The sequence below is a fragment of the Coturnix japonica genome, chromosome 1 (genome assembly GCF_001577835.2).
Source record: "Coturnix japonica isolate 7356 chromosome 1, Coturnix japonica 2.1, whole genome shotgun sequence".
NCBI lineage: Eukaryota > Metazoa > Chordata > Aves > Galliformes > Phasianidae > Coturnix > Coturnix japonica.
In genome coordinates this window covers 77,222,167-77,366,345 of record NC_029516.1, presented here as the reverse complement: position 1 = coordinate 77,366,345, position 144,179 = coordinate 77,222,167, and the positions used below count along the sequence as shown (strand labels likewise).

Below are 144,179 nucleotides of genomic sequence, written 5' to 3'. Positions count from 1 at the left end.
GCAGGGGCTGGAAGGGACCTCAAGAGATCATCAAGTCACATCATCATGTGTGCCCCAGTGGCGCAGTGGTAGGAATGCCGCTTTGCAACACCGAGGCCCGGGTTTGAATCCCCCTGTGGCGCAAGTGGTAGAAGTGCCGCTCTGCTACACAGGAGGCTCGAATCCTGGGGGCTGGACTTGATGATCTCTAAGGTCCCTTCGAACCCGCATGAGACTATGATACTATGACTATGATACTATGAAGTCCAACCCCAATGCTAAAGCAGTTCCCAGGGTCACAAAGGTAAGTGTCCAGACAGGTCTTGAATATCTCCATAGAAGGAGACCCCTTTGGACAACCTGTTCCAGTGCCCTTATTATCTAAACTGCCTCTATTATCTAAACTGCCAAAAAAAAACCTTTAACCTTACCATAATATATGTAGAAACTGCCTCTATTATCTAAAAGTAAAACTGCGAAACAGAATTGTCATTGTACAGGTGAAATCACATCTGTCACAACAGGCAGGTCCTGCTGGAGCTCTCCTCCAGTTGCTTCCCTCCACTTCTGAAATAAAATTAATTGTAGTGGGCAGCCATCAACTTTATATCAATATGGGTCTCAGAGCAAGACCCAGACTTCATTTTGTTAGGCTGAAGCCGTATATGCTGTCTCCCTGCAAGAAGCCACGTGTAAATTCACTTTATACCAAGCAGACCAAAAATCCCTTTTCAAAGGTGATAGGTCAGTGCATTAAGCAATTGCTCCACTGGTGGGGTTAAGATGGATAAATTACAGAAAAGTACAGCCCAACATTAAAAACACCAGGTGGATCAAGAACACTTCTATCCATTCTGGCTCATTAGACTTAGGACAACAAGGTCAGCAATGTTAAATTTAATCACAGGGCTTCCTAAAGGGTATGGTAAATGTGATGGCAAGTTTTCATACCATATTCAAGATAATATATCACCTACAACTCAAGAGGTAGCTTGCCTGTGTTTGAAGTATCCACGCTATTTCTGGTCAGTTAAGAGAAACCTTTACTGTTTTTCAACCATGATGAATTAAATTCATCTCAGGCATTTAATTCTACTGCCCTCCCCCAACACCAACATTAAAAACAGAGGGACTGTAGTTCATGTATGTTAGCACTCAGTCTGGCATCATCTTTTTAATGGAAAAATAAACCAAGCTGTCTATTCTAAATTGAATCAGGCAAAATAAATAAGCAAACCAGATTTTTCTTTGCTGTAGGCACAGAGACAGTGTCCTGAATGGAGAAGTCTAATTAGTTTTAAACTCTTTGGAGAAAACAGTGTCTTTTTGTACTCTGTTTGTAAGGTCCCTAACACAGTGGGTGTCTATTCTATTACTACAACTTTCATGCGCTACAGTAATAAAAATAATCAGCAGTAACAATACTGTGAAAGTTATTTAACATTGAGCCTTCTTGGGTGAACTCCATCTTGCCTCTGGAAGGTCCACTGGCCTTCACAGAATAGTGCAATACATGAAAAAAAGAGTGTCACAAAAAACTTCTATGCTACTGATACCACTCTCACAAAGCGCAGCATGTTATAAATATTAAAAACTACTGAGATAAAGCAGGAATAGGTCATTCTTTCCCTCTCTTCTGCTGTCACATGTCATCCTGGAGAAAACTTTACCATTCTCTACCAGAGCATTATTTTGCTTTGCTACTGCCAGAACAGCGTAGCAGTCCAAGACCTTCATTACTGGAAAAAGTGCAGGTTGCCTTAATGATAATCTTTCTGTTCATTTGCAGATAGCCCAAACGTGGTGCTGCTGCTCCTAGTCACAGAAAATGCATCTACCATGTAACAGAGTTATTACCAATGGAAGCATGATTTGCAGATCTTTCTACACATACTCCCATAATGGGCAATCTAGTGTGGGCCAATCCATCATCCTGAAAAATGTTTGAATGATATTACACATGATTAGCTTAACTGTAAATCGTTAGCTAAAATCCAAAGTGAGAGAGAGTAAACATAGGCCCTGGCTAGCTTTATTTCACTCCATAAATTCTTCATGCAAAGAAACTGGGGGAAAAAAATAAGGGGAAAAAAAAAAAAGTCTGTGCCTGAATGCACTTCCTCAAAACTAGCTCCAGATGGTTCCAACAATGAGAGGCCAAGGAAAGGGCTGGAGGAATGAGATATGCTGTGGTGATGGACCAAACAGAAAAAGGACAACAGGCTGTGCTTAATAGGAGTGCCACTGGACTGCAAAGCAGTTGGAAGGGACAACGTGACAGGTGTGAGCTTCGTGTATGAGGCAACCAGCATTGTGAACTGCATGGCATTAAAGAAATTGGAGGGCCCTCCATTGGCAAAGAGAGGTTTTAGTAACTTGCTGAAGGAAAAACAACCCCAAAAGTAAACAAAAACAAATGGGGTTTCTGCTTCCTGATCATAACGCAGTGTGGTAGGTGAGTTTCATAAATAACCTGTTTCTAGAAAACCTCCCTCCTGATCCTTAGTGACTTCCTTAATTTATCTTTTATCATAACCAATTTCAGCTTCCTCCTCGTTCTTTTAAGACTGAAAAAAAAAAGGAAAGCTAAGGGCAAATGAAAGATTGCTTATCATTTACTTTAGGCACATCCAGTCTACCTAATGGTCTATGTAATAAAGCACTCATCATGACAAAGGTATTGCTTTGCCAATTCCATATAACAAATAGCTTGATCTAGGGATGACATGGCTCTTAACTTCCCTCCCCACCAGACTACTGATCCTATTAATCTTATCTAAGGTATGCACACTTAAAAATAAAATAGTAATGAATGTGTGTTAAAACAACTCATAGATTATGCTGAAATTTTTGACTTAAGATCTCTTAGGGAAATGTCAAGACAAAGGTTTGGTGTTATTTCACTGAATTAACAAGAAAAAAGAACAAAATACATCATAAACCCAAGGGAAGATAAGCGGTAGTTGAATAAACCTACAGGGTATCTATAACTGGTATGTACTAGTGAAGGGGACAGTTCTTAACAGTGCAGTGAAGCAGATCCAATTTATACTGTAGAAATGTCCCTAAGCTACTGATGCTCTTGGGAAAAGACTCTCTACATTCTTCTATGGTGGCAGAAAATGCCAGACCACACCACATTGTGCCTCTGAGGGCCAGAACTTTTATGGTAAGAGGTAGTTTAGCACTAAATTGCATGCGTGCATGTTGCCTTCCATTCTCAGAGTTCAGTGGCCTACTTAGGTATCACAATGTCAGTTAGGTAACAGCTATTGAAAAGTCAAGCTCAGTCATCAGCAACAGTATGTGAGATATTGTAATTATTACTCTGTAATTTATTTGCACATCTTAGATGCTTGGCAGACGATCAAGAAGTTATCTAGTTTCTTACAATTTTTAGTGGCAGTAGGCGAGATCTGAAGTCTGACTATGCACTGATCAGTAACTTGCTCAATTACATATGCCAGGATGAGCAAGTACTAAAAGGCTAACAATGTGATTGAGTAGTATTTCTTATTCAATTCAGCCCTCTATTTCTTGACCAATACATAAAGAAAAACAGATTGCTTAAAGGTCAGCTGATTATGCCTTTGTATTTGTGTCACCTTTTCCTGTGGAAATTCCTATGGCTTGTAGAAAATAAGAGAGATAATTTGACCGCAGGTAATAAGGAGACTTTCAGAAGATACACTCAATTCCCCTCAGCTTTAAATACAGACACTGCAAGCTGCTCTGTTTTCAGCACAAGAATAGCATAACCAATTAAAAGAACAGGGGACCATTTAGGCAGGCAAAGCTAGGGAGCCTTTTTATGCAAATCTCTATTGTATCACCAAAGCCAAGGCAGCAGTGCTGATTTACACAGGCAGATGAGTATCGGACACGAGATAGGATTTTGCCCAGACCATCTGTCACAAGATCTCTATGCTTGAAGTTCCCTGGGGTTCTTTAATGACTAATAGTCAGCTTTTTCACAGTTTTTATGCCTACTCCAAAAGACAACACACTGAGAATATGGATACTCCTAACCTCATGCTGGGGTGTTGATTCATTGCAGATTTGGCAGAGTATTGATTCATTTCACTGAAAACCCAACATTTTTTCTTTAAACACTCTAACTTTTCCTAGGACGTGTACTGTCCAAATACTTATCTACTTCATTAAAACACTCTGATCGATTTCTGTGTTCTGCAGATGAAGGCATGTCAAGTTTAATTCATGAACAAAAAAAACCCTGCATAAATAACTCCACTACAAACACTAAAAAAATAGATAAAAAAGCCCTTGTTTTTAGACCTACTGGGAGTTTGTTGAATACACACCATAATTTTATACTATTAAAGACATTTTACCGTTCAGTATGTTTTCCATGTCAGATTCTAGGACAGACTTGAGCTGATGCCCAAATTGGTTTGAAATATACTTCATTTCATATAAATAGAGTCATTATGGTCTGTGGTATGTCTTCCACATAACACAATCTTAATATCATGTTTTAGATTCTTAGAAATAACTGCAAAGAAGAGGACAGTTAATCGTCTTTTTTTTTTGCCTGCATCAATTTGTGAATCTGAGGAATCAGTGTCTCTAGAAGACTATTTTATAATTATTGTCCCTCACCTCCTATTTGTTTTACACTGAGGGCAATAAGTTCATAACCACATGAGGGTTCCTGTTATATTACAAACTCATGCGCTCCAGATGAATCACTGCATGGTTGCAAATTGGATTCTGACATTGTGAACAGTCTATCAACCAGTGCAATTCAATTGATAACCAAACATCCCTGCAATGGGAAGCCTTGTTCACAATTCTTACTAAATGGGTCAATGGTATCAGGTGACTGTTTGGTAAGCATGTGTCCACATCCACTGCCGTCTCCCTTATTGTGCATCTGGTGACCAATTTTGTGTTGCTGACAAGAATCTGCCTGTCTGCAGGCAAGACACCCACTTGTATCTAGTTATTAGCAGCAAACAACATAGCTCTCTTGTGGACCATTTTGTTTTCTCTCAATTAGAAGTCAAACTATATAGCATAGATATGTTTAATGGGATGGATCTACTATAGTCTGACAGCTTTGTTTGGTTTTTGTTCATTTGTTGGTTAATAAGGGATGCATCAGATCATGTTATGAGAGAAATGCCTTTTCTCTATTTTAGCCTCCTAACCGGAGCACCTGACACTGGAGCTGGGATAGAGCTTTTACATGCCTTCCATCATTTTGAGCAACCCTCTGAAAATGTTTAAATGGTCTCCATAGCAGCTTGGGAGAGAAAAGTAAGGAAAAGTCTCTACCCAGAACAACAACCCAGAACAAAGCTATGTTCAAAGACTTCCTTGAGGACATCAGAGCAAGCTGCATTACCTGAGGCCTGCCATGGTCAATCCAGATGTGTGGTCACCCTGGCACACCATCTGAATTAGTATAATCTGGTAAGCTCATCAACATCTCAGCAAGGAGGCTTATGACCGAGAGAACACAAAACTGCTTCATTTTCTCACACAGAGAGGGCCTGGAGCATGCAGTAAGGTAGTAAGTCAGGACAACTCTTGTTAATGCTCTGTCTATTTTTAGAACTAGAAAAACTTCCCAGATCTGTCATTCCAAGGCTTTATGTTTAGGTCATGCTGGTCCTCTGGCCCGTAAAGAAAAGAGCCATGTCCTTTGCATTGTACTGATGAATCCTTGCTGAATTTAATGGGGCAGAGCCTCATTGGTGTTTAAATCTACACGGCAAGAAAAGCCTTTACTAAACACAGTTCTCTGCCATGTAGAACAATGTGAATCACCTGGCATGAGGAGGTCAGGGGCTCCTCAAAAGCAAAAGAAGATAAAAGGTAGTGTCATTTTGCAGAATGTCCAGTGCCTTTTCTTCTCCCTAATGCTTTATTTATTTATTTAGTTCCAAGGAGAAGGAAAGCACCAAGCTTCCTTTTTTATATACAGAGAGCACTTTTCTGGAAGGCCATTAGGATGCTGCATGGGGGTGTGAGCACCCCTGTGCTAATTTAAAAACTCAGTTGGTGATCTTGAGGCAAGCTCAAGGCTACTCTGCATAAAGTGTGTGCATGTATATTTGTACAGTGAATAAGTCAGGCTTTGTGTTAACTGCATTCTACTTGACAGACCCTTCACAACTTAAGTACTGTGGCCAGTCCCTACTGTGCTTTTAATTTCCTTGCTTTATGTTTTCTTAGTGGATTTTTCCTTTTTATACAATATTATTTTTCAGCTCTGATTTTCAAAGGACTTCACTGTGTGGAGCTTTTCTCTGCTGACACACTTGTGGGGGGGCTTTGGCTTTCATTTAATGTTCCAGCTGGATTTCTGGGGCATTAGATTAAGCACAGAATTCCCCTGGGAATAACAATGAGTCCATTTTATTCCCTTTAATATTTGCTGTATGCTTCCTTACTTTCAACCAAGCAGACACATTTAGTAACCACCACTGGTTACCTCTCTCAGCAGCTCCTCTACTCCCCCACTTCCAAATACAGAAAGTACAAAAAACAGACTTTGCTTCAGAGGTGACACTGGTGGGGGAGAACAACCGGAGGAACGGTCAAGCCTGTTATTGCCAAAATACAGGAATTCAAGCCAGAGCTCAATGAAAATAAACAGGCTGTTGAAAAAGAAGGTGAAAAGTGAATGGAAGTTCTGCTGCCTCAGGGAAAATAACCTTGTTTTTTGCTCCATCACTGAAGCCTCTCCCTAGAAAAGCACTTAAGCAGGTAAGCCCATCCTTACTGAGGAGAGCATTTTCACATATGCTGAGATATCAGCAAACATGCAACTTAACTGAAAGCATTTCTATGAATTATAGCCCATGCATTACATGCTAAAATAAATCTTTTAAAATTATTATTTTTACTGGCTAAACATCTTCACCAGCCAGTTTAGGACACACTGTGTTGCTTGACATTTAATCTGTGCTATTAGCTTTTTATTCTGGATGCCTATGGACAATCTATCTGCCCATCTTTTCACTCTCTACCAGCCCTGCAAACACGCCTCACACATCCAACCTGCCAACACAACCCTCTGCCTGACTTTGAGATTCCCTCCACATGCTGCTAAAGTCACCAAAGTACAGTTGTTGAAGGGTAAAATAATGTCAAAACAACTTCAGAAAAATATATAAACAAGAGTAAAGAAAAGCCCAAGCCTCTCTCCAGCACTTGCACCTTGTATAATCTTTCAGACCACCACAGCATTAAGTACACATGCTTAACACTGTTTCTGACAGGTCTACTCTGAACTACTTTGCACAGATGCAAGTGAAAAAACATGGTATAAGAGTGAGAAAACAACAATCACAATCAGGACATTTTGGTCGGTTTCTCTTACCTACCACATATTACTCATTTTTGGAGGAACTTTTCTGACTGACAGTGGGATGAGCAAGAAGCCAGCAGGAAAGGAACAGCTATAGCTGGCAGAGGGCTGTTCCTCTGTGGCTGGCCCTGAACCACTGCAGATGAAGAAATCCATACACACTGGAGAGAAATCATAGTTTCATAAAATCTTTAAGGTTGGAGAAGACCATGAAGGTCATCCAGTCCAACCATCAACCCATGCCCCCCGGAGCTATGTCTGCATGGTTCCTTAACACCTCCAGGGACCTTGACTCCACCACCTCCCTAGGTAGCCTGTGCTAATGCCTCACCACTCTTTCTGAGAATGTTTTCTAATATCCAACCTGAAGGTCCCCCAATGCAACTGGAGGCCATTACCTCTTATCCTGTTTCAGTTACCTGGGAGAAGAGGCTGACTCCCACTTCGCCACAACCTCCTTTCAAGTAGTTAGTTAGTTAGGTAGTTAGTTCAAGGAGAACATCTTTTAACTACCCAGAGCTGATGGATTAATTTGAGGTGAGCAGGTTAGTGTTCAGCTGAAGCCCTGCAGGTGACATAAGGATGCCATTTTTTCTGCAGAGAGATGAATACAGTTTGGGCAGGATCACATGTGTATTTTCATCTGTGTTTGTGTCTCTGGGCACGTGATCACAGTCTGGTTACAAGGGATGTAACTCTGGCAAATCTGAGGGTTTTCCTTTGCATGGCACAAATAGCATAAGGGTGAAGTAGGACAAAGCACCATGCCTCCGTGTTTGCCCAAATACCTCCATCTTTTTTCAGCCAAAAATTCTGAGCCAAAGGAAATGGAACTCTTAAACCATTCATCTGGACCCAGGTTTGGTTTCTGGACACAGGCTTCTGAACATCTGGGAATCTCTTGTTTTTTGCAAGTGTGGAATTAATCAGCTCTAAAGCCAGGCACAGGTTAATACACCTGAAATAAGTTAGATCTATGACTGGTGAAATGTGTCTAGTGGAGCCAGAGGCTCACCACTGTTGTGGGAGGATATTGTATTCCCTTGCAGGAAAATCCAGAAGAAAAAGAAATAGGAAAAACAAGTGAGAACTTCAGTCACGGCACACGAAAGTCTCCAGTGGTTTCAAAGACTGCAGTGAAGCACACAACTGTGTGGCCTTTGCAAGCAGGCAGCATTGCCCTGTGCTTCAGAGAGAAGGGTCACATTGCTGTGCCAGGGCACCCCAGTGACAGAGGGACAAGAACAAGCTATGTCTGACATGCTAATGGGGCTGAAGACTCATTTCACTGTCCCCTGAGCTGCCCAAGGGAACAGCTTTGCTTCCTGACACAGTCTTTTCTGCAATATCAAAAACAAAACAGAATTCTGCTGCTTTCACGGTGTGCTATGCATGGATATGTGGTTTATTTGAGATCACTTTTGCTTAAATTTACACTGGCTGTACCAAAATCAGATGCAAGCTGATCCATATGTTGGTGTCTGACCTGAGAGCAATGAGAAAAAAATCCACACACCTGCAACATCACATTTGCTTGCAAAAATAAAACCAGTAAGCAGGGAACTCTCCTCATGAGGAATGATCACAGAATGTGCCAGCATCAGCTGCTGCTTTGTCCTGAAGCTCCTGCAAAAAAATGTTCTGTCAGTGGACACTACTTAAGAACTGCTGTTGTTGGATTTTCCTCAACCTTTGGCCTCTACTGCTGTCATAAGTAAAACCTTTCTAGAGTGCGGAGTGTATTGTAGGTCTGCAAAGCCTGTCATATAGAAGAGCCTCCAGTCACAGGAAAGGTATAAATTCTCTAACTCTATTTCACTTCACAGAGCCTAAATGCCTTTGAGGAACCATTCGGTATTTGCCAGCATTTAGCAGAAAAGTGTTGTAAACAAACACTTACATGATCATTAGGCACTTTTAAACAAAATGCATTGCTAATCACCACCTCCCATGACAAAGCCTTCATAACTGCAGCTTATTTCTTTAAAACCTTACAGAAAACTATTGGAAAGACTCAGCCGCCCTTTTGAGGACAGCTGCCCAGAGCTGTTAGCAGGGAACGCAGTAGGACTTTCACATTCTCCTCTCATAGCCTCTGTGAAGTGTAAATAATTACAATAACGTGTGAATAATTAGAATAAAGACACTGTTCCTAGTTGGTTTAAGATAGCTGGTGGGCTACTTTTCCTTGGGGGATTTCTTGTGCTTAATTTTTTAATCGAGTTATTTTTATTTACAGAATAGTATAGTGTATTTTATTTACACTATCCCAGGCATATATACAAACTGCGGGAAGATCTCCTTGAGAGCAGCCCTGCAGAGAAGGACTTGGGGGTCCTGGTGGATAAGAAACTAGACATGAGACAGCAGTGTGTGCTTGCAGCCCAGAAGGCCAACTGTGTTCTGGGCTGCATTAAAAGAGGAGTGCCCAGCAGGGAGAGGGAGGTGATTGTCCCCCTCTACTCAGCTCTTGTGAGGCCCCATCTGGAGTACTGCATCCAGGCCTGGGGCCCCCATCATAAGATGCAGAGTTCTTGGAATGAGTCCAGAGGAGGGCCACGAAGATGATCAGAGGGTTGGAGCACCTCTCCTAAGAAAGAAAGGTTGAGGGAACTGAGCTTGTTTAGCTTGGAGAAGATAAGGCTCTGGGGAGACCTCATTGTGGCATTCCAGTGCTTAAAGGGAGCTTATAAACAGGAGGGGCTACAACTTTTTATGAGCATGGATAGTGACAGGGAAAAGGGGAATGGTTTCAAACTGAGACAAGGAAGGTTTAGGTTTAATATTAGGAGGAAGTTTTTCACACAGAAAGTGGTGACACACTGGAACATGTTGCCCAAGGAGGTTGTGGATGCCCCATCCCTGGAGGCATTCAAAGCCAGGCTGGATGTGGCTCTGGGCAGCCTGGTCTGGTGGTTGGTGACCCTGCACACAGTAGGGAGGTGAAACTAGTTGAGCATTGTGGTCCTTTTCAACCCAGGCCAATCTATCATTCCAGTTCTCTGCTTTCCACTTAAAGCCTTGTGCTGCTATCTGAGCTGGAAATCCGTGAAGTTGTCTCATCACTTTGTATGTCAGAAAGCTGCTCTTTCTTCTTCTGTGATATACAGCTTGTAGTTATTGCCTGGGAATCACACTTCTAGCAGATACCTTGGCAACAGTCAGTGTGTTGGTCTGATCCTTATAAGGCTTTAATGAGAATGATTTCTGAAAACATAGATTAAGCTCCAACTATGCTATAAATAAACCATTTTTCATTAAGCCACTTTCAACCAAACTGCATTCACTCAGGACACTAAATCATGCAAACAGAATATAAATAACGTAGTGGCTCTATAAATCATGTTGGTCACTGATAAAAAAATAAATAATAATAATAACAAAAGAAAGAAAAATTAAAGTATTTATTTAAAAATGAGCTGGGGGAAAGAAAGCACTTCCTGCAGCTCTGTTGCCCAGTGTAGCCTAATTTATCTGGACCGAAACCCATGTAAGGCAACATATGTTCAGAACTGAGGTAACAATTGCTAGAAGCGGTCTGGATTTTCGGGACTAAAATTTTCTTCTGTCTCTGCCCACAGTGGAACAAAGCGGTGATCTGTCAAAGCTGAAATTGATTGATGGTAAACGTTTGTTTTCGAAAAGTCTCTCATAAGGCATACAAAAAAATCCAAAGGAACATTTCACTGATCAAGAACTGCTGCTTTGACATTTTTTAAGTGAAAAGTTTTATTTCTAATTGAAAGAAACAAGCAAGATCCCCACGTTCCTTTTGTACTAAAGAGAGGCAACTGCTTAGGAAGGTCACAATCAAAATACACTCTTTGAACGTTATTAAAGTAAAATATTTAGTTTGGCCCCATTGTGATTGTATCTTGGAGATTTTCATCCAAGTTTTAAAGGGACCTTTCATCCCTGGTGGGAGATAGGAAAAATACCGGAATTCCTGAAAGCTCTGACAGGGTGAAGAAACTGATTCCCACCTAGGTTTGGTAACTCTCTCTCCTGCTCTAATTCCACTGGAAGGGTGCTCAAGGCCATCTGTTCCTTGCTTCACTTTAAGATGTCTGAAAAGCAGCAGTGAAGCTGCCTGTAGGATTTAATTCTCAAGAGCCCAGAGACATACAAGATCCAAACCTCAGGAAGTCAGAGCAATGGCTGGTCAGCTAGGCTTGGGGCCAGCCGGTCTTAGACCTATTGCATGGGCATCTGCAAAGGTAACAAATCAGACCCTACATCTAAATGCAAATGCGAACCACATTGGCACCAGCGCTACCTGTATTGGCCACCGCTATGCTAAGCTGTTTTTTTCCTCCATTAATGTACCTTCCGAGTCCATTTTAAAGAGAAAATAGCTAACAAGTCAGCCATTGATTTACCATGGGACCCATTAGCAGCAGCCATTTAAAACTGCAGACCATTTACTTTAGCTGTATTATGGCCCTGCTGGTATCAATCACCATAACATCACAGGCATCAGCAGGGCTGCACCAATTTATATGATCTGAGGATCTGCCTTCTTACCTTTACCAAAGTATTTGCAGTAATTCAGTCTTGATTCTGAGAGTGGTTATTTGCGGCTGGACCCCTTCTAGAGCCCAAATGAAATAAAATCAGGTGAAGTGATTTCTAAGGCAATTTAAAGCCATTAAACATGACCAAAAAAGTGATTAACATTGTTTGTGTGATTTACTGACCTGGCAGAGATGTGTTTAATGGAAAATGACTTAGTAAAAAATTCTTTTACTTGCAGCAGAGAGAGGGCTTAATCCAAGCTTTCAGAAACACTGATTTTAGCCAAATATAGAGGGACAGATGTCGGCACGAATCATTACAAAAGTATTATCCCAATGTATTCCTCTAAAGAAGAAGCAAAGATTTAATTTCACATCAAGCCCTGGAATTAGCAGGTCTTCATCCATATACTGATATTCCATGTCAGAACATTCCAAAAAAAATCACTCTGCTGCTGCCGTGACATTTCATTCTTGTGACAGGCAGTTGGCAATAGAGAAGTGGTCTCACAGCCAGGAATCTGCGCAGTCACTACAATGTATCATGAACTTCCTCTCTGCTCTGCCCCAGCAATCTCTTCCTTAGTCTTCCCAAGATGAGGAGTCTCCCTTTGGAACATAACTACTTGCACAGTTCCTTATCAAATACAAAGAAAATGTCTGAGTGTCACAGACAGTATTTGCAGAACTCTCTATGCCAGACCCTGCTTTCTAGCAGTGTTCCTCTGTCACCATTGTTTAAATAGGTAGGAAAGGAGTATGCAGAAGAACATTTGGAAAGCTGCTGCTAATTGCCCAGGTTGTGCACCAAATTAGAAATCACCTCATTCAACAATTCTCCAGCCTAGATTTGTTTGCTCCCAGTGCCAGATGCAACTTACTGGCACCTGCTCACCTTTGGATTTGGAAGTGAGCTGGCAACACCTGTTCTGATTTAATTCGATGAAGGTAAATCACTGCACGTCCCCTAGCAGCAAGGATCCATTATCGGTAACTACATTATCTGCGGCGTACTAAACATTTGCTCTGAACACACTTACAGGAAGATAAGCAAAATAATAGGAAGCATCTCAGTAAGCGGTTGCCAATCTAAATTTTTTCCTCTCTAGGAGCACCTAGTCACATGGGCAAGAGGGAAGAAAAGTGAGTTTACCATCAGGCTTTTGCAACCAGCAGATGAATGCAGATAACAAATCTGCATTAATGGATGAGGAATTGTAGTTCTCCTCAAAAGGACATCAACAGGAGGTGAAGGACTTATTTTGGATGTCAGGAAAGCAGTATTTTAAAATTGCAATTGCAAAAGAGTCCTGGTTTAGTTCGTGAAGCTGAAATAGAATCATAGAATCATAGAACTGCTCAGGTTGGAAAAGACCTTAAAGATCATCGAGTCCAACCACAACCTAACCATACTACCCTAACTCTAACAATCCTCTGCTAAATCATGTCCCTGAGCACCACATCCAAACGGTTTTTAAATGCATACAGGAATGGTGACTCAATCACCTCCCTGGGGAGCCTATTCCAGTGCTTAATTACCCTTTCTGTAAAGAAGTTTCTCCTGATATCCAACCTAAACTTAACCTGGTGCAACTTGAGGCCATTTTCCCTCATCCTGTCACCTGTCACCAGTGAGAAGAGACCAGCTCTTGCTGTAAGCACCTTTCAGGTATTGGAAGAGAGGAATAAGATCTCTCCTCAGCCTCCTCTTCCCCAGACTGAAGAGCCCCAGTTCCTTCAGTCTCTCCTTACAGGACATATTCTCCAAGCCCTTCACAAGCCTTGTGCCCTTCCACACCATTCCTGATACAAGCCAGCATCCTCTCCTTGGTAACAGTGATAAATTGAGAGTTAACAGCCTTAAGTTGTTCCAGGGGAAGTGCAGGTCGGATTTTAAGAAATATTTATTCTCAGAACCATGTGGATTTGGCACTGAGGGATGTGGTCAGTGAGCATGGTGGGGATTGGTTGACAGTGGACTAGAAAATCTTAGAGGCCTTTACAGCCTTAATGATTCTGTGATTCTGAAGGGAAATAAAGGTTGTGTGCAAAGAGTACAGATGCAGTGTGAGAACAGATTTCATTTTCAAGTCCACAGTAATTTGCAGCAATGCACAGCTGATGCATCAGCAAGCAGAGTGAGATCTGCCTTTTCCTAAATAAGCCCTTTTCCCAAGCAGTAACCACTCAGTGCAGTGCTATATTTCCCTTTCTTCACATCTTGTGGCTCTGGGAACACTCATGACCTTTCCGGATCCCAGTGCCAAGCACATTACCATGCACATTTCTCACCTGCTCATCAGCAAACCCAGCCTCATATTCTGACTCACACTGTCCCCAAGTCAGTCCACAGATTTTAAAGTGCAGAGTGTTTGCTAAGCAAGGTGTGTCTTCTGGAGGACCTCAGTGCAGCATCCACAGGCTTGCTGCATCAGAGTCCCTCAGCACAACTCTTGCCCTTACAATCCTGTGTCTGCTGCAGGCTCAGAGCAGAAGACAGTGGAGTTTCACTTGCTGCACATCACTTCCCTTTTGACTCAGCTATCATCTGATTTCGTGTGTGTGTGTGTAGCGCTGTTGCTTTTTACAGCTTGGTTTTGCAAAGCTTAACAGTGAAACTGCAACCAAACATGGTTCACATAAGGGGAGAATTATCTCAGAGGCATTGAGAGAGTGAAAGCTTGCATCAGATTTTGTGCAGGCACAGCAGATGACATATGGCTCAATGCAACAAGCAACCAAACCCAAAGCTATTTGGCACTGACCTACACATCTGCTGAAAGAAGACCTGGGGCCTGAGGGCACAGCTAAAATCTAGGTTATCTCAATGGGAAAAGACACTTCCCTTTTCTCTTTTACAGAATGTACAAACCAACGTAGCAACTACTGTTGGGGTTAGGTTATACCTACTATAACACCCTATGTTTTAAAATAGAATGCTAAAATTAAATTATGGGTTGTTCACATAATACTGGATAAAATTTACTTTGTGTGCAAGTGAAAAAGGCTCTGTTATTTTATTATTTTTCTTTTATACATTTTTCCCTGACTACCAGACTGAAGATTCATCCTGGGGTCCCATGAAAGTCAAACCCAAATACTTCTGTTCCACGATTCTAGCAAGTAACATTCCTTAAACAAAACCTTCCCCCTGAGCAATGCCAGACTGACGCAGTGGATTTAGGGGAGAGGAAAGATAAATTTTATGCGTAAATAAATGAGGATTAGGATTTAGCAGTGGCCCGAAGGTACAAGGTTAAAGAGAGGGGAAAGTCACAATAATGCATCTGGGGAACACAGAAAGAAGAGTTTGTGATGAAGTGAATAAGGAATATGTTTTTTGCCACAATGAATTTAAGTGACTGGCAATGATAACTGGAAAGGCAGACGCTAGGGAGACAGACAGAGGTGGGAAAGTAATTTGAAATGCATTGCCATAGTGATCTGAGATGCACTGATGCAGGCATAACATGAAGTGGATGAGAGGGAAAGGCTGTTGTGATGCCAATGGAAAGCAAGAGTTAAGGTCTTCCACAGGAGGAGAGGAGGAGGAGATGGGAGGATAGGCACATACTGGGGAAAGGCTAAAAGATGACAGGTATTTGAGCAGGAGAAGGGATCAGCCAGCATTGAAAGCAGTATGAAATTTTGAGGATGACCTCAGAGCACACTGAGGGAGCTGTTTGGTGCCTGACTTGTGTCATCAGGAGACATGATTCAGTCACAAGCTTTCAGTCACAAAATGACTGAAACTGTAACATATATTTTCCAATTATCACTTCCGATTGAACTGCAAGCAACGCTCCCTTTCATTCTAAAAGAAGCTGTAAGCAGCCCTCAGGGTTTTACTCCGTTCTCCAGTGACAGTTTAGACTTCATTCTTACACAGTTCAGAGCATTGTCTGGATTCTTGTTTATTCAGATTTTATTTCTAATTATTTTTATTTTTCCTTTATTTAGTAAAAAGTCTGCTGACTTCAGCAGTGTAACTTAGTATTTTCCCCTTTTCTCTAAAGTTTTGCGCTATTTCCCTGAGACACAGAACCAATTTGCACTGGGAAGTTCATACTAATGCAAAGCAAGATAAGGCAGTGGCTGAGATCTCCCCTGTGACAGGGCTGCAATGACACACTCACAGGAAGCAGCCGGGAACTTTGCAGGGTAAGTCCTAGAAGCAAAGCAGCATAAGGATAGTTGCTGCTTCTACCAGAGTGAAGTCACTTGAAAGACACAGACGTTTTCAGTGTTGGGAACAATGGGTTCCTAGAGGTGAACGATTCATAGCAGACAGAACGAATTCAGAAAGAAGAGAATAATTTCCTTTGGGAGGTATTTTCAGTGAAATTGGCCCAACTTCATAAAACCCAAGAAGCTCTGCTTTTTCCGGCAACAAATCTCCTTCACAGCAAATCAGTTACACCTAAGATTGAGTAAGGAGATACACTGCTAGGAGAAATATTCTGCGCCAGGAAGCCAGCCTACTGCTAGGTCCCAAAGGACAGTAGAAATATAACTTAGTGGTGCGCTCAGCCTGTACATTAGTGTTTGGGGCTAGTTCAGGAAGATCCGAGTCAGCTTTTATGAATTTCTGGGTATAAGTGCTGCTAGTTAGAAGTCAGTGGGAAGGTTAAAAAGAAAAAAAAAGAAGAAGAAAAAGAAAGAGCAAAAGAGCCAGCCAGCCATCTGGCTAAAAGAGGAAGGAAAGCCCAGAGGACTGACAATGAAAGCCCACTGGTCACCATGTAAATCCCAACTCTGTGACATGAAAGTTCACAGTGAATTCACAGGGTCATGCAGAAAATCCCTGGAGTAATACAAGGAAGAAGGCTGTGTTCAACATCATGTGCACACACACACATGCACATTAGTATAGATTTTATATACATACGCTTCTGCTTCTTGGGACCAGAACGGCTACAAGCAACAGCAAAGCCTATATTCCTCAGGGCAGAAGTACGTCCATGTGTATGGCTGAGATACAGCACCCTTCAGAGAAGTGCTGGTGAGACAGCAAGGTGCTACAAGTAACATTGACCACAGAGGCCATTGGCATGTAAACCACTGTGGAACAGTGCAGAACCACTACTTTCGTCACAGGAAACAGAGTGGGCAGAGCACTTCCCTGTCATTCTCGGAGAAGTGCAGCCATCATTGCAGTTTTACAGAACTAGTCATGCCTATAGATGCTGCCATGCAAGCAGTTGTTGGTATATCTAGACATAAGAGGCAAGTCACACACACACACAATTGCATGGGTTGGAAGGGACCTCAGGAGATGTTGTGTTTTACCCCTCCACTGGGATTTTCTTCTTGAGTCTATGCAGAAGCAAATAATGCGGACAGTCACCAACACACCCCAGCATTCTCAGAAATTATGAAGAGGGAGTACACATTTTCATTCTCTTGCTTCCTCCAATGATGTTGGAACACTGGGCATGAGAGTAATGTGCTGACCCCCTTCTCCAAAACACTTGGGAGACTCTGGAAAAGCTGCAGTGCCAAGTGTTTCATGGAAGGGAGTTGGACTAGAAGACCTTTACAAGTCCCTTCCAACTCAAACGCTTCTATGATTCTGTAATATAATTCACCTCCACATCAGGTAAAGAAAGCTCTTCTTGTTACCAAGCACGGAAGTCTGATCCCATTCTTTATAATACAATGCTGTCCAGAGTGAGCAAATTCAGTTTGACTTTCTACAGGATACATTTAGAGGCTTCAAGAAAAAGGGGTTGGTGAAGGACCTAACAGTACCTGTCTGAATTATACTCCTGAGTCTGCATTTTATACCTATTTGACTAGGCCAGGAGGGGAATGAGGCAATTACATAGAATGAGACTTTAAGAAAACATTTCAATAAAAAAAATGCAATTCAAGGAAAAGTTCCATGTATTTTAGAGAGCAGGTATGTGCATAGTCCATCAGTGGCAGGCAAAAAAAAAAAATGAGGTAGAATTAGGGAAGTGGAAGCGAATGAGGAAATGATCTATTTCTGGAGGGTTCCAGTTAATACCATATAATGCTCTCTGGAGATGGAAGTGCACGTCTGTTTTCTAATGACTATATTTGATTCTGCAGCTGATAGAAAAGAAACAGATGCAGCCACTAAGAGTCTGGGCCATCACACTGACTGTTACAATTTACAATATTAATATATCTATTTAGAGAAGTCTGCTCATTCAGCATAATCCTGCTTTTCTCAATTAGTTCAGTCACCATCCAAGTTTTTCTTACCGATTTTTGTTTAGTTCAGTCATGCTAACCTTTCTCTGCCCAAAACCAATCTGGATATATTTGAGAAACAAACACCTCTAAATCTTTTATGTATTTATACTGCAAAACCTAACAAGCAAACTTCATTAAAAATCTAAGATGTCATTAAAATATTGTTTCTCTTATTGTCAGTTGTGATAAGGAACAGAGAATATACACTGTATTATTTAGCTTTTCATTTGATTTCCCTATAGCAGAGCAGGAAAGCATAGGGAAGCAAGCAAATCAGTAAATAGGAAGCTTTTTCCCCCCACCCCCCTCTCGCAGCTGAATGGTCTTCAAGCATTTCCTTCATGTATTGAGTGATGTGTGTTCCCTCCAGCCTCCTAAAACCTGCTAGCCTAGAAATGATATCCACATCATCCAAATGTTCTATTTTATTCTCTAACTATAAATTATCATTTCATCAGATGTGACCCTTGGTTAGATATGTCTCAACCTTTACATTGCACATCTCCAGCCTTTATCAGTTCTATTCTAAAGGGCAGGCATATTCAATTTAATAGTCTTTCTACTTTTCCCTTCATTTTTCTGTCTTTTGTGACTTAATCAATCTCTCTTTTCTCTCATTTTTACTTGAGAACTTCTATTTTTACCCTTGCTCCTGCCTGCATCCTCTTTGTCTCTAACAACCTGTCAGCAAATTGCACTTGCTGTGTTGACACAGCTCTTTCCCTTCTGATGGCAGATTGGAGGCATCAGTGTAACTAACTTTTGCCTTCAAGTCAGGAGAAGAAGGTTGTCATCTGGAAGTAGATAAATTGTTCATGTGTGGGTGCTTCAGGATACTCCCCAAATCCTGGCCACCTCATCCTCAAAACTGTCACTGTGCTTGGGTGTCCATCATCTGGCTAGGAGGGTGCTGCAGCACTTCCCTGGCATGGCATTAACACCTCTCTCCCTGATGCATGCTTACACAAACGCTAATTTGACTTCTTTCACAAATGCCCTTGTGAGTAGGGAGCTGTCACAACTGATCATGAGAAGTGGGACACAGATCCATTCCTCTACTTAAAGACCATCATGATACAGCAGGTAGAGGCCAGCTGAGGTCCTTGTAGCTTGCTGGAAATGTGACTTAACTCACTTTTAATCACACTTCCTCTCTGGCCCTATGCACAAAATGACACACAGAGAAATCCCCACAGGCTCTGAAACACTGAATGGCTCTTCCTGCTCTGCATCACTCTGGAAAAAGCTCTCTGTCACTCAGAGATGCAGAATGATAGAAAGCTTTTTACTTTGTAAGCATGTACTGAAGACATTCCTCAGATAAGGAGTTCAGAAATCTGATTTCTCCTCCTCCTTTTCTGTTTGTATTTTCTTCCCTTAACAAAAAGGTCATTTCTGCAGCCAGTAGGAATTTCACTGTAGTGCTCACTAGTCACTCTGCATATAAATACAAACTTCCAGAGCAGCCCTGCCAAGTCTCACCCTTGTGGTATGACACCTACTTGTCTGCTCCTTCCCAACCAGCCTCTGCTTTTTCCTCTCTTCCAAATCTTCAGGCCAGCAAGTCAGTCACTGTAAGTGCAGTACCAAAGTGCTTCTCCAGGTGTAACCTCCCCCTCTAACAGCTCTGCCCAGTCATCCTATGCAGGGTTACATCTCTCAGCACATGTTGGTGGAGGCAGGGATGGGGAGCACATCATCCCAGAGCACCCACCAGACTAGCCTGCACCTCAGTCTCTGGGGAACAAAGGACATGTCAGGCTTCCTGTGACTTAAATCTATGGAGTTCCCCTCAGGGACTTATTGACAACCTAGGGCAAGTACTGATGTTGCTCATTTGGCTTCCTCCTAGTCCCAGGGGTTGGTACATAGGGCAAAATAAGGGAGCTGTATTACTCCCACACAGATAAGGCTGCCCCACGCATTCCACTCCAAGGAGTCATGGGACATCAAAGTGAAGCCTGTTGAGTATCAGGGCTTCAGCAGCACTATCTGATAGCTTGTGTGGTCCTTCAGAGGAGGGTATTTCTGCAGAAACTCTTGTACAGCTCTGTAAGGAACTTTAGTTCCATTTGGACAATGATTTTTTGCAGGAGTGGATGTAACTTGGATGCATCAGTCTGTGCTCTGTTGAGTCATGTCACTGATCATGTGATAGGCTGGGGAATAGAAAGAGACCTAGGAAGCAGGAGAACAAGGTCTTGCTTGCACAGTCTGTTTCTACCTGCCCACCCCTGGCAGACAGCAGCAGAGAGAAGCCTTTCCGCATACATGCATGAGTGCTGCTGAAGGAGAGAATGGGAAGATGAACCTGGAGAGACCAGAATTCACACCTTTCTACCTCTTCCTCTTCTCTCCCCCGAATTAAGCTACATCTTTTTTTTTTTTTTTCTCCAAACTAGGAAAGCATGGAAGTCCGAATGGAAAAGAACAAACAGGTTTTACTCAAAAAGGATACTCCAGGTTCTTTAGGAACCCATAGTTTTATGTCAAAATCCCCCCCCCCTGTTGATCTTCTTAGATTAGATTTCACCAATTTTCAGATTCTCTCCAAACTTTTTCCTCTGTGAGCCTGCCTCAATGATGTTTGCACAGCAAACACTTTTAAGCACCTGATCACGGCCACACAGAACCAACGTGGGATCTTCTATCAAATCAATGTACTGGAAATCTGCAAAAAGTCAACAGTTACTGTGCACAGTCCCTTCTAACCCACTCCATTTGAGCTAGAAAAGAGAACATGTGCGTCAAAGAGAGGATGCCAGATGATATAGGAACAGTTACACAGCAGGTAAAAAAAAGAAAATGCTCTCCTACTGATGGGGATATAAACAACATGGAGAAGTCATTAATTTCTGAAGGAGACAAGTAAAAATGACTGAGCAATCTGGGTATATCTCAGGGAACTTCTGGAAAATTTCAAGTTTCATTAATCTCTTAGAAGCTCAGACCCTTAGCACGCCCAGCTAAAAGATGTTAAATACCTTTAGAACTAGAACTGTCCCACATTTGTTCATTTCAGACTCCTCCGCCTCTCTGGGGACGCAAATAGCTACTGATCCTTTGGGACTGTCCAAACTCAGAGAGTTCCACTGTCTCAACACAGGTTTGGAGTAGGAGTGGAATACTTTCCAGCTTCAGAAGTTTCTGCTTATGACTTCCAGCATGAGAAGTGGACTTTCATTTAAGTCTAACAAACCTATATTGTTCTGTAAAATAAATGCACCCCTTGGTAAGGCCGTGACTCTGCAAACAAAATCATGTAGCTGAATCCGTATGGATTCCCAAACCATCCATAAAATGATGGCCTATAAACTGAATGCAAAAGTTGCCAAGATCAGAGAAAGCGCATTTCTCTTATTCTTTTTTTGGATCCTCTTGTATATATCAGTAGAAGATAAGCTTTTACATTGTACATCATGTCTCAGTTCTTCAAAAAGAAAGAAAAAAAAAAAAAGAAAAAGAATCTGTTTAAATATTTTCTTAACTGTTAAAGGGAATTTCTTTTTATAGTGCAGATAATTAAGTATTGAAGATGTAGTGATGTAGTTGATACAGAGAGAATAAAAGATTTGAAGAATTTGAGAAAAAAATATATAACCCCAAACCTATCTGAACTGCTGTACTCTTTGAAACTTAAGGCTGATATTTCATCTGATTCCTGCAAAGCCTGCTATCGTTAATGGCTGTGCAGATTTGTAGCATTTACATTAGTTACTTCTATTCTCCTATGTTGTTCTACAAACGTTACAGAAACTCACGGAGGAAGGGGGATTAAATTTTTTGAGAACTGAACTCAGAATTGAAGTTTATTCCCCATCCATATCAAGAGCTGAGGCATGAAACATTTTGTCAGATTATAGTGCTCTGTATTTGCTTCTGCTTCAAGAACAATAAAGGAGTAATTTGATGAAAAAATAAAAAACCACCTGAATTTTCCTAACAGGTTCATTCTAAATTTCTGTGAAGCCTAATCACTTTTCCTTGTATGTAATATAAAAGGGGTTTGGACTGTACAGAAACCTAGTGAGAGAAAAAACACCAATTTGGTATCTCCAGAGCCATGAGTCCAACAAATCTCTTAAATGTGCATACTCTTAACATAGGCTAAAACCCTGTGGGGCTTAGGCATAATGCTTAATGTTTTGATGCATTTAAACTTGGACTAAATGGCAATGATTGTGTTTTAATTTGCTTCATTGCTGCTACTGTTAACATACGTACTTGTCACTGCCTTTGGTAACAGTGTGTTACATCACAGCCTATAACAGTAACTCCACAGGCAGAAATACTGCTCAAGTGCACTAGTGTGTGCTTCTTAAGCAGAGTTAAACAAATATCCTAGTTCTTGCTAAGCTCTTCAAGGACATTATTTGTTTGCATTTTGAGCTGCAGTTTTTTCAGCTTCTTCCTGTACCTCCCCATACCTCTCAGTAGCAAATGCACCTCAGACTTAGGAGTTCACAAGAGCAGGCCAGGATGTTACAAGATGGAGGCTGTTCTACTCACATGGATGGAGACCAGTAGTGGCCACAAAAGGAGGGGTGGAAAAGTGATACTGAGGCCAAATGGTGCACATCAGTGTGAAAGAGAGGAGTTTTCTGGAAAACAGTTGAATAAAGTACTTGTAGAACTAGTAATACAAGATTAACTTCCCAAGCCACAAAGCTCAAGAGGGTTTGGCAGGTAAAATGCATAAAATTGTCCTTGAAGGCAGGCAAACCTAAGTAACAACATCAAAGCTTTTCAGAGAGACTATTTCCTAGGAACTTTCTCACCCACACAAGTACCCCCACGCCCCAGGTTTCTGTGACATAAAGACATTTTTAGTTAGTGATGGTTTCAGGTCTTTCTGTTAGTATTTTGTAAGCTGTGGGGGTCATGTGTGTATCTTCTCTACTACTTCTCCTTCTTCTTCTCTCTGTTCCCCATTTAGGCTGGAGAGCATCTGCTTCCGAAGGAAGGAGGCATATTTCAAATCTCCAGGAAACAGGAGACTATCATTGCCATGGCTCTCTCCAAAATTCAGATAATTGATTAATGAACTTTTCCCCTCTGCTCATTTGCAGCAGGAGGAGGAGATGGATGTAATTATGACACTTGTAACTGCAGGTTCAGTGTTCTGTGGTTACATCAACCAAAATTTAGGAAGGGAAATGCACACAACAGAAGGTTATTAAGAATTTGTCAAACCTCAGGAATGAAGGGGTATCAGCAACAAGTCCCTGAAAGCTGTAATGCTTGCTATTTTCCCATTCTACACAATGCCTGACAGTGCAGCAGCCACAGCAATAGCTGCCTCAAATCATGAGAGCTGAGCCTAAGTGGAAGCTCAAGTTCAGCAACATCAGTCTGATATGTACCTGATCAAGTGCATTGAAATACAAGCTTCATCTATTTGTTGCCCATCTTGTAGTGACAGCAAGGAGCAGCCAATGTACTTTCAAGCACACTGCTTACAACCTGAAGTTCACGGTGAACTGATTGGCATACAAACAAGTCCAGTTTTCCCTGGGGGAGGGGACTTCAGAGAACAACTGTGCTACAACAGGAACTGCATTTTTGTCTACTAACCCTACATCACTTTTCTACATATATGTGAATGTCTCTTAGCAAACATCTCTCCCCACAAAAGTCACATTCCCTGATGAGTCTGCACCACATAGATCTCACACCTTCTGCAAAGGCCTGCAAAGAAGTAGCTTTCCTCTCTAACAGTCACAAAACTCGCTGATACTCGTCATGACAGGAACTGACTTCAGCGCCTCAGCAGAAAGGGATATCCAAATATGAGGGAAGATCCAGTGGCACAGCCCTGGAAGCAAATACCAAAAAAAAAAAAAAGTCCACAGTCCATGTTTACAGAGAGTGCTATAACTTCAGTTTTCTTGTTCTGAAATGTCTGCTCAGTAAGGGGATTAAATCAAGCCTTAGCTCATGGGTGCACTCAATTCATTCTGTAATCAATCACCTGAAAACATTCCAAGCAAAAGGCAAGGTGTAATTTGTAACTAAGGCCAGAAGAAAAGGAAACAAAATCAATATTTGAATGTAACCAAGTATGGGCAAGAGTTTCCAATGCAAGATTACCAACAGAATAAGCACAAACACTTAGAAAACAATTACACAGAAAGCTAAATCATACTGAGAAGATGTTTGCACGGGGACTGCTCTATGAGGAGTCAAAAGCCAAACGTGAGTAACAAGAAATCAACAGGAGAAAAGGGGAACTATCCTTGTTTTCTTTTAAAATCACCTTCCTTCAATTTTATAATGTCTTTAAAACTATATAAAATGTATACAAAGTCATTGGATATTTCTTCTAAGTATTTGAATAGCGTGAAAAATCACAGCTTCAGATATCTGGAGCCACCCAAAGGAAGCAGTGGCCAAATGTTGCTTCAGACAAAGAAACACATTCAGCAGAATACTTTCTTTCAAGTGAACTAATCTTTGTTATGTGACGAAAACAGTTGAAAATCTGTTATTTCCTCCTTTTTGCGTGTGTTATTTTCCTCATTTCAATTAATTATCTAGAAGCACAATCAACTTAGCAGGGTGCTTCCAAAAATTCCATCTCTGCAGAGCAACACCACCGAGCACAGAGTTTAACTAGATGATTTTACTAGGGAGCCAATTAACACTCAGATCTCTAAAAAAGCAACTAATCCATCTTCTTTTTTTTTTTAGCCCCTCCACACAAATTCCACATTGCAAGTATGTAGTCACCCCCTGGTATATATGGTGTATCCCTAACAAGAAAAGGTTTTTAAAGACAAGTAATCCTGGTTTTAAAGAAATATTTGTCCATTCATAAGTATCCATCTCATCATCTACTCCTTACCAATAGGTATGGAACAAATTAGAGATGAATTAGAGTGCAGCTTCAAGTAAGCAACTGTGAGCAATGACATCTGAAGTGAGAATAGGGCTGAGTTTTCTGCTTCTTACAGGAGATAAAACCTGAGCTAGCCTCAAAGATGAAGGAAAGGAGATTGTTTAAAATGAAAATACTGATGAAAATATTGCCTTTTGTTTAAAAAAAAAAAAAAATCAAACTCTGTACAAAACCACAAAATTTTGCAGGGTGTGTTTTTTAGTATTAACTCACAATTTATTACTATGAGTGGGTGCTGGATTTCTATTTCCTTAAATGCATATTTTTCCCCCAAAACTAGTTTGAATGGAAAATTTTCAATAAGGGTTTTGTGTCTTGCATCTCTATAATTCCTCTCTGACCTAATATGTCTGTACAGGGATTGAACTAAGAGGGTATTAGGTAGCAGAGAATTAAGTTTCCAAGGAGCAGAAATAGAAGGGAAAAAAAAGAAAAATCAATTCAGTAGAAACTGAAATAGAGAAGTAGAAAAGGAAGGTGTAGCATGAAAGCATGGATTTCCAGACCCAGCACATTGTGGAGGCTGTTCTACCTATATTAGCTGGGCCTTACATATTGAAGGACAATGCGGTCCTGCCTCCTCACCAATCTGCAGAGGGTCTGGCTCTGCTCCCTGCTCCTGTCTTCTCCTTCTTAATACAGTACATACCATACAGTATCACCTATGCTAAAAGCTGGAGGATGTTCCTATGCTAGTACTTCAATCCTATCTACAATGATCTTCAGCCTTCTCTTTAAGCAGACTTCTGTGTAGCACTGACATTTGCTCAGGCACCTGTGGTGTTGCAAAACCTAAATGTCTAAAAGGAATTAAATGGGATGGGAAGGAAGCAAAAGAATGAAATAAGTATATTTAGGCTCAAAAGTGCACGAAAAAGTGGAGAAAAATATGAAGGCTTTTTATAAGATAACATATAGGAAAGTAACTACACTAGTAAATTAAAAGAAAAGATGGACTCAAGTAATTAGTCTGAAAGATTTTCAATTTCAGTTTTGCACAGATGCAAAGGTAGGCTGAAAAAACTTTAAAAAATTTCTGAGATTATAAATTGTTTCCAGCTCTAAAATAGCACTCCAACTTTGGAGTCTCAAAGACATTAGTGCAGGTGAAAGGGGATTTCAGAGTCTAAGTTCAGATTTCATATGATCAGCTTAGCTTAGAACAAAAATTACATGAAGCCAGGCTTTGACTTCAAATAATAACTCTATCAGCAACAATAACCAACCCAAAAGGTTAGCTGATGCCCTGTGAAGCCAGTTATCCAGGGCTGACTGTACATAGGAAGAGACAGACACTGCTAGAAGACACACTGTCCTACTCCAGTGAAAATGATCACAAAGGAAGAAATTTATCCCACATTACCTATCACCAGAAGCCCCAGTGGCCAAGGTAAGACTTTCAGGCAGTTACTTTCTTCACTCTTCAAAAGCTGGCCAACCTGTTTTAGGGATTTGGTCTTGATTTTCTGGAGGTTGAAATTTTGACTTCATTATGAAAGAAAAAGCAGGTAAGTTAGGTCTGCTTTGGTTTTCATGGAAAATGTTTGAGTAGCTTGAATCAGATACAAAGTAGCTTGCAGTGTCCATGCCTTGAAAGACTGATGAGGAACAATGTTTTAGCCCTAGCTCTCTGTAAAGAACTGGTGCAGAGCTGAGAAAAACAACTAAGATGAGATGGAGGAGCAGGGGGGCGGGAAGACTGAGGCACAGCAGCTTTGGGCACCAGCTTCCCTGGCTCTTGCTACAACGGGGGACATGGGAGATTGGCAAGTACCACAGATTTGTGGCAGTTCTCCACTACTGGATAATTACTCCATTGCTCCATCCTGAGAACCTAGCTTTTGGTAATCCCCTCTCCTCTGCCATTCTCCTACCCCATGGTTACCTTTCTGATAATATCATGAGCATGATTGCTATGTCTTTGTCTACCTTAGGTTAGCTGTATTTAAATTTCACATGTTATTTACCAATGACCTTTACTTTGGAAGACATCTGCTTTTGGTAGCCCAGCTGTGTAAAGACTGACAGCAACCTTCATCAGCAGAGAATTTCCAAATGAGGAAAATATCCACGTGGGACTGTTAGAACCACTGAATTGATTTGTGCTCGTACCACAGGTCAGATTTCAAACCATTTTTCGTGAAGACAAACCAGACTGATTTATCCTCAGGGGCCTTGCCCTCCAATCCTTACAAGCCTCAAAACCCAGAAATAGATGATATATGTTCATTTAGTACACCCATATCATGTGAGGGCAATTGATTCAATTACATTATAGCTACTGGAAACAAAGCAGCCATATGCTGAGCTCTCTGCCCCCATTAAAGGAAGATGTGCAGCTACAGCTCTGAGCTGTTATCTGGTAGTTCCTTGCATGGATGCTGTCTTCTAAACATGCTGAATGGAGAATGTTTTCTGAGCAATAGGAGAAATCTCAACCCAAAGTTGATTAAAAGAAGCATCTAAACCTCAAGATACCACCCTGGATCTTTGTCCGTATTATCTAAAACTCTTGAGGCTGAAAAATAGCAAGGAAAAACTTGTAAGAACAAGGTTTGCATGCATCATTGTGTACCTCTTAATGCTGAAAGGAACAAGAAGGAAATGAAGAAGTAAAGCAGTCACCATACTGTGTTATCTCCAGTGATATAAAATTCTATTGGGAGGCAAATTTAGCTTTAAATCAATAAAGTTCTGCTGGCTGCAGAGCAGCAACTGCAGTGCATGCTCCACTCACAACTCCATGGCCACCTGTTTTCATGCCCTCTCTACTTTCCAGTGGTCTGTTCAGCCTGGCAGATGGAGACAGATAATGCAAATAGATGGCTACAAAATCAGCAGGCTGTGAAAATTCAGCATGGTTTCAGTAAATTCGGGGGGGGGGGGGGGGGGGGGGGGGGGGGGGGGGGGGGGGGGGGGGGGGGGGGGAAGAGGAAAATAATCAAGCCCACTTTATTCTATAAAGGGGACACTTAGTCGAAGTTTTGCTTTTAGGAGATTGCTTTAGCATTTAGTCAAAATCACCGCATAAAGCTCCAATTTTCTACTTCTCAGCAAAAAACATGAGGTCCAAAAAAGGACCAACATTAAAAGTAGCCCTGGGAATGGGTGTTAGTAGCTTTGAATGAATTAAAAAGGTGACAATGGTTTGGGGATTTCTGTGGCTTGTCTGCAAATAAGTTCTGACTATGAAACACCTTCTAGTTTTACCTCAAGACAGAGCATTTCACCTCAGAACAGGCAATATTTACTTGTACTTCCCAACACTGAAGACAGGAAATGCCTTAAATGCTGCAAATACTGAGGTTATAAAGCAGTAAATGTTTGCCTGTTGAAGGCACCTGACAAGTTTTACAATCCTCAGATGAGTGCACAGTAATATCAGCACTTGGGCTTTCCCTGTCTTCTCCTTTTCACTGGTTTTACAAGGTGCAGCACAGAAAACAGATAATTTCTGTTTCAAATTGACTCTCCTAAAATGCACTTGTAGAAAGGTGATTCAGGGTCCACCTAATTCTTTAGGTTATCAATTTATTTATTTATTTATTTTTTAGTGCTGGAAAGATTAATCTTTCCATTTATGTTTTGTTCTGTCAGCTTTCTGAAGAGTGGCTCAAAGCATCAAAGCCATAGCTTTGACATTCTTCAAATATTTTAAAAAGAGAAGATCATATGGTCACTTTTCACAGATGGATATAAATCCATGTTGTACAGGATACTCCAGGACACAGTGCTGCAGTAACTCTTTAATACTGTATTTCTTCACAATACCTTCAAAATTTCTACAGAAATCATCCTGTCTTGTGTTTCACCGTGAGCTTATTGGCTTGGGTATTTCAATGATTATTCTTGCATGGGGCTGGGAGAACTGAAATTAAACTCTGCAGTCTGGCCGTTCCACTTGGCTAACCCAGCTTTATGACAACTATGACACCTACTGCCATCAAGGGAGTTACAACTTCATTAAAAGTGGGTTGCTGCCTGCCACCGTAGCCAGTGGGCGTTCAGGACAGGAAAACTTTAGCTTAATGCAGCAAGGTAAAGAGCAGGGGAAAAGAGAGAAACCTGAGATGGGAGAGCAGGGACACTGGTGTGGATTCCACAGCCAATGGCCTGGGTGGTGCCCCAGGGATGAATTCGCTCAACACCATGGAAAAGAGCTCATCATCAGCTCAAATGTCCTCAGGAAAGTCCCTTCTCAGAAGGGACTCAAGTAAGCAGCCAAAAAAATAACAGTGTTTAGGTGTGCTAATGACCCTGTTCCTGCTGGTCCTGTTGTGAATGTTTAACCATCAACCTTTCAGAAAAGGTGCAATAACTCTAGCATCAGGAGCCTTATTAAATATCTGCAGTCCAGCTGAGCATGCTTTAGCTGAGTTTTTATTACAAACCACTGTATATCTTTGTCATTAAAGAGAGCTTCTAATTCATTATTTTGGACATTAACAGAATGCAGAAAGTATCTTAAAATAACATCTTAATTTATATTTTTAAGATCTTGGCACTTCTAATTTTTATTTTATGAGCTCTGTTAATGCTTAATGTCTGCTGGCGCATGGCAGCACAGCTACAATGACAGCTATCGTTGCAAGTCTTTCATCTTTGATCCTTATAAATGGTCAAACAACTAATTTAGTACAATTTCTTTGAGACAGAAGTATTCCAGCTTCTACTGTTCCTTCTTTAGGGTAGTTTTTAAAATAATGCTCTATGTGGAACAGAAACCAACATACTTCCTTCAATGTATATATCAAACAAATTTTTCTCTCCATGGCAAAATTTTAGAGGGCAATCAGTCTTTTCCCTCAGAAATCTCAGTATTTCACATGTGGGAACCCAAGGGTAGCAAAGTAATAATTTGTAACATTACCGAATTATTTCTCAGTCGATAATACATTTGGCGTTTGGACCAAAACCAAAGAAATCCACAACCCTCCAAAGAAATAAAAATAAACCAGTTAGAGGGAAAAGGAAGAATAATCTATTCTGACTCTTCATCATTTACCTCACTCTGCTGCTCAAAACCATGTTACTTATGATTGATACACACAGCATGTTTTCCTGTGTTGCTGGAGCTTTGAAAAATGGACATCCTCTGTAAGGTGTCAAATATACAGTCACCATATAGTAGGCTTGCAATAGAACACAAAGATTCATGGAATATTCTAAATAACTGCATATATATATATATACACACACACACACATATAAGTTTATTTGTTTTAAGCTTTACAATCTATAAAGATGTTCTAGAGCCAGGTTTAATTGTAAACCAGACTGTAAATGTTTATAGTGAGTCAAGCTGAGCTGAGCTTGAGCACTCTGTCAGAACCCGAATTTGCTCTTTCTTCCACAAGCCTCTTGTTCTGTGACACAACAGGAGTTGCCAGCCTCAGGTATTTTCTGTCTTACATGTGGCCTTCATTAGGATTCGCTCACAGGTCTCCAGAAAGGCAAAAAGGAAGGAACTTGAGGAAATGCCATGTGTTACGCTATTGAAGCTGGAAACATATACTCTGTAACAACTACCCTCTGAGCTCAGGCAGCTCGGCTTCCCACTGGTGAACTTTCATTAAACACTGTACTCCTCCTGTCTGCATGGCAGCAAGACAGTTGCCTTAGCAGCCAAGGAATTTGCTACCAAAACAAACCAATGATCCATATATTGTATTATTCTCCTTTTATACCAGTTAATGCTAAATGCTTTCATAAGAAAACATAAACAATGATCTTGATTTTAGCAAAAATAACATGTGCTTTGCCTTAAATGTGCTTGTGACCCCTTGGCATAAGCCTTTATTACAAGAAAAATCACAGCTTTGGTAGCACCTAAAACTGCTGTTTAACACTGCAATTCTATGTTACATTTCAGCTTATTTTTACTCTGTATGCAAAATGTTTCAGGAGACCTGAACCCTATGCTAAAACTAAGGAATTCAAGCGCTGGTCAGGGTTAAATAGATCACATAATTAAGTGCATTGGTCAATCAGGTTATGTTGATATTGCCAAGTAAAAGAAGGTCAAGAACAAATCACAGGCCCCCAAGGCCAGAGAGTTGCATTTTCCACGGTAGGTTTGTCTTGGAAAGAAACAGTCGAAATAGTTCAAAACAGGGCCAGGGAGTGAACTGTCTTGCAACACTGCAGGGACAAGGGGAACCCAGGCTGAGTATATGAGCTTCTGTGCAACAGAACAGCCATAGCTTTCGGATTACATTTCTTAGTTCTCTTTGCAGTTTTCTACTCAAGCTCCCCAGATTTCACTGTAGTTATTTCTTCCTATACCACTGCACACCTCCAGTAAGAGGATGTTCTTCTGCAATGTTCATACACTGTCCTAAATCACAGGGAGATCTTGCTGGGGAGGGGGTAAAAATAATGCTGTTTGTATATCCTGGGAATGTAAGGCTTCTTGACTCTACTGCTGATGTATCCGTATCTGTTAATCTACCTCTTCCATCAGCATCTAGGACCACTGAGTTCCACTGTACTTACATTATGGAAACATCAGTCATCATTTGATTTGTTGTGAGACTGCAAAAATAGACTTAATTCAAACTTTCCTTGGGAACAAGAGCGATTCAGAATGCTTTTAACTGGACCTCCATAAAAGTATGACACTTAGAAACTTGCATTTACCTCACTAATCTGACCAACCTCAAGGGACTATCATCATCTCAAAGGTCACAAACTTCGTGTGCTAGTTTGAATCTCCAAAAATACTTCCTTCATTAATGATTTTTATTTTGTCACAGTCCAGGTGCCGCTGCAAAAGACTCCACTATGAAATGCTGGATATTAAAGCAATCATCAGCATTCTTGAAGCCAGGCTCCAACTGTTTGTCTTAAAATTTTCTGTATTTACTTTCAAGTTTATGACTGCTGCAATCAGTGGATGAAACAACAGCTAGACAGCCACGCAGAATGAAGCAGTGGCTGAAGGTAGTACTTTCTGTATCTCTAAGTGCCATGTTTATTTTCTCCATGCACATTTCTAGTTTATAAGCTGAGGAATTGTCTGTCAGCCACAGCCTGATTTCTTTTCATAACGTGATATGAGTACTTCACATAATACAGATTCATCAAGATCCTTTTACTTGTTACTTCATGAAGAGATCAGGTATCGAATGCAGATGAAGAAAAGTAAAATTGAAAGCAGGTAGTTCAAAACTATAGCACGAACACTGCAAAAAAAAGGTTTCTGTTTTATTAGTAACTATAAATCTGAAAGGGATCCCTTTCCTCAAATCAGTGAGCTCACAGGTCATTTTTCCACAGCAACAGCATTTTCTTATCAATATTTTTGCTGCTTCCATCGAATGAGAGAAACACAAGACTGAGCTATAGAGTGAAGCATCATTTACTATTTGTCATTTAAACACACAGATGTCTACAGGAAAAAGACTGGAACATGTAGGAGCAAGAAGATTTAATTAAATACTACATTTCAGAGGCTCATTCAGCCCATACCTCAACAATTCCTTGCTACTCAGTCACTTATTTTTAGATCTAAATTTCTCTCCATCATGCATGAACCTGCTATCTAATTTATAAGGCTCTCCATCAAAACCTCCAATTCTTAACCAAGAAGTAACAGAAAGCATCAAACATCTTCACTAAAGTCCTACCAGATAGTCTTAAGTTTCATCATGTCTAGTATTCTGCCTCCTTATTCTATATTCTATTCCTTTCTTTTCTTCACTTCCTCACTGTAACTTTGCATCTATTGTGGGACAGAGCCTGAGCAATGCATCTAACTAAATTATATTGAAAAAAGGGAAAAATAAATATTCATGACTCCATATTTGAGAACACAGAGTGCAGAAATCCCCCTGGCAGAATTGGTCCCCTTGACTCAGAGCTGCTCAGCAGCAACCACCTTGGACACTTCAGTATATATGGGTAAAGAGCAAAAACCCTATATAGCACCACTGCACAGTCTGCATTTGTCCAGAAACAGGTCCAAAAGCAACGCTTCTATGGGTAACAGCTCTGTATTCAGCATCTCCTCCATCCCAGCCAGCTGTCAAATCCATAGTACTCTTCCCCAGGGGAAGCTCCCAGTTTCTGCTGCTCTTTTCAGAAACCCTTTGGGAAGGGCAAAGGACTCTCACTCCCTTCCCATCAATATAGCTGCTTTGCATCTAGTGCAGAAAGAGGCAAACAGGCAGCTCCATGGGGGCATGGTGCAGCAATTCCTCTTGCTAAATTAGCTAGAAATTTTACTTTCCTTCAGATTGCAGTTGCACCAAGACGTCACCAGACTGGAAACTGCTGTAGTAAAACATTCCTCTCTTGTGCACCCCCAGAGATGTTTTAAAGCCCTTGGAGTAATGCCAGTGCTCTGACAGAAGATGACAATCGTGTCTTTGCTTCACATGAACTGGGAGCTATATACTAGGTGGTGCGATCCAGAGTTGATAATTATGGCCTTAAATCTAATGCTATGGCCAGCATGCACACAGAATATTTAATGCCTGTAACAAAAATAGAAAGGCAAGCACTTCTCACAAAAGTCAAGGCATGTGCATCCTATTTGGCAGTTCTAATACCTTTCCCCAGTAGATCTGTTTTCATCCCTCAAAGCTCTTTAAAATAACACAGGAATACCCATTATAATATTATAAATAGTATTGCTCAGCCTGCTTTTCAGCATGGGGAATAAAAGCCCACCTTGTAAAAACAGCTTCTTATCATTGTACTTCCTTTGTGACTTTCCACTCATTACAGTTATCTTTAGATAGGGAAAAGGTATTCACTCTTGTAAAATCAATGAAGCTCTTAATCAACAGTACCATCTTCTACAGCCTTTACATGCTCTGCAAAAGTATGTGAACTCTCCTTGCTTGCTTCAGCTGGCAGACCCTGACCCAGCCCTTCATGCTGAATGTCAGCAACATAGCTGCAAGCAAAAGGGATTTACAAAACAGCCATTTCTGAAGGAATTCTCTTCCTTATGCAACAAAATTACTTGCAAGCTGGTCAGTGGTTCTAACAGACACAGTGTAGGGACACACTTTTATTAATTCATCTGCTGGGCAGGTTGAAAAGTCACCAGAAACTTCAGTTTCCTCACTAATGCGATGAGGATAAACCACTTGCACTTGATTAGAAACAAACAAAAATATTTCATTCGATATTTTCTGATGTTTTTTTCTTCTAAGTGCTTTTTATTGGGCAATTTTCTCTGTTAACAACAAAATTCAAACTTAAAGGGTGAGCTGAAAACACAGCCTATTTGAGTCCTTTATTTTTCTCCCGCCCCAAGAACTGGTTGCCCAGCTGCACCAGCATCTCCCCCCACTCTCTGCAATCTGAACCTGCAAAACAACAAAATCTTCCCTTCGGCATTGTACGGGAGCGCACAGCACATCTCCATGCTGAAGGGACAACCAGTAAACCTAGAGCAGAGCTCTGTGGGCTCAGAACTTTCTGTGCAACCCCTTTCAGTGGGCTCCACCTCCAGTCTAGACAGTGCCACTGGAGGCTCCAAATTGCAGGGCCGGGACAGCAGTGGCCCTGTGTATTTAGGGAAATGAAAGGGATAGCAATTGCCACTCTTTTCTCACCCCAGGTGCCCACTGCCTCTGACTTCAGTGCTAAATAGGATGTGGGGTTGCAAGAAAGAGCAAAGCAGGGAAGGAGAAGAATTTATATGATTTTTATCACTGTAATTATCTGTGAGACCTTTTTAGTACCCAAAATTTCAGAGTTTGTGTGATGCTTCTAGCAGAGCTATCAGTTCCTCTTAGTTTTGTTTAAGAGGACACTCAGCATCAGCTGATGTACTTTCTGTTTGAGACTGCATCCAGACCTAAACAGTGGAAATGAGCTCAGTGCTTCCTCTTTCCCCAGCTTTTACTATAAGGCAGGGGGAATAAAATTGTAATGATCTCCTGCACTGCTTCCCATGGTTGCAAGGCTAGGTAGGAATAGGCATAAAGGAATAGGTAGCGCCCTTAGATACAGCTGAGAGAAGAAATGCAAATAGAGGCCTAGTGTACACGCTTTCTGCCCTCACTTCAGCCTTCTAGTACTTGAGCGGAACTTAAAAGCAAGAGGGAGGCTGACTTCTTACATGGTCTGATAGGGATAGGACAGGGAGGAATGGCTTTAAAAGTACAAATGGAGAAATTTAGGGTAGATCTTGGGCAGAAATTCTTCACTCAGAGGGTGATGAGGCACTGACACAGACTGTCCAGAGAAGCTGTGGATGCTCCATCCCTGGAGGCACTCAAGGCTGGGCTGGATGGGCCCTGGGTAGCCTGAGCTGGTGGAGCAGAACTAGATTACCTTTAAGGTCCTTCCAGCCCAAGCCATTCTATGATTCTAGGATAAACAAGGGCAGAAAGCTCCAGCAGGCAGCAGGGCACTGGCAGGCCTCTCTGCTTATCTAAGAAGTATCTATCTCCATCCCTAGCTTCTCGGTGACAGCATACTGGGACATGCAGGATCTGGGGGTTGGAAGCTGAAGGCAGCACTCACTGCGTTAGTATTTGAATAAAGCCCAAACTTTGATTATCACAAACAGCTGATTAAATGCAGTCACTTGAAACTTGGAATTACGAGCTGTACTGGACATAAGAAGATACGGTTTAAGCCAAGAAACAAAAAATGTTATTTCACCTCAAATCTTCATCCTGCACTTATGCTGTGGTGATGCCATTTATAAAGATAACAGGAATGACATATTTGAGCAGAGCAAGTGTTATGTATGACTGCAAATGTTGTTGACTTTCTCTGGGTCATTGGAGATTAACAGTTTGGAAACTGCAGACATGTGGAAGATACAGTGTATGTTATATGGAGTCAGAGAACAAGCCTGTTCTTGTAAGATTTCAAACTCAATTATGCAGACACAAGAAGTTTAGATAAACTTTCCAGATTATATCGAATGAACTTTTGGTTGCTTATCTGAACTGACCCTCTGAAGACATTTGGGATTATTCTGAATGCTGTTGTTGTTGCTGGAAATAACAGCAAGTTTGGAATTTAGTTTTAACTTTTGCATTTCTGAAGGCTGGAATGTACAGGAAGAGAGAGCTTCTCTAAGCCTGTTTTCACAAACATTTCAGTATGAATTGCAATCTGCAGTGAATTGCCACTCTCAGTGCAAACAAGTCACAATCTGAGCCTTAGAAGTTTTGTGAATTTAACTACAAAAGATTTTCATGCTATTTCAGGAGAATCTATACAGAGAAAGATTTCAACAGGGGTAACAGAGGACTTGCTCTGTGTTTTTGCTGATTTTTGTCCCATATAGCTCAGGAGCTTAAAACAGCTATGTGTTAGAAATGAACAGTATCTGGTCACTTGTGGAAAGCATCAAGAAAAAAACCCAGCAAACATTCCATTCACAGACTCCACTCCCTAACCAGATCTGCCACCACAACGTTATACCACAGCTGTCAAACCATGCTTAGTTGTGGGGTTTTTTTGTGGCAGTGGGGGTTGAAGGGTGACTGCTGGATTCCTCTTTCTCCAGGACACTTCCCCTCCTCTGGATGGCCAGCCCTGCAAGAGTGGGAGGGCTTGGGGGGGACTGAGGGCAGTGGTGGCCCTGGTCACCCCTCAGTGGGACACTGAAGCATACTGCAGACTCAGGGCTGCAAGGAGAGCAGGGAGTGGGCAATGGGAAATTGTCAGAGAGAATGCCAGAGGAAGGACTGTGCACACACAGCTACCAGATATACATCCTCTTTGTCTGCTTTTATAAATATAATGGTTTCAGGACTGTCACTGATGTGGCTGTGCTGCACTGAAGCATAGGATCTCAACACAACATAGCCCTGCAGCTCCTGTGGAGCTTTGCAGTCTGGGTGCAAATTTCATGAAGAACTCAGGCTACATTTTACAGCTACCTGCAAGTTCTGATACCCTACTATCAGAAGCTTTTTAATACTTAGTCAGGGATTTGTAGCCTTACACCATACAAGATATTGTTCAGCTTTACTACTCAGCAAGATTTGCTACAGCCATGTCTTAGCTGGATGGCCAGGCTGCTAGCTCTCCTGCTAAATGGTAAAAACAGCTGCTCAACAGTAGTGGGGTTTTCTTTCATAAGACACCAAAAAGTAAGCAACTGAATTATGTATGTAGATACCGTGCAACACAATAAGCTATGTAAAGAACATATGGCCGAGTTTACCACATCAGTGCTAATACCCATTTAAAAAGAACACCAAATTCCACAGGGAAGCCCCTATATGTTAACACATGCTAATGCTCATTTACACAGTGACTTTCTGTGAGGTGGTCACTAACAGCATGACTGCTGCTCTTGTGACTGTCTACAATAGCAAATTAACATGACTTAGTTGTTGTGCTTGAAATATAGACTGGAAATGCAAATAAGCATTGGGAAGGGTCATGACTTATTTAAAACCTCCTGCTTAACCACAAGAACAATCTTTTGTTTTCCAGAAACCAACGTCTTGCAGACATTTACTTGCCCTTGATGTCAAGAAAAGTCTTGGGAAATAAATATTTGTATTTCAGCACCTAAAAAGCTGAGTAGAGTCATACTCCATTTCAGGCATGTCTCTCAACACTCTGCAGTGTGCTAATGTCACCATACTCAGTGTTCACAGTTCAGAGATCTAGTCGTCAACAAATAAACCTAAAGCTTACATATAATGCTGCATCATTTACAGCAACCAGGGGTGCACAGAAAATCCCATCTGACAACTGTAATTACACCTGTCACTAATTTGAATAAAAATTACACCTTACCACTGGTGTACCACTGGCTACTTGACAGAATTAAAATAAATAAAACACAATAAAAATACAGCTCCCCCCGGCCTTAAGGGGGGAAAAAAAAAAAAAAAAAGGCAACCTCACAGAGAAGAATACAGTTTGTTTCTGTGGGCCCAGTTAGTGAAGTTTAGCAAGTCCTCATATATCAGCAACATGTGTCCATGCAGCTTGTGCCAGGCAGCCCTCCTTCCTAGGAGAAGGTTCCCAGCACAGCAGGGCTAAAATGTGCTTACAGAGCTGCAGGTGAAAGAGGATCTCCCCACAAAGCTAACACTTGTACTTTCCTAATGGCCATACAGGTAGTGTACAGGGTTGGGTAATATTGGTATGTTTAAGAATGCAAATTCCCTTCTTGACTTGTGACTGCAATGAGAAAATCCCACCTGTACCTCAAGCTGAGAATCAGTCATTTGTGAACAGCCAGTAAGTCACTGCCCAGGCAACTAAAATAATCAGAACAGTTCCCAGAAATTTGCAGAGACCATTTGTTTTGATGGTAAAATAAATATACTAAACAGAATTAATTTCCACAAACAGATTTGACCTTCTCTGTCAAAATGCTGATATCAGAGAAGGATCAGAAATAGATCAAGATTGTCACTGTCTCACAAGGAAAAAAAGCAGGTGCTGTTGCAGGGTGGATGAGAGTGGCTGGCTGTGTGAAGAAATGACTGTGTGGGTCTCACCCCCTCAACTGTTGGGATACCCTGAAAACAGTGAGAACCTTCCCCCTCATTTAGCCAGACAGGAGATATCCAAAGGTTTCAAAATCAGCGTCATGGGGATATAGTGGAGATGTAATAGTTGGCTAAAAGATATTTTGCAATTTTAATCCCCTTCCATTGTAGCTGCCTCTCTGGGGTGTCCTCAGCCAGAATAGCCACATAAACAGCCCTTACTCTATTCCCTCCTTTCTCTTCCTGATTATAGAAGAGAGAAAATACCCTTAGGAGACTACCCTTTCTCCCTCCCACCCTCCCCTTGGCCCTGCAATGAGCACGCTGCAGCTGAAGCACTGGCTGTCACCAGAGAGCACCCTGCTGGAGGCCACAAAGGGACACAGCCCTTCTGCCTGCAAATTATCTTTCCCCTTCAACCCTTTGTGTTTTTTCCAGCTGCCCTGCTCCACACACCATCTTCCTCCTTAGGCTCTTAATTCAGTTTTGATCATGCTAATGGACTGGCTCAGATGGCAATTTGCAGGCACAGGGTGGAATCTCTGGGAAAAACAAAGGATGGGAGTGCATCTCTGCTTTCCTTCCCCAAGCAAGCACTGGGTAGGTGGTGGATCATATTGATTTCAAGTCCTGGAAAGGAGCAAATTTCCTCTCCTTTCCTTTGGGAAGCCTTATAACCAAAGACTTTACAGAGAAGAAGCATATTTCACTTGCTTTAAGAGCACCTGCTTGCAGCCTTTGGATGATGGTATTTCTCAGCAAGAAATTTCACATTTAGGAAATCCTACTGAAGCTCAGTGGATCTACCAGGAACAATGAGAAGGCCATATAGTATGGGACACTCACAGCAAGGGCTACTTGATATCAAAGTTGGGTCTTCAGGGGCAGCAAACACAGGATGACATAAAGCATTCAACCTGTTCCCAGGTACTAAGCTGGTAAACTGGTAACTTGCAGGTTCAAGAAGCCAGAAGGATGAGGGCTAGCTTACCCTGAGGATAGCTAGACAGTTATCTGACCTGCCTAAGCCGCAGGCTCCTCAGGTTTGTCTTTACTATGCTGTAGCCATTGCTCCATGCAATTTCAAGCTGTGCACTGCCTTTAAGAGCTTTACCAGAGCAGAAACGGCATGGAAATCTGCAAGCCAAAGGCACCTGCTGACTTAGGAGCCCAGCCAAAAAACAAATGCCAAGAAATACCTTATTTTCTTACAATAGCAGGTTCTGAGGCACTTAGTGTTTTTAAGAGCTTCCAATTAACTCAGGGGGGGCTGACAGTGAAACTATAATGCAGGAATCTGAGCCACCCTGCATGAATATGAGCACACTATGGTTGGAAATAAGCAAGAACTAGGGGAAAAAGGAGAGACCAAAGAGCTCAAAACTGTCCTAAGGCTGAAGAACTCACAGTTTATAGCATAACTGTCAACCTCCCTGAGTGCTACTTGCGCTTCTGGGCCCTAATGCCCCAAACCATCCTTCTGTGTTGCACTTGGAAGCATTGGCTTGGATGGGAAGGACTCCAGCATACAGATGCTGGGCACCCATTTGTGTTTGGATAGGCCTGGGGGCCAACAAGCACCTGCTTTCTGGAGAGCCCGCATCAAGGGTACACCTTGGCCCCTATACTTGGTGTATAGTTGGAATAATACAAGTGTATAGTTGTAAACACTGAGTAAATGAATAGAGGGTAACTAAGAAGAGACTCACCAGTGCTGAGGTTTTCAGTTGAGATGGATGCTCACCAACATTGAAGCTCACCACAAAGACTCCACACAGGAACAATCTCCAGAAAGAGATACTACCTTACTGGTGGTCAGTCCTTAAATGGGATCTAGGAGAGATGGAGTCAAGCTCCACCTGTTCTGGGAGCACAGCAGAATTTCCTTCACCTGTGCTCCCGCAGTTGACTCATGGCTTGCCTCAGATGGTTAATTAGAGTTTCAGGCTGTGATCAACAGTTTCCCATACAGTTGGTGACAATGCCTACTCCAACCTTTGTTAAGACTGCTGAGCATCTCATACTAAAGGCAGAGGAAAATACACCGAATCAAAGGCAGATTCCATAAGCAGAACACCAATTTGCAGACACTGCAGAGAACACCAACAACCAAATCTATGCCCAGAATTGGGAAGGAGAAAAAGGTAAAGATATAAAGCAAATCAAGTGAGAAAGGTCTATCTGGTGGCAAAACAAAACCATCCTTTGGATCAAACCAGGCAGAGATTTACTTGTTTTGGAGGAAGCACTTACCTCTTGCTGTTTTTTTTCACTGTGAAGAAAAAGCATTAATCAAAGACTCTGACACAAAAAAGGGGATTGAGTATACCTATTCTCTCCAGCTATCATATCCACAATGTATTTAATGGCCAGTGATATGCCTACATTTAGTAGATACATATTTTTAGCAGTAAAGATTAAACTCTCATTATCAGCCATCTAAGTGGTTGGCAGAAAACAGTGTCAAGCAATGCAGAAAACTGAGCCGGACTCATACACATGTTTAACATTGCTGTGGAACAATGCTGATAAAGGTTGTTTGTCACCTCTTTTGCTCAGCGAAAAGTGGAAAGCAAAACCGCCGTCAGTGTTGGAACCGGTGTCAGAGTTACTAGGGACACACACAGACAAACAGAGACAGGCAGAACAAAACCAATTAACGTGAGCGCGAGCACTGACCGCGCCAAATGTGGCAGTGTTTCCCTCTGGTTGGAAATAAACAGATATGAAAGGCAATAATATTAGCAGGAGATTAGAGGAGGCTCCCCCTCCTCAGCAGGCACAAGAACAGCTGCATTCCCGCAAGATGTTATTTCACCTCAAATATCTCGGACAGGTTAAACCGTAGCAAATTTAGATAGCTGAGCCCCACGACACGATGATAGGCTCAAATTTGGTAGGTATGAATTCGAGCAGTGAAGTATAAGTTCAGATGCCCATATCCAGAACTAATCCACTTATCTCTACCTGACCACAGCGATGCTGCTACTTGGCGGGACTCAATAAATTACAGGCATTTCAGGGATTATTTGAGCATTGCCATACATATTTGAAGTACAGTTTTATGGTATGTTCAGGCTGATGAGCTATTCTTATTTCTGACTGTACTTTTAAAAAGTCCTCTCTTTGATCAAACTGAACCTGTTCACTGTATCACACAGAAGTTCATATTGCACTGACACAATTGGTTATAATACAGGCATAGAAAGAAACCAGTCTGTGCTGGGCTCCCAAACCTGAGCCACTTGCTGATGTGGCAGGGAAGGTAGTGAGATGACCCTCAACTTTGCTCCCCATCTCAACACAGACCTTTGGAGTGTGAGGGACTGCTGCATCCTCAGCCCACAGCAGCCCTGTGCCTGAGGCTGTGCCTGCCCCTGCCAACACAGCTGGTGCTGCTGCAGCTGCATCTCGTTCTGGTGGGGAGGAGAAGGAAGAGATAGCGAGAAATAATCTCAGTGATTATACAAGACAGAGAATACATTCCCTTAAATAACCTCCTCCGCCTGCTGAAGTTATCGGAGCATGCCTTTCTAATGCTGGCTAATGCCAGGTTAAGTTCAGTAGTTCACAGCTGTGTATTTTATTTGAGATTTGTCCCTAATTGAACAGCAAGCTGGGGGACTGCAGCTACATGTAATATCTGCTAGGAAAACACATCCATCTCAAATGGCATTTTTCAAAGAGACATATACAATCTTGTTAAAAGTATGAGCCCTAATGGCCATTTGCTCCACCATCCACCAGCAGCAGGTATGGCAGGATAGGGAACAGCTGCTTAGTTGCTTCTGTGATCTATTTTGTCTCGATGTTTGCATGTTTGGGAGAGTGGTTTGGCCCTTTGCTGTTCTCAGATGAATCACTCTGCTAATGGACTAGCAAGTGCATGGATAACATTATCAGTGATGCAGACCATGGTTCCTATATTGCCTTAATACGCCTCTAAACCAATCTGGTAAATTACTTCCATTATAGGATTTAGATAGTATCCCATTACAGATCAAGCTTTTGGTTAAACGTCATTTCTTTGAAAGACATATTTGGTGTCAAGGTCCACTTGGTAGTTTTAGAAGAGAATGAGCAGAGACTGATATTTCCTTTATTATGATTACAAGGAGCACTGCAGGGATGGTGCTGGGAGAGCTGTGAGGGTGGGTAAGAAGAGCTCCTATCATCAACAGAGCAGGGCCAGCAGATCGCTTTGCTCTTAGCTCTATCCCTGGTGTACAGTAATCATGCACGTCTCCTGGTCACACACTGAAAATTCTTCTAAGCTGCGCTGCGTAGCTCTAAAGTTAAAGAGACTATATAGTGTTAAATTATTATACCAGGAAAATACATCCCATATATGACCTGCTGTTAAAGAAACTGTCTTTTCTGTCCATTTCCAGTGGTTTAGTCTTGGCACTTCAGTGAAGGTACAGAGCCCATCCCAGCTGTCAAAATGCAGCCAGTCTCTGATGCATATATTATTGCAAAGTTCTGTTCTTTGCTCTGAAAGCAGATCTAAATAAAATAATTTTCCACTTGCATTTGAAAAAAAATAAAAACACTATAGAAAGAACAAGTCATGAAAATGATTCTATTTGTTTCAGATAATATAAATGTTCCTTCTCTTTCTTTTTTCCTTAAACAAAATGAAAACATTTGTGTCCAGTCTGTGCTTCATTCCAGCACTTCTATTAAACATTTTTACTCTGCACTTAATAAAAAGAGACATTTCATTTTAGCAAAGTCCTGGCTTATTAAAATTAAAGTGATGTGGAATATTAGTGGGACTTGCCAGTATTAAATATCTTTATATGATAATTTATTCCATATTTAGTGCTCAGTGCTTGCAGTGTTTAATGCAGCTAAAGCATATGGCGCTGTTTTATTCAAATGTTAAACTGTGTGATCATTAAAAATATATGGAAATGTAAACACTGTGTCAGAGTTCAGTGTCTCAGAAAGGAGCTGTTAATCCTTGCAAACAGTTTTGTTATAACAAGAAGCTCAATCAATTAGTGATTTTGTTTTCTTATGTATTTACTTGTCACGATGTATCCATTTAGGGTAATTAATTTTATTATATTTCAATTTTCTATATATTTACATTTCTACATTCTTATAGAGGAACATTTCGCTTTTATTTTGATTTGATAAGAAACAAAGACTGGCAAAATCTGTTTAACTGCTAAGCTGGGAGCTCAGATCAATCTCCATTTCACTTGAGGATTGAAAGCAAAAAGCTTCTGGCTCTACAGCAGCTTTGTCAGTCTTGGCAATTTGCATTATGTTACCCATGATAGTATGCACAAGGATCCATTGCCACAAATGCAATTTAAGAAAACACTTTCAGTTCTTTTTCTCCTCCTCAGTATTTTCAGGCAACTGGAATGACTTCATCGCTGCACAGAGATTACTTATTACGTGTATTTAACTGAATAATATATATTTTAAAAAATCCTGAGGGGTAATAAATAAGTTGAGTTTCTAAGAGAAACTTTTCAGGACTTTTCATGCAAAGGTGGAAAGTAAGAGGGATTTTGATGGATGGACACACTGCTTTGGAGAAAGCTTTTACTGAGCAGAGGAGCAGGGAGAGCCAGGGTGAGTGTTCTCAGAGCACTTTGTACAGTATCCTGTGTACTCCTTACTGCCTGCACCACTGCTAGGCACAGCCTGGCTATTGAGCCTCTGCAAGCTTAGTGATGGTGTTAGAATAATGGCGTAATTTTTCAGTAATGGTTTTGCAGACAGCTGTAGGCATTTGGGGCTGGGTGCTGTACCAGTTAGTATACAGGGCTGGGTATTTTTCACTGTTAAGCAAAACAGTCTCCATCTTTCCTGAGGTTGGGGTTTCACCCCCAGAGGCTGACAATTCAGAACACGATAGACAAAGGTCCTGCCTGATGCTCAGTATGTCTGTCTGTCTGTCTGTCTATCTATCTATCTATCTGACTCCCCACTTTTAACACTCCATACCCTTTAACTAATTTCATTTTGATATCTCATCCTTTAATGCTTGCAGGTATCTCCCTCTAAATCTGACTTAAATTTTCTTACTGCCTACTTGTCCACACAGTTCCTTCAGCTCAGCCCGACTGCTGGCAACAAAGGCAGAATGCTCCAAATACCACTGCTTCTCAGACAGCGTGACTGTGGAAAATGGACAAGCCTTATCCATTGTCTTTGGGCAGAAGGACATCAGTGGTGGATCAATGAGGGCTTTTCTTCAAGTCACAGGGGGAACCACGTACTAACTTGCAACTTAGCCAGTTCTGGAAAAGCTAGCTGGCATTTCAGCATAACTGCAGAAGCTCTCTGCCCGCAGACAAGAGTCATGTTCCTTAAAAGAAAAGCCCATGCACAGATAAATGGTGAAATCTGAATGGCTTTTTTAGTGAGTGGCTTTGATAAAAACCAGAAAACTTGATATTGGGGTGGTAGAGTGAAAGTCTAAAACTGAATATGAGATACAAACAACTTACAACTCAGTATTAACTTACCTGTGTGGTAGAGGTGCAGATATCCGACTGACAAAGTCTCTTACACCTGGGATGTGATGCCCCGTTTTGTTGTCAGTTGTTTCTCCTCAAGCCTATGCAAATTCAGCATGAAAATGTCTTTTCTATAGGCATTTAATATCCCCCACCCATTACCCCTGCCTCCATGATTGATGTTTATCTGGTTAGTACTGCTGGCAGCTGGGAGATCTAGAATCTAAAGCTGATGTTCCTATCTTTGGTGACTTACTTCAACTCTTCTATTCCACACGCTTAATCATGGTCATCATCTTCAACTGAGCTTCTCATAGTGACACTTATTACACCGGCTACACCCTGTACAACAAAGCTTGAATTATTTTCAGGGAACACTACAATATGTGAATTAATTTGTACCACATCTAACCTAAAGTATGTGGCAAATACATTCACTAGAGTTGAATGTCACAGTCCAAGTTTTTTTCCACCCAGTCAGCAGTGTAGATAAGCAAAACATTTTCTGCCTGTACTGGAAAAAAGTGTGCCTCACCCACCTTGCTGGAGAAACAGTGGTGATTCATTTTCCACGGCACTGGATTCTCATGGGCCTGATCCAAGGTCTGCTACTGCTGGCTGAGGGCTCTCCTAGGGCTCTCCAAGCTCAGTTATCGTTGAAGCTGTTGGAAAACAAGTAATAAAGTTGACTTGGAGAAAGCCCCAAATTCTGTGTTACTCCACAAATGTACACCAGGAAAGTATACCAGACCATCATTTAGCTTCTTGATACCTTCATAAAGTATCCAGTGGTGCTCCTGAGAAATATCAGGATGCTGATTTAATACAGATAAAGGAACTAATTCAAGAAACTTGGAAAGCTTCCTATGAAGTTTCTTTTGTGTAGAATCAAACTTCAGACAGAACTCTATTACAAGGCTGATAATGGTTAAATAAAATTGCAGCCATTAGTACAAAAATTCCTAAAAAGAACTACTGGAAATATTACAAGTTTTAGAGATGTTATGGGTGGTGACATCCTAACATTTGAAATAGAAATCAAACACTGGGAATTTACGCATCTCTTGGCATCACTGCATTTATATCAGATGAATGGCAGGGAAAAAGCAGTAGTAGAAAGATTCCAGGTCCACTAAATCATTGTGTCTTTTGGTTGCTGATATTTCTTTTTCTATCCCCAGTCACTTGTAATGAAATTATTAGATGCACAGACTTCACAACCAATCTTAATATTACAAGGACCATTTATTATTTCTGTTGAGCTCCAACCAGGCGCTGACAGCTGACGATTCATAACTCTCTACCAAAAGGAAGTATCTGTGATGAACTGTGATGGCGAGGAGATGCTCTCACCTCCCCCAGGCATTTAGCAGTCCTGAAGAAAATGTGCTCTGCAGTCCTTCATTTGCCTTCCAGTCCTCAGTCCTTCCAGTACAGTATGTTTCCGGAGGACTTGGTGTGTAGAAGGTGAGTATACATCACTGAAAGGAACCTCATTTCACAGTTACTTTCCTGCCTTCGTAATGCTAAATTCTGAGGCAATTTTGGCCTGTTGTAATACTGTAGCAAGCATAACTTAATTATTTGGCCAATTATAGTATCAGGGAATGTAACAACCATTACGTGAATGGGTGTTGAATCAGCATATTTTCCACTCCATAGTAACTAACAGGAAAGAGAGAGGAAAATGTATTAACAGAATAAAATCTAATAAACATAATGCTACCTACAGATATGTGCTATTTAATCCCATGAAAGGATTTTATGCTTCTGTTCACATGGTAATACTAGATACCATCTTACTGAAGGAAATGATGACTTCAATATTTGAGTCCAACATCGGGAAAACATTTCCTTTTAATGTCTGTATACACACATCTTCCTTGGTGATTCTCAAATGCTGGGGGAAATAATATTAGGGTGCTGACACATTTTAGGCTAGATCCAAGAGGAAAATGATGCCACTGACTTCAGTCTGAGCTGCCCAGACAACTTCAGGAGCTTCTATAGGACACAACACATCATCTGTCTGTGGAGACCTCCATCAGCAGGGCTTAGAGCTGGAGTGAGATGTTAGCAGCCACTGCCACACAGAGAATGAGGATCTCATTTCATGAGTTTAATTAAAATGTATCTGCCAGACTTGTTCTGCTGCTGTGGACAAGTCCAAGAGTTGACAACATGCCAAAAAAAAAAAAGTCAGATGATTCAATCCAGAGAAGCAAGAATAATGAATTAGTCAGAAACTATGATGGGAAACAAGAGGAGCATAAAATAACAGACAAGGATTAATTTTCCTCCATACCCCTCATTTTTGCCTGTGTAGGGCAGGGAAGGAGATAGTTAAGCTTCTAGAAAATAAGCTAATTTTAAAATAAATAATAAATTATTTAATCAGAATCATTGGGGCTTCAGATCAAGTGGCAAATATTTGTACTGAATCTGAAGTTATACAGTGTTCCACAAGTGTGAAAAGCCCTTCCATTATCATTAGTTGTTACAGCTACACACGATATCGATTATGTTAGTAACCATGATAACATTTTGAAGAGGAATTGTTGGATTTTCTTGCAGTGATTAGTACATTGATTGTGATTGGCTATGCAATTACAGAGTTATTAAGGTGGCGTTTGATTGTTTAACACGGCATTTCATAAGTCAATGGCAATTTAGGACATCATCTGGCCCAAGTTTGAACATTCACACTTGTAAAGTGAACATTTTCTAAATCCAAATTGTGTTATTAAAGTTCATTTACAAAATAGAATCTTCCTTAGAAGGTTTCTTCATGGCTGTTATTCAAACTAAAGTCCACAACATGCATTTGAGTCTAAATGCTCTTGAAAACAATAGGCACATTTACTTTAACCTCCTCTAACACATGAATACATATTTAAACTGAATTTATTATTATTGTTCCTTCATTAGAGGAGAAGATACCCTCAGAGTCACGTATGATGTAGTCCTTATTCAGAGCCTACTGAAAGGGTCCTTTAATTCAGAGACTTAATACAAATCCTAAATTGGACATTTTGAAAAGTTAGATTTCACAGCATTGTAGGTTAGCTTTCATTTTAACTTTACTGATTCAAAGGAAGAGCTGACTAGAGTGTTAATCAGATTTTTACTGCAGCTGGAAGTATCTACCTGCACAAGATAACATTAAGACATATCAGGCCATAAATTCTGATATTTTTGTGAACTATACCTGGAATACACACTTGTTTTTCTCATGAAAAAATGGCTGATGCAAGTAAGATTTTAAGATAATTCAAAATCAAGAATTTATTTATATTTAGCACTGATAAACCAGTGGAGCCCTGTTTTTAGTGTTTATAAAAGCCAAGAAAAATAAAGATCAGCTGTCACATTGCGAACACCACCTATTTCACATACCTGCAGTTAGCTCTGTGGGGGCAGGTAAAACCACATTTTTGCAGGTTTTACACATAGCCACATCAGGCCTCCCAAGAAGTACAAGGAATCTTGATAAAACAACCTAATCTGACTATATTTTCCAAAAGAATAACTGTACGGCACTGTAATGCATTGTGTCTTCTCGTTAAAAAACTAAAAAATAGCTATGCTGAATGTGTCTCACTCATTTTTTCAAGCTATACTGTTATGTTCTACTTCCAGTTGCTCATTCCTCTCGGCCTCATTTAGTATAAAGACAACTGCTTTCATAGCCCAGATTCACACTTCAGAGTTTTAACAACTGGTGTACGGGCCCCAACAGACAAATTTGAGGGAATAGGAAAATTTCTCTTTTCAACCTGATTAAACCTCCTTCCTCGAACAGCACAAGGTCTCAGGAAGCACATGGCTATCAAACCCAATGCTGCTTAGATGCAGCAGTCCATGCCAGGAGCCCTCCAGAAAGTCTGAGGCAGCTGAGGGAGGATTGTTCAGTTTGGAGAAGAGGAGGCTCAGGGCTGACCTTATCGCTCTCTACAACTACCTGAAAGGAGGTTGTGGTGATGTGGTTGTCAGCCTCTTCTCCCATATAACAGCGATAGGATGAGAGGGAACGGCCTCAAGTTGTGCCAGGGGATCTGCTCCATAATCCTCCCAGGGACAGATGTGAGGCTCACCAGCCTGTAGTTCCCCAGGTCTTCCTTTCTCCCTTTCTTAAAAATGGGGAGCAATGTTTCTCTTTTTCTAGACACAAAAGACTTTGCCTACAGTCACAGTTTTTCAAACATGTTGGAGAGGGACTTGGCAACCACAACAGCCAGTTCCTTCAGGACCTTGGGATGCATGTTGTTTAGCCCCACATTTAGTTTTACAAAGCAGGCAACAGGGATATTAAGTAGCAAAGGAAACAAATATGGGATTATTTTCCCGCTGACTCATGATGTCCTCGGGTCTCTTCTGGTCTCTCAGAAAAACCACAGAAAAGCACACCCTGCAGGAATGCCAGGGAGCACTCTGGGGACCACAGCACCAAACAGCCAGGAGATGGTACAAAGTAAGAGAGCACCATCAGCTCAAGCAGCAAAATTTGGGCTTTCTGAGCACATGACAGAGTCTACTGTTGCACACTGATAAAATGTACAGCAGTGAGCTTTCTAGAGTAAACATAACCTCACTCACACTGAAGTAATCAGTCTCATAGCCATCCTCTGCTGGAGGGAAAAGCCATCACTGCCAAGTGGGAAAACATGACAAAAGTCAGACAAAATATGTGAGGATTTACTAATACAGTGATTGAGGAATGAGATAAATCATAAGCATGGTAATCCATTTGTTCAGTATGGCTGAAGCTCTGCTAATGTTTGGTATTGTATCTCACAAAAATGTATACAACTCATATCAAGAATTTCCCTCCCAGACCTCTTTTGGCTAAACAGAGTTTTTCAAAAGCCTTTTTCTGCTGCTGCACTAAGCTCTGCTTCCATCAAAACTGCTGGAACACTGATGTGAGCAAAGCTGGGCCAGAATGCCACCCACAAAGTTCTGTTTACTGAATGCAGGGTGCTGACGCTGATATCTCTGCAGCTACGTGAAATCACAACTCCCGTGGTGTGTCCCTGGAACAGCAAACTCAGGACTTCCCAGCAATGCAGAGTCTCATTCAGGAGTCTGTTCCAACTCGGTACAAATCTCTTTGTATGGATGACTTCTCATCAAATCCTACAGATAAATGTTTAGCTAGGCATATCAATATTATACTAAAGCATTGGGGAACCAAAAGTAATCAGAGAAATCAAGTACCAGTTAAAAAAGAAGAAAAAAAAAAAAAAAAGCAGAAGAAGAACAACAGCAACAAAAGAACAATAAAGCCTGGACATGCTTCACATTCTTCTCCAAATAAGAAGTACTTGTTGTTCCAGCAGCAGCCAGCTCTGCCGTTTGTCTTGCAAATCACTGTGAGATGGCACTATCAGAATCAAGGAGAAGTAATGCATAAAAATGGAGTCGAGCTAATATCAAATAAAGACATAAAGGACTAAATTTAATTCTGTCCAGCAGACCCCACTAACAAGGCACAACTTACTTCTATAATCTTAATAAAAAGCACAGGACAACATATTCATCTGCAGCACAGGCTGAAATCACTCAAACTGTGGTTTTGTAGGAGATAGAAAAATTAGAAAATTGCCTACAAAGATAATGGAGATATCTGGCATGAAAGCTTTCCACACTGAACTAAAAGGTGGTAGCAAAGAATTACTCTGATCCTTAAGTTTTTTCCACAGTGACAGAATCTTGCCAAACTGGCAGTTGACTCTGCTATTTTGAATGTATTTTAGGATAATTCATCTTCTTTTGCTACTCCCCACCAACCAATACGTCCCAGATTTTAAAATAAATGACTTAAGGATATGCATACATTTAATGTAATGCTCTCTTTTCCTCTCCTTTCTCTTCTTCACTACTGCTACTACAAGCAATACTGCTGAGTACAGGAATCTCTGGTGCTGTAGCAAAGAAAATAGTTCTTTCTTTCATTTAATGGTCAAGAAGGGCTTATCTCTAATGGTGCACATGTGGCCAGTCCAGGTCTGGGAATCAAAGCATCTTTAGAAAGCATCTGGAAGAAATGGTGTTTACCAGTCCTTCACCTACACTTGGCCAAGCATTAGGCAGTTAGAGGCACTTCCTGATGCCTCTAATTGGGACACTACGGACCAAACTCTTGGAAGTTTTAATGACCTCTTGATGTGCCTTATTTCTAATCAGGAAAATTAAAATATGACTTGGTACACTGCCCTGCAAATGTTGCTGACCTTTCCAAACAAACACTATCAGCAAACAGAGACAGAAGGGTTTGTAGCAGGGTGTAACTCATTCTAGCCACATACACTGGGGCAGTGACACTCATGAGATTACAAGAAGGGTGTGCAAAGGCATGTCTGTATCCTCACATGCCTGCATGCATCTGCCCCTTTTCCTTCTTCTCTCTTCACCTCCCCAGGCTCTGAGACTTAATTTCTAACATTTCACAGAGGAACAAGGCTTTCAAAGGTACTTATCCCCTGCAATGTCATGACAAAAGGAGGTGAGTAACAAAGGCAGATTTTACTGGAGTCTTTGTTGAGGGGAAGGTGGTAGTGTGAGCTGAGCAAGCATTAAATATCAAGTAATCTGCAGAGGACATCATTCTTGAAGCAGATTTGAAAAAGCATAAACCAAAACTACACACACAAACCCAAGACCCCATTGCTCCTGCAGCTGCTTTTTATAACTGCTTGTATTCTTCTGGACAGCTTTGCTTTAACTCTAGAGCATATACCTGGTGGTGCGTAAATTGACCTCAGCAACACTGAGTACTCTGGTGCTGTGAACAGTGTGAGCTGGGATGCAAGTTGGTGAATGGAAAGGTCGACATTAATGTGCTACTTGTTCAGCAGATGACTAAAAGCTGTATTGTTTTACATGCTACCAATGTCAAGAACAGTTCGGTCCAGCGCTGAAAGTGAATTGTGAAGCAACAACCTTGGCAGGAGATACAGGCAGCAGCAGAACATGGACTGACTTTTAAATACATTTTTTGAAATAGGAAAAAAAAAAAAGCTTTTGAAATACGAGCTGTGTTTGGGTACAGAGACTAATGTATTTAGCCCATCTTTTCAAATACACAGTACTGGACCATATTCCACTGATGGACGGGAAGGAACTCACACCTCTGCCCTGATCACTTATGTTGCTCAGACTACTTATCCCCAGTTCCCACTGTATGCAGCATGTGAAGCCGAGAGGGAAGCTTACAGATTCAGTACCAGTGTTTTCCCTTCCTCTGTAGGCTGTGCTGTACAACTAAACAAGTGGAGGTATGAAGTTGGCAACAAATGACTGTCAACTTAGGAGAAAAACAGAGCTGAGAAGCAATTCACGCTTGAGAATACAGGCATAAATTACTCCAGGTAAACCACACACTATGTGTCAGCTGCTCTGCAGAATCTCTCTTCATGCATCTTCCACCCTGCTACAACCCATGGCAAAGGTTCATTTATCCCTTTGTCCTTTCAACTTTCTGAAGCACAAATGCCTCCAAGGGCTGTCTCTGGAATGATAACACTGAAGCATCCATAGCCCTGGAAGAAATATTGCCATCATTTTTTCTCCACAATATTGTGGACTTTCATAGAGTACCTTCTTTCTTAGTACTCACCTAATACATGCTTTTATTGTCAGGAATTAGTACATCAGTAAGGAAGAATAATTTCAGCTCTATATGTTTCTCTATTTACATCCATTTCTTTAGCAAGAATACGATATTCTCATTTGAAAGCAACAAGAAAAATGGTTTTGAGGTAATGACTGCTTCAAGTATAATACATCAACAGCATTATAGATGCACCCAGAAATTCTTGGACATATGCACAACATTCTGACTGTCCTAAGCTGAAATGTTTTGTTGGTGAGCTGATGTGGTACGATCATGACAAAGGCTTCTGGCCTATTTTGTGGAGAGATAAGACGCAGCAGAGAACAAGACGTGGGTCTTTGAGTTCAGGTTGGCAGGTTGAAAGTGAATAATGCTTTTTCTGAAGTGACACAATGCAATAAAAAAGTGGCTCTTAATTTCAGGCACATTGTCCCAGATCCACAGATTGTTAAAGATTATGTTAAAATTAAACATTGTAGCTTCAGGGGAATCATCTGTTGGATATTTCTCCTGCTTAGGGAATGTGTAAAGAGAAAGAAGCCTCTAAAGTTTTGCTCTTTTATCATACCAAAGCCAGAAGCAGCTCAGTGTTTAACACTAATTTTATGATTTTAAACCAGTAGCTTACATTTCTCAAACACAGTCAGCAATTCTATTTTATACTTTTGTGGATGAGCTAAGAATCTGCACCAGACAATATTTTTAAGCAGCTAAAATGCAGTTACACTGAGAGTTGGTCAATCTTTTCCATTTTATTGTTTAAGAAAGGGACCTTCTTTTTTTTTTTTCAAGAGTTCTTAAGTATATACAGTATATACATATAAGTATATATATATATATTTATTTCACAAAGAAACTGTTTTCATCTAGCTTTAGTTGCTGTGCTTTTGGAAACCCACGTTTATTTGCTAGCAGTGCAAATTTCTTCAGGGACTGTACACTGAGACAGCCTGCATCATGATAGAGCCCTGATGACTGCTGATTGATACTTCAATAGAAGCAGTAAGAAACAGCACTTCCACAGTCACATCCCAGACTGAGAAGGACATGCATTCTAAATCTGTGCTGCTCTTTGACTGTTATTCCATCCATTTCATACACCAAGCACCCCACAACTTTTAATTCAAAATAGTCTATTGTATTAGTGTTACTTCAAATGCAGGTTGTTGAGTGTGAGTGAACGTATTACATCATCTTGCAGAGAAGTTGCATTGTAAGAGAAATTCAACATTTATTGTTACAGAAATATTAGGAAAACTTTCTTCTCAGAAAGAATGGTGAAACACCGGCACAGGCTGCCCAGGAAGGTGGTGGAGTCACCATACCTGGAAGCTTTCAAAACAAGTGGGTGTCACGGTTTAGTGGGCATATAGTGATGATGAGTTGATGGAACAGATGATCTTGGAGGTCTTTAATGATGCGACAACATGAAGAAAACATAATGTTTGACCACCAGGACAGTTTGTGTAACAACAGGGATTTTCAGAAGAACAAGAGGGTTGTATGAACTAAAAGTGGCAGTGAAGAAATAGCATTATCAGAGTGAAGAAATATAATGGGAAATATGGTAGCTCAGGATTAAAGGGCAGGCAAAACAACTTCAGTGCAGGATCCTACTTTCTGCTCAGCAGATTTGCCAACAATTCAGGCTTTGCTAGTCAAATGCCTTTTGTTCGTATTCCAAATAAACAGATTTATTTCATTTCCAGGTGTTTTGTTGTTTTTTTTTTTCCCCTGAAACAAACATGTAACTTTTTTTTCTTTTTTTCCTTTCTTTTTTTTTTTTTTTTTGTACCCATGGCATCTAAAATGGAATTCCCCAGTAACTGGCTGGGGGCTGCTGACCTCTCCAGCTTCACCAAGAGTCATGCCATTGATTTTTTGAAAACCACAGAAAACTGCAGCATTGCTGCAGTGTATGATTCTCCCCCAGATTTTATGTAACTAGTTGGCAGTTAAGGGAAGAGGAATATAAGGTGACCAGGAACAGAAGTCAATGAGCAGGCATCTCGCTGAAGGGGAAGCTTTAAGCAGCCATTTTCTCGCTGTAGTCCATGTTCAGATATTCCCAAATCCCCCTTTCCAACTGCCTGCTGGCTAGTTCCTCTCTGCTGAACTTAGTGCTTTTCTTCCCACAGCACTACAAGCCTCTCAAGTTTTCTTCCAAAAATAAGAACCTTCTCTTCACATTGTGAAGTTACATAGGACTGCTGGATGTGTTTCATTCTCTGCAGCCTATTCTGATCCTTTCTGCTTGACAGAAAAAAAAACAAGTTTCCCTGGGGAATATTTGACCACACGCAACTCAACTATGAGCTGCTACCTGAGCTCCTTAATTGGCTCAAAGACTGAAGCAATTTTCTGCTCCCAGCATGGTTTCTACACCTGGGTAAGGACACACAAGGAAGCTGCAAGAGGAAAGAGAAGGTGTCACTCTCCAGGTATGTCAATCAAGTGTTAAACTTGCAATACCAAAACATTCCTTTGAGCCAGACACTAATAACGCTTACTCTACTCCCAAAATTGCAGACAAACCTGTCTGTAATCAGATAACATAAAAAGACCCTGACAAATGGCTGGTGACGAACATTCCCCCTTCCCCTATGGTGTGTGATTGCCTGGGAAAGAGCCCCCGGGGGGAAGCAGCTCAGCCCCAGACCAGCACTACACGCCCAGCAGTAGCAGAGCCCTGTGCTGGGTGCAGTGGTTATCTCACGAGTTGGGATCTCCACCTTGCCACACACAGATCATTCATGTTCACTGCAAAGCTTGACAGGCGCTGGTGGTGTAAGTTAACACTTCAGCGAATTGCTTTGTAACCTGCCCAAAAATCTTATCTTTTCATTTCTTCTTATTTTTTTCCTGGGTTGTTGAATAAAGAAGGCTCTGCAATGGAAATAAATTTGACAGCCTTGCTGCAATTATACTGAAATTACTGAAACAAATAAAACCTTTGTGAATCCCTTTTTTTTTTTTCACTTTCAAAAGACAGAGAACATGCTGATGTTTATAGGTGTTCTCAAGAACTGCAATTCGTAGCGGTACGCTGAACATGAATAAAACCCATGTTAACAAGCAGCGTCTGTCATGCGGTCCCCCTGATTTGTTCAAGTGGCCGTGTTTGAGCAGCACTGCACTGAGCTGGTGAGGTATTAATTGGTGATGACTAGTAACACACCATTTAAAACACTTGACTAATATGAACCTGGATAAACCTGCTTTGGCAGATTTGTTAGTATCTGGAATCACAGTATGACTCAAAGAATGATTACTTGGGGCCCTTGACAGGTCTAAGACATATGAGCTGATGGGGCAGCCTTTTTCTTCATCTGTCAAGAGATCACTTCAGGTGGGTGGGTGGGTGTTTGTTCAGCGCTTGTGTGAACTATTAAACTGATTGCCCTGAAATATGATGCTTCACTTTCAAAACTGGGCACAAAACTGGTTGGGTCCTTTTTCACAGCGTACCTTAAACAAGGATCGGGGCCTTAATGCTAACAGCAGACAGGGAGTGTCTCGGTGCTCATCCCATCATCAGACTCTGTGAGGAGACAGCTAAGAAATCTATTGAGACACTTCTTTGCAATTTTAAAGGTATGAAAATACCTGGGATATACTTCATGTATTATATTTGTGGTGCTTATGCTCAATGCAGAATTGGTAATTTTAAGTATCTTACAAACCTTACGTGCTGCTTACCTGTAGTTGCTTTACACTGTTCTTGCCCTTTAAGAATGAAGTACCCCTACAGGGATATCAATGAATATTTTGGGAAGAGATTGAACAAAGCGAACTCTCCAAAGATAGAGAATTTTCTCACACTCTCTTTTCCTTCTTGCAGAGGGGATTAATGTACAACTTGTTTCAAATTGAAGTAAGCTTTGCAAATTCACAGTTGAGCACTAGCCTCACCCAGTCTACTCTAAAGTAACTGATAAAGCCTATTTTTTTTTTTCTCACTGGAACAAATCAGACCCTTTATATAATCTTTTTTTCTTCTTTATTAGCTCATCACACCTCTCTCATCTTCTATATGTTCCTAATCTTATTTTTGATCCAGTCAGAGGGCACAATTGTCTTTCCAAACTGCATCTGGAGGAGAAGCCCCCTCAGTATAGTGGGAGCAGCTCCTCATGGGATTATCGCTGATTTCAGAAGGCCTGAAAACCAACACCCAAGAGACCAGTCTTTAAAATGTGATAGGAAGCCATGGAAACTGACATGTCAGAACAGGACACAGAGGAGTAAACATTACAGACCTCCATGCCACAGAGAACTTCCTCCTTTGCCCGTTCTGAGCACGTTGTTGAGTGGTGGATCAATTAAATGAACCAGAGAGCCAAACAGCAGCCGAGCAAGAGTCATGTTTCCGAGTTTTAACAACTCTCTGCCTGCCAGGGCTTCTTTTTGTTGACAGAAACAAGGAGGATCAGCTCAGGGCTGTGCAGATTGAGCCGACACTTGGGGGATTGTGACCGAAGGAAAGAAATAGGAGCATCTTGAGGGAAGGAAAGTGTAACTGTGGAAACAGAGTAAAAGCATAGCATGAGGAAAAGGCAAGGTGACAAAAAGTCCTTGGAATTTGCAGTCAGCATCTAAATTTTGCATGCCATTCTCCAGCCTAAGAAGCATGTGTACTCAACCATAAGTAACAGGACTGCAGCTGAGCTCTTGACAGAGCTGTAATAGAAAAAGAAACATAGCACGGACAGGGAGCATTAGTGAATATTTTCTTTTATTATTCACTGCTTTTTTGAGTTCTTATTAGGGAATTAATAAACACATATGGTTTGCAGAACAAATCCAGGCACCAGGAACTTTCCGGAGTATTTTTTTTTTACTAATGGTAATTATGCCCACAGGTGAAGTAACAGCTGAGTGACTCAAGTTACCCTGCTGTTTAATTTAATCAAAGGAGCCGTGAATCCTTTAACAAGACCTTTTAGAAAAAGGACAAAGATAATTTCCCCTATTATTGGGATACAAAGAACACGGTGAATTCATTTCATAACACTTAATATACAGCTAGAGCATATAAGGGAAAAAAGAATAAAGGAGAAGGAATAAATAAAGTCACTTGAAGGTATGTTGATTTTCTGTATGGAATTTTGTGGCACGTTCTCAAATCACTGCCATGAACTACAGGGCTTATAGATGTTATGAATTAGTCAAAACAATTACGATTGAATTTAACATAAAAAAGCATTTGGCTTCTACTTGTCTTTAAAGAACACAAAACACACCAGGAGGGGGCTAAACCACATTTACCAACACCAGATATTAGCAAGCTAGGTTCAGATTTCATTGTTTCTGCCGTTCCAAAACTTGAGGCTTACAGAATATACAATCGCAAAATGAGGGAATCAGAAGAAGCAGGGAAATCTATTGATCCTTTGTATGTTCTCTGCCTCTTCTGATTTTCCAAAGTGAATTTGAGACTAGGTAATTATTTGAGAGGTTAGACCAAACCTGGAATTTAATAAACTCTGGCAGATTTCAAGTACTTCTTGAGCACTGATATTGCTAAAGAAAGTAGTGTAGGAATAATCTATAGTTAATCAATAAATTGGCTCAGTGATACTGCTGAGTTCTTTGATTTATAAAAATACTGAGAGTGAACATAGCAGCTCTGCTGTGAGACCAGAAGTTCCAACCCCTTCTGACCATAACAAATCTCTTCACTGTTTTTTTAACATCTACTGTGAAAAACTTAAGGTTAACGAAGAAAATATAAGGAAAGAGGCAAACAAAAACAGTCTTCAGTCTGTCTCCTGCAGTGAGCAGCAAATAGCAATAATCTTCATAGACCACAGAAATATCCTTGGATAACTGATGAGTCTCTCAATTACAGAGGAGCCTGGGGAAACTCCCCAGTTTCTGTCAGCACTGAACATAGTAGCACAGCCACTCCTCCTGATGCTGGCTACTTTAGACATGGGGAAGTCACAGTGTCTATGCATAACTTGCAGAATAAACCCTGCCCTAGTACTTGGTTGCCCAACTGCTCCAGTGCATGGCATACGGTTATGGTTCCCTCATTGCCAAAACCCGGGCTCTTCCCCTGGGATTTTGGAGGGAGACATGGGAGAAAAGCAAAGGCTGCATGCAGTCACAGAATAAGTCAGCAGCAAATATAAAAACAGAACCATTTTCTACCTGAGATCCTTCCTTTAGTGTCTGGACCAGCCTAGAAAATCAAAGAATTAACACGTTTGAGAACCTTTGACTCAAGAGCTTATCGACAGAAATATTTCTTATGTTAAAGGCTAATTAAGGTCAATCACACCATACTCTATGTACAAAGACCTGTTAAGTCAAACTCTTGGGAAGAGCAGGGTTGATTACCACAAGAGACTTGTCAGTATTTTGTCTGAAGTACTTCCAGAATTCACAATCAACATGGAGATTTTAGCAATTTTTTTGCAGTTGTTTCACGTGTCCTTTCACTGGAAAACTGTAACCTGATTTTGGTGTAAAACCTATGTCCATTTAAGTTTCATATGCTCACACATGTTGATCGCACTTGGGTACATCAAGTTATATTTCTTTTATTCCTGTATGTTTGCACACTGCAAACATTTGTAGCCTATCATACTGCTTTTTCTCCTTATTCATTAAATAATCCAATGCATCACTAGGTAAACAATTTTCCTTTATACTCCCAGTATGCTGCTTCCTAATGAAGCCCCTCTGATTTCTTTCTCTCTTTGGTAATATAATTCAGAAGGAAAAATGCAGCTCTGTGTAAAATATGTTACTGAATTGTTACTGAATTTTCCTTTCTCTCCATCTGAAAGATCAACTCCCTTTTTGGTATCTTAGTAAAGCAACAAGAAGTGTTTAGCACCCAGTCTAACTCTTGACACAAAGAAGATTGACATTGCTGAGCTGCACGGAAAAAGAATAAAAGAGATCATGCCTTTCATTTACATGCCCAAAGACAAACTTGGGCTCTTCTGAACAACCTGCACCACCACCACCACAAGACTGGATCAGTGGGCAGCACAGCATCACTGGAAACAATCTGAGGTCCAGAATCCATTATTCTGAACAAAACAGGGATTATATTGCTGCAAGGAATCCGTAAGTTAAGATTGGGTGCAAAGGAAGCTAGGATGTACTACTTTTACAGTTACTAGATGACAATAAAATGGCAGCTAGCACATGCCAGGGGCATGGGGGGCTTCATCCCTTTCTCCTTCCTTCCTGCACAAGGCAAGCTCCTGCAGCTGTACCTGATACTCCAAGGATGTCAGCTGCTGCCAACTCCCTTGGTCCTGCAAAACAGCAACTACCCAGAGGCACACCTGCATCCCTCAGTTTGTGGGAAGGAGCCAAGCAAGTTCTCCCTCAGTACCCGAGTGAAGGAGGGTAAACTTGCCTGTGCTAAATAGTGAGTGATAATTTTACTCTTTTCAGTATAAAGATGGGATAGTCCAGTTCTGGCTTCGGAAGTGTCAGAAATGAAGGCTGGCATAACTACTCACTGCAGTTTGTATCTTTCATCATGCTCATTTTAAAACACCAGCACTTTACAAAGCAAAACATCCTTTGCTGCCTGGAATTTTCCACGGTTACAATTTGCCCAGAGGTGATTTGTCCCTCAGAGGAAAACTTCAGTATTATATAATATTTTTTAATTCTGTTGTTTGTATCTACCAAAGCAGACAGATAAACGGAGAGACAAATAAATGAAAGAACAGCCTGAGATTTTTATCAGCGCATACAGCCAGGATGACTCAATCATCAACTGCTCTGGAAAGTTTTAGATTTGTGTTAATTGAGCATTGCTGAAATTCCAGGATGACTGGGGGGTCATCCTCAAATCTTTCTCTCAAAGGAAAAACCTAATTTTAAAAGAGGGTGTGACTGAAAGTACCTATAGGGAATGCCATGTCTAAATTTGAGTTCCTGTCAAACTGTGGTTTCATAAAGAGCTAAGTATTTGAATAACCCCTTGAGGAAATGCTTTTAGTCAACATTAAGGAATATGCACAAATATTAGTAGTTTAAATTCCACATCTTTGAGTCCCACTGTTAATATTTAAATACAATACAATGTAGTTGTAAAACAATGTTATCTGGAGATCTGGACTGCCATTTTGATGAACATTTGAATCCCAAAGATCTATGTTTCCTTTTAGAAAGTACGTTGATTCCACCCCGAAACAGAACTAAACTCATTCTCCTCACTGCTATATCAAGTATTTTTCTTTGTTATTCTCTAATTCTTGCATACACAGATACTATAATGGCATAATTTTAAACAATACCAATGGTAACTCATATTTGCACAGGACCTATATGTACACAGTCTGTAAAAGAGCTGGAAGTCTGGTTCATCAAGATGAACAAGACTGCCTTGTCATAAATGTATTTTTATTGTGATGCAGTTTGTGTGTAGACAATTTAATTACTGGATTGAGCAATAAAATTCCCACAACAGCAAAGGCTGGCCGACCGACCTCTTTCTCACTCGATTAACCCCCTGAAACTTAAGGCACCTGTTCCGAACTCACAGACTTAAAGAAAATAAAGAATATCGGAGGAGTTGACACTTTGCCACTACCTCGCTCTCATATTTCATTTAAAACAAACCCCCCAACTGCCTTTCATTCTGTGTGACAGATACATACGCCTGAAGCTGTTATGAGAAGGAATGTAGAACACCTCTTCACAAAGTAGATTTTTTTTCCTAAAGATATGATCTCAAGAAAGAAAAAAAAAAATGTAGAAAAAGTGTACTGATTGTCCATACCCAAAGGCTAAGAGGATAAATCCCTTTGTTATTGATCTTCTTAGGCTAGGAATTCAGGAGATGCACGTGTGTTTTTGCATATCTGTGCTTTGCTGGTTTGTACTGAACTTCTTCTGGGACAGAGATGAAAAGCTGTCAGAAATGAAAAGCTAATTTCAAGGGTCAGTCCTAAACTTAGTTTTTAATCTTAGTAGTGCAGATGACTACAAGTTGTGACAGAGAAGGTGCCAGTGGTCTACAGGCAGCTCCCAAAGCATGGCCTCATACCTCACTGAAGCAAAAGAGTTATTCAAAAGCAGAAGAGCCATTCATTTCATTTTTTTTTTGTTGTTTCAAAACCATATTATAAGCCTTGTGTCATGGGATTTAGAGCATCAACCCATCTGCTTCGGTGGTTCAGTTCACTTATCCACTGAGATCAAATTCTTTGCTGAAGGAATTTCAAATAAAATTAACCTCCTGCTTCTTCTGGAAAAGTTGAGGATCTCTTTTCTACCAACTGGCTTGGGAGGACTTGTAATGTGTTGTTATTACACAGGGCTTGCTCTGTGCTGCCTACTAAATGGAAATTGGCATGGCAGGGAAACTAACGCACAGGCTGTTCAGTGGTGGTGTCCTAGCAGCAGATTTGCTACAAGAGAAGTTCTGAACTACAAAGGAACAACACTTTCTGCTATGATATTAAGAATTTAAAATAAATTATGAAATACAAATCCTTGCACATACTCCAAATGATGAGCATCTATGAGCCTGGTAGCAGCAGGTACAGCTTAAGACTAAACCTGAAGAACTGACATCAAGAGAGAACACAATGAGACAGCTGGGCCCAAGACTAAGCACTCTGAACATTACTTTGCTGCAAGCAAATAGCCCAATGCTACTTTCTGTTTTGTTTGTTTGTTTGTTTGCTTGTTTTGGTTTGTTTTTTCAGTTCTGGCATGCACAATTTGCTTCTGACTTTTTCTCAAAAGAAATTCAGCTTTCACAACAGCACACTGTTAGGCAGGGAGACGAAACTCCTCTGTTTAGCCATGCAGAGGTACGTCGTGGATGCAGGTATAAAAATATCATCGTAATTCCCAACTGACACTATTACACAACACACATTTTTCATCAACAGATCTGTCTTTCAGTTACAAAATCCTCTTTAAGCAAAGCCAATGTTCTAACAGAGTCACTTGCTTTTCACTTGCAGAGGTGAACCAAACTCAGCATCCATGATGCTAAGATGTGCTGTTGTCCATCATCTTTATGCCAAAGGGACTAGCTCCTCTAGATGTAAAACACAATTAACTTGTACATGAATGAGTCATTGAGTGATTTCAGCTCTCTGAAGAAATCACTATTTCTTGCTCTTTCCTTCAGGTACTCCACACATCCCAAAGACACTATACAACTATACTATGTACTATGTCTTGCTATTAAGGGTCAGTATATATCAACTGAAGAAATATAGCTTATTGTCAACTTTCTGCATGCATCACTTGCAAATCTGTCCCATGGGCACATGCTGATTGAACTAATCTCAATAATAAAGGTAGAAATATACGTTCCTAGAAGACTATTATATGGAACGACATAGGATGTAATGCCCCATAGTCACTGAAAAGGTATGATTTTAAAGGAATGAAACTAATGCAGCTTATGTAGTGGCAGGAAGATACTGCCTTTTAAAAAATACACATATCTGCAATGAATGCTAAGCTGCTATTACATGTAAAGCAGCTGCAGAGAAAGTGATAGCGTTAAGGGCATTAGAACAAAGATTATCTGTTCCCTGTAATTAAATCCTTTCCCCTGCTTTATACCAGATGACTCCTCAAGTCACGTGAGTCCAATTCAAGCACCATCCTCAAAACCAGCCTGAAGAGGTTGGAGCCAGACACTGGACCTACAGGGATTTCATTGTTCTGTGATTTCCATCCTGCCTTTCTCTTGTAGGAGTGGAGAGCTGTGACCGATTCCAGACAGTATGCAGGAGCAGGCTGCTCTCTGCACAGCTTCCGCTTTCTGCACACCTTTTGCCAGTGACCTCTTGTACATTTGGCATGACAACACACAAATATCTCTTCCTTGTCATAACTGACAGATTATTCACATCCTTGTTCTTATGGCTGCATGACAGAAAAAATACAAAACACACTATCTCATGGTCTCTGAAATGGGAGGATCGAGCTCGCAGAGAGTGAGCTCAGTGCCAGGCTGTTCTCTGTATGGGTGGGGTCAGAGGAATGCGTCAGCGGATGGGTTGAAACAGTCACTCCTCAACTACCTTTCATCAGGCTGTCAGTCTGGACAGGCTATAGGATTAGCTCTACACTCTCGGATTCAGCTCTCCACTTAATCTGACACCATCACGCCTATTGCTATTTTGCTAGAAGCAGTTACTCAAGTTTAAAAACAAGTAAAGGTTTTGCACGATCCACGAGGAGGGGAAGAGGGTCTGCTACTAGTTCAAACTGTGATCCACATTATCAGTGATAAAGGAAAGAAAAAAATGTTAAGCTGCTGGCCTCAGTCCCATTATGAGGGGAACATCTATCCACACGGATGCCCTCAGCCTGGTAAGAGATGCTTAGCAGCTGGAGGGCAGGAAGGCTGAACTTACTTTCCTCCACTTAGGGTCCCTCTGGATTAGAGTCAGAAGCAAAAAGAAGGTAATGACGGAGTCAGACCTGATTTGTAACACAACTCTTTAGAGCTTGAAAATCAAAGGCTGACCCAGGCCAGTGTCCTTCCACTCCAACCGTTCTCCTGATAGGCAAGGTAGCTATCCAGGAAAGCAAGCTCTGACATTTACAACTTGTTTCCCTTTATAATCACACCTATTTTTCAGCTTGCAAGGCAAGGTTGTGCCTTCTGAAACAACAATGAAAGAAGGAAGAAAAACTAGAGAAAGTGTTTTTATCAGTATGAATAAGGTTCTTGCTTTACAGACACTGGTTCATTTAACCTCATGTTAAAATACACACTTAAATCCCAAAAAGGAAGCTATCTCAGTCAGATGTGCAGGAAAATCTGTTGTACACTTTGTACAGCAAACTATCTCCAACAGTCCGTAAGAGTTTTGTTTCCTCCCCTGATAGTTTTCTGGTGGGGTGCATTTTCCTTGGCCTCCCTTGCCAGCTTATCCAGTGCCCTCCACTCTCCTGCCCACTACCATCTGTTTTCCCACCTGACAGATGCTTCTAGCATACAATGCTCTTATACAGCATCTCTATCTGCACACACACCATTCTGCTCTATCTTCATTAGTACCCTACTCTCTCTTCCTAATACTTCTCCTCTTCATTTGTCATTGACATTTTTCTTTTCCTTTGTCTAGTTTGTGTTCTTTTCTTTTTTTTCCCCCACATGTGCCTTTCATTTGCTTTCTATTGTGATTAAGATTTCATTTGAATGCAAATTTCAAAGTAAAATATTGTAGCTCCCAAATGCTACATGCACACTCATAGTTGTACAAGACTGAGACACTTCTCATCTCTTTCCTTTTGTTCTAGGTTCTCCTAATTGCTCTGATGGTTTCTTTCTATCTCCAGATTAGTCTTTCATTATTTCCTTCTTTGATGCTGTTTTTGCTAATAGCACAATTGCTTTTCTTTGATGGTACGTTAAACACTTTTCTTTCTATCGGTATTTAAAGTTTGATTGATGCTGAACTTCTTCTGTCACCATTTTCTTTGAGTGTTATTTATGCCTCCCCTATTCCTGTTTCGCACTTCTATTCCATCACCATTTTCTGAGAATATTCCTCAGATGTATCCTCAGAGGCTGCTTCTCTCACTAGACCAAATAATCTTATCTCTTTTGTTAGAGCAAACACCAAAATCATGAACAGTGCACACCTGCAAGTTCCACACAGGGGACCATTTATTTGTATATTTATTTTTTAACTTAAGGGACTACTAAGGTCTTACCTGTCAGTATTTCCCACCTTGATTATGTGAAAGAAGAGATAAGCAGGTTTAATTAATTGCAATTCAGGGCCACTTAGCAGTGTGAATGCAGATGTCTCCTTTCCTTTTACCTCAGCTATGCCCCAACCAAGGCTAAGTAGAACACTACAGGTTCTCTTTCTGAAGGAGTCCACACATCTGTAGTCAATTAATTGAAAAATTACGTTGGTGACCTTTTATTCTGATGTGAACAGCCACCAAACTCCGTTTGCCACAAAGTACTGTCAAATGAGAATGTTTTATCAACTTAACTCTGAAAACTGGAAACCTGAAGCATTAGAATTTAAATAACACCCTGAGAAATATTGGGATTGGTAAAAATGATAGTTCTGTTTATTCCACCACAACCTGGTACCTGATCTTGCATGTGAAGAAATACACGATTAACTCTGGGAAGCAGTGAAGTTACAAGACCTACCAAAATGGTTTCTAGTGAAGAAAAAGGGTATGGAAGATTTAAACTAATAGTTCTGCTCTTGATAGTAATTGCCCCAGGCCTAGCAATTCCTCACAGACAATTCAATTAAATGCTGACAGAAACACAAATAGAGCTCACACGGTCTTCCAGTTCTTGCAGCATTGCGCTGATGTCATCTTGTCTGGAAGATACTGCAAAAGTCTGTTCTTACTGAATACATAACTACTAAATTATACAGAGGCGTCCAAAGCAATTAGAAAAACAATATCCCTATGCTTCAAAACTCGAATTTCCTGATTTCCAGAACTGACATTATTGTAACCAGGAATCTCAAACTGGATGATGAATAGTCCTGCATTCCAAACACTTGACAGGTTTTGCACCTCTCCTCTTTGGGTTTCTGCTTGCATTCGTGAGGAGTCTCTGGTGGTAACTGAAGTAGAATGCACTTGTTGTTTACTGAAATTAGCAGCAATGAATCACCTGTACTGGATTATTTTCCGGGTGGGAGTAGTTTATTTTCTCTAATCTCCTTTTTTCGCACACGTATATGCCTTTCTGAATTTCGTCTTGATAATGCATATCGTTGTTACCACTCGTCTTTGCCGACTTAATGATAGAGTAAGGTATTATGTATATACATAGATATAAAATATCAATCACAATTTTGAAACACCAGTGCTTTTAATGGTAGCAATTGTTTGAAAAGCAAGGCAAAACAGCTTTGTAGAGACAGACAACTAGTCAAGAAAAAAGATTGAGTGTTGTAATTTATAATACATTCAGAAAGCATGAAATTTAGGCTAGTTTTAAATTTGCTATTAAAAAAAGAATTAATTTAAAAGCAGACAGACTGAAAATTTACAAACTGCATAAGGATAAAGAAAAAGTTCGAAAGTATTTATTGCAATATTAACAGCAAGCAGCTTATTTCAGTCATCTGAAAACGAAGACTTATAAAATGAGGTTAAGCTTAAAAAAGTCTCTAAAGCTGTTAACACGTGGAAGTGCCCATTTAAGCCGCTCAAACAGCTATAATTCTGACCACCAGTGATATTGTTGCAGAACAGTATTCAAAAACCTTCTAAAGTACTTGATGCATGTTTGTATTTACCATGTCCTTATCTTCTTGAGTGCTGGGGTGAAGCTGGTTACTGCCCATGACATATTTCTTATTGAATCAGATACTGGTCATTAGTGCTTGGCCAATAGCTACAGAAATAGGCAGACCGCTGCCTATCAAAACTGACTTTTTTTTTCTGTGTGCATCATAAATTTCCATATGTATATCCCTATTAAAGCTTTACCATAAGATTCTGCAGCAACACAAAAATATTTAATGCACCAAACTCCAGCCAGTGCTGCTAACCATAAAAGCAACTTGCATCCACTTTATTCCGACCTTGCTTATCTCAAATAGTATCCCACAAGGCAAGCAAGCAGAAGAAGTGGTATTATAATGGCTTTATGAGGGTATAAGTTTCACTAAATTTTCTTGATGTACTTGCAGTTGGGCATCTTTGTCAAGGATTTTGTCCTCAGATCAACCCTTTTTCATTACCTGAGGCTTTTTACACTCTTTCTTTCATAACTAAGACTATATCTAGCTATGCTTACTCTTTCCAATGTTTCACTTGCTAAAAAAAAATCTTAAAAAGTGCCAGCAATCCAAGCTGGTTTTATTTTTGTATCTCTCAGCAAGTTCTAATAAAGTAAATTGAGCAATATTCCCTGTTTATTGTATTGATAAACAGACTGTAAAGTGTTTTATGATATGGTACTTCCCGTATGAAAGACACTAGACTAACATAAATTGCAATTGTAACTGTAAAGCACTAAAATATATTTTTCCTCTAGGGCACTCTAGTATATCTGGTTGAAAAAAAAAAATAAAACAAAATAGACTTGTTTATTGTATATATATTTTTGTAGTGTAATTAAATGTCTCTATGGTTTCCACTCAGAAACAAAATTCTCTTTCCCTACTCCAAGCAATCTAAAGGCACACAAATAAGCATACAGAGCTGTCTTGTTGCAAATTGGAGGTGAAGAAACACTTTATTTTACTCTTTCTTTAGACTGTCTCAAGAGGAGCAGATCTCTCAGCACACACAGACCTACCATTTCCAGGCCATGCTAGAAGTCATCAGAATCTGAATCAGTCTTTCCTACTGCCCCTGTAATGTTGTCCTATTATCATCTGTACTAGTGCAAATATTTCCATTCTCCACCCAAGCAGGACTCAAGTAGATTCCTTGTCTTGATTACTTTGGATCTCATCCAAAGCGAATACAAAGGCATCTTCTGGGGGACTAGGAGTCCTGAACGTGGCAGCCCTATACCCCAGGGAATGCAAAGCAGGCATAGGTGCTTTGCCCACTGCCAGTGGGGTTGAAGGCAGCAGCTGGAACTAGTGAAGCCACAGAAGAGCACTGCCTCGCCAGCAGGGCCTGCATCCCGGTTCACCCCACGGTGACTGCAACAGCCACACTGAAACTGAGAACAAACTCGGTCCTCAGTAGCTTTGTTTTATTAGAGAAAAGTAGAAATTTGCAGGGATGTGATAATGTAGCTACATGCTCCTGAGAGGTTTCACTTTGCACACAGCAGCTATGTTTTGAAGTTCAGCTCTTCAAAGATACCTGGACCAACTCTGAGAGCTCTTACAACGTTCACCAGCAGTACAAATACTGAAGTCCCTGGAACTACTGAAGGTGTGGGGAGAGAACAGTGGGAATCAGAGCAGCATCCAGGCCCAATAGACTTTGCTCTGTAAATACAATCATTCAGTTTTATGCAGCCATGCTTTAGCAGCACTTCCCAGCTAGTCTTCCCATTAGGAATGAAGTGCTAATGGAGCTGTTACAGTCCTTCTACAGACAAAAGGCAGCAGCAGAAATAATGGCTAACTGGGGAGAGAATACTCACAGAAAAGTCAGAGGACAGGTAATGGATCTTTGAAATAAAGGTGGAGGTGAGATACTTACAAAATTAACCTCCTCTTTTGTTTTGGTCTTCCTTTAATAAAATGGTGATAAATCCATTAACTGTTTTAAGGTTCAGAGCAGCTGCATAATGAATGTGCCGGAATACATAGCAAAGTGCAAATTTGCCATTACACTTCAAGAGCTTGTGCTCCTCTCTGAATGAGATGGAGGATTATACAAGCACAAAAACACTCCCTGGAGTAGCTGAATGGTAGACTTAAGGCTGAAACAGCCGCAGTTAACTCCTGATACATGTTTAAGCACAAAATGTTAAACTCTTCTTTAGATACAGATTTTTGTAAGACTTCACCGTCCTTGGAGAAAATTTAAGAACGAGCTTCTGTGACAACTGAACCTAAAAAAGCAAACAAAAAACTCCCTAGTCCATGTGAATGGCTTCTCTTTGCTTCCCCCTTGCTCTTTACAGATCCTAAAACTCTCGTATTTCAGGATTCACTTTGACATTTGGAACAGTAGCTTCTCCCACATCTCTCAAGCAATAATGTATCTCAGATCTGTACCTGATTTTTTAATTCTAAAACATTATGGTATCACGTGTGTTCTCTATTTCTTACTTTTGCCTAAGCCTTCTTTAACTTTGTTGAACTATTTATTTTTCTCATTCTGTGAACATTTTATAATAGACAGAAACCTCACTGCTCTAATATATCATAGGATAAATATTTTGCGTCCTCTCATTGATTCATTGTTCAGAGTAACAGCTCAAACATCTGTGAGGCAGAACTTGTCTCACATCTTTATCTCTTTGTATTCATCATTATATTACGTTGGCTCAAAACAGCCAGCTTCCTCAGTCCTGGACTCTGGAAAAAACATGTCTTTCAGTAAAGCAAAGTATGAGAAGAACACAGAATTCAAGGCTTGCAAAGCTGAGCCTACACCTCTCTGACAAAGCTGTAGTAACAACAGAGAATCTTTGTATTTTTCTCAGTGGATAATACTTTTCTCCTGCAATCTCTAAAGAATGTCTTAAGAAAAGAAAAAAAAGATACATAAAACTAAGAAAACAGACATAACAGGAGTATACAAAATCCAGGTAGTGAGAGGGTTCAGTCTTAAATAACCTGTACATAACTAGACCAAATTGTAAACTGGGACATTGTAGCAAGGTTCTTTTTGGTCAGGAGAATGGGCCAACTATCCTGAGGTTGCCTTTAGGTGACAGCCAGCACTTGATAACTGTGACTTCTAACCACTACACCAAAGGAAGGAAGGAAGGAGTGTGCACTTGCGTTGACACACCACTAAGAAAAGAAGGGAAAATGAAGATATCTCAACAACTCCACCTCACCATTTCTTCACATACACATATTTACTAGAGAACAAATGAAGGAAAGATACACTGCCACAACACGCTTCATGATAGCATGATCAGAATTCATCTATGTTCTTCCTGAATTATAACAATATCACAACACAGTCTCCCTCAAATAACTTTTAAGAGTGTTTTCATAAAGGTTTTAAAATAAATTTGATGACTAGTACACACAAAGTCCATCTGCTCCCTGAAGATTGCCTCCATAGCACATAGCACTGTTTTTAATTACAATCTTTCTTATTGTTATGTGTTTTCATCTTTTTCTGGGATGTGTACTGAGTGATTTTGATGTTTCTTCTCTATAATTGTAATGAAGAATGCATCAACCTTTATAATAAATATCTTGCAGGAGGGAAGCAAGCATTCCCCCAAAGGAGACCTTAGATACATTCTTGAAGTTTGAAAGCCCTTGTCCTATCACCATTTTATCATCAGAGATATACTGCAGTCCAAAAGCGGGCCAGTGGGTAGCCTATAATGAGGTAAAAGAACAAGTGATTCCTCTGTATGCAAAAGAACTACTGATGGTAGGTCTTCCTGCTGTATGGATTTGCATGTTGGCTCCCCAGTGAGAGGACCTCTTTTCTCCTCATGGTCACATACTTGAACATAACTTATAAGGATACTGTTACCACCAAGGTCATACCTCTTTTATGAAGATGAATTGAAAACTAGTCACTGGGTTTGCAGATTGCTTGAAAGGGAGAAGATGACAACTAAGTACAGCTAAGAATGCTCAGTCCCATAGAAGACCAGGTTAAAAATGCCATTTAGCTGAGGAGAGAAAAAGGTGATACATGAAGGGTGAGAAACATCAACAGAGGAAAACCAGTATTCAGACAAAGCAAAGAGAGAAGCCAAAAGGACAGAAAAGCACACTTTCAGTCCTTTACCTGAAAACTCTGTTTTGCAATACACACTTGAGTAATCAATATTTCTCCAGGTTAGTATAAAAACACAAGTGTACAAAGATTTCTATACAGCAAGACTTTGCTGGAGGCATGTGTTATGGATGATCAGAGTGCAAAGACTTTGAACCACTATGAGTTGCTGAACTATGGATTAAGTTGGGAAGGTAGTATCCTTCACAGAAGGGAAGAATTAGAACAAATAAAGATTTGGGTTTAGTCCTTTCAATTTAGATATTTCTCATAGGATACATATAAGTTTTCTTTGTTTTTTGGCAGTAGAAAGCTCTTCTGAAATTTTAGGGGTTCAAACTTGAATGAAAAAGTGAATCTAATCCAGAGATCACTGCACCCTGAGGCACTTCCTGTGTAATAGAATAGATGCAATGCAATACCTTTTCCATTTTCATTTGAATCGCATCACCTACTAGCTTTTAATTATTGTGGCCTCTGAAATAGTGATCTTGTCAGAAAACCTGGTATTAGTACATGCTAAAGGTGCTTTTTCTTTCCTAAAATCTTGGATTCAACAATGTCTGTAGAAATTAGGCGACTTCTTTAGCAAATTGCTGATTGCATATGAAGCTTACATCAGAATTGACATCTTCTGTTTCCCATCATTGCTGTTAACTGAATAAATAAAAGTAATAGAGCACCAGTAGAATAACATGAATACAAATGTTACCTACTCTAAAGCATCCGTATGTTTAAAATGTGAATTACAAAGCTTAGATTAAAGTGATATGTCTAGTGCTGTCTAATAATTGCCTACACTAGCCAGACTCTGTATAGCATTAGTCTTAATTTAACTATAACCTGTATTAAATATTTAAAGAAATAATAATGAAGTAATACTTAAAACAGGAAATCTACTAAGTATTCTCAGTATCCACATTGTCCAATGAATCTAATCTCCTGCATAAACTTTTAGAAAGGAACATTATATATATTTGTCCTGCAGAGCATTTTGATAATGAAATCATGACTGCAATATTCTAAAGAAAGATTGCTTGCTGCTAGCATAATGATCAAGTAAAAGAAACCAAGCATTTTATCAGTGTAAGTGGATATTAGCAGGGATGTATACTCTAATAACTCTACTGCTTCAGGACTGGATAGTGTGAAAACAGTATGTGGGTAGACTTTCATTCTCTCCCTAAACAGCATAATCTTTTGCCCACACTGGAAGACACATTCCTGACAAGAGAGACCTGTAGTCTTATCTAACAGGTCTTCCCTTACAGTCTTGCATTCATAGATTAACATATAGTTTTTCTCACTCTGTATACAATCACGGAGATATCTACTATCTCTTTCAACAGTTAATTCTCACACCTTCTACACATATGTGACCTTTGTATTAGCAGTACCAGTGTTTTCAGAGAATGATGCATTTGAGGTATATTAATGAAATGCAAAGCAAGCAGACTTCATAAGTTAAATAAGGAAATATTGTTTCTGACTGGGGAAAGCTTGTAGCATTAAACAATTCAAAAATAGTATGTAGAGCTGAAAAGACATTTGGACCATCATGATTTACTAACAGCAGGAGGCTTGCATGCAGATTGGAAAAATATATATCTCTTCATTCAGGTTCAAGGAAACACTGGTAGACATTGAGAATCAGAGTCAGAATCTTTACAGGAATATTGGCTCTCCCTGGAAATAAAGTAATCTTGTGTTGTGCATTTAAGGGACAAAAAAGGTATCTAAATCCAGAGAGGGAATCTAAATCCAGTTTGACTTTTCTTTCTATTTATTTATTTATTTTATTTTTTGCAGTGAGAGCACTTCTAATGACTCTATTTTACCATTTCATGACAATATTACAGCAGTTTCTAGTTCCAATCTTACTCTTTGCAACAGAGAATCAGGAAAAATGTCTTAAGTTTTCTGGGCCATCTGTTTATCCTAGTACCGCGTGATTGGGCAGTATGAAGTAAACTTTCTATTAATAAAAAAAACACCACACATTTAGCATGATTCATTGGTTCAGCTTCATCACTGACTACAGTAAAGACAAGGATCAAATACAACTGAATAGCTCTGAACAGGTTTTGAAATAGATACCACCATCTAACACAGTGCTTCCTATTTTTTTTCTCAAAACACAACAGAGGAGGTTCAATAAATAACATTCTCCAAAATGAGAAGGTTCTATACATGGAAGGTAGAGCATATCTTTGAAGTGCCACCAACCTCCCATAACACCCTCACTCTTCTCCTTAGCGTTCTAAGTGTTGCTATTCATAGTGACATTGTTTATCTAATAACCATTTTACCTTCTATTTTTTTTTCCTTTCTCTTAACCTTTCTTTTTGGTCCTCTTCTTGGACAGTTGGAGGTGAGTGGGAGAGCCTGGTGCATTCTATATAAGCTAACGAGGAAACCTGCTGTGAATATTTACCCTCTTCTTGAGATTCTGTTGCAAAGCTCATGGATTTAACTGAAGGTGCCCCGAACACAAACACTACCTGCCTCTCTGTTCCTTAAGAACAGTGTATATTGCAGAGGAAAGAGCTGAAAGAGGCCTAATAGAAGGAAAATGAGAAGATGTCATAGGATGGACACTGTGGTGTATCAGCCATTTCCCCTCTTGCTCTGTTTCTCAAGGATTTCTGCAGATTGGCTTCCTGCTGAGGAGTCAAAACAAGAAAGTAGGTGAAGGTAAACATGCTGTCAGAGGCACACTGGCAGTTCTCTTTATATAGTGCAGATCAAAGCTTCACTCCTCTTGCCATTTGCACCAGGCATCTGATACATAGTCAGTGTCAGATTCCCAATACCTCCCGGCAGTTCTGTTAACCAAAGTTTCCTTCACTTTCTCACACAATTGGTGTATAAACGAGGAGCCAAATTTTCTTTCCAGCAGTTCCAGGCCATTAGGCCTTCCACACTACTTACCTGTCTAATCGCCCAATCTTTCATCTCTAGGGAGTTTAAAATAATGCCCAAGTCACAAGTAATGAAAATAAGCTTCCTTCCTAATCTCATACTTCACCTGCAATCCTTCATAACATGTGATGCTGCCCTTACAATCCTGATGAGAAATAAAAGCAGGTTCTCTCAACCTTATCCTTCTATCCGTTCCTTGGATATTGCCGTATCAAGCTGAAAAGACAGAATTTAGTGGAGAACAAAACTACTTATAATTTAAGCTTGTAATTGCTCACAAGCATATGAGATACCATGTAATGTAAAATGAAAACCTGCGTATTATGTGTATTGACCAGAACCCCAACCACATTTAAAAAGAAATGTTAAGTCTGGGTACTAAGCATACATCAGTCACATAGCAATACTGTAAAAACAAGCAGTGGGAACTTACTTGTATATATAAGAGCAACAAAAATAGGGTTATGAGAAAAGCAGAGAAAAAAACTTCAGGACTAAAATTTCAAGGAATTGGGGAGCTTCGTTTAGAATTACCTACTTTGTGGAAGGAAGGATTTTTCAAAACTGGATATCTTCAACTACCATGATGACCCTCAAATTCCTTCAAGAACACTCTTACCTATCTCATCAAGATTAGTTTGGATTATTTATAATTTCCCTATCACAGCCTCAGAACCAGGACAAAATACAGCCCATGTTAGGCCTTATTAGGTATGGAAACCACTATTCCTCCATACCTCCTTGCACAGAGAGGCTTCCAAAACTCTAGTAAGCTATGGCAACAGCTTTAACAATCCATCGTCTTACTAAACCAGTACTGAAGCAATCTTTACATCTCAGAGCAGTAGTGAAACACATATTGAATTTAACATTTGCTTAGGGCTAGCATTTTTATTTCCATTCAGAGTTAAATATTTTTTTATTTTCAAAGACCTGTGCCCTTCAAAGTGCTTTTCCATTCTAAGCAGCAAGTACTGATGTGAGATTTTGGAAGTGGAGTGGCCAACTGTTCTACCTTTGGAGCCAAGGCCAAACTATGACTTGCTATGACTAAAGCCATGACTAAAAAGCGACTGTCAGTCTTCTTTGTCTGGGTCATATTTTTTGTAAGCCGCAGGACAACCCTTAATATACAAACCAAGGAGAGACAAGAAAGAAGGTACAAGTAAGTGCTGAGGGCCACATATCTGGAAACCAGCTTTGCAGAAAGGAACCTAGGAATCGTAGTTGACACGACATGGAACATAAGCCAGCAATGTGCCCTTACAGCTAAGAAGGCAATTAGCATTTTTGGCTGTATTAATCAAAGTACTGGCAGTAGTCCAAGAAAGGTGATCCTTCCCATCTACTCAGCAGTAGTGAGGCTCCCCATGGAATCCTGTCTTCAGTTCTGGATCCTGAGGCATGTGAGAGACAAGGACAATAGTTCAATGGAGAGCCACCAAGATGATAAAGGGACTGGAACATCTCTTCTAAGAATAGAGGCTGAGAGAGGTGGGGCTTCTCAGTCTGGAGAAGCAGCAGCTCAGGGAGATTTTTATCAATGTGTACAAATACTGGAAGGAAGGGTGCAAAGAGTACAGAGCCTGGCTTTTTTTGTGTGTGCCCGGTGCCAGGACAAAAGGCAATTGGCATAAATTGGAACACAATAGGTTCTGTCTACACATAGGAACACTACTGTGTGGCTGACTAAGTGTTAGCATAGTTTGTTCAGAGATGCTATGGGGTCTCTCTTACTGGAGATTTTCAAAAGCCACCTGGACATGTTCTTGAGCAACCTGCTTTGGCCAGCCGTACTTAAGCAGGGGCCAAACCAGAGGGGACTGCTCAAGATTTTTTTTCCAGCATAAACTATTCTGAAAATCTATGACAACCCATGAACAACAGAAAAATTCATTAACATATCCCAAAATCTGTTCTGACTTTAACAAGAAAATAAAGAGTGAATATGTACAAAGTCTGCTTTGAATATTCAAAATTTAAGACTTAAAAAAACAAACAAAACAGATGAGTACTCTCTATGCCAATTGAAAGGAAAAACATTTTCTTAATTTGTTTTTATGGACTGAGGTTGAGATGCATTCCCTTCTCAATGAGGTGTATTTTCTGCTAAGTGGCCCAGTACACTATAATCTCTTCATTTCAACATTGCATAAGTTTGCCAGCTGATAAACACTGTTTGGGATTGAGCAGGAGATAACATACACAGTGTTATTAGTGCTTTAATGCTCCACAAGATTATATAGCTTAGGGATTTGGGTTCCTCATTTACTGTTCCAAACATGACAGAAGCACTCACTTGTGAATTTGTGTTAAAAATTAATGCTCATGAATTCCAGCTCTTCTAATTCAGGAAAGAAAGTTTGTCTCTCTCCACTCACTCACTTCCACGAGGTCCTGTTCATGCAAAACATTTTGCATGAAATGACAAGAGGAATCAAGATAAGGGAAAATGTCAGCAGACTGTTATATCTTTCTACATGTCCTTTCTGACTGCCAATAGGAAGCCCTATTATACCATGTGCTGTGCCTATCATTCCAACGCAGTAAGAATAGAGAAGGATAGCTTTGTTTGAAGCCTTTTCATAATTATGAAGTCTTTAAAGTCATTCCTTTCAAATAAATATAGATAGACAATGACTTACATTCAGTGAAATTGATGAATACTGCACCGAACACAAAATGTATATAGAACAACAAAGAGAAAAATGTGATGTTTCAGACTGAAACCTTCACATGTCTTCAGGGCTTTGTGTGACTTTGTCTTCGTTGCTGAATATACATAACTTTTCAAAGATCTTTTCAAAGAGCTGCCAAAAAGGTAATTCACATTTCTATAAAAGGAGAGAACAAAATGTTTAATTCTAGTTTTAAATGTACTCACTGACTCCCCTAGAAATCACCCTTTTAAGGGAATGATTCATTTGAGAATGTATGTTTTGATTTGAACTGTCAAAATTTGTTTGTATTGAATCAAAACTGATGATTGAAGTTGCAAGCCACAAGTGGAAACAGAGGAGAAAAGACCTGAATATAACCAGACCATTTTACATCCGTTAAGGTTTTGTCTCACTGGATTTGACAGAAAAGCTCTCTGTAGCTACTACTCTTCTTTTTTATTATCCAAGACCAGAACTTTAATTGCACCCATAACTTCTCTTATCAGCACATCTGTATCCAATTGTGCTAACACTTTGCTCACCTTCAACTTTTTTGTTGTTGTTGTTTTGGGAACATTTCTTTGTGGTTCTAAACAACATAAATTTGGTTTCCTCATCAAGAAGCTCATTTAGCAGCAACTTGATTGCAAGTAATTTGCCCTAACTGTCTCTGTCTTTTAATTGTTTGTGCCTTTTTCTAATCTATAAACTGTAACTTCAGGCAGGCCATTTTTGTCTTACCATTTCCTTTTTGGAAAGGCATATCTAATAACCCACCTCATATCCTGTGGCTTTAGGCATCTGAAATCATATGAACAGAAGGGATAGACCATCGATTCAACTACAATTTCATTAAAGAAAAAAAAATAAATAAAAAAGAAGAAGAAGAAAGAAACTTCCACAAAATCTCCTTTTTAAGGAATAGGAATATAAAACTTCATCCACTATATTCATTTTGATGAAAAATAAATATGCATCACCATTGGTATAGAACCGACTTCTTCTATTTTCACAGTTTCCTTATGACCTCTGAGAGACATGAAATTCTAAGTGCCAATTTGGGTACTGCTACAATGCTTGAGTTAATCAGAGTCCAATGAATTTTATTCCCACAGTTCTGATTTGGCACCACTTACCCTACAGGAGACAGAAAACATGATCTCGTTAGAGTCTCTGGACTTAGTCAAGCCTATGCATGAGGCAGATTTTGTTTTTTAAGTAATCTCATTAGAAGTTCTACCAAATATGGTATCCATATCAAATCACTTTAATTCCTCCCACCTAATCCCCTTTATCCCCAAAATGTAACGTAAGTACATTAGTCAGATTAGCAGCACATTCAAGAGTAATCTCTTCCAAAAAAAAAAAAAAAAAAAAAAAAAAAAGAGAGAGAAGTATGTTGTTTTTTTTTTCCCCAATCCACAAATTTTTGTTTGTGTTAATTATTCTAAAGCTCACTGAGAGGGTGAATAACACCCTTCCCTCCCTCCAGTCTGAATAACAATTAAGGAATTTGCATTTGTTTCATCTTTTTGTTACAAAATTAGATCTTTTCTCTGAATTTTCTTTTTGTTCTGAGTGAGTGTCTGCACTGACTTGGGCTGAAGTCTGTGGCCATGTTCCCAAGTGAGTATTTTCAGCTGAGTATTTCATGGCAGCTGCATAAAGCACAAAACACACACAGGAACACGGCAGCCTTGGGATGGTGACAGAATTCCAAGCATAGTATGATTTCTTTATCTTAAAGGATGGAGGTGATATATTTAGTTTAAAGGATGAAGATCCATAGAAAGATATTTTCTCAAAAGATCTCAAGACCACTCTTAGCTATCTGATGGGGAGCAGAGTTTCCACCTAGAGGAGTGCTTTTGGCAAAGAGAACAAAAAACATTTCCTGACTGCACTAGTAAAAGTTTAGGAAGTTTCATTACTTCTTGAGAGATTTTCCTTTTCTAGTGTTTAGCCCACTGAAAATACTTATGCTACATCATGAAATGATAACCACCTTCACGCAGCTGATCTTCAAACAAATGCCAATTAAAATCTTTTAGCCAACAGCCTGGAAGCTTTCTATGAGGGAATGAGCAAATTCCTGCATGTATACTCAAAGAAACACACTCTAGATACAGATATAAGTATTGTCCCATCAGGGCTCTCTTGCCTATGCAACAAGTTGTCTTGATGGATACAAAAAACAAACAAACAAGCAGCATGACTAGACAGCCTTCACGGTTTATCTGCAGTGCCAATATGCATCTATTTTGAGAAGATGATGCATTGGCTGAGAAGCTCTGTTCCATAAGCGTAAATATCTGCTTGTATGAGTCTGCAAATTACTGAAGAGTACCTGAAGCTCTTCTTTTTTTTTTTTCTTTTTTTTTTTTTTTTTTCCTTTTCCCAAAATCATTTTAAATCATGAGTTGATTATATATAATATTTCACACGTAGCCCCTGGGGAACCTTCTGCTAGGCAATGCCAGGTTGGCATTCTTTTGTGCCAAGAACTCTCAAAAATATTATAACTTAAATATATTATTAAAATAAGTATGAAAATACTTCAAATTCTGTAAAATAATATATTGTGAAAGCTCTGATATCCTCTCCCTTCCCCTATGACACATACATGAAACAAGGTAGCAATTATTAATTGCCTGATTCCAGTTAGGATAAGAAATTTTAACTGGCTTGTGGACACAAACTACTATGGCCTAAAAGACTCAGAAAGCCAAGTCCCACTTTCAAGTGTGATATGATTTTAACCTAAAGAACACAAGAGTTACCAGGACTGAACTGCTAAAACACTTCTGAAAATGAATTATTATGGTAACATTCCTGAAAGTTCCTTGGGTACAAAGTAATGCAACTCCCACTTGGAGACTTTTTGATAGACTCTGAGAGTTCATTCGTGGAGGGACTCATGCTCTCCCATCAGGTGAAAATTCTGCATCACTTACAAAAACTCCTCTGGACCACTTTATTCCCTATTCCCAACACAGTCAGTGAGAAACAGGGCTGTCTTGAGAATGCAGAGTAAGGTATTTAGGACACTAAAACACAATTCTACAAGTTAAGCATCAAGTCTTTGACTTAATGAAGCAGATATGGTTAATAACAGGAAAGACACCAACAAAATCCCACTAGCATGCTGATTGGGAATAATATAATACACTATGACCATATGGATTCAAGTGAGTAATTATATATGAGTAACCCATCTGATCTTTCTTGTTGCCAGGCTTTTATCTCAGATAGTCATTTTTTTCTGCTATTATCAGCCTTTTGTTCTAATGAAGAACATCCACCCCTTTCACCATCCTTTTTATATCTAAGTAATCATTATGCACGGATGCAGAAACGGGTGAATTCCTCAAAGCAGATGCATGCCGAGAGACGGTGAAACTCCCTTCCTGCAAAGACAGGACAAGCTGTATGTGCTCATCTGGTACATCACTAATTCAAACTTGTCTGATCTTAGTGGGCAGGGAGGAAGAGGGGGGAAAAAGGGAGAAAAAAGGTTTTATTTTCTGGAGTGGCATCTTTTGCTAAAACAATCCAGAAAGAAAGAGATGTGCATCTGATTGTTACATTGACAGATTCAAAGGTCAGCTCAAGTGAAGGGAAAGAATGCTGAACACAAAAGGGACATGGCCTTTGAAAGTATAGATTATGTTCTGGAGTGGAGTAATGATATCTCAGAGCTCTCCACAAGCATGAATTTTCCTTCTGCCTTTTCATTTGTAGTGAAAACTAGAGAAATTTATTTCTGTATGATATGGATGCTTAGCTCGTAAACAGGAGGCAGAGGCAAGAACAAAATAGAAGAGCTACGATGTTAAAAATGTAATTGGGATTGGATGGTGAAAAGGTAGATTGTGTTTTCTGGGAGAAAATGACAGAATTCTACTTCTCCCAGCTTTATGGAACCACATAAGAATCCCCATAGAGAAATGCTTGCTAATGTCACCTTCTGGAAGTCCTACTCTGCTTACTTTGTTTTGGAAGGTGTGAAGGAGAAAGGGTCAGGCCCAAGTGGGGGATATTTAAATAAGTGAATAGTTGCACTTGTTCATCTCCAATAAGGACAGACCTGGAAGAATTTCAGCTAGATTTGAGTCAGTAGACATTTTCCTACTACAAAAACAGATTAAAAACAGTTGCTTCTCAAGTCTAAAGAGCCTATTTGGACCTTCCTGCAGAAACTTGAAGAGCTGTTCTTTTATACCACACGCAACACCAAAACATACCCTCCTGGGAGACTTTACAACCTGTAAGAAACTCAGGGTGCATATGATAAAGAATTTGACACACCTCAGAGTAGCATCTGGTTCTGCTGGCTATTGGCTGTAGAAGTAGAACATAAGAACTCACAGGTATGTGTTTTGTGCCAATTTATAAGCTCATTACACCACACTGACATAAAAATGCTCAAGACAATTTGTTTGTTCCCTGTAAAATAATGAGTTTACTCTTTCTCCTGTCTGATTGTTTTCTTAACCTACGTGTGGGAACCATTTGGAAGTAGTAAATCTGATAAAAATAAACCTCCCTTAAAATACTGACAGGGAAGATCCAGCCACCCAGACTGATGGCTGACATCCTCCCTATGGCTCTAAGAGAAGTTATTTGCTTAGGCTCAAGGCAAAATGGGTAAAACTCCAAAGTGTAATTTTTCATGAATTTGCATGAGATGAAAATTTTTCACATTTAAAAGAAAAATATCAGTGATTTGTTGAGAACCAAGCTCTTTGCAGTAAATATTCATTGTTTTTCTCTTTTTTATACAGGAAAATTCCTTTCCTCCATACAGAAGAAAAGGCATTAATAAAATGCATTTTCGCTTTTTCTGAAGTTATGAATTCCCCACTAAAGGCAGTTTTTCCTACATAGCTCTAAGCTGTTGAAATGTTGGAACTATTTTTTCCGTCATTTACTAACATGTAGTCACATTAACCTCATTAAAATCTCTTTTCCCACTTTGTATTGACGCTGGAGTATCTCTGACCAACAAAGACTAGGACCTGCATCTGAGGATTAGTTCAATTCACCCCGTGCAGCAGCAAAAGCTCTTGTTTTCTTGAGAAGGTCTGAGATAATCTTCTGATGTGCTACAAAGTTATTAATGTTGCTTGGTATTTGCTTTGACAGCTGTTCTGTACCCTCCTTAATCATCTTCATCATGGTTCACAGCTCTTTTTTCCCTTCATTTCACTTTTGCCTATGCTTCTGAGGGAGAATGATGCACCATACGAGTTGATAAATCTTTCAGCCCTTCATGTATTTCCCCCCTTTATCTTTACTTCCAAAGTTTCAACTTTTTGCATTTTTTTTCTTTTGCTCAGGAAGTGAGCAGAAATGTTCCAGATGCAAATGCCACAGGAGTATAGTATTTCTGAACTATTCTGACCATTGCAGTAGAAAATTAGTTAGCAGCCTACATCCATTCAACAGGTAATTTAGTTATGCATTGAAAGAGCTTCTTTGGTACTTGAGAAAACTTAAAAAATTACATTATGAACATTAGCTGCCTGCCTTTATTCTATTTGGATGTTTCTCTTTTTAAGTTATTGATAATATTTAAAAGAGCAACTTCAGCTACAGAAGAGTTTTCTCCTCTCGTGATGTCTTCTGGAATGATTACATGCTTTGTCACTTGCCTTCCATTTTCTGGGACAAAATCTTCCCTGGGAAACTGTGTTCTTCCCTGCTGTCATGTAGGCTCCTGCTTCTGCCCTACAGCAGAAGGAGTACAGATTCTGTAAGTGATATCACCACCATCTACAGCACCTCCAACAGTCTTGTTCTGTCATAGAATCATAATAAATTCATGCAGTGGCTTGGACTGGAAGGGACCTCAAAGCCAACCCAGTTTCAGCCCCTCTGCTGTGGGTAGGGCTGCCACCCACCAGATCAGGCTGCCCATGGCCCCATGCAACCTGGCCTTGACTGCCTCCAGGAGTGGGGCATCCACAGCTTCTCTGGGCAACCTGCTCCAGCACCTCAGCATACTCTCAGCAAAAAATTTTCCTGCAACATCTCATCTAAATCTTCCCTATTTCTGTTTAAAACCACTCCCCCTTGTCCTGTAACTATTTACCTGTGTAAAAAGTTGATTTCCCTCCTATAAGCACTGGAAGGCTGCAATGAGGTTGCTCTGGAGCCTTCTCTTCTCCAGGCTGAACAAGCCCAGCTCCCTCAGTCTGTCTTTCTAAGAGAGCTGTTCCAGCTCTCTGATCATACTCATAGCCCTACTCTGGGCCTATTTTAAAAGCTCCACATCTTTCTTGAACTGGGTCAATTGTCCTAAGAGCAGGGATACAGCCTGGCTCAGTTTCACATGCTCCAGGCTGAAGATTTTAGGTCAGATCAATTCACCAACAGTGACTTGTAGTAAGAGATGTGAGGACTGCAATCCTGCAAATGAAGAAGGAACAGTCTACAACCAACTGGAGTGATGGAGAAGCCTCCCAGAGGCCAGGATTCCATGCACACCTTTGGCCTGCCTGCAATCTGCAGCTTTAGAGACAGTCAAGAAAATTCATTATTCCAAAGCTTTCCTCCAGGCTTGATAACCTACTGCTCACATTGCTGTACAGTACCTGCGCTCCATGAGTTTCTCCGTCAAATTCCTATATTTACACATCCTTTTGCTGTTTGAAAGATAGAGATTTTCGAAACCTGACAATATTCTTTCTGGTTGGTATTAACAAGGTTAACAAACAACTAAGCCTTCACCTCTTCGGTGAGGGTACAGTTCAGACGTCAAGGAAGCCTGCACCAGCTTGGAGAATTAAAAAAAAACAAATCCCATGGAAACAAAACAACTGGTAAAGGGAATTATAAATTCTCTGCTCACCTGTTATACCTCCAGTTTTACAAACAGGAGCCCTGACTTCAAATTCTTGGGATCAAACTTCTGTTTCTCTCAGTCATATTAAAGACATTCTTTTAATGTCAGTAGATTGCATACATCACAGAAAACAAATGGCCCTTGATATCAGCTGGTTTCAAAGTCAGCTGATTATGATCAAAGTTTAGCATCTCAGTGCCTTACAGGGAAAATCCATTTAGAAATGTGATGGGGGAAGCAAGAGCAGAGCTACTCCACTTTTATTTTTAGCCAGGGTGCACTAGGAACAGAATACACACAGGAATGATTCCTTGTTCTTCATGTGGTATAGAGTTAGTGATGATGTCTCAGGATGGCTACTTTCACCATACGCACACTCTTTATGTCTCAGCTCACAGAAGAACATTGTTTAGCAGGTGGAAATGCAGAGCTTCAATAAAGTGACTTTCTCCTTTTTAGTAAAACCTTTCTGTCCAGCTATACCCCACCACACGTGACAACAGTCTCCAGCTCAGCTGTTGTAGCACTAAAACTCACCCAAGAGATGCTGCCATTCTCCCATACACACCTCTCTATCCCAGCATTTGACTCTTCCTAATTAATTTCCTTTGTCATGCAGAGAGCATCCAGGAGCTAATTGTTCTGATGAGACAGATAAAACATCAAAGGATGTTCTAAAATGAAGTTAAAAATGTGGCACATTGACAACGCTGCAGCCTGAAGCACACCAGAACATAGGAACACAGGCAGGTGTGCCTAGGAGAGCAGCTCTGGCAGCCTCGTCAGGTGCTTTCTCTTTTCCCTTCCCTGATCCTAAATCCCCTCCACCCCCCCATGCTCACCCTCACTAATTTCAAGTTAGCCCTAAGTGGCCATCAGACAGTAATGAGTTTTTGCAATTGACGAGGAAGATGAATTTGAATTACTGACCCAAGAATTAATATGTTCCATATATAGTTATCCATGCATTCAGTAATTTGTCCGTGTCTCAATAAGAGGACAGCAAATGGTTTGGATTTCTGACCAGATCCTTTTAGGTGTTGCAAAAACAAATATGCCTCAGCTGGACAGCATGCTCTCAAGCCCTATCACTACTCGATATTTAAGGTTCTACTTTAACAGACCAAAAGAGTAATGCGAAAATCTGTCAGCCCAATTCTCGACACTGTAAAGGGTTCTTCCCTTAACAAGATTGTTTTCATAATGAACAATAAATACAAAAAAAGGAAAACCAAGGAGAGCACGAGATTAAGGCCCTGATTCACTACATAAGCACATACTCGTGGGTTTTATGAACAGGAGTGCCTCTTTGAAATTGGGTGTTGGGAAAGAGGAAAGTGGAGACAAAGAAAACGTGGGGGTTCTTTCATCGAGAAGGAATCAGAGAAGAAGAAAAATTGTTGAGAGAAACAATGCAAATGGAACACATAAATCATGCTCATGATTTCCCAAATGTAAAAAACCAACCTAGGTCAATATAATGGTCAGTATAATGGAAAGATAACATCAAGCTATACAAGCTATATAAAAGCAGAAAAGAGAAACAACACATTGGATGAGATGAAGCAACCTGGAAGAATGTAGGAGTCCCAACCCTGCAAAATGGTGTCCCCCTTTCTCTTGCACTCTTAGCACTCAGCTCTCAAAGGCATTGCAAAAAAGCATGGTGGAAAAACTTTACACAAAATACTTCTGGACTCTGCAGAATTTACAGCAAGTACCAGGACAAAACTTTTGTCTGTTCCTCTGTTGTCAGCGATTTTTCAGCATGGAGGTTGGTGGTACTGTTTTGATAACAAAGCTTGTTGATGCAGGTACAAAAAAGGCTCTTGGATATCAACACCACTGTTGGAAGTGGAGTGACAAGTTTAACAGGCTCGCAATGATGCTTTTGTTGTTTGACCTTAAACAATACATGAAGCTTGCAGAACAAAAGAAAAACAGTCATAAACATAAACCAAAACAAGTTTTTCAGAGTTCTACTTAAAACACAAACAGTAAAAGGAAACAGAGAAAATAATCCCGTAAGCGTAGAAAAAAAACAACAAAGCCAAAAATCTGCTCTTAGAACTGAAAGGGAAGAAATGTGCAGAGCATCAGAGCATATCCATCTCCTGTCACTTGGCATTTTTATGACTCAAGGAGAGCAACTGTGAGGACTGGCCAGTCCATTCCAACTGGATGGCTATTTTCCTTTGTCAGATCTCAGGCTTTTTTTTTTTTTTTAGGCTATTTTCAGTTCTGTTGACTCTGTTGAATGAGATGAGAAGATTAAGCTTCATCTACACTGCATGAAGGATATGTGACAGAATTCAGCTTCAGATCATCTGAAGCTCAGGCCCAGGCCTGCTGGTGCCCTCAACAGCAGTCAGAAGCATGCCCAGTGCCACCCAGCATTTGACCTGATGTGCTGATGTGTGGAGCTTTAAAAATAAGTTGGAAGGATGGTTCTCTTCCAAAAGTAGAGAGAATTACACTGAAAACATTGTCACATGCTGTGTGACATTACATTCAGAGCATGTTCTATTATCCTGTTTTTTTCAGGCATCTTTGCAGCGAGACAACCACCACATGCTGGAAATAGAAAGACCAAACAGATACAGAAAGAACTGTTATGAGAGAATAAAAAGGACAGCTGTGAGAACAAGATTTCCTGACCCAAGATCTGATTATATATATATATTTTTCCTCTTTATACAAGAAGTCAGCATTTCCCTTATTTTTCTTCCCACAAACTGCAGTTGTTAAATTTTTCAGTCCAATGGTGGCTCAAGAGTCACTGCTTTCAATACACAATTTCAAAACTTGTTTTGAAAATTGAAGTAATTGTAAAGTAAAACTTAAAGTTTCTTGTTAGGAAAAGCATCTTCAACATTCTTGTTAGACACTAGAAAAATTGATGCAGCACTAACTCTAGTCAAAATGGAAAGCTGTCCTTGGAGGAAGTTTTCCAGCTGGCCTTAACACTCTCTTTGATGCACCAAGAAGCACACCAATTCTCTGATCATACAACCTGAGATTAGACAAGTAACAATATGGGGCATCCATCAGGATTCCCTGATTTCCAGCAGGGCAATATATCCTGCTGAAAGTCAAGTTAGGGATTACTTTCTCCACTTTATAATGGAGTGAGAGGACCTTGTTGGGAACATGGGGAAAGCCAGAGCCACAGGTAACTTAGACCGCTGTTTGCAAATGCTATTCATGCATTCAGACCATGGTATGCATTTACAGAGAGCAGAGAAAGAGGAAGAACCAACAGTTCATACAATTTAGGAGGAACCTGAAAGTCATTACAAGGGCAGTGGTTCCTAAGGGAAATATTTCATGAAACTGGCATACAGCCTGGATGCGATAAGGATGAAATCCCTGAATAGGAGCAGGAGACCTCTACAGATGGGAATTCAAACACATTAAATGGTGGAATTGGCCTTAAGACCATGAGGCTGAGAAAAGTGACCAGGCGGGAGGACAAATTGGTGACCCATTTTTAATTGCTTTCCTGTGGCTGACACATTATATATCACCACCTTAATGCTTAAAAAGGCTGTAAGTGATGTTTGATTCTTTTCCCTGCATCCCCTCCCCCTTCAAACTGGGAAATGTTGTATTTCACAGCTATGTCCTCACAGCTCTAGTCTGTAGCCTTCTGTTTATATCATAATGGTGAAATACTGCCTTTTTCAAAAGCTGGAAGCCAGATTTCTCTTCCATTCATCCATTATAGAGTGAGAAAAAGAAAATGAATACTCTTATATCCATTATATATATCAAGAGACTGAATCTACCTTTTTTATTTCAAGAGCTAGGGATGACTGCATAGCTCATGAATTACAAAGCAATTTTGAGACACAACAGTAGCAGAAACAGTAGTAGCATTTGGCACAATGTACCACACAGATGTGGTACCCAGAGATTGAAAAGTAAAGGGATTTTCTATCTATTTATCCATCCATCTCGTTACTGTGTGGCTTTTACATCCAATGTGGGAAAATAAACCCCTTTTTTACATACCATTCTCTCCATGCATGCTCACTTAAATGCTGTTGATTTATGCAGCCTATATCAGTGGCATAAAATATAACTATGTCACAGAATTTGGAGAGGTACATTAGGACAAATGTGCTAGAACACCTGAATCTGAGAAATAAGATGCACCGTACAAGAATAATAAATATATTGTTACCATAAATTAAAGCTGTAAAGATTTTTTTTTTGCCTTACTTGTTGGCAAAGGGAGCGATCTCTCCAGTGTCAGGATTGAACTGCAGGGCACTAATAAAACATGACACAAATAACGAATAAATTTCCTCTGTATTGAATGGTTTGAGATTTATTGAGGTCTCTTATACCAAGATCTACTGGGAGTTGTATAATCTAATGTATAAAATTTGTAACTAGAAGATAAAATGTGGATAAAATAACCACTACCTTACAGTATTACTTCAACTGTTGCATCTCATTTGAATCTTTTTTAATACAAAACATGCAGCTTTAGTGGAGAAATGCATTTACATGGAGTAAAAGTCATGGCGGTATTTTGAAGCACAGTTAGAAAAAATAGAGACTGAATTAAGTTTTTCTGAAGTTCTGCAAATACACGGATTTACATATGAACCAGTGATCATCTCTCATTAAGCTACATGAGGTTTCCAGTTGTTTATACGTGATGTTTTAGATTTGTTTGGTTTTCCACTTCTCAGTGGATTTTTACCCCATTTAGAAAACAGTGGAGGTATCTTATGTTGGCTACAATAAACCTCATGCACCAGATCAGTTCAGTTGGAGACACAGCACAGAGGTACAAAGATTTACATCATCACAAAATACAACCAACTTCACCTCTGAAAATAAATACCAACTAACCAGACTGCATTGATACTAGTGGAAGCGAGTACATACTTCAGCCCTAATTCTGTCTTCTTTTATCATAGCGCCAGTTCAAATATAAACCAAAGACTTCCATGTTGATTTGAATGCAAGCTAGCATGAGAAAAACAATTGTGTTTTTGGACCTAATTTCAGCTCTGCTTATTCTATGCTGGTGAAACTGCACTGATGCAAAACACGATCACTCACTGTTAAAACCAGCTTGCACAGAAACAACTTCACATTTTATCTTATTCCCTGCCAGGGCAGATATATTATCACATTTTTCAAAACTTCATTATTATCCTTTGATACTGTGATTTTTACTGAAAAACAAATAAACCCTTGTTGAATAAGCAAAATTAAATGATTTGAACAATTAACCATATCAAAAATTTGGACAAATACTATTTCTACAAATTGAAGTATTTTAAAATCTAAGGAAGTATTTAGTAGAAGCTATTAAAGAGAGCCTGAGATAGAACAGCTCTTGCAAATTTAAGATAGATCTCTTCACTTCCTGATTTTCAACTAGCCTTAAAGAGGTCCTGAAAAACACTGTCTCTCAGTGAGGAGACCAGTTCACTCTCCCTTATGACATACTATATGGGAACTGTTGAGTCACAGCTTGATCCACTGATTGAGCACCTGGGGAGAAGGACTGAGTCAGCCATGGGAGCACAGGTGAAAGCGTCTGTGTGACTGGATGGGGTGGATCCTGGCTGCACTTCTTTTAGACCTCACTTAAGGGCTGACTGCCACTAGAGAAGGATCTCTTTCTGGAGATCCTTTCCTCGTGGAGTTTCTCTTGTGAGCCTACATCTTCAGAGATGAGCGAGCACTTTTCCTTTTTTTGTGTAACACCTTTCCATTGTGTTAGTCCCTTTGTCACTACATCTCCTGTATCACCATTCCATCACGTTGATCTTTTGGATTCTTACACATACTAATGTTTTGGAAAGAATTCTACATTAAGGTAAGACACCCTGGAAACCCAAGTCCTCCCTGGAAGCCCGAAGAGGCTGTATATTTGCAGTGAGGGGCTGACCTCCTTCCATGCTATTAAACAACCATTTAATCAACATCAGTTTACAGAAGGTGAAAAACCTACAAATTCATAGCTTTCACAGACTGTCTTTTCTGCCCAGATGATCAGTTAGGGTTAATGGCATTAAACAATCATTATAGAGATGCTTGTTTACCAGAAAGTTGACACCTACTCAATATAGCTTATTTAACAAAAATCTACCATCAGCTGTCAGAAGTAATGGTGTGTTTAGTATTTATCTTTAAGCCAGATGTAATCAATGACCTTGAGGTGAAAGAATCAGCAACCCTCTTCCTAGTGATCTGAACCCTTCCCATATAAGTTTAGGTAAAAAATATCTTGCTGAACTTCTCAATAGAAGCTGCCCCAAAGATTTAACTTCTAATGCTTTCTCCAGCTGTTTTCAACATAGGGAGCCTGTTGGTATGTCAGCTGAAGTGCCATAAGTTATACAAACTCTCTTCTCTTCTTAGATCAGGCACTTCTAGTCCGTGTGTTGCTCAGCACAGACCTGATCTCTTGAAACGATTGAGTTTTCCCATTTTCTCCTGTTCTCCTCCCAGCCCAAAGCTGTTGCCTGGCACACAGGCTGTTCTAGCTCAGCCACGCACAACAAACCTACCCCAAAGTCATGCACTTTGGAGAGATCAGAAGTACTCAGAACTTCTGGCCCAAAGAGTGCTTTTTAGGGTGCACTGCAGCACTCGTGCTCCTGCCAGAGACTGCTCTTTATCTTGTAACTGTTTTGTGCCCAACAAGGAATCTTATGTATCTCAACACTTCACTGCATTAACTTTCTTTGGTGACAGACCTTGTAACTGTTTTGTGCCTGCTATTATCTGTTTGGTATTTGACTGCCTCACACGGAAGATGTTACAGGGGCACTTTGGCAAATAAGCTAACTCAAAATCAAGTCACACCTTGTGGATGAAATTGCTTTCCCGTAGCATTTGCTGCAGGGGAGCCTAAGCAGTGTTAGCCATGTACCAAGAGTAAGCTTTTGGACATGGCTATTATTTGGGCTGTGACACAACAGAGAAGATAATGGCTAATAAAAGTCAATGGATTGGGCAATGGGGGTGCCTCCTGCCATTCTGTTATTGCATTTTGCTGCTTCTGTTTTGTTTTTACCTTTAATTTAATAATACGTGAAGTGGGCTTGGTACTTATCCTTACCTGTCTGTAAGGAGTGGCATTTAGAGCTAATGAATACCAGCTTTTTGAGCTCCCTGGATGAAAGAAATTGTGTAAGTGCAAATTACCCTCTTGTCTATCCTCTCTGATGTCTAACCCACTTTGATGTGATTGTGATCTGTGTCAGTTTAGTGTGTATCGTAGGAGGGATTCTTTCAGTAATGAATTTGCAAGTAAATTTTTGAGTAATACAGAGTAATTCATTTATGTGTAAGTTCAAACACTGGATGGAATTATTATTTTAGGCATAGTTGCAGGATGTTTTTTAAATCTATTTTTTAAATTACTTGTTCTCCTTTTTCTGTTATGCACCAACTTTGATATCCCTCTTGAATCATTATTAGAGTCCAGACCCTATGGCCAATATAAATCATTACTACTTTACTGATACCAGCAGAGCTGTCCTGGTTTGTATTTAGTAGAGCACCTGGTCCAGTGAGATAGTCACAAAATGTAATCTGGGGCACAGCAATGGTCAAACTAATGTGAATATAGGCTGACAAATAGGAAAGCTAAAATTCTTAAATTTTACAGTCTTGCTTATAGGTAACTACATTTGTTAAATAAACTATCTCTTGATTTGTATCACCTTTGACCTTAGTACTAAGAATGCTTTAAGGAACTTCTTGCAATTCCTTAAAAATATATTAACATAAATACTCATACCAATGTCTGTTGCTCTTATATAAGCCCAAGAAGGGAAGGAATTAGCGTACACTTTGAGAATTAATTCCTATTGCTTTGCTTCTGTAGGTGACCCCATCCAAGTCACTCAGTCACGCAAGCGGGTGAGCAGAGATGCTCACACATGGCTATCTGGATTCTCTTACTGCACTCAATTCCGGTAGCACTGAGCATCCTGTTGTTATGGGCTCCTCTGTGCAGAAATAAGATTGATTTCTGTTGAAGGTTTTCTCCTAGGAGAAAACAAAGGTAAAGCTTCAATTTTTCTAGTACTACAGTGAAAAGTCAATGAGGAACTGAGTTTATAGCAGGGGAAAAGGAAGTCAAAAAGAGAAAGGAAGGGAGGGGCAAGATAAAAATGGAGAAAATTTAAGGATGAAAGGGGAGAATGATGGATGTCAAAAGGTTATATGCCAGAAAGGTAGGTTTTCAGTTCTGTTTCTCTGAAGAGTTCTCTGGCTTGGAAAACCAAAGGTCTCAGCAAACTATTACCACAGGATTTTTATACATATATTTTTTAAATCTTTCCAAATGCCTTGACAAGCTTATATTGTCTTCAGGAAGAATATGTTACATGAGCCTTCCTGCAAGGTCAATTCTACAGGTAAGCATAGGAAGCAAGAGGAGGAGAATGGTGGTTACAACTAGAAGACCAAGCAAGTATACCCCAGCACATGAGTTGGTTTCTGACAGTGTCTCATTCACTGCAACACTTCTGCCCAATGCTGTCTTTCTGTATATATTTATTTTTAAAAGAAGGAAAAAAGGAAAATGATTCTTATAGAACATCCCTTTGATAGAAATCATGAGCAGACAAAACATGCCAATAGATTCAGGTATTTGCTCTATTTCTCTTCCTTTTCACGTAGACTTTTTCCATTTTCGTTTCAAACAAGAAGAACTTACACTTCCTGCAGGTAAAGTATGGAATACTAAACCATACCCGGCTTCAAAAGGAACAAAGGCTTTCAATCTTAAAATTTTAAATACCATCAGGATTATGTTATTAAACTTCTACTTTTTCCACCCCAGGAGGCAAACACTCCTTGCCCATAGCCACCTTTTATTGTTCCACTGCTTGACTAATATAATCTTTTTAATCTGTAATAAAACCTAGTCTTAAAACATGTAACTTCTTTCTCTTGTTGATATGCCTATTTTTGAGACTGATTTTCTTCAATAATAAAACATTTTTATGCCAATGACATTGTTTTTTGCATTATCGTTACATTTAGCTTAAGCCTGTACAAAAGGCACAGCAGCATCTCCTTCCAAAATCTGCTTTTAAGGAAATAAGACTCTGTTAGTAATAACAGTGACTCTTTTTCGAAGCAGTTCACAAGGGGAAGAAGGGTAATTTTCCAGCACACTTTCAATTCTGATTACCAGAAGATGCATTTGAAGCGTTCCTTCTGCCCTTTAGTTTTGCTCTCTGGTGCTCTAACAGGGCACTTCAATACAGATCCTGAAATATCAAACTTGTGAAATGAAAAAAATAATAAAATAATGTTCTAATGTTTGGAAGCATTCAACAGGAAAAGTATGAGTCTGAATCCTGGACATTACAGTTCCATCTTCACTGATACCCATTCACTGGATGTGAAGCCTGGGTAGGATCACAATAGGTGACAAGTAGGAAGCTGTCCTGTGGGAGATGTCACTTTTGTGAGTGCTTTATTGATGTACTCCACCATTCCTGATCATTTTTATAGACAGGATCCAGCTAGCCTATCTGGACCATTAGCCCAATTCATAAATTCTGAAGAACCATCAGACCACAAGAAAATAGCGTTATAAATTTGCCTTGCACAGGGAATTGAGCGTTTGGAGCTTCTGACAGTAAGGCCTCTTGTTCAGATCCTGACCAAAGCAGCTGTTTAAAGTCTAAGTGTGTAAGACTCCACCTGTGCCACATTACTCCACTGCATTCTGTGATGATGTTGCAGAAGTACAGTTAGAGCTCCAAAGTTTCCAGCAGAAAAAATTGAGTGTACTTGATGGGCCTAAGCTCCCTATTGCTGAAATGATATCACTGACTTTATTAGGCAGCGGATTAGGCTTGCATTGCTCTGCATGGGCACATTTCAAATCTGTGCTAGCCAGCAGAGTTCCCAGATAAGCGATTAATAGCACTAAACATTTTGGCTAATATCAGGGCAGAGAGACACTCCTTTCGATATGCCATTTCGGTTAAATGCATTCTCCTTCTGTTCAACTTGTCTGACACTGCAATGTTAAGCCAAGAACTTATCTAAGTAAAAAGATTAAACATATCTCTGAGGAATGCACAACATCATTAGAGTTGAATCATGAGGTTAAAGAGTTACAGCAAGGTTGCAGAATATCAGATAGAGAAGTGAGACTGAAAGGATAAATCCTTACTTATTTAGCATAGTTGCCCTATTCCACCTGCTAATGAAATCAGTATGTAAAGTGCATTAGAAAGGGGATCCGCGTATTCGATGTTTCACTACAAGTTACACTGCAGACTGTTATGGAAAATGATGGCTCATTGTGATCATTTTTTAGGTTTGTTTTTCACTTGGGATCAGAGGACCGTAATTCAAGCATAAGGAGATTTGCCAATAACTCACTCTTAAAGAGCCCTATAAAGAGACATGGCCAATACTGCGGTCTCTTTCAGGAATAATCATGGTCAGACATTTTGCATGAAATTATCATTTCATTAATGTACTGATCATTCTAAATGCTTTCAGATTTAAGTATGAATTAAACATCATCATATTAATCTTAGGGATGTAGATACAAGCTTCATCACCTGCCATAGCATTATACTTTATTTGCCTCTGGAAACAGACTTGTGTTTATGTATTTGAACTTTAAAAGCCCAGTGTGGAAAAGCATTTCATCACAGGCTTAAACAATTTGTGAAGTAAGGTCTAGAGTGGGTACTAACCCTCCTCCACTGGTGAAGATTACAAAAGCAAGCACACCAATTTTAGCACAGTGTAGTAGATACTGTAAGGTGGGAAGACATTGAAGAGTAATTTGAATATACTGTTACTGGATATTAGAAGGACACAGGGATATCTTTCAGACTGTCCCAGCAAAATGAATACACAATGTAAATGTAACATACCTTTAAGGCAACACATTCTCCAGGTGGAAAATACAGACCAACACTGCTTTACAATTCTGGATGATGTTTTTAATTATTACGAAATGAGGAGTTTCTGCGACAGTTTGTGCTGTGCAAGTTGTGTGTGTGTCAGTACTTAGGCTTCGTCATACAGTGAATTATAGAATGGCCTGGGTTAAAAAGGACCATAATGATCACGTCTTTTTAACCCCCCTGCTGTGTGCAGGGTCACCAGCCACCAGACCAAGCTGCCCCAAGCCACATCCAGCCTGGCCTCGAATGCCTCCAGGGATGGGGCATCCACAACCTCTCTGGGCTTATGCTGCCAGAGACATTCAAACATGAGTTTTAACCAAGTCAGACAAAAGATAAACAGAAACCGATCACTGAGATAATCTAATTTAGAAATTAAACAGCACCTAAGGTAAGTGCTAGACAAATGAAATTCACTGTCCTCATCATTGCAGCCTTTCCTTCTCTAGGAAGACAATGAAAATTCCAGTGAAGCAAATGATTGATAGCTATCTCAGAAAACTCTCTGTAGGTAGAAGCCATCTAAGAACTGTATTTTTCATGAAGGCCAAACTTCTGATTTCATTGTGAAACTCTTCGAGGACTGCAATGTCCAGGTGCATCTGCCTTAAACAGGCTTTAAGCACAGCCAAAAAGTTCAGGAGTGGGAATTCTCCCACCCCTTAGTCCTTGTATTGTTAGTCCCTGAAAAGCAAGTTGTCCCTACACACAAAGATTAATGAGCCTCATCTCCTGAAAATTTATGGCTTGTGGCTAATTGTCTTTGTCTTTTGGGAAGGTAAAAGAACCACTTGAAGTTTTCCTTGCAGCTGCAGCTCCCATATGGGATTTTTCCTGAGTGAGTGGATGTCTAAGAAGAATTCAGTTCTTCCTTTTACCTCTTCCTCATTTTCCAGGATACTTTTTACTTTTTCTGTTCACCCTCATATTTTCACGCAATTTTTAGGAATGCTGTTCCTACATTCTACCTCCCAAACTTGATTGGAATCAATGCAAATACAAATAACTCAAGAACAGAACTTCTGCTTACATAAAGAAAACAGATTTTGGAGGGCAGCCTACATCTACAGATCAAATTGATTGTCCCATTTCAGAAAGGAGTAAAGGGCTTAGAAAACATGAAATTGAACAATGGGCATCTGGAGCAGGGATTTCTGCCTGAATATATGACATTTTTTCAACATTCACAGCCACAGACTTCAAAACCACTTTGGCTCAGGTGCTCTCTTGTCATGCTGTTCATTAACTAGATAATATATTTCATGAAATAAAAATTATCACTAGTGCCTGAGACCTAAGAGATTGTTAAGAGGCATCATCTTCACCCTGTACCATTCAGGAATTCCCAGACAGCTGCTGGTTTGCCTTTTTAGAGGGGCACACAATAGTCAACATTAGGACAGGATCTTCCTACCCTCTCTCATCCTCTAGCCTTCCTAAACTCACTCTTCTCAAGTTAGCTCCTGAACCACATCCTCCTCCTGCCTCTACCCTCTGTGAATTATTTAACCTTCCCAAATCTTATAAGGTTCGCCTTCAGCACAATGAAGTCAGATTTACACTAACACAGACACCACCTGCAGCTGTCCTGATGGGTACTCAGAAACATCAGGGTGTGTTACTAGCTGTATAGATGGGAAAAATCAAGATTGAGAGAATTCAGTGCCTTAGTCTGACAGGAATCATGCTCTAATGATTTGTTATCAGCCTTATGTGACAGCACACACCAAAATACAAGTGTTTGTGTAACTGGGTTATAGAAAAGCAACAGCGACTTCTGTTGGTAGGGCTGTCACTTGCTTACCAAGCTAGTCTAATTCTGGCTGCAGTTCCCTATTTAAGCACTTTCAGCAGCCTCTATTTATTGTGATTTGGAAAGACCAGCAACTGACTTATTGCTAGTTGGCAGAATGCTTTGGGAGTGTTTCAAACTTTAAGACTGCTGGAAATCTTCTAGGGGCTTTTATGTGTACTGATGGGTGAGGAAAGAAGAAGCAGAGACAGAAGAATATGAGATCCTTCAAGAAATACCATTGACTAGCAATTTCAGAGAACAGATAGAAAGAAAAAGAGGTTTGGAAATTTCTGAAGGTTTACCCCCACGTTCCAACCCCCAGAAAATAAGAATTAATTCAAACAACTTCCTTCCATCATTTTTAAAGGAAGAAAACCACCACCCAGCAATACTCATGACAAGTGACAACTGAATAAATGCTATTAAAAGTTCCTAAGCCAGTGCAACTACTGCAACATCACTTTAATATGCTCAATATCTGAAATATTTATACGTATTCAGCATCAGATAAAATTTCTCAGTGGCTGTCTTATGTAACCACAAGGTTGCACTAACAAGTCTGCAGGTGAAAAAGGCATAAGTATGGTGAGCTCTTTATGTATGAAAGTAAGAAGGCCTGATACCTACAAAAAATAACTTCATTTTGTTTTTCAGGCACTCGAGGCAGTGGACTACCTAATTGCATAATTTTTTTTGGTGCTGGTTTTGTATTACTGCAAGCTTTACAGTTTTATATTGAATTCTGAAAGTGAGTCAGCAATTTGCCTCTTTACATTTTGCAGCCATAATTCAAGAGACAGAGAAAGAACTGTTTAACAGAGAAAATGAAAATATTATTTTATTAGGTTTATAGCCACAAGTGAACATGGGAAACTAAGCAATTAAAGTGGGAAATATAGATGTTTTGGTAGAAAATAAAGCACGTCAAATATGATAAAGGCTGTTGCAACTTAATGTGGGCCCACATATATTCTTAATAATTTCTGTGTGTGTATAAGCATACACAAACTGGAGAGGCGTAAGTGTGGATAGACTGATTTTAAAAGATCTGTGCAAAATTTGTTGTTTACGGTTATTATTATTGTGATTTTTTTTGTTGTTGTTGGCTTTATTCTCTCTTGAGATCTTGAGAACAAGAATCCTGCTCAACGGACTCTTCTGTTTCTACTTCTCACAGCACTACAAATCAGAAGAGAGCTTAGCCAAAGATGAAATGAATACAACGATTTTTTCAGGATACTTAAGTGTTACAGTTCAGTATCTGGTAAACAGGACTAGAGGAGGACTTCCTTCCACTGCAATCATCCATGTCCAGTAATCCCATTCATGACACTAAGACTTCCCGTACGTGCATTCAGTCCTTTGTTCCCAGCACTCCTATGCTGGATGGAAACTAGCTTTTCAGTCTAAACTGTGATTCATGGCCAAATTATGCCACTTTATCCTCTACCAGCATTGTCTTTTAACTTTCACAGCTTGCACTTTCCTTCATCATTATAAAGAGCAGCCAGATTCTTCCCAGATTCTATTCTACCAGGCTGAGCACACCAGGCCTTTTCAGCCTCCTTGTAAGGTAACTCTTCAGTCTTTCAGTGATCTAAACTACTTTTTTTCTTTTATGCGTCCCAGCTTCAGTTCATCTTCTTGAATAGGGCACTTAACTACACAAGAAGCATTTGCTTTGTCACTGACCTGTTCCTTGAACAATATCTCTGACACATTCCCTGCTGCCTCCACTGTGAACACACACCTAACACACCCGTGCATCATGCCTACCTTCCACTAGGCTGGAAAATGCGAGGTTACTGTCCTCATCTGTGCACCAATTACAGCACGTAGATAATTCCCTTCTTTCCAAATGATGAAAGCAAGTACATATATACATCCCAAACATCTATAATATCACTTATTACAATTCATAATCTCAGCCCATGGTCTGCTGGTAGCAGAACCCCACTTAGTCATTTGAGTATGCTAGGAAAATAGGGAAGAGAACTAGAAAAGCGAAAAAACTTGTGGGCTGAGATAAAGACATTTTGCTAGGTAAAGTAAAAGCTGCAGACATAAGCAAAGCAAAATAAGGCACTCATTCGTTACTTCCCATCATTAGGCAGATATTCAGCCTCTTCCAGTAATTTGGAGCTTGATGTGCACAGTGGTTACTTTGGGAAGAGAAATATCCTAACTCCAAATGTTCCCCCTTCATCCTCCCTCTTCCTCCAGTTTCACTGCTGAGTACAACATTATGAGGGCTAGGTCAGTTGTCCTGGCTGCATCCCATCCAACTTTTCATAGACAGAACAGCACAAGAAGCAGAGAAGACCTTAATGCTGTGCAAGCACTGCTCTGTAACAACTAAAATATTGGTGTGATATCAACAGTTTTGGTCACAAATCCAAAGCACAGGTCAATAAAATCTCCTAGGAAGAAGAGTAACTGTCCCATCTAAAACCAGTAAACCTTGATATTCTGATACAGAGAAAGAGAAGGAAATCTCATCATAAGAATTTCACCATTCACACTGTGATATGAAATATTCAACCCGTATTGTCTATGTGTTATTAGAGGCAGAGCTATGGATTGCAGTTTGGATGTCAAATAGGCCTCCAATTAGCATTTTCTCTTCTACTTTTTTTCCTACATCAGGGACCAGCAGGAAAACAATGAACAGCAGCTAAGCACAGACAGGAAAAAAAAGAAAGAACACTTAAAAGCAAAACTCATCAAGTCCAATTATTAAGGGAAAGCTAAGTATTGTCTGAAGAGGACTTAATGTTTTGTATGCCAGTCCATAAATATATTGTTTGGCACACAAATCAAAACTAAGCAATTTACTGCATCAGATATAATTAGAGAACAAGTCTGGAAATACTTATCACCCCCTCCTTGACAAAATTTTTCTCCTCTTCAATACATAAATGATTTTTGTCACATCAGAGAACTTTCAGTGGAGCAAACATGAACCCTTAGAGATACAGCAGTGAAGTATGAGAAAAGAAGAATAACTTTGTGTTTATCATATTAATTCTTCTGAACCTAAGAGCAGAAGTGGGAATAACTCTAGGTGTAATTATCAAGTTAGAAATGGATGTTCACCCCTTAGGAGCTTGGAAAAAGGAGAAGGGAAGTAGGAAACAAAGGATTCCCATGATGCTACCTAATATATAGGAACAGTACATATTTAAATATAAAGCAGATCAGTTTCCTTTTCATGCAAAATTGGAAAATGCCTCCTGAATATATTAAAAATATATTTTAAAAGAACCAATCACCAATAGCACAAAATTAATACTCACTAGTGAACACTAGACTGTAAGAATAAAAATCATGCCTAAAGTATGCAGCAAGCAAACTATACACCCTTGCTGTAAAGCTGACTAAGGTTGAGATGCTCCATATCAACTTGAAAGAAGCTACGAATAGCCCTAGGTTTTATGGAGGCGAAGTCAGACTTGCAAGAAATTTGAAGAGTTCAAGCATCTTCATATTTCCAGAAGTGTTTGCTAAGAGGATTCAGATGCTAAAGAATGTACTAAATTCAGTCCTGAGGTCATCATTTTTCAAAAGACATTTAAGACATTTATTCCTTTTCCTGGTAGAAGTTTGAACATATCCACAACAAAACAATCAGCTTCCATACTGAAATCCTGGAGAACTGCTTGTACTTTCTTTCCCCTACTGCAGTTTATCATATGGGTGAATCTCACTAGTACAAGTCGGGTCCACAGGATGCCCTTTATAAACAGACAAAAGGATAAAAGCCCTATAGCATGCAGCAAGGTCAGTGGCCTCCTCACATATTTTAGGCTCTTTGGTGGACTGCCACCAAGCAGTATCTAACAAATAGTCAGCAGTCCTTTCAGTTTTTATGTTGCATTTCTTTCCATTCCTCCATTTCTATAGCACTGGTTTGCATCTTGATGTACATGAAGGATGAGGACAAAAAAAGATAAAGCTTATTTCAAGATATGCTTTCATTTCTATCCTGGTTTTGTCTTAGATAGAGTTAGTTTTCTTTCCAGTAGCTGGGATGGCATTGCATTTTGGATTTTAAATGAGAACAATTTTGTTAATACAATGATGCTGTAGTTATTGCAGAGCAGTGCTCAAACAGAATCAAAGACATCATGTTGAACAATAAAACTGAGTGTTGCTGCTGGTTATGGGCAGGCTGGTCATTAGCATGCAGCGAGAAATGTGAGAAATTGCATTGTTCATCACTTGATTTGTACATTCTTTAATATTATCATTTTCCTTTTCCATCCTACTAAACCGTTCTAATCTCAACACAGGAGTTTTACTTTTTTTCCAGTTACCATTCCACTTTGAGTGAGAGAGTGAGATAAACCACAACTATTTCCAAAACACCACTTCAACAACACACACACAGTGTATGGATATACTTTGCATATACTAAAACATCGAGAATTCACCCAGTTTCCAGTGATGCCCCCAACGTTATGATGCCTTCTCTGAGATTCTGGATGGGATCTGGCTCACTACCACTCTCCAGAAAGTAAATTCCTACAGTTTGATTCTAAAATACTCCACATGAACAGATACATTCATCCTCCAAACTGTACTTTATGCAGTAAAAGACTGGAAATATGCCATAGTTTCTCAGAAAGATCATTTTTAACCTAATGAGGTTCAACAAAGCAAAGTGCAAAGTTTTGCACTTGGGTTGGGGTAATCCCATATACGTGTAAAACTATGAAAGCTCTGCTGAGAAGGACTTAAGGGTCCTGGCTGATGAAAAACTTAACATGAGTCAGCAGTGTGCACTTGCAGCCTGGAAGGCAAATGGTGCCTAAGACTGCATCAGAAGAGGGGTGGCCAACAGGGCGATGGAGGGGATTGTCCCCCCCAACCTCATTCTCATGAGGCCTTATCTGAAATATTGCATCCAGGCCTGAGGTCCCTAACAAAAGAAAAATGTGGAGCTGTTGGAGGGGATTCAAAAGATGACCACAAGGATGCTCAGAGGGCTGGAGAACCTCTCCTGTGAAGACACACTGAGGGAGCTGGGCTTCTTCAGACTGGGGACCTCATTACAGCTTTCCGATATTGAAACAGAGGTTATAAACAGAAAGGAAACTGACTTTTACATGAGCAGATAATGACAGGATAAGGGGGAATAGTTTTAAACTACGAGAGGGAAGATTTAGATTAGATGTCAGAGTTTTGGTTTTGGGTTTTTTTTTTTTTTTTTCTTTTTAAAATGGAGAGAGTGGTGAGGTGCTAGAACAGGCTGTGCAGGAAAGCAGTAGATGTCTCAGATGTTCAAGGCCAGGTTGGATGGGGCCCTGGGCAGCCTGATCTATACCTGATTGAGTGGTTGGCAACCCTGCCTGCAGCAGGGGGTTCAAACTCAATGATCCTTGAGATCCCTTATAACCTAAGCCACTCCATGATTCTATAATTTCCATATGGTGGCCTTATATCAAAAATATTCAATGCTATTTTCATTTCTCAATGGGAGCAAACAACTTATAAATGAATAGTACAGCAACAACAACTCCATATTTAAATCAAAAAGTGTTTTGTATCTCATACAAAACAATACAAATACAAAAAGTATTCTCATACACAAAAATGCTGTTCCCAAAAAGCTAACACTTTGTCCTTACTTTGACAGTGTTTACTTTTCAGTTGCGGTTCTGAAAATTAGCAAGCACATGCCTTTTGGGCTAATTTAATTAAAAGCAGCACTAGATCGTATTATATCTCCTTAAAATATCGTTGTAAGAAACAGCCTGGGGAACCACTCTCCAACATAATTCTGTTTAACTTCCGAAGCAGCAAGCAACGCTGGTTTATCACAATCACTTGGAAGGTTGCCACGCCATAACCTGATACTTTATTACTGTAGTTTCTGACTCCTTAAACTCAGAGGATAGAGACCCAATGGAACAGGTATTTTGTTTTATTCTGACACCTTTGAAAAATATCTAAAGTTCACTGTTTGGTTGTTACTCATTGACAACTGAAAACTCAGGAATTACATATGTACTCCAATAGTTGTGCATATTTGTTTGGCTGTAAGCATCTGTAACACATATCTACAGAATAGTTAGATGCTTCAAACAGAAAAAGCAAGATGCATATAGATAAAAGTCTATGTATTTTGAACCTGCAAGTGTAATATATTCTCTCTAAATACAGATACTATTCTGTTCAGTTCAAAGTTTATAATCAATTTCTTAGGAGTAGATTGGAGTTTCAAAATTACATTCAGAGTTTATTTACACAGATAAAATGAAATGAGAAGATACTTCAGAATGAATAGATTCAGGTATTTCTGTAAGGTGAACTTCTTGAATATGAAAACATTTATTTGCATATTGATGGCCATAGAAAGGAAATAGTTGTTCTAGATTTAACTAGTGATAAAATACCTTATGATCTTCATTCCATAAAAATATAGCCTACGTGTCAGAAATGTCACAGTTTCCCTTCTCATATTTTTGTTTGTTCCTTTGATTGATGGGGAAGATGAACAACACTACAAACACTACATTCATGAAGACGAAAAATATGCCCAATTTTTTTGGATGTGGGGGATTGTAGGGATAGACTTAACAATGTTAAGACATTGTCACTGCCAGACAGAAAAGCACAGCTGGATAGGCAGGTAAGCAACGCATTTGGCCTACAAGTTAAGTAGTTCTACATCAACACAAGTAGAAGAGAAGGAGTTCACTAGAACTCCAGGTGTTAGAGGAGTGCCCAGCACACCTCCTTACCCAGCTTAGGAAACTGTACATAGCTAGACTCCATCAGCACTAGGTCTACTGTATTTGCAAAACCACAAACAATAGAAATTCAAAGTCCAACTGGCATTTGGATTATTCATTCTCTGGATAACAAGGATCTTCACACTAAAATATTAGATAGACAGCCCCCTCCTCCCCCCCCCCCCCCCCCCCAAAAAAAAAAAAAAAAAAAAAAAAACCAAAAAACAAACCTGACTTCAAAGACATCAAATAACAGTAACTGTAAAAAAAAAAAAAATAAAAAAAATCCACCATTTGAATTACTCCTTTACTTTTACACATTCACTCCAGTATTTGAGTAACAGAAGGGTTTGATTTTGGTGCATTATTTTTAACTAATCTTGCAATGACATTATTGTTGACAATATGATATTACAGATTAAACAAGACACAGAACTGAAGTAAGTTTCTTGTTCTTCTGTTTCTCCCTAATATAAAGATTTATCTCCACTTTCCGGATCTACAAGAAAATAAAATTCAAGTACTTCAATCCATTCCAACTAATTAGAGGAAAACAGAATAAAAAGAACCCAAGACGAACATGAGTTAATTTGATTTTTAAAACAATGACAAGAAATACCCACGATCTCCACTAACGTGCACCTAAATTTCCTATTACAGCCAATAGGAATTTCTTCCAATAAGAGACAGAAAACTCTCTCTAAAATGCAAGAAATGCTTCAAAACCCTACACTTGTATAGGGTCATCCAGAAACAGCTACAGAATGGTTATACTACTTTAACAGCATAGCAGACAATATTTGTATAGGTGTAGACATGAATCAGGTTAAAATTACCCTCAAGATGACTTTTAAAACTCTGAAATCAATATTTTCACTTAGAAATTAATTAAGCTAAATGAATTTAATTAATTAAACTAAATAGAGTTGATTTAAACTTGGTAGGAACCAAACCAAACCAAGGGAACCTTTGGCAGGTAAGGCTTGTCTGATCTTTGGCTTTCCTATCGACTCTTTCCATCAACAGCCACAACAACAATAGAAAGATGGTACTTACCAACAGAAATTCTGTAAGGTTTTTGGGTAGATCAAAATCCCTGAAAAAGATGCATTTGCTTCCACTGCCAGACCTTAAACGAGGTCTGGGAAGGGGTGGATCCTGGCTCCACTCATTCTGGTCACTCAGGTGCACTGCACACATCGGAGCTTCCCTGGTGCTCAATCACTGCTTCAAGCTGTGACTCAGAATTTACATTACAGTTACCAAGTTTTCATAAGTTTTTTTTCTTCACCTCAGTGATTTCTTACATAACTTACATAAATTCCTTAATCTCAATTTATGTATTTGTTTAAAAGGGAAAAGTTCAATTTCTGTAGCTGAGCTATAAAGATATTTCTGTTTTCACATGTATGCATTCAAACACCAACCTATATACTGCAGCTACCTTTAATATTCCCATGCATTTTTCTTTTACTAAGCAGGTTCCAGCAATCGGATGGATTAATGACATGTTGCTTTATAACAACAAGTCAAGTGTTCCTTCTCATGAAAAGATAAAACAAAATAAAGCACTTTACTAACAAGATTCATTAAAAAGAAAAGCAGCCTGATTCAATCTGAGATCCAGCCCATTGCACCTGCCTCACAGCCTGCCTACCAGCTCCAGCTGTGGGTGATGAGGAGGAGAAAAGAGCTGGATGCAATTCAGCTGTGCTTGCCTACACGCAATGAACTGTCATTTGGAGATCATGAGAGGATGCAGAACCAATCCTCACAAAAGACTTTATGTAATTTATATGTTGACTTCTATTTCGTAAATCACAATAGAAGATCTTGTTGTCAAGAAATTGTGAAGTAGATGAATTTTTCAGGCTTTCCTACACTGCTTTTTCTCACCTCCTCTCCTATCCTCCAACACAAGCTGCTTGAAAAGTAAAAAGACAAACTATGGAAACACTGAGCTAAAGATCTGAGTCTGCTAAATGATAAGAATCCTGAAGATAAGTTACTGAACCCAAACGATGCTCAACTTTTCAATCAAAGCTTCAGCAGCTCATAGACTCAGCCTCCAATAAAGCATCAGTTGCTTGCCTCTTTTAGCCAGTCTACCACGTTTTAACATCTATAGGGCACTGCACCATTTATATCTGTTCCACTCACACATACTTTTACTGTGGTTATAATTGGCAAGAGAAAAAAGAAATGGCTCAAACTACGATAGACAAAAAATGGCACAGAATTATTTTCCCTGAAGCAACACATGCAAATCCACTACAGTGTCTACTTTCTGTGATTCCTTTCTGTTTGCCTTGTAATATTGCTATTTGCACTGTTTCTGTCAGAGGCTGCAATACAGGCAACTAAATGTCATGATCCTATTGAAACTGCAGGAGCTTTGATTTCTTTGAGCTTGGATTTATGTACCCTGCCTCCTCTTTGTATTCTGTTATCCTGCTGATTTCAGTTCTGAGCTGATGCATTTCCAGATGCCATGGCATGCTTTGTACTGCCAATGTGAATAAAGAAGTACTCAGTGGCAGGTGGGTACCAACACCCATCCAGCGCCACAAGTACCAGTTATTTTTCCATGCTCTGTTTCTCAGTAGAGATTTTTCCAATGGTTCTTCACCATCATTCAGGCTGAAATCTTTGACTATGACAAGTCTTTAATCTTGGAAATGATGTATCAAGAAGTCCAAAACTATGAAGCTTTGAAGAGAGGTATAGAGATCTTTCTAGCCTTGTTAGACTGGTAGAGCAAACACCAGCTCATTGGCCTTGAAGCATTTCATGAGGTAAAAGGTGCGCTGTTTTCAGGGCCAGGCTTTTGAAGTTATCCTAAAGGGCACCAGCACTGCTGCTTCATACTTCAGGGACAGTGTGAGCTTCTCAATCACAAATTCAGTACCCTAAGTAGCCCTGTTAAATCACTTTCAGAGCAAGAGAAAACATTCCGTGAATGCCGTATGCAACAAGGTAGTAAGACCTTTTTACAGAATGAGTTGAAGAAATGGTAGCTCCTTTCGCTGCCAAACTTGAGACCTAAGTGCATGGTACAGAACCCAATACAGGCAGGAACAGTGCTAGCAGCATTCATGGTGATCAACTGTATATCTGTGCAGTGTGCGAGAAAGAAAGACATTTGGTTGTTCATGAAGGGAGAAGCAGGTCCCTCCATGAGGAGAAATACGAGAAGTAAAATTCAGGGCAAAGAAAGCAGCCAGCTCGGAAATGAATGTCAACTGATGTGAAAGGGAAAGTAGGAATCACTCTGAGGAAGGGAGGAGGGAGTAGGCTCTAGCTGCAGTCTGCTCTAAGTGAACAGCCTGCAGGTGCCTTGTACCAAATAAATAAACAAGAATCAAGAAGAATTACTGAAATAAGTATTCACTACACAAGCAATATACAGCTAGAATTGTTCTCTCTCCATCCCACAGATGTGTGGTGCTGCTATCAAAGAATTATTCTGCTAATTACATAGCAAGTCTTGGCCCAAACAACACCAGGTCAGTGCATCCACAACTATTAAAGCACAGTCAGGCAGGAAGGGCTGCAGGAGCACGAAGCAGAGCTAATGTCCAAGTGACAGTGTACAATGGCTCCATTATCCAGTCTGCTTCTGTTCATCTGAACTGGGTAAGATTCCTCAAATGAGGTCATGGCCTTCTAAATGTCAAGACTTCTTGACTCTGGGCACTTGTAACTGAAAGCTTCTAAAAGAGCAATGGGCTGCAAAGAGGGTTTGCAGTTTCTTTACAGAGGAAAAGGGTACAGCCAGTTAGAAACAAGAAAAACAAGACAGGGAAGAGAGACTTTTGTAGCAGCCTGTGAGATTTTGCTTGGTAATTAACTTTGGAATTATGCAATTGTTGCAAACATTTGACATGAGCCTGCCTTCCGTGTTGAAAGCTAATCTGTTTTTTATTTACTGCCTGCCTTGGGAGAGGCAAATAAGATTGAATGCAGTAGAGTTGAGGAGTACTTATTAACAAATCACTTCTAAAGTTGAGGGCAAATAGCCAGTGAAATCTGGCTTGCAAATATAATTTTCGTCAGCATATGGTACCACTCAGGGGACATGAAGGAGACATTTTTGTTACACACGTACATATGAATAGCAATGAAGCCATCATGAGGAGACTGAAGTAAAAATAAACATTTCTTGTAAATATATGTGAGCAGAGTAAATGAAGCAACAGTTCAAAATGTCTATTAGTAATAATAATACTCCTTGTGAATTTCGATCTGCACCTTGTAGGATGAGTGCTCTGAATTACTTGTAGCAAAAACAAACAACCAAATGTCCAAATAGAACTTGTTAAAGATGCTCCACCAGTTTCATCATGGTCTTGCACCTGGCAGGTTTAAAACATTCATTTGGGGAGACAGTTTTCAGGCTGAGTTGATTGTAAAGTCACTACTGCAAAACTACTAATCAAAATTCAAGATTCTGAAAAATGAATGTCACCTAAGCATAAAAATTATATGGATGGACTCAAACCATCTCTGCGTTACAAAACTCCCACAGACTTCACAGGGTGCATGCCCCCAGTCTGTTCTCTCTGGTTTTGCTTTCCAGAGTCTGCTATTTTCACAGCATAGCTGAGAGCCATATACCTTATGAGCTATATTCAGAGAAGAGGAAAAAATGTCCCATGTGAACTAGGAAATATTCCTAGGACTCCCAGTCTACTCTTGGAAAGATTTCAATGGATTCTGGCACAGACTCTTCAAGCTCAAGGCTGAGAACATGAGGAAGGTGGTAGGTAGAACAGGAATTTTCAGCAAATTGTTTCTTATGCACTGATTTTCTAAGTGAATACAATACTTCAAGTACTGGAAGACCTCTGTGCTATGTAGTTTACCTTCAGCAGCTGCAGTCCTGCAGACAAATCTTTGATCCTCCATTAACTATTCACTACAAGCTGCCTTCACCTAGCTGGTTTGGTGGAATGTAGCAGTGTCATAACTCCAGTACTCAGCCCAGCTAGGCTAGATATTTACAGATACAATCAGGGATTATTTCTCTTCCTCCAATATACCTTGCATTGCTGGATGAACAGCCCAGAAAATGTTACATGACACATACAGGTAAAAATATACAGCTATCTCCTGCTGTCACATTTTTCTTTGCTCCGTATATCTGTTGTGAACTCACATGGAACAGGAATGGAATCAGACTTTTTTTTCTTTTTCTTTTTTTCTTTTTTTTTTTTTTTTTAATAGATGTTATAACACACTTGAGAGAAAAAATACAACAATATGAAGTTGAACACAGCAAGTCCTTCATGGCCTGATACTTTTCAATCTTGAACCAAAGTCGAAAAGGTACAAAGAGGGAAAGGTAGGGCTAGGGATTCTTCCATGCACAAAGCTCTCTGAACTCATTTCATTTGATAGCTATTTACCTCCCAAAACCAGTGTCAGTGTCTGACCAGAAATTCAGGCCAAATAAAGTTGCAGCACCAGAAGTCAAGCTTCATTAATTATTGTTTAGAAGATCTTTCATCATAAACCCTTTTTCACGTACTCAGGATATTCTGAAAGACTGAAAAATAAAAATAAAATAAAATAAAATAAAATAAAATAAAAAAGGATAAAAGAAAAATAAAGTTATCCTTGGGTAGAATTTCTTTAACTAGTTCTCTGCCCAACAGGGACTTAAGAGTTCATTTTAGCACTTTTAGAGATTCCAAGCCAGTCTAATGAGTCATTTGTGTTACCTTATTTATATTTTATTATTTTGTTCTCTTTAATGAAATTTAGAAGTAAATCAAGAATCTGATATGACTACAAGTGATGTTTAACCTATGGTTCCTTCCCTTTGTCTTTACTTAATTCTCTCCATTTATCAAATGTTTCTACATTTGGTGATCAAATATTTGAGTAAGATCACTATCCATTATTTTACAGCTTTGCTGCTGACATTCACTTAAAAAACAACAGGGTCAAAGACAAAATGGCAGTCTTTTTTTTTGTAGAGCTCCCAGCAAATAGACATTAATCTAGTTTGAAGATCTCATTATTTAAGTCATGATCTCCTTTTAGTTCTAGGCACATACATACAAAATGTTCTCAACAATGTCTGATCATTCTTGTAAGATGTCCACCAAGAGGTTATGAATCTCCTAAAAAAATATTCATTACTCACAAGTACTCACTGAGATTAATCACTTGCCTGTATGTTTTCCTGAGCACATTTCATTGTGCAGAGTTAAGATTTTAATTTCCAATTGCTTTTACTAAACATCAGTCATAGTGTTTCTGTTTTTTGTTTGGCTGAGTATAACCTGAGAAACAGTTTGAGCAAATCCTAACAACACAGCACCTAAACTAACTTCCAATGGTCACTATGCAGTACAGATGTGATAATCATTACTGTGAAAATAAATCCTATCTGGAAGACATTATACATTTAACACATGAAAAGAGACACAAAAACAGTAAAAAAGAATTTGCTTAAAAATCTAAGTAAATACTAACAGACTGTCTTATTTTTTATGTAATGACCCAGATATTATTACTATGGTTGCAAATTCAGCTTGCCTGCTGAGCTGCAGAATGTTGTTGTACCAGTCGGATATGAAGAGCTTGATATTGCTGCTAATCGGCAAGACTGAGAGCATGCTGTGTACAGCAGTATGGCTTTCCCAACCAGCTGGACTCTAACTGGTCCTTGAGCGGGGCTGCAAATGTGCCAGCATTTAGGCACCTTTCCTGTGGAAGGACAACCAGGGGTTTGGGGTCCTCCCATGTTCCTCTCCAAGAGGAATCCCAATCTGCATGAGTGGCTCAAGCAGTAGTGGGAGAGGGAAACCAAGCTCCTATCCCTCACTGTGCCACTGCTCACAGGTGTTATTCTTCCAAAAACAGCTGTAGCCTGCATGTCTGCCTCAGGGGTGTGCAACTGCAACACTAGTGTAGCGGGCATTTTCAGTGTGAAATCCCATGCCCAAGAGTAGCATCATTCATTCTCTTCTATTCTTTTATTTTTCTTTTAATTTCTCCTTCAGAATGGTGTTTTCCTTTTAATGCAATTAAAAATTGCAAGTAGGGGTTGGGAGAAGCTATTTCATGAATATATATATATATTTAAATCTTAGACAAACAACAACAAAAACCATGCACAAAAACCCCTCCAGTCTACATGGTGGTTCAAAGATAATTGAGTGGTGGGTACCAGCCTGAGAACAGAGTTTAGGCAAAGACACCTGATTGTATAGCCACAGTGAAAACATTCCTCAAATAAGTACAACATGGGCAAAACTACTCCCACTGCAGCCACTTACGGATTACGACTCTAAACAAAATGATGTCTACTGATACTATAATCTTTTAAAGAATTAGCTACTACTAATAAGCAATAATAATAATGCTTGGCCAGCGCTATCCTAAGGATCACAGAGTCAGGATTTCAATGCTTTTGACATTTCCTGTGGAAAAAAATAAAACAAAAAAAAACCAAAAAACAAAAAAACGAAAAAGGACGAAGTTCCTAGAAAGCAACTTAGAATTTGAGCATGCTCGATACCTGCTGACAGGAGATTTTTAAGCTCCCACTGGCAAAAGCATAAGGCATAAGTGCTTGCTTGTCCATCCAATTAACAGCAGAGTAAGAAAAAGGAAACAAAAAAAAAAAAAAAAGAAGAAGAAGAAGAAGAAGGAAAAAGAGAGAAGTGAAAGAAAGAATGCTATTAGGCTGTGATTGTTCAGAACTCAAACGACCCTGTTCAGTGCTGCAATATTTGTAATCAGTCTATACAGTGGAAACTAAAGTGTATTTTTCATTGAACTCATTTGAATAATGGATAAATTTAAGGAAATTGTAATTTGTTTTGCTGCGCAGAATAGCAGGCTAAATTAATTGAATAAATTATTCATTGTAAATTATGGGCTTATGTCTGCTGCTGTCTCCATATATATACATTCATTTTCTGGCATCTCTGCTGAGCTTGCTAACAAGTATACCAATTAGTAACAATGATGCTGGTGGTTTTATTTTAGATTTACTTATCTTTGCATTTCCTGGTTTTGTGTGGTACCAAATGCAGATATAGTAAAAGAACACGGATTCCTCCTTTTCACTCAGAAACAGGAAATACTGGAAGTCTAAATAAACTGATAAATAATAACAAATTGACAACTTGTCTGGGCTTTATTGCTTGTTCCTTTAGTCAAAAATTTGAATTCATTTCAGCAAGTGTCCAGACTTCATACAGGTATTTGGAATAAGCCCTCCAACATTCAGAAGTATCACTCACCTCTAAGCTATGTGCAGCAAAATAAATGTCTGACTCCAGTAACAAATTAATCTCTGAGTTATGATACGTTCCATAGTAAATACTTATGTCTGCATAGTGATTTAGAAAGAGGCATGCTGCAGATGTGACTTGGGCAAATCAAATACGTTAATCAAAGAAAAATCTAGGTGAGGTTTCAAAATGGTGGTTTGGGGATTTGAGCTGCTTCGTGGACAGACAGCACAATACGAAGAGTTCAGCAAAGCTCTTCATTTTATAAAATTGAATTCAAGTCTTTCAGAAATCTGAGGAGGCACTGAACAAAAGAACTCAAGTGTGGAATAATCTGATTTGATTTCATATGTCTACAGTATAGGCATCTTTCAGAGATTGTTGTCCATGACTGTTTTTATAATAGGGTTTTTATTGCAAAGTTCTTCCCACTTTAGGAGTTTGTTTAAATTATGATGAATCGATGGAAAAGCCACTCTTTCTCCTTGGACTCCAAAGCTGTGGAGACAAGCTAAGGTGAAGTCAACCACAAAGCATATACCTGGCTGACAGGAGCCTCTTATACCACAAGAACAAATTAGAGAAAGATAAGGAATGCAGTATGTGATAATGCCTCTGAACAGATGCTGACCAAATGGCACGTTTCCTACTTATGGGAAATGCTGTTAACGTTATTCAGAAAAACAAAAACGAAATGAAAAAAGAATGGATAAGACACTTCCTTGCTATATGCTGCCTTCCTCTAAAATCAAGGTTTCTAAAAAACAAGAACAAAAGAAACCAAAGCCAACAATAGACAAGCAATATGGGATGGAAAAGCTAAAGCACAGAAAAAGATTACACTTTTGAAGCTTATAGTCTCTGTAAAAGTTTCTGTGCCACAACATAAAGGGTAAATCTGGAAACTTACAAGCTTTATGCATCTAAATCTTCTGCTAAAGTTCACAGACGTGTTTTGTTACATACTCACATCCTATGTCAGTCAGGCTTACATGACCCCTGTATTTTCACTGACTGCTCTGTTTTTATATTGACTCAAAAAAGGTATATTTCCTAATTTCCTACTATTACTTTCTAAAAATGAACTTCAACCTTTAAAAAAAGGGGGGAAAAAAGCCACATCAATTTGCAGTTACCATTTTCATGGCATTATTTGGTTTTTAAATGAGTAGACTTTTCTTGCTCAACTAATTCATGACTGTTGCCTGTGTGCATTTTTTGATCTCTTTTCACATCTTTGCATCTCACCCTAGGTGTTCATCCTTATCTTATATGAAGCAGTCAAGGACAAGCAGCCAGCTGCTATAAAGACCGATATATTTTCTTATGCCAAGTCTATGCACAGATCTCTTGCCATGTATTGCAAGGTTTTCAGATAAACAAATTCAACATCAACTGGCAGGATATATCATTGCAAATATTATTTAGTCAAGGAGCAACACTTTTTCTAACCGCTACAGTTAATCCAGGTAATGCATTGTGCATGACTATTAGGCTGCCTGTTGTGGTTTAACCTGCTCAGTGGCTGAGCACCACACAGTTGTTTGTTCATTCCCCCTCTCCTCATTGGAGTGGGGAAAAAGAAAAAAAAAATGAAGTAGAACTTGGGGGTTGAGATAAAACTATTTACTAAGATAGAAGAAAGGAAAAAGATAATAATTATGGCGTATATACACGTATAAATGTACGTAACAAGTGATGCACAAGCAATTTCTTACCACCTGCCAACTGATGCCCGGCTAGCTCCCTGAGCAGTGAAAGTGATGAACTCCCACTCCCTTCAAAACTCCTTCTGCAGGACGTCCTATGGTATGGAATATCCCTTTGGCCACTATCAGTCAGCTGTCCTCACTCTGTTCCCTCCCAGCTCCATGTGCCCTCCACTGACCATGGCCTTGGCTCTGTACAACACTGCTTAGCAGCAGCTGTAAACATCAGAGTGTTATCAATGGTTTTCTCCTAGAACCAAAACACTGCACCACAGCAGACAGTCTGAAGAAAACAATTCCATCCCAGCTGTAACTCAGATACTGCCTTCTTTTACTCTCTTTTATAACCTCTCACTTCCTTGCTATATATCACTTTGCTGTCAGCTAGCAGAGCTTCTCTGGAAAAAAGGGTTTCTGGAGAATGATGGAACTTTTTCTTAAGGAATAATGTAGGGACAAAGCAGTACTATAAGACCAGAACAAAACTTCCTCATTAATGAAACCACTGATTGTCAAGAGAGATCACTTACATGAGAGACCTGTTCTCATTTGGCTCCGAGTCCTTTGATTTTCATCAAGCTATAAATCCCTCAGTGAACCTCTGTAGAGACAGGAGGTCTTGAAACATGCAGTAACTATGTGTCTTTTGTTCATTCTCAAGTAGCTGTCAGTTGGTGACACTAGTCTAGAAGAAAAAAAGAAAAAAAGAAAAAAAAAATCTGAAGCATAGAATAAATCTGAGTATTTAGATGTGACAATTGCTGGTTCTGTTGTCCTCTCCTGAAAGTCACTGGTCTGATCTGCTGAGCTCAGCTTTCTCCAGGAACTGTCTATATACTGTCTATAGATCTTACATATATCATATGCCCATTCAAACTTATTTATATCTAAGCTGAGAGTCTTTCGGTAATTTTTGCTAGTACAAACTCAGCAGTAATACTAGAGAGATATTGAAAACTAGAGGGCTCGGCAATGAGCAAACACTTTCCAACTCAGGATATTTTATGATTCTATAGTAAACATTTCTTCTGAGATAATTACCATATACTTTTCTATGAAACCCTGGGGAATCACACTGATAAGACAATTGTCTGAAGGGGAATGTCAGGGAAAACGACCTTGGAGTCCCTGTCTGTCAGCTGTACAGCACAAATGAATGCACCCATCAGAGGTGTTGACTGGGATGGCAATAGGCCATCCCAAGAACCTGCAGAGGCAGAAGGAGATTGCTTTATTTTCTGTGTTGCACTATCTATGATTTTGTGGATCATTATTCAGCTTGGTTACTGTTACTAACAGATTATAGAGACTCAGTACTTTTTGGTAAAGGTTGAAAGTCAGGATGTATTTGTTCCTGCTTACAGTCTCTGAATTCCTCACTATATGCCCCCAGTGACAGCAGAAGTGACATATCCATGTTTTATACCATGCAGACAAGCTGATATAAAGCAAAAGAAAGCCATTCCTTTCATACATTAATGTTGATTTTTAGTATAATTAGTCTCAGTGGTCCACATGGCATGGGTCTGGATACTGTCCTTTCTTTTTAAACATACCAGATATCCTTGCTGAAAGAGCATAGTCCTATTTTAGTTGCCTTTCATTTTGCAACCCAATAAATTAAGAAGATGACATTCTGCATACACTGTGGTTCATCATTTATCCCTATAAATCTTGTTCTGAAGAATAACAAACATCATGCTTTTCACTATATGAACAGCAATAAATAACAAAAGGCCAGAGAACTGAGTCTGCAGATTAGCTGGTACAAAATAATTCCAAACTCACTTAGTCCATTTTTAATTGTTCTTTCAAATATTAAAAAAATTACTCATCTCTTCAGCTGCCTCATATATGTTAAAATCACTAGCAAGTAACTAGCATGAATTAATGAAGTAATATTTATGCATTTTGCCAATTATAGCTACATGGGGGTAAGAGAGAATTTGAAGTCCTGACAATAAGGAAGCTGACATTTACAGAAGGGAAGAATTACTTGTGCAAAATACAGAGTCGGTGGATCAGTGCAGTGTTAAGTTTGGTGCACGCTGCCTCAAGAAAATAACTCGTATGATCCAATCTGAGTAGCACTCAACACTGTGGAAAACAAAGCACTAGAATTCTGGTGTTTAAGTATATATTTGTGAGCCTAAACTAGGTTTTAGTTATCTAACCAGGATGTATGGAAATGAAACAAAGCTTCTAAACCTACCAACATAGAGTCATCAGTCTCTGACCTGTGAAGGTCTCCATAAACTGCATTTAACCTGCTGCTGCCAAGCTGATAGGAAGGTATATGAAGCAGTACTGTCCTTTGCCAATCTCTTGCATTTAAGGGTTCTGTCTTGAAATTACCTGATGTGATTTTTTGAGCCCATTCATCAGAGTATATGAGAGCAAGAAGCAGTAATATCTGACCCAGTACTGCTGGAAACCGCACAGTACAGTAAATCCTATCACTTCCTCCTCAGAGCCCTGATTCAGAAAACATTTACACACCCAAGTAGCTTCTCTGAATTCAGAACAACTGTATAAGCATGAATTCTGTTGGTATGAAAACTGTTAAATCATGGCCTAGCTCCTGCTGCTAGTGTCTGTCACACAACAAGGAAACCTACTGAAAGAAATCAGTACATGAGATTCTTGCAGTTCAGTCAACACAAAAACAGAAGACCATCAGCAAAGCAATATGTCTGATAATGACCCTAGCCAAGCACTGTCACATAAAGTCTTTGCACTGGTTCAACCAACAGTAAACTGAAAAGTACACTTATCTCAAAGACACTGCAAAAACTTAAGGAGACAAAAAATAAAGGCTCAAAATTAAAGAAAACAAGGTCGGAAAAGATTGGCATTCTGATTGCCACTGCAAAGGCCCCCTGCTGTTTTTCTCAAATAGATCATAAACATTCCTAATCATTGTGTTGGAAAGCTTAACCATTCAATTTAATAGAAGGGTTGTTCCAAAAGTAATGCCTCCTATTTTATTTTGTTGACCCACAATGTCAGAGGCAGATGTTGGTGGTATGGCAGCAGTGGTTGAACTTTCCCATCAATACTATGTTAAATGTTGTTGCCATGTGACAGATGGCAGAAAAAATGGCACCCGTTGATATTCACCAATGCTTGCTGAACATCGAAGGAGATTAAACAGACGATCTGAGCAGTGTGGTGATGAGTGATGCATTTCAGCAGTGGCAACAGTGACAGAGGGTCAACTTGGTGCAAATTTTTATGAGCTCAGCATGCAGAGTCTTGTTTATCACTGGTGAAAATGCACAGCTAGTGGTAGGGACTATGCAGAAAAATAGTGTTTTGTAGCTGAGAATTTGTTCTACCAATCAGTGTTTTAGTGCTTTTTTGCATCTGTTGTCACTTCCATAGGAATAAATAGGAGGCATCACATTTTTTGGGAAACCAGAATAATTCAGGTGTGGTAAATACATTAAATAAAATCTTTGTTGAAATAATATACAAGATGAAAAGTTACAACAGTACCTATCTCACTGAGAAGTTAACAAATCAGTGTTTAAATGCAGGGAAACAAGAGGGAGTAAGAACAGCTGATGGGTGGAAAGATGCCACACTCGAATCTTTCTTTGCATTGGACTCACATAACTTCTATTTCCAGGCAGTACAAAAGTGATGTATCATCTTTTGAGAAACCGACTTCTCTCTGCTTATAGTATGGACAACTAGGAAGTCAAGTCTCTTTCTGAGCACTATTTGCAGCTGTTCAAGTTTACAGGTCTCAGCACTAACATCAAACCATATCCTGAATTTACCTTGCTTACATTTCATCCTCATCGTTCCAGATACTTCTTTCACCACTATGTTGTTTAGTTTAGATAGTGCTGATACTGGAGAGAAAAAGAAAAAAAAAGAACAAACTCTCACTTGCTTTGCACACAGCTTTTATGTTAGTTTGTATTTTGGCCTAACAGAAAGACAAGTGTGCTAAGACTATGAGACATAAATACAGGTCTGAATATCAATAGGGAACAATTCAGGTAATAACTCTTCCAGACTATTCTAGATAGGTCAATTATTGCATGAATTGAGTAAGAGCAAAATTTACACAAGTACAAACTGCACAAAAGGGACAAGCAAGGACACCACAATTCTACCTAATTTTCTTCCATTTTTTTCTTTTTAGGGAACAAATGTAGCTGACCCCATCACTCACAGCACTCAAAAAGCTACGTAGGAGTCAGATTCAAATTTTGACTCTGGTGACTTGCTTTGTACACACACAGCTCTACAAAAATGTCTAAATACTCACTTCAAAGCAGTCAGTATATTAGGGAAGCACTATAGGAGTCAGAGAACAAGTATTCAGATCTGAACACTGCACATCTCAACTCTGATTAGAATTATTTTCTTTTAAATTTTCCAAAAATATTTTGGCAGTGGGAAGCAACTTCTGGCCCAGCCCACATACAAGTTAACACAGTCCTCCTAGTTCTGATGTCTGTTTGCAGGGGACTTAAGAAACTGGAAAGCTTCTACCAGCAGTGCTCTTTGCAGGTCAGTATGGTTTCATATCACAGATGGCCTCTGTGGCTTCCATAAACCAACAGCTGCAAATCCATTTGTCATGGGGAGTTGATTTTCCCAAAATGGCACATGGTAAAATTTACAGGACTGCACGTAGCATCTCTGAGATATCCAAGCAGTACACAAATTTGATGATAAAGAGAATTCTGCTTTCCATTGATATTACAATAGCAACAATAGCATTAAAAAAAGTAAAAGTTAAGCTGAGGAAGTGGGGAAGTTCTTTAAAAAACTTGTATTGATAGAGACGGCATTGATTCAGTGAAATTTGAACAGAGGGCACCGAGCACTAAGAGAGACAAATACACTGTAAGTAGAATAAAATATAAATAGAAAAAAAGTGGCCAAGCTGGGAATTTTCCCACTGAACTTCTTTCCCAACAACAGCAGCATTTAGAAAAACTACCACAGCTTTCCAGAGTACCGTACACATTGTTAATTAGCAGTATAATTTGTCCTTCCTTTAATGATGGTTTATTCTGCTCTGGCTGTCAGGAGAAGAAAACAAGAAGGGAATTTGGAAACCTTATGAAAAAAAAACCCATAGTTTTAGGGCATTCAGGCTTGAAAAATATACAGCTGTTGATGGATTAAAACACACACACACACACCACTCCCATAAACATTCAAGGAATAATAGATGGAAGGAAAATAGGTAATAAGAGTGAAAGATTTTGTTTATAGACTTGACTGGTTGACTAGGGTATAATTATAGGATCTGGTTCCAATCCATCCTATGTAATATAATTGGTGTGTATGGGAGACAGATTTGCTTATAATAAATGGATCTCCTCATGATGGAACAGAATGATATTGGTGTGAATACACTAGAATGACAGCATAATTTAACAGGAGTGATGCTTGAGGGTGGACGTTATTAGCTTCAGCAATTCTGAAGGCACACTGTACTTGCAGGCACATCATACTTTCACACAGAAGGTGCACATGGTAAAAGAAGCAGCAGTTTTATAGATCAGAAGTTTTAATTGAGTTAATTAGATTTCACTCATCTTTCAGCTGTACTGCTGCCAAGTTGCAGAAGGTGCTGCATAAAGGTTCAGGTAAGCTTGTCCAGCCTTGGTTCAGGCAAAATTGTTCAAATCTTCTTGGTGAGAAACAGCTACTGAGAACATAGTCAACCCTATATTCAGACTATTTAGCCAACGAAAGCAGGTGAGTATAACAGAAGGTGAAATAATCTGCTTCCCCAACTAATAATAATAATAATTATTATTATATTATTATATTATATTATAATAATACAATGAATAGTAGTGAGGAGGGGGGTGGGAGTTTTAAAAAAAAATACCCAAAAAACAACAAAAGGAAGTCCTGGGGCTGTTCTTGGTAGTATCACTGGCTATTAGACTCAGGGAGTTCTATCATTCTTCAGGTTCCTGTGGTTGTTGAATATTTAGGAGCCAGGTCTGGACACAGAGGAGGGGTCAAAGTTGATTAAAGTTGATTCAGTAAAGGATCTTCAATCATGTCTCAAAGGGAGTTTTAAAATCTCCTTTGTAATTCTGAAGGCTTGAAACATGCTCAGTGCACATTTGCACTGACCTTGCACTTAGGAACCAACACTGATGAATTTGTTATTCCAATTAGAATTAAAAACATGCTCTGAGTTAACTGTAAACAAGCATATATCACTATATGTTAAAACTTTCTTATAGGAAGCCCTCATGAAGAGCTAACCACTGACAGTACCACTAGGCTCTGAGAACTAAGGACATGGATACGGTCCTTCCAATGGAGAAGAGTCATATAATGGCAAATTAGCACTCCAGTACTGTTGGACAATCCACTACCAGTTTTTTTGTTTGGTTGTTTTCTGCCAGCAAGGCTTCTGAAAACAGAAACAGACCATTACGTCTGATAGACCAGCTTAGAGAACAGAACACTACTATCAGTAAATAGAGACCTATAAGTCAAGACTCCTGGATTGTGCAACCTACTAGTCAGCCTTCTTTGTTTGCTTAGCACTGAATGACAGAATCCATCTTGCCTAACTCCATTTAGTTTGATCTAACGTAGATCAGACTAAATAGATATTATCATTATTTTATTATATTCACCAATACATTAGTAGACACAGTACCAACGTATTCTAAAAGAAATGAAAAAGTTAACTGTCCTGCAGTGTACAATAAATAGTACTACTATTATTAGTAGTGACAATTAGTTGCTGAGTAGAGAGTTGATAAGAGTTACTTCAGGGAAATATAATGTCATCCATACCTTTATTCAGTGGAAAGAAATAACAAGGTATCTCTGTGGAAAAGCCATTTAAAAATAATACTGTGCACAAGAAAATGCAGTGAATGATTTATGTAACATTAAAGATATAAAATGCATAAGCATAATATATTTATTTTTCATTAAATACCTGTTAATTTCATTTTGCATGTCTTCTACTTCCAATGCTAAGTTAACAAATCCTCCAAAGGCTGGCATAGATCAAAGTTATAAGTTATATTTTAGTTATCCGCATTCTAAGATACTTGCTCCAATTTGAATTTATTAAGAATAATTAAGTGTATGTCAGAAGGGAAAAGACATAAAACACACCACAGCTAAGTCACAAACCTTGCCAAACATTAAATAAAAACATTCTCTTCCACCAGCTTTGCATGGAAGAGAAGCCAAATCTCTCTCTGGAGTAACTCCACTGAAGTCAATAGAATGGCACAGGGAATACATTTGGCTAGTGCTACCTGGCATATGGCCTTCTAGGAAACATTGTGATTTATTAAAAGTTGGCCACGTTACTGTCTACAGTCTCTCAAGTGAATCAAATCTATTGTGCAAGATACATTTCTTCACTGTATGATCCTACTCACTTTAACAGAAAATCAGCAAAGAATGACTGACCACAAAGCACAGTGGCAGGTATTGCCAGATTTGAGTCAGAAGATTTGCTCTTTTTCCTGCATATCACTGTTTTATTTTTACTTGTTTGGAAGAGCCAAAGTTTACACTGACAGGGCTGCTGGTTTTAGGTAAACTCTGGGCTCTTGTCAAAAAGCAGAAACAGGTATGCAGGTTGGCATGTCACAAAACAGACCTGTTTTTGCTGCACAGGTGCCAGAACAGCTTGTGCTACAGCTCCTGAGTCATGGTAGCTTATAGCCTGGCATATTGGGTCAACACAAAACCAGCAGGTGTTCACTGGACCAACACCTGACAGCAACAGCTGAAGTAACACACAATTGTCAGTGCAACAATTCACCATTTTCAGAGCTTCTTTTTCCTGCATTACTAGCATAAATATCACCTTCTGGCTGAAGAAGGACACCCAGGTCACATACATTCTATTCATCTGTCTCAAAAAGAATGCTGCACTGTGATTTGCTGGAGAGGAGTCCATGTCACCAGAAGGTCTTCAGGAATGGCCACGAGCAAAGATGCTCCACTTCACACCTATTAGCATACAGCCAATATGCACAGCCAATAACATTTTGGGCCACGAGGGGCAAGCAAGTCTAGTTATCAAGGGCAGTTTGTTTTGCCCATAACATACTGGCTATCCACTGAAAACCATTCTGAAGCTCCTTTTAATCACTTGAAGGAACAAGAAACGTAGGAACAACCAGTGAATGGCAAAACATGGAGCAGAAAACAGGTTACACTTCTCCAGAACAAGTAAATATATTTTTTTTCCTACTGCTGTTGACATTTAAACGCTGTAAGACACAGATGAATTAGGAAAGTGCTCTACTAATTCAGATTTTAAAAATGATTCAAAGTTAGCTATGTAGTTGGGGTAAGATGGATTCTACCCTGCATTTCGCTCTACTTAAAATATGAACAAGAAACAAAAGCATTAGTTTAAGTGTTCTACTTTCCATTGCAGACCAAGTTTTCAAAGCAGATAAACACCCATGATACATGAGTAAACTCATAGTTACTTAAAAATTGCACTTAGCTGTCTTTGAGTCACATGAATGTGGGTGTAAGAGAAAAGGACATATGTTCTGAAAAGCCTCAAAAAGAATGAAATTTGAAGATAAAAGCCCACATATTAGCCTTTACTGAGGAAGTGAACAGCAAGATACAGCCAAAGAAAATTAGGTTGGCAGCAAAAATTAATAAATAAATCAATAAAATAAGGCTGTTATCAGTTAAAGTTGTACAGTCACATATTACACTATTTTTTCCTATAGGTGATTTCTCTTACTCTACTCGATATTATCTGTAGTTCACTTTGGAGCAGCCTGCAAATTTGACAAAACACTTTGCAAATGATGTCTACTGTGAAGCTCTCAGTGGATTCCTTGTGAAAAGCTGTCCATATGGACACTGCCACTGATACCCATTATCATTTCTTCCCACCATCTTTATTCCCAGGAAATAAAATGGAAAGAACTACAGAAAAACAAGAAACCTAGATCAACACATAAATACAACAGGAAATGCAAAGAAAGATAGCAGCTGACTCTCCGCTGCTTCATAATCTATATACTCATTTAGGTCTATGCAACATGATTTGAAAATCCAGCTGTGCTCTTTCAATTACACTATCATCAATAATAAAAATTCTGCATTCAGAATTTAGCTCCGTTGTGTTGCCGATAGATGAAACAGCAGTGAACAGCTTGTTTTGCCTTTCTATCAAGCATACATAATTTGCAAAATCAGAAGCATAGGCTCAAAGAAGAGAGAACTGACAAATAAAAAGAGCCTTTTAAACTTTTTTATTTTTATTTTTTTTAATAATGGAATCCTGTTTGGTTTTTTGTCCTTGTGCTTTGATTGCTTAGATAAGCTAAAAAGACAAGGGGCTGTAGCTTTCACTGCTCACACTAAAAGTAAAGATAGTCCACAAGTACACTGTACACACAAGGAGAACCAGAACAGTGTGAGGTATTGTTACCATTTCTGATTTTTTTTTTTTTTTATTAAGTGGGAGGCAGATTTCCCACACAAAAATATCACCAGAGTTCTGCAGAATCTGCTCAAACAGTGTAGATCAAACAAAGGGCTGAGAATGCACCAGCAGGTGGGAACATGGGAGGAGACAACTGTCTGTAAATAAGCCATGGTACAGAGAATGACTTGGGAAAGAAATGAAACTACAGCATGACTCAGACAAAATGGGCTGAGTATAACAGACACAGCCTAGGAAAGAAACATCTAGCAGAAGGCATGGAGAGCTGTGTCATTTGCTCAGCCAACTAAATAGGCTGAGCAAATACCAGATGTGTCAAGTGCCATGGAGCTGAGACCCAAGAGGTGATAGCAGGATCAACTTCTGCTTTTTATCAAGAGCAGGTTGGGGCAGGGAAAACAAAAGTGGATATAAATCAATTACGCTGACAGACCTGGAAGTTTATGTCCTGGACAAGTCACAGACCCTGTGCTGAATCCTATCCCACAAGAGTGAGCTGTGCTAACTGGTGCCATGCTTTGATATACTTCCATCATCTAGAATCGCTGCAATACTGTCCTTGTAAGCAAGTGAAAACCCATTATTAACAAGGGAGGGCTGATTATATTCCCTTCCTGTTCCTTTTTACAGGGCACTGCAGAGGTTGTTCTACACCAGCAAATTACATGCTTAGGAGGAGAAAGCATGTGCCCTCACTGTGGTGCATGATATGGATGACCCATAAGACTCCTGCAAAATCTTGAGGTTTCTCTCCAGCTCTGGTTTGAAAGCGCATCTTCCATATACAAATGCCTTCCTCTGCCTGCGGTTGAAGGAACGGTGTCTTTATGATCATAAATTGACTACACTGGTTATGATAGTTTTCACAATAATTCTTGATCACAGTAGGTCATTAACAGTGAACTCTGGCAGGTCATGGTTTAGTGCATTTGTTGGGTTTATTTTTTGTGTCCCTCTGTGAATTCCTTCTGCAATGGCAGGTATATGCTACACTTTACTTTCACCTGCATGGCACCAGCCAGCTGTTACACGATGCTAATATTCCTTCATTGATGGGTAGAATGACCTCTAAAAGCCAGTTATGATTAATAATAACTGCTATTAGGCATCCTTCAACAAAGACAGTGACACTAAATCACCTAATGATTATAAAGGGCTTAAGAGAGATTTGAAGGGATAGATAAAACAGACATGCAAAAATATTAAACTGAAAAGGGAAAGCTGAAATAATCAGAATATTTGTTTTGAAGGCAGACATCATTTCAAGCACGGTGATTGAACAGTGGATTTCAAGAGAATTAATCTCCTACATGTTAGTTAGCCTGATTGAATCATCCTGTAATATTTCACTTTATCTTATAATATTCGGTGTTGTAAGAGCATCCGGAAATTTTCAATCAAGAAAGTTGTTTGGCAGCCCACATACTAGTTAAAATGCTAAATATAAATATATTATAAACCAATGAATGGAAAGACACTTTAAAATCCATTTAACAGCTCTTTTTTTGAGCACTATAAATATCCTGTGGTTCGCTGCTGGGGGTTTTAAAAACAGCTGATCCATGATTTACAGCACTGTATCATCAGTCGCTCAGAAGCACAAATTCATTTGATATTTCCTCTCAAAATAAATCTGTTTGACAATAGAAGTTAACAGGGTGGGAACCTTGTAAACAGATACTGTAAAGAATTTACTGAAATTCCTGACGCCGTGTGTTTCAAGATTAATTACAAAATTATCTCTATTCAAAATAACACTGGATTTTAATCCAGAAAGTACAGAAAAATGAGATGGGTGTTAGCTGTAGAAATATCAGAGCTTTGTCAGTCTTTGTCTTCAGGAAAATTCTGGAAATTGTCATGGCCTGCTTGAAAACAACCTGTCACAACCATGCTGTTTCCTTGTGTTATTTCTGAGATAGCTAAGAAAGTTTCCATGTTATAAATTCGTAACTATAGAAAAACTAGAAGAGAAGGTTCCAGATAATTTAAGCATTATAGATTACACACACAAAGCAGAATGCTCCCAGGGTAGCTTATTCTTTTACATTTAGAAATATATTTTTAAAAACTTTCCTGCAAACAAGTAGTAAGTAAAATCAACTTCCCAGTCATGGGGAAGAACACAAGCTCCAGTACCTTTCTCTGAAAATATTATTTTAAGGGGGAAAAAAAGCCCAGGATATTCCCTCTTGGTGAGCAAGTGCATTATATTGCAGAGTTTTCAGGACTGTTTCTTCAGACTTATGCCTTTAGCTTCCAATCCCCGCTGGAATTGCTCTCAAACACAAGCTCTAAGATAGGAATCAGTTTAGCAGCCCTTGCTATCAAGTTCTTAAGACACTGTTTCTCTTTGTCAAGAAGCAGTAGAATATTTTAGAATTTCAACATAAAGTTGTGGTTTTGGTGGTGGTGATTGTCGGTTTTGCTATGCCGAAGTTTTATGAAGGCAGAAAAATGAATGGCTTATCAGCTACTTACAAACCACAGAGCCAAGAAAATCCTTCAAGAGAACTGGGTAAACTACTTTGGTGTGCTTAAGTAAATTAAGGTGTATCTATAAAGATAGCATTAAAAAAGAAAAATTTCAGAAATCTTAAATATCCATCCCTTTCACAGAATAGCCTATGGCATTAACATTACAGCATCCATTTTACCGGTAAGAAGGAAGGCTGAGAAAGATACATTGACCATGAACTCTTCACAGACAGCCAGTAACAAGTTATTTAGCACAGATGTTGCTGTAATTGTGAGATACTCAGAAAAATCAGTGTTTAATGGCAAACTCCCAACTCTACCCTGGCAATGCTGTTGAGCTGACATCACCAGGCTAGAATTTAAAATGTGTACAACAAAACAGGCTAAAATAAGTCCTCTAAAGTTGTCATCACTCACACCCAATGCTTCCTGATCTTTGAGTCACCTAGAGATAGTGATTTTTACATGTGTACTTCCAAACTTCGTTATTTACTGCTAGTGCATGGACCAGGTTTTTGTAAAGGGCTGTATGTGCATGTAACATCCTTTGGGTAGAAACCATCTTTCTGTTTTGTTCAACCAGTATGTACCATGGTGCCTGCAGGTTCAATCTGGGAAATTATCCCAAATTTTAAGAATCTCAGTTAGCCATTATTAGTGAAACACAGTCATAATGCTTCAGAGAAAGGTGACTACAGAGGAAAACGCAGATAAATAAGTGGTATAAAATTTGGTAACAATTGACAAATACAGCTTTCTACTTTGGTTAATTCTGCATAAAGAAGGATGAAGTTGGTCAATAAGTGAAATAATTCATTCTTTGTTTCATTTAATGAGAACATCCAAAATACAATCCAAATGAGTTTCTGTTTCACATCTCGCCCTTGTACATGACATCATTCTCTTTCCCTCTTGAATAATGTACAGGTAGAGGAGATTTATACATAAAATAGATTTTTATAAGCTTAGTGACATTCCTACATGGCATACAGGGACCTTACCAACAATACACAGATGTACACAATATTCAAAAGGGTAAAATGTAATTTGTAAGGATGATTGACTGTTCTATACCCATCTGTATATTCATCCCAGGATAAGCATTCCATCTGCTGCAGATGCTAACTACGGGGGTTTTGCAATATCAGCTTTCAAAGCAGGGATACATCTACAGAATGCCTAAAGGACTGGCTAAGAGAGACATTTACAAGGGTAGCTGTGCTGTACAGAAAGGCTTTAAGTTGGTTGATCATCCAGCTATAGAACTGCATGACATATTCCACCTGAATTAACAATACTTAAAAACTGCATAATCAGTGGGAGTGCTGGGAGGAAACACCCTCTAGAAAGGCTTCCATTTTCTTTGGTATTCACATTTAGGAGCAATTCTGTTTATAACAGAGGGACTAGGATCCCTGTCTCTTTGTTGCTTTGTCTCCTTGCATTCTCTGCATGGAAGAGTTTATGTGCATGACTTGCCTGCCCAACCTTAATTCTACTGAATCCCTCTCTTTTTTGCTCCCTTTGTCTGGTAAGTTAAAGAGCATGCTGGTTAAAATGCTGAGGATTGACCAGGATTCCTATCTGCTGTTTTTAAGGCCTGCAGCTCACCTTTGAAGACAAGGTGGTCTCTGCTGTCATTATATGTAAGTACTCACTCAGAGTAAAGAGGAGAAAAGAAGGATGGAACTGAAATAGTGTCCTAACTACCAAACATGCAGCTGCAGAATTGAAACACAAAGCAGCCCAGTCTGTGGAGTAACAACACAGCATTTTTACAACACAGAATTTGAGTACCCTCCCAATACACCACAACACAAAGTGACTAATGTCTGCCGCATGGTTTGCATTTTCTCTCTCTCACACTCACACCCCCACATGCATATATCAACTGTGTGGCTTAGGGAAAAGAAAGCAAACCTGTCATTGCAAGATGTCTAAAAACAAAGTGAAAATAAGAAACAGATATCGATCTATGACCAGAACTTATGGATTAACTGAAGAATCCATTGTGACTGCGTAGCTGCAAACCATGTTTTTCACATTTCTATGGGGAGGGTGTAGAAGATACTTTTAAAAATAAGGCAGAACTCAAGGTTAGTTCTGTCGTGGGAGGAGTTGCATTCTTCAGCAGATGCGGTCACTGGTACAAAAAGGAATAAAATCATATAAGGAAAAAATATCTGTAATACAATACTTAGTGCATAGAACCTATTCCCACAATCAGTGTCATATTCCAAAAGCTATCTCATTTACTTTTGGAGAGTATTAAAGATCTAAGATGTATTTTAATGGGCACTGTGTCATTACAATATATATGTTACACAAATATTTGGACAGAACTGGGCCATAGAGTGATTAGGAAATTGCTAATTGCTGACCATTTTCCCTATGGAACTGGCTCATGTAGAGAGATTTAAACTTGCTTTGTTTTAGAAATAAATTGATTAACCAATGACATTATACTTCTGATAATGTTTCAGAAAAATACATTCAACCTTGCTAGAACTTTGTCTCCAACAAAATACATGGCTCACAATGAATTTGCACGGCAATTTTCCATCATCAAAACTAGTCCTCAGTGCAACAGGTTCACAGGAAGTTCTTTAAATGTTTCATGGTGCCCACGTAGAGTATGATTCAAAAGAGAAGGATAAAATGATTCCCAAATCAGTGAAGAGACCCTCTAGGTCCTTCTGTTGCTCTCATTCACTGAGCATTACCTCACCAGCTGCCACGATCAGAGCTTAGAAGGAATTTCTAAAGGGACAAGTGACTACCTAGTGTGACTGCTGATTACACCTTCACCAGACAGCCTCAAAATGGGAACATTATTAAAACAGGATTATTTTATGGCTGTGTTCCTGTTGTCTCTATCAAGCTTAATTTGCACAGCAAAAGCTGTAGTTAAGTGTACAAGTAAACCATAGGATGAGGTACACCAGATGTAGCTACTATCCATACCTTTAATCAGAAAAATTATAGTCTGAACATTTAGTTGCACATTACAGAACACACACAGGCATTTTGCATAATTTTCCTTTCCTTCTGCATTTTAACTAAATCAAACACATGCTGTTCAGCAAGCTTATCAATAGCAGTGGCCAAACCAGCATGTTTGTGAAGATCAGCATAATTCTCACTGGTTGTCTTGCTGATATCAATTGTTGCATTACATTAGGTCTACTACGGCTCACTGTGTAGAGCAAGTGGCGATCACAGAATGGTAGAATTGCTTTGTTGGAAAAGACCTTCAAGATCATCAAATCCAACTGCATCCAACCATACTAATCTAGCAACATCCCACTAAATCATGTCCCTGAGCACCATATCCAGATGATTTTTAAACACATTCAGGGACGGTGACTCAACCACCTCCCTGCAGAGTCTATTCTAGTGCTTAACAACTCTTCCTGTACAGAAGTTTTTCCTGATATCCATCCTAAACCTCCCCCGGAGTCCATTTCCCCTCATCCTGTCACTTGTCAGCAGTGAGACCCCCGCTATCACTGCAATCATCTTTCAGGTATTTGAAGAGAGCAATAAGGACTCCTTCCAGCCTCCTTTTCCCCAGACTGAACAGCCCCAGTTCCTTTAGTCTCTCCTTGTAGGGTAGATTCTCCAAGCCCTTCACAAGCCTTGTTGCCCTTCTTTGGACCTGCTCCAGCACCTTCATGTCCTCTCTGAATTGAGGTGCCCCAAACTGAACAATGTAACAGCAAAAGCATGTAAAGGAAATCATTTCAAGCTAAATTATTTCTTTCCCTCTTCTTCTCAAATTTTCTTATACCTACAAATATAAAATCCAACTCTTTGGAACAAGGATTACTCCTACTTACCCAAGAATGCTGAAGGAAACAACTAAGTTTTATAATTTTTTTTTCTTTTTTTTTTTTTTTTTTTCTTTTCTTTTTTATTTTGCTACCCTTCTGTCACAAGCAGAGCTAAAAGGTCTAGGGGAAGAAACTAGAATGGAAATATTCCTTATGTTTTCCCAAAACACAGTAAGATTTCTCTGTTCAGTGAGGAAATAAAACAGACATGCCAAATCCCATTAGATGACACTCATATCTTACTCAAGATGTCGGATATGATTGTGATGGTAGTCCTGATTGTTGTAATTAAACACTACTTTGGAAAGCTACTTCCACCTACTGATTCTGAGGAAGAAATGTCCTTCAGGAGCATGAAATTTCATTGGAGTGCACGTTTTAGCAAGGTTCAAATGTGCTTACCTATTAAGACCTGGTAACAATAAACACTGAGATTCACAGAATCACTGAATCTATTTGTGGAAGAAACCTCTTATATTTTGTCTGCAGAAGCATGCTGTATGTCTAATACTTTTCCTCAGGTAATGTTTTAAATATTTCGACAGAAAAACATCCCATACTTCACTGGGACATTATTAGCTTCAAAGATCTCAGTGTCAAGAAGTTTTTCTGGTACATATCACCTAAATTCCTACTTGACTTCATCCCATTACTTTTCTTATTAAGCTAATTAATTCTTTGCTTCATGAGCACAATCTTCCACCACCTGTACACTCACCCATCACCAAGTCTGCCATTAGTAGCAAAACTCAGCTACTTACTGTCATTTTCTGTTTTAAATAAATCACTCCACTCCCCTAACTTTTCATCTTCATTTTCTTATTTATTTATTTATATTATTATTAAATATTTTCTCATTACTGGTGAGTTTGTATACCTTTCAGCCTGTAGGTCCTTCTGAATAAAATAGCAGTTTCTACAATTAAAGCAAAAGATTTCAGAATTAAACTCTTCTTCAAAAATAAACAAAAAATGCCAGTTTGACCCTTCGGTATAAGCTCTAGAATTATAATGTAATTTACTGATACTTGCAAATGTCATTTTTAAATCTCTTTTTTTCCCCTCTCTGCACTGCCTATTGGTACAAATTATTTCAGTAACATTTGTACTGTGAAATACAGAAATCCTCACCACTAAACTGACTTAGCTCAGACTGGATAATTCAAAAAGTCATTTCTACCACTTGAAGACATCTCTGATCTCCTCTACACTAAGGAGCAAAGGTACTGTTACAATTTAATGCCTGCAACGTACACACTTCCGATAGGAGCAAACTATTTCTTGACCTATAGCCAAAGTCATCTCAAAATCACATCCCAAGCGCACATAGCAATATATTAGCTTTGATTTCTAAGATCAAACATAACATGCTCAGTCTGAACTGAGGGACTGCTGTGTTCTAAACCATGAACTTTGTTTTATGTTTCTGAAACAATACCAGAAGTCCCTTTCCACTCCTAACTTGAGACAATACAGTTCTGCGCACCATGTGAAGAGTGGATATAGTGCGAATCTTCTAAAAGCTCAACCACATACAATAACCAGAATTAAACTAAATACAAGATGCCACTCCTGTAAAGCAGTGATTTTGTACGTGAGCTGCAACACCACAAACCATAATGCATTTGAGCATCTTTAACTACCATATAACTTAAGAATAAAATGAAAGCATTTGGAGTAACACAGTATCCCAGCTGAGTAGGGGATAAAGAAAGCAGAACTCCCCACAATCTTGAAAATTCAAGGAAACAATCAAAATCACAGTCAATTATTAATTTAATTCAAGGCCTTGTCCAGAAGAAAGTTTTCCATACAAATATCTCTGTGACAGATACCCTCATTTCTTTGGCCTGATTTTCTTAACACACATCTCTCTATTGGAAGGGCTCAACAATCAGACCACATCTTCCAAATTGAGTCACAACATCAAAAATATAGTTTCATAAAAAAAGACTCTTTCCTCTTTGCCAAAAGTATCCTCGACAGTTTGTTGACATTGTCAAGCAGGGTTAGCCTAGGAAGTAAATTATACAGTGGATCATGGAATGACACAGATTGTAGGGAACCCTAAATATCATCTAGTTCCAGTCTCCCTGTCATGGGCAGGTTTGCTTTCCACCAAATCAGGCTGCCCAAATCTCCATCCAATCTGGCCTTAAACACCTCCAGGGATGGAGCATCCTCAGAGTCCCTAGGCAACCTGACCCAGTGCCTCACCACTCTCTGAGTAAAAATCATCTCCTTCTCTCTGCTGCCCCCCCCCTCCTTTGATGCAGCCCAGGACACAGTTGGCCCTTTAGGCTGCAAATGTACATTGCTGGCACACATCCAGCTTTTTATCCACTAGGATCACCAAGTCCTTGTCCACAGAGCTGTGCAACACTTGCCACTTGGCCTTGCTGAACCTCATTTGGTTCTCATGGGCTCACTTTTCAAGCCTGTCCAGCTCCTTCTGGATAACATCTCTTCCTTCTACACCACTCTCATTAGTGTCACCTGCAAACTTGCTGAGGGCACACTTGATCCCGCTGTCTAGGTCAGCTGATAAAGAGATTGAAGAGCACCATTCTCAAAACAGACGCCCAAGGTATCCCAGTTGTCACCAGCCTCCACTTGGACTTGGAGTCACTGACAACAACCCTCTGGCAGCGATCACCCAGACAATTCTTTTTTCTACCAAGTAGTTCAACCTTAATATCTATCTGATTTAGAGAAATAAGTGTGATGTGGAAACATGACAAAGGCCTTGCACAAGTCCAAACAGACAACATCAATTGTACTTCCTTTGTCCGTCAATGTTATCACTCTATAATAGAAGGCCATCAGGTATGATCTGATCTGGCTGTGCTGTCTGTCTCAGATCACCTCACTTCTCATGTGCTTTAGCATCTCTTCCAAGAGGACCTGCTCCGTGATCTTCCCAGGCACAGACATGAGGCTCACCACCTGGATGTTACGCAGATCTTTCTTTCTCCCTTTATTAAGAATGGGAGCAATGAATATCCATTTTTTGTTCTAGAAAGAGGGACAGGAGGAAAAAAAAGAAGGTCCTTTGTCCTTCTGCTTACATGAAAAACAAATCCAAAAGCAGACTGCTTGAATTTGAACAGAACACAACATTACAATCATGGGTCAAATCCAATTATGCTGTGCTATCCTATCCTTGAAAGCCCAAATCATATATCACTATTAATTAGTTATTAAATAATACTTCCTTTTATTTGAAATTACCTTGCAATCACCTAAGTTCAATAACATCCACAGATTCAGATGTGCTTTGAAACACAATGCCATCACCAAAATCTAAAAGAGTATCTGAACGCCTTTCCAACCCCCAGTGCATCTGTTATTTTCAGCTTTCTTGTACTGAAGTAAAATTTGCCTTTACACAGTTAGGATTTCAGAAGTCATAAACCCTGACAAAATATGTTTCAATCATACTGGGATGCTTTTCTTATAGAATCTAAGCATCTCCTTGGACTGTTTACTTAATGACCTTAGTGGCAACATCAGGAGATTAATCAGTTAACTCTAAATAATTCTAGACTGTCCCTGAGAGTTCCAATTCTGTGAGAAAATCTAACTTTAAAGAACAAGAGAGAACTGTTTGTTTCTTTATTCTGAGTGCCCCTTAAAATATATCTTGGAGGTCAAAAATAAGCTAATCCCAGATATAACCAGCTACATTCATTTTGTCACCTCAGTAGCTCATTTAGCTTACACCTCTTATGGATGTTTCAGTCTTTATTTCCTGTCTTCTCATTCAAATAGCAAAATGGCTAATTCAATTTAGAACAGCTTTTATTTATGACTCTCTCCAACCCTGCTCTAATTTCAGGGGGTGGGACCGGTAATGTTTCTTTTATAGGTTTCTTTTAATGGACTACGGGATGTTGTTGTAAGGTCACTGACCACACTGACAGGAGAGAAAGAACTGTGAATCTGTATTATTTTCAGGTCACTAACTGAGTGACCAGAAGGGAATGGGCTGTGACTGGGTAATGCTGGCTTTCATTATTCTGCTTAGTTCTGAGTGACCTTTCATTTCCACTGTCCTTCCCTACATCTGCTTTAAGAGTCTCTTCCGTTCTCAATTCTTCTCCATAGCATTCAATTTCATTTGTAAACTTTTCATTCCAACGAGAAATACTGTGAGGAATCTGAAGTGGTTTGTTTAGGGATGGCTTTGTCCAAAGCTTCTCCCCAGTACAGATTGCCTACCATCATGCATAATTTATACAGTAGAGCTGTAACAGAATGAAGTATCAGCCTGTGACAAGCATGCAAATAGCTCAAGCTAGACCAGTGTGAATGATTACTGCTTGTGTGGTTGTCTCAAAGTGCCATGTTCACTAACACAAAACAGTACAACCTGTTTTTCAAACAATATGGTTTCTCCAGGACACTCGACTACTGTGAAGTTTGCTTTTTAATAAAACAAATGTATCTGTGACCACTCTGCCTGAAACAGAGAATGACTTAGCAGCAACAACACAGAATACTGTGGTCTAGGCTAGAAGACAGTGATACATAAGAGATGATGTTCTGCTTCTGGGCATACAGAAAATACTCTACTCCTACATCTTATCCACCACTACAGTTCCGCAGAGCATCTGCCCTTTCTGCTGTATTGCCAGTCTGCACAGTGAAGGTGTCATAAATCATATTACTACAATATCACCTGATAAATAATTGAGCCAGAAAAATTGGGAAGTTTTAGACAATGAAAGAATCAGATTAAAGAAGGGCAGGATGACACATGAAGCAGAGCAGAAGAGGAAAATGCCAGGAGAGGTAGCTGGGGAAGTGAAGGGCAGAGAAAAAGAATGAACAACTTATCAAAATACTCTTGTAACAGTATTTCAATTTTTACTCTTTATTAATTTGATGTATTCTTCCCCCAGCTCCATTACCAGTACTTCCTCCCAAATCAGAGTTATATCAGATTTCTAATTTTCTGTCAGATTTTAGTCAGATTTCTATATAGTCAGATTTCTAATTCCTGACTCCAAGAATTATAAAAAGATGTCAAGAACCACAGCATTTGAGGAGTGAATTTGAAAGTGAATTTAAGCAATATACACAAACAATTGAATGTAGACTTTTTGCACCTACCCTACTACACTTTAGATGCTATAAGGAAAAAACGTTTTCTTTCTGAAACGTGTATGCTCATCACACTAACTTGTGCCTTTAGAGGGAAAGAAGGGTGTTTAGTCTGTGCATGTGACAGACAGTGCACTAGAACATTTTGGCTTTGCCTACGTATTAGATGGTTAGGACAGCTGAAAAAGATCAAGTGGCAAGTACAGGGATTGCAACAGCTGTACAAAACCAAGCCCAAAGCCTTTGAGTAAGAGGTGAGACAGGGTAATTATCCAGGAGACAAGTCAATAGAGATTATAAGGACTCACATCACAAAGTTTTGCTGTGGCAATCACTGATTGCTTACACACAATGCTATTTACTTTAATTCTACATGTTCGTTAGCACATCTGTCATTGGTGAATCTGTTCATGTTTCTAAGATGCTCACATATTACATTATAGCCACTCCATTTCACACTAACAGCAATACTACATAATTAATCACTGTCACTTCAGGCAGTGTTCTTTAGCTGTCTTGACCTGTAAAGAGAAAGGCAATAAAGATGTAGAGCAATGTGGCTCTTTGAAATCCCGTGTGTCAAGCCCTATGGCAACGTGCCACCGACTTCTTTATCAAACTCCGTCTCAAGACGATCCTTCAGTGAAAGGTAAAGGAAAAGGAGATGTTTCTAATCCCCATTCTTAATCATTAAAATCACCAGTCTGTTAGAGAGTGTTAAACAGCCAGATAGGTAATTCCTAGACAGAGGGCTCCACAACTCTGATGAATGTTATGAATCCTGCACAGTTCAGAAACACATGACCTTCTGCTTCCACCAGGTAGTGTCTGCTTTAATGGATGCATATACTCGCCTATGCAAGGAGAAATTCGACAAGACTGAACATCAGACATCCATCTGTACACACAGTCTGACAGCATGTGAGGCAACCACATTTTTCAATAGCAACTACTGGGATTCAAACTACTGTAATGACAACATAGTCATTGCAGCAGATCAGGTTGTTATGACAGAACTTTTTATTTTTTTTATCTGTATAATATCAGATTTCACATGAATAAGTGTAAATCTTGAGAAGAAAATAAGAGAAGAATGGGAGGCAAGGAAAATACTATTGTGTGTTAATGTAAATTCTCAAGTGTGGAAGAAATAGCTAAAGTACTTGAACTCATCGCCTTTTCACACTGCTCTTTTAGGAAGATTTATCCTCCAGAAATAAAGTGTGACTTTTTCAAAGCTCAACACAACTTCAAAAAGAGTTCACCAGAATACATTAAGGATGCTTTTGGATACCTTGAATAACAATTGCAATTAATACTGCATTAATAAAGAACCAACGTTGTGGAAGCATCTAAATGTTAGAATGAATGAAATGAAGATTTGGTGTATAAAAGCTGAGGTAAGAGAACCAATCCAGACAGAATTTTTGCTTGGCATCCAAAAGGAAGCATCAGTACCTCTAAGAATGAGATAGGGTGGTGGAAGATGGGCAGAAAAACATCTGTCCAAGACCAATATAGTTTGAGAATGTTTTCCTGGTAGAGGCACATTATATCATATGCTTGAAGTTCAACATTGCAGCTGGGCAGTCCGGTAATGTTCAAACCAGCATGAATGACAAGTAACAACATGGCTGATTACTCTTGCTTTAACTTCATTGTCTTTCAGTATTTGATCGGCTAGGGATTCAGAACCACAGAAAGTAATATAAGGTTTCTACGGGCTGAGAAATATTATGATCCTTCACTCCTGTCAGTTAGATACTATAAAAATCACACTACCTGCCAGATCCTAAACCTTAAAAAACACCCTGTTCCCTTGGGTGATATCCAACATGTCAATTCCTCATGCTGGAAAGAATAAGCCACTAATTTAGTTCCGATCATAACTATTTCATAAATGCTTGGCTGACAAAGACATCATACAAACTCAATGAACGAGGAAATACTTTGTCTCATACTGACTTTCCATGCCTATTTCCATTTAAACTTTAGGACCTAACCTTTTCATGACTTCTACCGAAACCTTTGTCTATGCATTACCACCCAGACAACATATGATTAACAGCTATCAGTTACAAATAACAGAAAGGATGCTATAACTACTAAAATACTAATATTTACCTATCTATATAACATCTAAATCAGATAAAACACAAAAACATCCAGATACATTATTCCAGATATTACCTAAATCATCACTTATCACTACAAGAGTTAAATAAACTAATTTTTCAGAAATAAAGCCCACATTTCTGCACTGTTTAAAAATATGATCTAAGTATATAAAAGCTAATGGGTCTTTATATTGTTTGCCATCACTGGACAGTTTAACCTTTTATAGTAACTCAACACACAAGGAAAGAAAACAAAAACTAAACAAAAAGTAAAATGAGGGATTACTGGGGACAACAAACATTTTTCTACCTTGTTGTCATCTTCTCTTAGCCACCTGGGAAAGACTTGTATGCTTATGAACAAAGGCACTGAACCTTCAAGGTGGAATTGATGCACTACCTCAAAGCCTTACAAGCCTACCCATACTGAAGCCTTGGATTTTGGACTTACAGAAATCTGATGTATGGAAAGGCTGTGGGAAGAGATTTAATTCTGTATAGTCTGAGGATACTGATAGCAAGCAGACCTATAAAATGCAGTAAAGAATCTTTTAGGGTAGATGAGGTCAACAGCAGAGCCCTCTGTAGAGGGGTCTGAATCTTTCTGTGGTCTAAATTAGTGTATTCTCTGTTGAGGTGGAATGATAGGTCACTGAAGACATTCTACCCATCATTTCTGTATAGAAGATGAAGAAATAGAACCATTCAGTGGCCATAAAACCATTCCCTCTCCCCATCCATCTATTGGTGTAACTGAAAGCAGAATGGTGGGAAAAAAGCTCGACAGAAAGCAAGAATGCATTGTACTAAAGAAAATTTCACAGCACTTCTCTCCAAACTTTTCCTTCTTCAGAACTCCCATGAGTGCAAACACTGCTGGGTATATATAGCTACAGGTTTAGATGGAAAGAAAGCCACAGGCCAGGGCTGTAGTTTTCAGCTCACCTGTACAATACATAAGACCTCAAGCACTGAGAACACTCCCAGCACAAAGGGATTAAAGAGTCTGACCAAACATGAGCTAAATATAAATACAGCCCCAAACAGGCATCCACAAATAAATAAATAAATAAATAAATAAATAGTAAAGTTTTCAGTAAATAGAGAAAGTAAAGGAGAAAAATGCCTTTTTTTTTTTTTCTTCACCTTTTTTTCTTTTTTTTTTCCAGTTAGATTTTTCTTTGCACAAAAATAATGTCATTGGAGAAAAATGAATTGTGGGCAAAGTTCTCTAACAGGAAAAGCAGTTTGATTCAATGTTATTTCTGATGTTCGCATTCTATTCCTTCTCTAGCCTTCACAACCAGTCACCATAGCAACAAAAGGGCTGAAAAGTCCTCTGCCCATTTCATAATCATTTAATCATTCAACAACCAAAGAAATTAGGAACGGGAGAGTAGAGTAAGAAGAAATACCAAAAGCAAAATAGACTTGAGTGTCAAAATAATAAAAAATACACATGTATACACACATATATATGAAGAGTAAAGAGAAATGATCAACAGGATCTTTGTATGGACACAGACATTGGTTTAAGCCTCTCACTGTACTGAGTCACAGCATCTCTCCTGAGGGAGACCATCTGATACGTTCCTCAAGTTACTGAAAAAAGCATAGAGAATCCATGTCAAAAGTCCAGACAATGTGCAGAGGTAAGGATGTTTCTAACTAATAAAAGGCAAATTCTACAGTATCTTTTATGTCTTCTTTGTTACAGGAGGAAGGCTGGGCCTACAAGTCTCTGAAGCTCTCAACATAAATCCACTTAAAGGATGCTCCAGCAAAAGTGGCATCTCTGTCTCCTTCAAGAAGAAGGTTATACACTCCCCTGATAATCACAACAGTATTGTTGAGCATCTGGTAGCCTGGAGTAATATTTCCTTCTCCCTGAAAGATAACACTGTAACAGACAGCTTTCCATCCATCAGTGAGGTAAGTCTCCCGCTTCCTTACCTCAGCAGCCACAGAAGATGAAGTCTAGTTCATCTCTGAGTAGATTAGCAGTTAGAAATTTTGTCCCTACTAAATCTGTGCCTGGGATGGAGGTGAAGTATAGATGAAACATGGAGGCAATATCAAATGAGACTGTCATGTTTTCACAACTAGACAGTGCACTAGCAAGGCTGTGATGACAAAGCAACTACAGGACCAAGGCTCAGTGCTGGACCTTATCTCTAGCACAAGCCCTCAATATCTAAATACAGGATGTGATGCACTTGCTATTATGAATACTCCAGCTCTAAGTAAAAGGAAGACATCAGTTTTTGGTTTCATAAACTCATACTATAAGTATACCTCCACCCCAAATTCTCCTCCAATGGTTTCCCCTCCTTGCAAGCAAACATTCATGAAGAACAGTCCTTTAAACAGAGCACTCCAGACAGCTTATTACCCCTCTATATAGATACTGACATGGAAGCTATCAGGGTAGGAAATGATTTAACTTCCATCTCAGCTTAAGGGGAAGCATAAAATTGCATCTATAGACAAAATATCATCAAAAAACATTAGCTTTAGTCAAATCAACTCCATGGAAATATAAATTATTTTTAAACCTTGATGCTAGATGTCAACAGCTCCTGTGTCACTCACTGCATTGATCCACAAAACTTCAAATGACCAAATGCTCTTGATAAAACGTTGCAGCACAAAGAAGGTGGTAAGGAGAAGGGAGACATTTGTGCGATAATCATGACTGCTCATGTCTGCCAGAGAAGAGCATTTAAAGGATAATAATGCAAATACATAATGAAAACTGTCTTCTAAATACATCTCTAGCAGGAGGAAGGAACTTTTTGCCATTTCTTTTTCCAATTTATTCTCTAATGGTTCACATAGAGGAGGAAAGAAAGGCAGAACCAAGAAAGGAAAATATAGCCCAGTTACAAAAAATACTCATAATGCTCATTAAAAACAAAGAAACTTTCCTTTTTACCCACAATCCCAAACTAATTACCATAACGCATAGATTTCCTTACCTAGTTACTTGAGTTCTCAGCTATGAGTAAGCTACTAGATTGTGCAGCTCTTGGGCTAAAGTTGCAAAAAAAAAAACAAAACAAAAAAAAACACAAAAAAAGAGGAATTCTCCACATCTGATTCAGTGGCACTAGAGAAAGAGAGTAATTTGCATGTAAAGAGAAATTATGAAGCACATGGTTCACCTGCTCCTATCTCTCTCTTCCTTCCAGCTGTGTTATGGAGCAGATAGAGTGTGAACAAGAGGGCATTAACCCTAACTCAAAGACACAAATACACTTTCTTATGAACTATATGAGCTACAAGTGTTCTCACAAGACTCCTGTTAGACACGGGCTATTGGGCTATTCAGAGCTTTCATAAACCCAAACCACATTGAGTCACCTATATGTTGTCATTATACAGTCTTAGAAACCTACAAAGACCCTAGATTACTATTATATTGATTTTACTATGAATATATAATGACAACATTGAGATAACTGCAACACAGAAAAAATGACTTCTTCAAAAAACTTTCTTTTCCAGTTGGCTTCTAGCTCTGTTTTTATTTTGTAATTTAAGTAGAAGTTTGGGGATAATACCGTATTTGTATTGTAGGCAAAAGTCATCTTCAAGGTATCAAAAGTGAAATTTTACAAATTAAATGTAGACAGAAGAGGATATCCTTTTCAATAGACATGAATTACAACCCATCTCTTGTTCTTCTAAGGCAGAATTCACCATTAAATCCCTCTGAGAGAGTAGTGTGTCATTATTTATTCTGCAGGTGGACTTTGTAAGATGCAGAAAGGGATTAAAAAAAAGTTTACGTCCAATGGACTTATTTTTCTGTGAAAAGTTTATCAGTTCCAATATCACGTTTATATGATTATCTCCTGTTCTCTCAGACATCTGATGTAAATCCCTACAAATCCAGGAATTTAACAGTTAGCATACTGAAGCATCTTTATTATTGGAGAGGATCTGGCTGTAATGTAACACAGCTGCTTACTGTTCCAGTGGGATAAAAACAAAATAATTATGAGAAAAATACCTGATATTTAAATAGTGCTGTATTTAAGTAACTTGCTATCACTGGGAATAGTTTTAAACTGAGATGGGAAGTTTAGGTTAGATATTAGGAGGAAGTTTTTCAAGCAGAGGGTGGTGACACACTGGAACAGGTTGCCCAAGGAGATTGTGGAGGCATTCAAGGCCAGGCTGGATGTGGCTCTGGGCAGCCTGGTCTGGTGGTTGGTGACCCTGCACATAGGTTGGAACTACATGATCATTGTGGTCCTTTTCAGCCCAGGCCATTCTATGATTCTATGATAATAAACTCTAAGAGCACAAAAACTGGAGTCTCTCCAAGACACTGGACCTAAAATTAATAAGCAAATGAAAAATGACAATCTTCATTTAGTTAATGGTCATAATGATTTGCTTTTTATATGTTACATTAATTATATATTAAGTTAATTCACCTAGATAGAGAACAGAGCTCTAGCATTTATATTCATAAATATATTTTTTTTCCAGAGTGAATTTTATTTAAAACCAGTTGCAAGAAATTCCACATTATTTGACTTCTTGCTATATAAAGAAACTCAACACCCGCATATGTTCATGTGTCGGGGATGTTTAGAAACAAATGATGAAGGTGATAAATACACTTTGTTTTAATTTCTTTTAAACTAGGCAAGCCTTCAGTAGAGAAAAGTTTTGTAGTTTTATGGATCATGGCTGTGACAGATGAAATGTCTGTGCAGCACAGAATTTATTTTTCTAGCAGAAATAATTTTCTACCAGTTGTGCCAGGAGATGGCAAGCTTTATGGGCTTATTTCAATTGAAAACATCTGCACTAGATAATGTAAGCCACCAGGTCACATGTTAAATAACACTATTATATTTGACTGCATACAACGGCTGTTTTGCATCCTCTTTATAATGGTTTGTAACTATGCAGAATTGTCTTGGATCATTAATTGAAGTTGCTGTAACATTAACCCTTAATGCATTTATACATCTCAGTTCTTCAATTAATTAAGGCCTGGTTTAGCAAAGTACTTCATTATGAGCCATTAACACAAATACAACTCAGGCACCTACATCTTAATTCAGGTACAAAAGGCAATCTCAAAGCACTCCATGCCATCTAAAATTTCAGATCCCCACAAATTACTTAATACAAGAATTTCCAAATTGTCCTTTTTTTTTTTTTTTTTTTTGTTTCTGAATACATCAGTGCAAAGGCTCCTTGTTAAAAACTGTACTCCTCTTCTTAGAACTGGGGGGTTGTCTTATCAGCATTTGCAAACCTGACTTGTAAAAGCAGTCTAGATTCTGGATGAATTCTGCCAGAGTGGTGAAACTATATGCAAACCTACTCCCACCAGCATCTGGATGACTGTTTGTATCTTTCCAGTTAGGTACATGCTTGAGAAACTCACTGGTACCTTGGTAACTGTTGTTATCCAGCCAGGTTTTTCAGTGTTTGACTTGAAATCTGACATGCATAAAAATCATGCTCTTTGGTCTTATGAATTAGGACAGAGCAGAATACTAATAAAAAATTAGCATGCGCCCCATTACACATAGACTCTGTAGATGGAAACGATACACAGATCAACTGTGGAATGAGAGAGGACGTTTCATGTCCTTTTCATCCTAAGGTTTCTAAAAGTTCACAATTACATTCTAGTTACACCAATTAGCTGCTAAAAGCTGTATCTCTTTGGCTTCCTGATTCTCCCTTCCTTATGAAGTAACTTTTGTAGTTAAAGGTTAACCTCAGTGTAAGATTTTTGGCCCTGTTACCAAATATTTGTAACTCTGTAAATCAGCACATTCCAACACATGATAACAGATTAATGGGTGGGGAAAAAAAAGAAAGTATCTTAGTAAGCAACATGCCTTCTACATGCACTCCGTAGAACTTGTGGGAGTGGGTTTCAGAAAGATGGATGCAATCTTACTCAACTCCCATTGTTAACCAAGAAACTTCTCCTCATGGTATACATACAGCTGATATTCTTCTGCTAAATGAAGACATTGATGATCTGGTCCTTGATGACACACTTTCCCAGAAGTCTGTATTGAAGCTGATAAAGGCTAATGATTGGAAGTTATTTCAGATAGCCCTACCTGACTTCCCTGCAGGGCTGCTATGAGCAGAGATAATAGATAGTCTTGTGCTTCATCAGTCCAGATGGGTTATATTATAACAGTTGCTGCATAGAAATGAAAGGCGTGGAACAATTAAATGGGGTATATTATTTTTGTATAAGCAGTCTGAAATAAACTGTGGATCTGATACCTACTAAATTCATTTGCAGACTGTTTCAAGAGTTTTATTTCAGCTTCCCTACTTTCATCAGGACTGCAGAAGTGACATACTTATTTCAGGACTTAAGCTCTTTTTTTTTTTTTTTTTTTTTTTTTTTTTTTTTATATATATTATACAGGCAAGACTTTATTCATTTATTTTGACATTCATATGGGTTACTGTTGTAATTGTTTCGCTATCTCAATATCCATCATAATGGAATCTCAGCGGGGTTTTCTCTTGGTAATCTCGCTTTATAATTAGGAGCATCATATCCAGACTTCTAATCAAATTGGAAAAGGTATAGTGGTTGCATGTAAAGGATTTTATTGAGTTCCTAGCAACCTCTGAAGCCCAGGTCCAACAAGTGCTCAAAAGTATTTGAAATCAATGAACTACTGCTAATAGCTTCATCGTATCTATCAGATAGGTTATCTGACACTACAACAAAAGCAAGTCTTCCCTTTTTCTAAGTGACAAAAAAGGTTTTGTTTACAACTCAGAATGTGGTCCTCCATTTTGTCCACTCCTCCCAAGTCATTTTGCATAAAACAATATTGACTTTCTACTAAACACGGTACTATGTAACCAATGAGCCAAAACGTAACCTGTCACCACTGAATACAAGAGAAGGGAAATATTGGAAAACATTTCTAAAAATTCATTTATTGGTTGGCCATTTGCTGCTGATTGAGGTGGATCCTAATTCCAAGTGAAGTTTGGGCAGCAAACTTAAATAATTACAAAAAAAAAAAAAAAAAAAAGCCTGCATTTGCCAGGACAACCTTCCTCAAAACTCATAGTTCACTGTCAGATCCTCACACAATTACTGAGCTATCTATTGCTAGGATTTTTGTTTAATGCACTCTTTACAGTGCTAAAATGTGCATGCATTACGCTTGCTTTCTTATCAGTCGATTCAATAAGAAATTCAAGAGTACAGCAAATAGGGCAGTAAAACGATGTTCTGCAAAATACTACTTAGGAATGAGATTTCCTGTAACACTTGCATGCTCCCTGAAATGAACCAAATAAGTATAGAGTTGCAGTTATGCCCAGAGACAGCTAAACGATACTGATTTAACAAGTGCCATTACACAGTGGGAGAGGTCTCTGACGATAGTAAGGAGAGATTCCTAGTGCTTTTAACACAGATGTCTTCTAAATTCAGAAATGCCACACAATTACTATAGATGAGGAAAAGGTTGGTATCTGTCACAGGGAGGAACAAACAACTTGTCGTAACAAAGCATGGAGTCAGCAAAGATGTCTAAATTATCATGGGTGGTGCCATGACAAGGGAAGGACAACACGATTATGGGGAGTCAAATGCCATTTTACTAACAAAATGTTGGCCTTGACTATGGACCTTTACTGCACCACAGTGATTTAAGGGGAATAAATTGTGCCACTGAATTACAAAGAATACAGGTAATGCTAAAGGACAGAGGCAGAGTTAAAGCTGATACTGTAGAGCTGCAATCTGCAACAAAAATCTGGAAATCAAAACCCTGCTCGCAAGGCACCCGTTGAATTTAGTGAGGTGACAAATACATGCACTATCAAGAGTGCATGAGCACACCAGCTTGTGTTATAGTCTGCTGCCTTATTCAAACAAATTTCCAGGATTATGAACAGTGCTAGTGTTCAATGGTGAAACATTTTTTTCTCGATTCATCATAATTAAAACTTTGCAGGCAAAGAATTCAGTTTCTACAAAGATACCCATTTATATATATATGCATGTATAATTTTTTTTTTTTTTTTCCTAGGTTAAAAGCACTGCTTTGAAACACTGGACCAGTGGGAAGTTCAGCTTGAAAAGGACAGGACATTCTGAATTGCCATAAAATTAATGTAAGAATTTGGTTGGTCCAACCCTTTATCCTCCAGCCTAGGTTAATAATTTTGAAATATTTCTGAAACATGCACTGTTATATCCCTGCTCAGAACAGGAGCCAGTATGGTACCCTTTGAGATAGGAAACCCAAGTTTTATTTTGTTTCACTAAGCAACTTCCACTGTTGCCAGAGAGTCTGTCTTGACACTCTGTTGTTTTCTTCACAGCCTGAGTGAGAAGTTTGCCCACACATCGACAGAAGGCAGCTCTGTCAGAGTGAATTTTGAAAAAGGACATCTGATTAGAGTTCCTGTTATCACTTAGATCAGAACAGAAATTTGTTTTCTTGTCTCTCTGTCCTTCTCTCTCTCTTTTATTTATTTATTTAAACAGAG

At 39.3% G+C, this 144,179-nt stretch overlaps 1 long non-coding RNA gene across 1 annotated transcript; it reads right to left on the bottom strand.

The window, feature by feature from the left end:
* Positions 1 to 44,874: 44,874 nt before the first annotated feature.
* LOC107321053 lies at positions 44,875 to 116,537 on the bottom strand. The gene is made up of 5 exons (XR_001558441.1): positions 116,460 to 116,537; positions 113,205 to 113,359; positions 45,410 to 45,532; positions 45,127 to 45,212; positions 44,875 to 44,971 (listed from the first exon to the last, which is right to left on the bottom strand). It is a non-coding gene; the product is annotated as an uncharacterized LOC107321053 (long non-coding RNA).
* Between the last annotated feature and the right edge of the window lie 27,642 nt (positions 116,538 to 144,179).